Source organism: Muscardinus avellanarius (genome assembly GCF_963383645.1).
Source record: "Muscardinus avellanarius genome assembly, chromosome: 9".
Lineage (NCBI taxonomy): Eukaryota > Metazoa > Chordata > Mammalia > Rodentia > Gliridae > Muscardinus > Muscardinus avellanarius.
In genome coordinates, this window is record NC_137795.1 from 68,858,892 (window position 1) to 69,003,070 (window position 144,179).

Consider the following 144,179-nt stretch of genomic DNA (forward strand, 5'->3'; position numbering starts at 1 on the left):
GCTTTCTACCTCTGTGCTATACCCCAGCCCTATTTTATAATTTATTTGGAAATAGGACCTCACTAAGTTGCTGAGAGCCTCACTGAGTAGCTGAGGCTGGCTTTTGAACCTGTGGAATCCTCTTGTCTCATCCTCCCAAGTACTGGGATTGATGTAAGATAGAAGAAATAAGTAGGTAGAAAGGAGACAGACAGAAAGGAAAACTAAAATATAGCTTTAATATAAGAACCTGAAGCTGAAGTGCTTCAGCTTCTAGTCCACAAACCAGTTCTCTTTCCCAGGTCTGACTCTCCCAAAATTCCTGGGAAACCTGTAGATCCTAGAGTTAAAAAAATTTCTGAGAAAACCTATAATTTAGGATATTCCAGCTTATCTGTCAATCAGCTAATGAGGAACCCAATCGACCCAAGGTCATCCACCCTAAGGCTGACGAGATCACCAGACCATCAGGAAGCACCTTGGGACTACTGAACTGAGCTCATCTACCCTAAGGCTGACCAGACCACCTGCCCACCATAAACCAGCTTGGGACTACCAGACTGAGCTTATCCTCACATACCTTCTCTGGCCCACTCCTCATGAAAGTCCCCTATAAGAAGAGAACCCTGAATTTCCCAAAATGCCTTCCTCATCTTGAGGTAGCCCGCATTCTCTCTTGAATGTATATTTCCTTCCCTTTCCCAAATAAACCTCTGTCCATGTTTCTGACTGGCATGTGCTGAAATTCTTTTCTGTCACATGATCCAAGGATCCTGCAGATCCTGAGTTCTTAGCTGAGGACTCACCCCAACAGGATTCCAAGCATGCACCACCATGCCCAGCTTGTGAGCAGTTTTATAAAATGATTGACACTGCCTGCATTAGCCCAGAGATTGCAGCTTGGTGGTCCCCGTAAAAGCCAAGGAAAATCTACCAGTACCCAATCCCCAGTTGGACATGGAAGAAATCTAGCTCTATTTAAATAGACTTCAACAGCATGGTATTATCACATCATGCCAGTCCCATTGAAACATTTCTCTTTTGCCAGTCAAAGATGTAAAGCCAAGGCTACCCATCAGGCCAAAGTCACCCTACACCCCACAATGCCTAACCTGTCAGTCTTCTAAGTTTCTCCCAGCCACTGCAGCCTAATTCACATCTTCAACTTAAAGGATGCTTTCATCAGTACCCTTCTGACTCCTATGAGCCAAAAAATGAGAAGACCCAAAAGCTAAAACTGAAAATGGGTATATACTTGGACTCAATTGCCCCAAGGGTTTAAGAACTCACCCACTATTTTTGAGAGGTTTTAGCCTGAGATCTCATATTTTTTCCTTCCCACATCCTGAGCTACATCCTCCTTCAGTATGTTGATGACCTTCTCTTGGACACAAGACTCTTGAAGGCTGTCATGAAAGTAGGTTTAGTTACTAGGTTTAGTTATAGCAAGCTATAGTTAATAGGTCTCTAAAAAGAAACCAAAGTTCCAGATCTACTAACAAAAAGTAGAATGTCTGAGATTCACCATCCAAAAAGAGAATAGACTCTTCGGGTAGAAAAAACAGGAGACAATCCAAGGTATTTCAGCCAACCGGAAAGCCTTCCAAAAAATTTCTGAGAGTAGTAGGGTCTGTCACATTTGGATTTGAAACTTTGCTGTCATTGTAAAATCCCTTTGTGTGGGAAAAAGGAACAACAACAATATTTTCAACAACTAAAAAGACAACTTGTTTGTCTCAAAAAGAAGGTTCTGGTCCAGCAACCAATGCCAGGCTTACCTTATGAAAACTCTCATAGGCAGATAAGGTGGTATATTCCTTGAATCCAGTTATACTGCTGCCAAACAGCGATGAGCCACTGATCCAGGACTGTAGGAAAGTGCTGATGTAAATCTGTTCAGGAAGGCCAGACTCAAAAGCAAGCCATGGACCAAGCTTTGTCATAAAAGTCACCTAGGACATGACTGTTGCCGTAGGTATCACCTGAGGGCTGCACTCTGCATACAGGCCACATATTTCAGCCAAAATAATAGGGCTAACAAAAAAAGGGGCAGGCAGACCTAAATTAATACATTCCAGTTACCAAGTTGGCCTTCTCTTTTTCCCTTCTCCTTTTGTTTACTAAGATAACTTTGGTGTTCAAAATTGCCTAAAATATAAACATCTACTAAAGAAACTGTAACTCTTTAAAGTCCAGGCTACTGTAAAACTTGAATAGATAATTTAAATTTGTTTCTTATTTTGTTAAGAAATGTACAAAATTATTTCAAAATGTAAAGTTAAGAAGGGAATTATTGCAAAAAGAAACCAGTATTTAGGAATGAGAGAGAGAGAGAGAGAGAGAGAGAGAGAGAGAGAGAGAGAAAGAGAGAGAAAGAGAGAGAGAGAGATGTAAAAAAGGTACATAAGTATGAGAAATTTTAATTAAAACATTTTTTTTAAAAGGAGAATTTTTTTTTTTTTTTTGGTGGTACTGGGGATGGAACCCAGGGGCCTTCTACCTCCAGGCTATACTCCCAGGCCTATTTTATATTTTATTTGGAAACAGGGTCTCTTAAGCCAGCAGAGGCTGGCTTCGAAACTGTGCGATCCTCCTGTCTCAGCCTCACAAGCACGGGGATTAAAAGGGTGTGCCACCATGCCCGGCTAAAAAAGGAGAATATTTTAAAAATAAGAAAGTATCTTGTGTTGGGCATGGTGGCACAGGCTTGTAATCTCAGTACTTGGGAAGCTAAGACAAGAGAATTGTGCAAGTTCGAAGCCAGCCTCAGCTACTTAGTGAGGCTCTCAGCAACTTAGTGAGGCCCTGTTGCCAAATAAAATATAAAATAGGTCTGGAAATGTATCCCAGAGATAGAAAGCCCTTGGGTTCCAGCCCCATATCACAAAAAAAGAAAAAAGAAAAAAATAAGTATATTGTGTTACGGATTTGGGGAGAGTATGGTGTGGGGAAACTGTTCCCCGGGAACCTCTGCGAGGGTCCTGGACACACTTTCCCCCAACCCATAACAAAACCCAAAACAACCAAAACCAGAAATAAACCGCGGGTTCTTGTCCTAAGCTAAGAATAAATAAGCATAGCTTGGCCAGTTGCTGAAGATTTAAAGAAGTTTATTAGAAAGATAGAAATACAGTTCCATACCAGACTGGCATTGAGGGGTAACTCAAAATGAATACACCAAAGGGATTGCACGTGGACTGGACTTTTATACCCATGACCTCCATCTTGTTTACATAATTCTGACGTAGTGAACATCCGTGTAAGGTACCTCCCCTAGCAAGGTGTGGCAAGGTGTCTCCTTTCATGAAAGTGGACCCCTCCTACCATCTTAGCTAGCTTATCTAATCATGTAGACCTGTCTTTAGATAGAGAAAGGCCTAGTTCTCCTCTCCTATTGACTTGCTAATTACATGTAGCTAAGTCAATCTAAGTTTCAATAGCTGTTTGCTTCCTGACCAAAGCCAAGCCTTTCTCTGTCCAGGTCTGCCGCCATTTTGACACAATTATTTTTGAAATATATTAATAATCATAGCTTTCTCAAATCTTCCTAGGCCATTCCCAGTACTGGTACATCTTGTATGCTGAAGCTGAATACATAAAGAATGTACATGTAGGAAGACCCAGGAATGGTGGCACATGCTTGTAATCCTAGCATTTGGGAGGATGAAACTGTACCAGTATTGGGAACGGCCTAGGAAGATTTGGGAAAACTCTGATTATTAATATATTTCAAAAGAAAATAATTGATATATTTCAAAAATAGTTGTGTCAAAATGGCGGCAGACATGGGTAAAGAAAGGACTTGATTTCTGCCTAAAACAGGCAGCTATTCCAATGTAAATTAACCTAGCTCAAAATAATTAACAAGTCAATAGAGGAGAGCTAGGGCTTCCTCTTTCTAAAGACAGATCTACTTGATGATCTAGGGAGGATAGGACAGGGTTTGACCTTGCCCTTCAGGAAAGGAGCCGCCTTGCCACACCTGGTTAGGGGAGGAAGTACCTTACGGGGTTAAGGGGAGGTACCTTACAGGGACGGTTACTACGTCAGGATTACGTGAACAAGATGGAGGTCATGGGTATAAAAAAGGCTGAGTCCACATGTAATTCCTTTTGGTGTACTCATTCGAGTCACCCCTCTGTGCCAGTGTGGGATGGAGCTGTTTCTATTCTCTGTATTTCTCTCTTTTAATAAACTTCTTTAAATCTTCAGCAACTGTCCAAGCTATGCATATTTATTCTTAGCTTAGGACAAGAACCCGTGGTTTTTTCTATGTTTCTGTTTGTGTGGTTGTGGTGGGGGAATTACTTCTCCCCACACATACCGAACACATTTCACTACAACAGAGACAAGAGGATCATGGTTCGCAGATAGCCTCAGCTAGTTAGTAAGGCCCTCTGCAACTCAGTGAGACCGTTTCAAAATAAAGAATAAAAAATAGGGCTGGGAGTGTAGCTCAGAGGTAGAATGGTCCTGGGTTCCATCCCCAGTACTGCCAAAAAACAAAAAAAAAAGGTTTTGTAGGATAAAGTTTATGAAAGAAATACTGCATGTATGATAAAGATGATAATATATAAAAATTATTCAAAAGGTGAGCCAGGTTTGGTGGCACATGCTTGTAATTCCAGCTCTTGGGAGGCTGAGACAGGAGGATAGCACAGGTTCAAAGCCAGCCTCAGCTACTTAGTGAGGCTCTCAGCAGCTTAATGAGATTCTGTTTCTAAATAAAGTATAAAATAGGTCTGGGAGTATATAGCCCAGAGGTAGAAAAGCCCCTGATGTACCAGTATTAGGAATGACTGAAAAAGATTTGTAAAAGAAGTTTTGGTTATTAAAATATATCAGTTTGTAGAAAATGAAGTGCAGACCTATAAAAGGGAAGGGCTGGTAGGGCTTGGGTACTGCCAGGAGTTATAATGTTTGTTATAATGCAAAAGTACCCTGGCTAAAAGTAATTAACAAGTGAATAGGAGAGTGGGACTTTGGACTTTCACATTTAAAGACAGGTTTGCATAATAAATGATATCTAGCTAAGGATTCCCCAAGAGGGTGGGCCATGAAAGGAGAGCAGATACCACATGGCCCTAGACCTCATGAATCATTCTGGTTTAAACAAAGAAGCCTGGGCGCAGACCAACAGTTAAGTGGGAAATTAAGGGGTGGACTTAGACTTATGTCATAGGATTACATACTAGAGCAATATAGAAGACTTGGTTTCTATAAAAGCTGTTTTATATTTTGTATTTACGTGACTTCGTTTCGGGTCATCCCCCTATGTTATTCTGTAATCGCATAGGGCTGTGACCAAATAGGACCAATAACCAGGGACTCTGACTGATAAGCAAAGATCCTGACAGTTTCCTTGCTTACCTTTTCCTTCCAGACTCCTCTGTGACTACCTTGGTGTTATTCCCTGACTCACCCCATGACAGCTTTGCTATTTTCTATGATAAATAACTTCCTATAATGTTTTGGTATAATGCTCAATAAAAGCAAGATGCTGGTGGAAGGATGGCAGGTGTAGAGATATTTCTCTCCTCCCTGGCCTCCCCATCTGCCATGTTGTAATTCATTTGAGAGACTACTTCTCATCAGTCAACATCCACACCATCTGAGACACCCCTAGCCCCCTTTTATTTTTTTAAATTTTGAAATAGGATCTTGCTAAGTTGCTGAGGGTGTTTTGCTAAATTGCTGAGAATGACCTTGAATCTGTGATCCTTCTGTCTCAGCCTCCCAAGTGCTGGAATTCCAGGCATTCACCACCACACCCAGCTTGTTTAGATGATTTTTGAAGTGAATCATTTTGACTCCCTTCTCATTTCCTTTTGTATATGTTTTTCAGACATTGTGGTTACCATGGTGATTACATTTAATACCCTAAATTCATAGCAATCTATTTTGAATAGATATCAATTTAATTTTCAAAACATATAAAAACTATGCTCCCTTTTTATGTTGCTATTGTCTTTAGTATGTCTTTACACATCATATGCCCAATAATAGATTTAAATTTTAAACACCTATATGTTAAATCCTATCAGAAAAAAAGGCAGAGTTAGAAGCAAAAATAAAAAAATTGTTTTTATATTTTCCTATGTATTTAGGGTTGTGTGTGTGTGTGTGTGTGTGTATGTGTGTGTGTGTGGTACTGAGGATGGAACCTAGGGGCTTTCTACGTCCAGGCTATACTCCCTGTCCTATTTTATATTTTATTTGGAAACAGGGTCTCACTAAGTTGCTGAGAGTCTCACTAAGTAGATGAGGCTGGCTTCAAGCCTGCACAATCTTCCTGTCGCATCCTCCCAAGTACTGGGATTACAAGTGTGCACCCACATGCAAGCAATCCTCAATGATATTAAAGGCCTATTTATCATCAGGAGCCAGAGAGGCTATAAAATAGATAGTGGAGGTGAGATATTTAAAGTGATGAGAGAAAAAATACTAGGGAGAATTCTAAACTAACACTACCATTCTTCAAAATTAGAAATTAAAAATTAAAATATACTCAGATGAGCAAAAGCTAAGGAATTTAATTACCACGAGACCCACCATGTAAGAAATGCTAAAGGGAGTCTTTCAGATTGGAGTGAAAAATGCTAAACACAAACCCATATGAAAAAATAAACATTTCCATAAAACTAAATACATAGAAAGCCGGGTGTGGTGGTTGCTTCTAATTTCCTCTTTACCTTTGGCATTTAACACTTTCGTTAGAATGTCTCAGTGTGAGTATCTTTGAGTTTATCCAACTTGGAGTTTACTGAATTTCTTGGATTTGTAGGTACATATCTTTAATCAAATTTGGGAAGATTTTTACCATAATTTCTTTATTCTTTCTGTCCCATTCTTCCTGTCTTTCTAAAATTCTCAAAATGTATATTTGGTTCATTTGATGGCATCCCATAGGTCCCTGAGACTCTGCTCACTTAAAAAAATAAACTTTATTTAAAAATAATTTAGATTCACAGTAAAATTAAGTAGAAGGTACAGAAATTTCTCCTATGTTCCTTACCTCCATATTTGCACAGCATCCTCCACTTCTCAATATCCCACACAAACACTGACACATCATTATTAATCACAATCTACAGAACTACATTCAATGAGTTATGGATATAGTTCTATAGTCTGTGGGTCTGGACAGATATAGAGCAACATGTATTGACCATTGTAGTATCATAAAGAATAGTTTCCCCACCCTAAAAATCCCTTTGTTCTACTCTTCTCCCTCTTTCCCTTTAAGCCCTTAGCAACACCTGAAATTTTTTCGTAATCCTGCCTTTTCCAGAATGTGATCTGGTTGGAATCATGCACTCTGTAGCCTTTTCAGATTATTTCCTTCAATTAGTAATAATAACTTAAGGTCTACCATAGTTTTTTCTTAGTGCTAAATAGTATTCCTTTGTCTAAATGTATTACACAGTTTACTTATCTAGTTACCTTGTATTATTTTTCTCAGGCTACTATAATAAAATAACACTCACAGGAAGTTTAAATAAAAAATTAATTTTCTCACAGACTAGAAGCCCATGATCTTGGTGATGACAAATATGATTTCTGGTGAGTGCTTCCTTCTGGGGAAGAGATGGTTGCCTCGTGTTATGTCTTCATACAGTCTTTCCTACATGTGTGTGGGGAGAAAGAGGGAAAGCATTCTGTCATTTCTTTTTATAATCACCCCAATTTCAGATAAAGAACCTACTCTATGACCTCATAAAACCTTCATTATTTCCATAAAACCTCATCTCAAGATATAGCCACACGAGGGATAATCACTTCAGTATTTCAATTTTGGACACTACATAAATATTCAGTCCACAGCACACCTATTAAAGGACATCCTGGGTTCTGGCAATTATTGCCAGAACTTCTGAGTTCTGGCAATTATTAATAAAGCTACTCTAAACATTCACACTCAGGTGGTTGTGTGGACATAGGTTTCAATTCATTTGGGTAAATAACAAGGAGCACAATTGCTGGATTGTATGTTAAGAGTGTTTACTTCCATAAGAAAGCTGTTAAATTGTCTTACAATGTAGTGTAACATTTGCTTCTGCTATGAATGAGGTTCATTCTGTTTCCTTTCTGCTTTTTAAATTCAATAATTTCAGTTGTCCTATCTTCAAGTTCCTGGGCTCTTTCTTGTTTGCTCAGTTCCCCTAGATATTTCATTGTAATTACTGTACTTTTCAGGTCCAGCATTTCTTTTTGTTCTTTTAAAATAATTTTTCTTTATTAATAGTTTTATTTTGTTGAGACATCTTTTTTTCTGGTTTCTTTAGTTCATGTTTCCTTACAGCTCTTTGAAAAATATTTAAGATAGTCATTTTAAAGTTTTTATCAAAGCCAAGTGTGGTTGCACATGTTTGTAATCCCAGCACTTGAAAGGCTGAGATAGGAGGATCATAGGTTTGTGGTCAACCTCAGCAACTTAGCGAGATTCTGTTTCAAAATAAAATAAATTAAATAAAGTAGGGCTGGGAAGTATAGCTCAGAGGTAGAATGTCCCTGGGCCTAATGCCCAGTGCCATAAAAAAAAAGTTTTTATCTAGTAATTACAATGTTTGGAGTCATTCAGTGATAGTATCAGTTAATTTGTTGTATTTAAATGAGCCATACCTTTTTGCTTTTTATAATCATACTTTTGGGGCGGGGGAGGTGGGGTACTGGGGATTGACTTTTTTTTATTTGAAACTAGGTTTTTCTAGGTTGCTGAGAGTCTCACTACATTACTTGAGGCTGGTCTCGAATCTGTGACCCTCCAGTCTCAGCCTCCCAAGTACTGGGATTATTATAGGCATCATTTGTCTATTAAGATGTGTTAACTGGAAATTAGTTCTTCTGCTTCCCAGGGATTTTCAGTTTTCTGGTTGTTGAAGGCTGTGATAGTTTATTTTTAATGCCTTTGCCAAACTACTATTGCAAAGACTGTATTCCTTGTCAACGGGGTCACCAAAGTCTTTTCTTGGCTTGTGCTTAGTGTTTTTACAGATTTTCTTGAATGCCATGAACTCCCGCGGTCCTTGCAAATTGGCTGTAAGTCAGGGTCCTCCTATAGTCAGGTTTACAGTTGCCAAGGCATCAGCCCAGGGTGAGAGGATAGGGCTTCCTCAGGTGTACTCCGAGTCTGTGTCTTGCCTTGGATATGTGCATGGCATTTTAAATCCCCATGTAGATATGATAGCTTTTGAATGTCCAAATTTTCCAAAGTAACTCCAGTTTTTTCCTAAATATTTCATGTTTCAACCATAATCCCATCCTGCCCCCCGGGGTTGTAAATTCTGGTAAGATGGAGTGAGGACATTGGCTGCCTCCCACCCCGAAAGTTCCAGTTGACTGATGCATGTAACTGTGGTTAAACAATGGCCTAACTGCTCTTGTGATGTGTACAACCACAAACACATGTGTCACCTGGGTCCCCATCCAGGTGTCACCCAGTTCCAAGAACTTCGATAAGGACCGCTACTTAAGAAACAACAACCTACCTGCCCAGAAAGCCCTTAAGTCCCTGCTCTCCCTTGAAGTTAAAAATAATAGCCTCATAAACCGGCCATGGTGGGGCATGCTTATAATTCCGGCACTTGGGAGGCGGAGACAGGAGAATCGCGTGGGTTCGAAGCCAGTCGCGCTGGTTTAAGAGACCCTGTTTCCAAATAAAAATATAAATAAAAAATAGGTCTGGGAGTGTATCCCGAAGGTAGAAGGGCTTCCAGGAACCCCAGTACCACCAAAAATAAATAAATAAATAGCCCCATAAAAAGTTTCAACACAGTCAGGTGTGGTGGCACATGCTTGTAATCCCAGTCCTTGGGAGGCTGAGACAGGAGGATCATACAGGTTAAAAGGCAGCCTAAGCAACTTAGTGGGGTTCTCACTCAGCAACTTAATGAGACCTTGTTTCCAAATAAAATATAAAAAAAACACACACACAAAAAAAGTTTAAACCTGCTGACCCTAGGTGTGAGCTTCACTGGCCCCACCTTTGAACCAGTGAACTTCACCCAGGCATACGTAGAATAAAGCCCCTCCCCCCCCCTTTTTTTTACTTGGCATGCTTGCCTCATTTCCTGCTTTGTAACCTTAAAAATTCGACTTGCAGTGTTTTCAAGCTTTTCTGGCCCAAGTTCTGTCTTAGGTGAACCAGAGGACAGAACCTCGAGTCAGACTGTTTGGGTTGCTATCACAAAATACCACATCCTGAATGGCTTTTAGAGAACAGAAATTGTTTTTCATTTCTAAAGGCTAGAAAGTCCAAAATCAATGTTGTAGGTGGCTGGTTTCATCCTGTTTTGCAGGATAATCTCTCTGTGTCCTCACGTGACTGGGAGAGAGGGAGGGAAAGAGGGAGAGAGAGAGAATAAGAATGAATATATTCTGGTATTTCATTTACTTCTTATAAAAGCACCAGGTCTATCAGTTTGAGGTCTACCATTATAACTTCATTTAACTGTGATTACTTCCTCACAGACACTGTCTCTAAATACAATTATATTGGAAGTTAAGGCTACAAAATATAAATGGGGGAGGTACACAATTTAGATCCTAGCACCCCCAGTCAGATTAGAATCAATGTAACTATGATTTGCAAACAATATGAACTTGGTGAATGATTCCACACTGGGGTCAGAGGATGTTAGTACTTTTAGACTGCTACTATTTTAAGACTACAGCATCTTCATGATTATAGCAGCTTTGTACCACTGCTTTTTACCAAGCTGTTGCCACTTTATTACTAGTGCTACTGTAAGTATTCCTGAGAAGAAAAGGGGCTAGGTGAAGGGCAAGCAAAATTACCAAAAATATTCCTACTGCTTTTAAGTGTCTTGTCTTTTTTTTTTTTTTTTTTTAATTTGGTGCTTAGTTGGTTGCTGTAAACTTCTGTTTTCTAGAGTGCTCACAAAATTGTTTCTAACAGTTTTTTTTTTTTTAATGTTTCTATGGGAGAAAAAGAGCTTAGAGCTTTGACTGCCATTTTTTTCTCTTTGTTGTTTGAACAATTTTTTTGCAGGCTTTTTGTAGCCTTCTTTAGACTAAAGCTTTCAAAACATTGTTTACTTCTTGTAGATGAAAAGATTTAGGTTTCCCTTAAATGAAATACAAAATATATTTTAAGGAATGCAAAATTATCCTTTCAAACTGATTTACAAAAAAATAAAGTACAATTCAGTAAAGAATACAAGGTAAGAATTTGTGGAACTCTAGGAATAAAGCCATTTGTGGACCTTGGCCATAGGAACTCTGTGCAGAATAGAAAGCTACTCTCTTCTCTTTCTTTTTCTTTCTCAGGAAGTCCCATAGGGCAGGGTCAGCTACTTTTCTCAGACCGTCTGCTCTATTCCTCTGTCTCTCTGTCTCCTTGTTTTGGGTAGGCTGAGTAAAACCCCATGTTTGGTTACAATTTCAGCATCCAACAGAGAATAGCTAAAGTCTCTCTGTCCCAATTCCAAATTCCAAGAAGAAGAAAACCAATTGATTCCGATTCCTTATAGAACCAAACACTTTGCAATTTCCTATGGCCAGGTAGGGAGGAAGGTCCTCTCATACACACAAACCTAAGGGTCTGGACCTGCAAATGCAAGTTGCAGAAAAGGGCTGAGGAAGAGAGTGCTTCTTAGTGTTGTGGACAGAAACTCCAAACGGTATCCATATTTAGATTCATAAATACAATGTAAAAAAAAGAAAGAAATTATGTCTTGTTATGTAGCTAAAATGTGTATGGACAGTTCTTTACAGTAACAGGCAGCATCCACTTTTATAAATAATTTACTCCTTTGGGATTCCAAACTAAAGCAAGCTTTACCTATTCCATTTACAACAAGTTTTCCGCTTTTGGTGAGATACCAAGGAAAACAAGTAAGGAGTATTATGATTCTTATTCCAGGGAGCTCAAGGAAGAAAAACACTAGGGAGTCAAGCCTCCTAAGTTGAGAATATTTCTCAAGATAACACAAGTTTCTCAGCACACACGTGGCAGCCTTTGCTTCCAAACTCACAAGATGTGAGTCATGCTGAGTTCTCTTCCCTCGAGGCAATTAAAGGATTGCCTAGACTTTCTTTTTTCCTTATCACCTTCTTGCCTCTGTTTTCCATCTTTACTCCATTCCTGTGTCAGGCAATTCAGAAAAGAACACCAGCCTTCTCAATAGTCTCAAAATCTTGGTAGAATTTATGAAGATGTAGCCATAAGAAAAAAAAAAAAAAAACCTACTTAGAAAATGTTCTTTTAGGTGCCACAGGGAGGACCTGGCAGGTATTTTCAATAGATGAGAAGCTCTACTAGAAATAATCCAGTCACCAGATGGACTTGTCTCATCTCAGTTTCCTGATGTCAATTTTTCATTATTTTCTAATTTAATATAGGAAATGGTGTCCATGAAGCTCTGCCTCTTTTTTTTCTAGAGTTTTTCTTTATCCCTACTCAGAGATCATCTACAACTACAAATAATCTCATCTGTGATTTCAAATTATTTTGGGGTCATAGCTAATTAGCAGAAAATAATAAAGAATAATATTCCTTTGTACAGTTCACTTTTTGAGGTTTCATTTGTCCATGGTCGACTAAAATCCAAAAGTAGTGGAAATTTCCAGAAATAAGCAATTCACAAGTTTAAAGTTGTCTGCGGTTCTGAGTGTTGATGATTTGTGATTCTTTGTGCAGCACAGCAACACTGTATACACTACCTGCTCATCTGTCACATAGTAGCTATCTCAGCTGAAGTAACCTTTGTTTTACTTGACTGTGGCCCCAGTGAAGAGCAGTGGTGCTAATAACTTGGTTATCAAAAAGGGAAATCATAAAATGCTTCCTTTAAGTGAAAGATAAAAATTCTTAGCAAAGAAAAATAAGTATATGCTGAACTTGCCCAAACCTACAGGATAATAAAATATTTTGGTAGAGAAAAAGATCACATCTACATTCATATAACTTTTATTACTACATGTGGTTATAATTGTTCTATTGCTATTATGCTATTGTTAATCTCTTATTGTGACTAATCTATAATTAAACTTTATCATACGTATGTATGTATATAAAAACATACAATGGATTTGATACTATGTGCAGTTTCAGGTTAACCACAGGGGTCTTGAAACTGATATCCTGTGGATAGGAGGAACTACTGTTCAACAAAACCAGAGAGCTCAGCTAATTCATCCACTACATAATCAGGACTCGAATCTTACAGTAAGCGGTGTCTTACTCATCCTTATACTCTTAGGTTACTTAAGCCACCAAATTATGCAGCGGCAATAATTGTATAATCTCTACTTCTGATACTCCATTGTACAAAGCCTTCCCTTTTTATTTTCTTGCTGTTGGGTATAATTTTGCTCTAGGATGAACATTTAAGACTCAATTACTGGTTACATGTATGTTTATTAATAAGAATGTTTAAGTACCATAAAGAGCGGCAGATACCCAGCCACAGTTATAAAATTAATTGGTGAAAAGAAAAAGAAGCCTGTCACAATTATGTATTCCTTTTAAAAACATAGTTTTTTTTCAACAGGATAATAAAATGAGATTGGACATATAATAAGCTACCATCCTACCATATGCTTAAATTCAAATTGCTTGCTTACAAATGATGCTAATATTTTACAAAATGTACATGGTCAGTTTGAATCCCACATATGGAGTATGTTATTCAAAGTAACCACAAATTTCTTTTTTCTAATTGATAACATGGATGAATTGGCTGACATGAATGCCATTTCTAACAACGTTTCCAAGGAGATAATTGCACAGTTGTACAAACGTATATATAAGGAAGTTTATCAAAGAATTATTTATAATAGTGAAAACTTGGGGAAAAAACCCATATGTTCAAAAGAATTCTGGTAACATATGGGATGATACATCCATTTTACAGACACTATACAACTATTAAAAGGATGTAATGTTCAGTGATAAAATAACTGTGCATGTAACATGTAACTTATAAAATATTGTGCCTGTATGTCCTTATTTGTTTTTTAGTGTTAGAGAGATGTCTGGAAGAATGTAGCACAGAATTTAAGAATGAATATACCTAGATTATGAGATTTGGACAAATTCATAAAACTATCATTGCATTTTTGTTTGAATTTTTAAATTTGTTTGAATAAGCATGTATAGTTTTTATAAAACAATAGCTATTTTTAAAAAATGCCAAAAAATGGATAATATGGTCCAGTATTGTTCCTATTAACATTACTTCTTGTCTGTAATATACCTATGGCTGAACTTATCCTTAGAAGGGTTTTTTTGTTGTTGTTCACTTCAAGAGGTTATTCCTTATTCGTTATAACTTTCAATAAAATCAAAATGACAAAGAATTCTAAGTTTCATTTATTTTCTACTTGAAATGCTGTGATCTCTAGAGGGGTCTACTTTCCTTGCTGTCCAATGGGTGGAAGGATATGTAGGAAAACTGTGCAGTGGAAGAAGCTGGGCCACAAATGTAGACGATTTGAAGAGGAAAGGCAGGTAAGGATGTATGAGCAAGACTCTAGGGGGCATGGGCAGGAAAAGCACTAACCTGGATGTCAGCATATCTGCACTTCTAGCATGGGTCTATCAGTTAGTCTTTCTGGCCTCAGTTTCTTCAACTGAAGGAGACTTTTGGATTAGATCACTGGATATACTTCCAGTTTTTAAATTTTTTTTAAGACTCTTGACTCTATGGATGATATGTTCTGGTCAACTACACTAAAGCTAAACCTAAGCACTTGCAGGGAAGGTTAACAATAACATACATTGTTTCTCAGACACAGTTAAGTAATTTGCTAACATTACATAGCTAATAGGTGGAGCAAACTAAGGTTCTAGCCTATTATGGTTTGAATGGCTTGGTTTTTCCAAAACTCATGCTGAAATTTAATTCCTACTCTGAGATAATAAGAGGTGGAACCAGAGAGAATCTTTGTTGATTAAGGCTTTACCCTCATGAATGGCTTATGCCACTTCTATGTTTAATGGATTGATGGGCTGTCTTTGAGAACAGGTCTGCTTTAAAAGCCAGCTGGGCTAGGTCTCTTGCAATCTCCGTGTCTCGCCATGTGATATCCTGCTTCACTTCAGGAAGAAGGTCATCATCAGTGTAGCCCCTTGATCTTTATCCAGAACCACAGCCAAAATAAACTTTATAACTTACCCAGGCTTTGGTACTGTGCTATTAGCAACCAAATAGACTGACACAACCCAAGCAGTCGGATTTCAGTTACAGGGTACTAAAGAATTTTCAGAGTAGGGCCTTTAAACGTGCAGGTAGGCCGGGTGTGGTGGCGCACGCTTGTAATCTCCGGGCTTGCAGGCTGAGACAGGAGGATCACACAGGTTCGAAGTCAGCCTCAGCTACTATACCCTGTTTCCAAATAAAATATTTAAAAAATAAGTCTGGGAGTATAGCCCGGAGTAGAAAGCCTCTGGGTTTCACCCCCAATACCACCAAAAAATTAAAAAAATAAAATAAAATAGATAAAGGTGCAGGTAGCAGCTTTGCCAAACTGAAACTTGGCCTGGTAGAGTGTTAGTGGCTATAAGGACTAGACCTTCAGCATACCTCCTGGCTATGGTGGGGTTGCCTCAACAGGTGGTAGCCCACTTTGTTCCAAAGACAGCTTCCTAGTTCGCTGCTTTTTTTTTTTTTTTTTTTTTTTTTCTTTTGCAAAGAAAGAGATGAGTTTTGCAAAGCCCGGAGGAACCCAAGTACAGAACCAAAGACGTGGCGTGTGTTCTCACAGGAGTCGGTCTAGTATCACTATCTGGGGTTTCAGCTCTTCCTGGTTCACAGAATCTGGTCACGCAGCACCCTTTTTCATAACCTTATCTTGCCAAATTATTTCAATTAAGGCCAGAGAGAAACTGAGGAAAGATAGCTTGCTTTCTTCAGGAACGTGTTACTAGCAGGTTAGAGACCAAGGGATTCCTGCAGGGTTAGAGTCTGCCTCTCCAGCAGTGGTCCTTAAAGAATCCCCAGCCTCAGTCTTTGCTGTTTCCTTTCGTTAGCTCCCATTCCCAGTCCCCCAAATCCGAAAGCTAGTCAGAACCTAACAACCGGACCAGAGTGGGGGGCAGCAGAGGCGATGCGTAAACCGACTGCAACTAAACCCACAGCTCCTGGAAGCCCCGACTTCCCAGACCCCTTCGCAGAGGGGGCGGGGCGTCCGCCCGGCGGCCAATCCCCGCGCCCGCACGTCGCCGTGGCCCCGCCTCCGGCCCCGCCCTCCCCCGGGGCTGGTGCGGCGGCGGCGACGTCAGCGCTAGGAGACCCCTGGATGGCGGCTGCGCCGAGGGCGGGCCGCGGCCTGGACGCGCTGCGGGGAGGGCGGAGCGAGCGGGCGGGAGCGCGCTCCGGGCCCGCCTCGGCCGCCGCCGGGGAAGGATCTGGGCGGCAGCGGCGGCCCGGGCTAGCGGCCCCGAGCCACTTCTGCGGCTGCCCGGGAGCGCGCGGGCCGGGGTCTCGAGTCGTCCCCTCCTCCGCCCCCCGGGAGGGGCGAGAGGGCGCCGCGGCTGATGTCAGGTACGGCGGGCGGGGGCGCCCTCCGGCCGCGGGTCCCGGGTCTGCGGGGCGCGCCCTCCCCCTCCGGGCGGGCGGCGAGGGTGGGACAGGGCGCGGGGCGCGGCCAAACAGGTGTCTCGGGGTGGGGGCGCGCGGGCCCCCAGGCGGCGCGGGGCATTTCCCGCTCCCGTGCCCGGCGGGCTGCCGCGGGCCGGCTGCGCCCCGACCGCTATTTGCTGGACTTGCAGGCTGCTCTCGGTCGTCGGTCCTGCCTGTCGCCCCCGCGGCCCGCTCCCGCCCCCCGAGCGGCCCGGACCCGGACCCGGCGGCGGCCCCGTGGGGCCCGGCCCTCCCCGCCCGGCCCGCGCCCCGCGCTCAGGTGCCCACACCTTCCTGGGAGCCGCCGTCCAGAAGTGCCTGCAGCGCGCTCGGGGCTGGCTCGGATCATCAGGTTTGTCTGTAGCCGATTTAAGTTTCCCTGCCGCTGACTGAGTGAACGAACCAGGTGTGTGTTGGGGACACTTGCTGCCTGGAAAGGGGATTTTATTTATTTACTTTTTTTTTTTTACTTACTTTTGTCCTTTCTCTTTCCCCTCTCCCTTCAGAAAGGGTGATGGGAATACTCGGTGCTGGCGAGTTGTCTGTGCATACTGATTTGAAAATAGATTGTGTACTCGTAAATGAGATGACAGAATAAAAAAAAAATCTAAAAACACAGTTCTGAACAAGCTGATCAAATTTCGGATCCAGTTCTCTTAGGTTCATTGTACGTATCTCGTCATCTCCTTTTAATTCTTTAAAGATTGAAAGCTGTCATGCTAAGTAGGAGTTGATTTCGTTGGGGATGAAAAAAAGTTATAAAGTTTGAACTTTTAATCACAGTAAATAGGCAGTGTGTAAGGGCCAGAAGTCTGTTAATTTGCTAAAAGTTGTGCGTAGGACATAGATATCTTCTAATAGATGTCAAGAAAAAAGTGCTGTGCATAATTTCGAGTTAATTCTGGTGCGAGTTAGGGAGCAGGGAATTTGAGTTTTTAGACGGGTATTCAGAATACAGCTTTCCACTTCCTTATCAGAAAAATGTCAGAAGAGCCTCATGCACATGATATGGTATTCTAAGTATTGCTTATAATAATCTGTACTTGTTTTTAGTATATATTGATGTACAGTTTAAATGAATATAAAACTTAAAGTTACCAAACAGTTAACTCTTTTCACCATATGTTAAGTAAAACAGTGATTTAGTAAGGAAAGAATGACTCATTTAAAATTCTTCATAGAAAAAGGGAATGATTTGTCAGTACTAGTGGAGAACTATTAAATGTCTTTCTCAATTTTGCCTGGAATTTGTTTTTCGGTATCTTTTTACTTAGGATTTATCATTTAAAAATATGGTGTGGTTACTGCATATACTTTTTAAAAATTGTGCTTTCCTTAGATTATTCTAGTCTGTGTTTCTGAATCCAGTACCCAGAGATTTTAGAATTTTATCACAAATTTATTAATACATATAATGACTAATATTTACCTAATCATAGGAATACAGAAGTGAGTCACTATGGATATACAATCCACTATTTACAAATTGACTTCTTGTGCTGGAGTAAAAATTGTTATAGAGCTTAACTTTATAAGCCGTGGTAATTAAAAAAAAATTTTTTTCCAGTACTAAGGATTGAACCCAGAGGAACATTCTACCTCCAAGATATACCCCTAGCTTTTTTTTTTTTTTTTTTTTTTTTTTTAATTTTGAAACAAGATCTCTTGCTAGGTTGCAGAGTCTCAATATGTTACTGAGGCTGGTCTTGAACCTGTGCTCCTTCTGTCTCAGTCTCCCAAGTTAGTACTGGGAGCACAGGCATGCGGCACCATGCCCAGCTAATTAAAGAGTTTTGTTTGGCAAAATCAGTGATTGGAATCTTCGCTACAGTATAACTGTGGCCCATCTTAATGGCAAATGCTTGTAATCCCAAACCTTAAGCAATTTAGAGACATTGTTTCAAAATAAAATAAGGGTGGAGGTGTGTAGCTCAGATGTGGCATCCTGGGTTCAATCCCCAGTACCTACCCCCAAAAAATCATCAGCTTTAGTTTAAGCCACCTAAGAGAAGTCTTTTATAATTTGTTGCAGTATTTGAATACTTGAATATAGTTTATGAACTATATAGCAAAGTTGAAAGAAAGGTAAGTGGTATGTGTATATATGTGAAATATAAAATTTTAACCTAAAATTCAGTGGGATTAAGACCATACTTTTAAATGAAGAAAGAAAAGACTTGTTCTAGTCAGTGTGAAGTTAGCATTTTATCTTAAAAATCTGGTAGAAAGGAATTGCAGTGTGAACTTAAATTTTTATTTTTCACATAATTCAAGTGTTTTATGGGAAAATACATGCCAAAATTTGTAATGTGTGAAGATAAGAATTTATCTTACTTAGAGAAGAAAAATAAAGAAGCTTGTCTTTGTGAGTTAGGAAAATTCATAAGAAGGTAGGGGGAAATAAAAATAAAATTTAAATTATCTAGCACCTATAATATGAATTGCCATACACATTGAAGGGACACATTGAGTGTAGTGGGACACACTGAAGCAGTATTGGGGAGATTCTGAAACAGGAAACCTGATTACACTGAAAACAGTGTATTAAAGTTTATTCAAGCCAGGCTTGATGGTGCACGCTTGTAATCACGGCGCTTGGGAGGCTGAGACAAGAGGATCACACAGGTTTGAAGCCAGCCTCAGCTACTTAGGCTCTCAGCAATTTAGTGAGACCTTGTTTCCAAATAAAGTATACAAAAAGGTCTGGGATTATAGCCTGAAGGTAGAAAAGCCCTATACCCCAGTAGCACACACAAAAAAGAATATTCAAACTAATAGAAAAGTTGTACATTAAGAATTTGAAGTTATATACACCTCTGTGTTATCATTTGCATTCTTAGTCTTATTTTATTACTTTCCTAGGCCTACCATAATAAAGTACCATAAGCTGGGCCATTTGAAACAACATCAACTTATTGTTAGTTCTGGAGGCTAGACATCTGAAATCAAGATATTGTAAGGGCTGTGTTCTAGGTTGTAGGGAAGAATACCTCTTAGGTTTTTGGGTCACTGCAGGCCTTGGCTTTCCTTGGCTTGTAGCTTTATCACCACTGTACATTAGTTATCTATCACATGGGATTCTCCTGAAATCGCTCTAGAAAATTGGTCCTGAAACTGTGGTCCCTAGATCTATAGCATCACCTGGGAACTCACTAGAAATTCAGATTTTCAGACTTTGCTCCAGGTCACTCCATTTGAAAAATGTTGTAACTAGCCTTAAGAGGATTCTGACGTAGATTCAGGTTTGATAACCACAGTTTAAAAGAGACAACAGCAGCAAGATGAATAAGCAAAAGAACAAAATATTAATAGGCTCTGTGAGAAGGAGTAGGATGGTCAGACATCTGAGAAGTGAAGACTTGAAGTGTAGGGGAATGAGAGTGTCCAGGGGAGGTTTATTTCCACCAAAGAAGAGCAAGTGCAAGGAGCCTGGCACGTTTGAGGAATGGCAAGGAGTCCAGCGTTAAAACACTGAGGACAGCGTTAGGTTCAACCCTTGGGGATTCAGTCAAAGGGGACTGTGCTGTGCCGACTTCAGTAGCTTATCTTTAAAAATAAATCTTCTGCTTTACACAGTTGTTAAAATAAATGAGGTTGTATGGGAAAGGGGGCCAGCAATGGGGAGGGGGCAGCAAGTGGTGTGTGCATGTATGTCATTGTAAATATGATTTATGTTATGATGTGAGACTATAATGTAACAATAAAAGCACATAAAAAACAAGGTTGTGCTATGAAAAAAAGTGAAAAGGATAAAGTGGGAACTAATGGAAATAGCATGATTTCTTTATTGTAGATTGAAAGACAATATAGGTATTGCTTTTTGCGGGGAGGCAAAGTTTCAAATAATGAATAGTTATTTTTGGACTGAGCTAGTGGTAGAAATGGGAAAGAAAACATTTTTTTATATTCCTCCTTGTGTAAGTTCTTTTTATTCTGATTTTATTTTTTTGTATACATAAGATAAATTTCTTTTTCTTTTTTTTTTTTTTTTTTTGCACTGGGGATGGAACCCAGGGGCATTCTACCTCCAAGATACACCCCCAGCCCTATTTTTTATTCTTTATTTTGAAACAGGGTCTCAACAAGTTGTGAAGGCCTTCACCAAGTAGAAGCTAAGGCTGTCCTTGAACCGCGATCCTCCTGTCTCAGCCTCCCAAATGCTGGGATTACAAGGGTGTACCACCACGCTCGGCTTCATTTGTTCATAATGTGTATTCTATAGCCATATTCTTTTTTTATCCTGGGGATCACACTTAATATACTTAAAATTGCTGATTCCTAATTCATATCAGTTCAACTTCAGAAGCACACAAGAGTTCTGTTTTTTAACCCATTTCCGCTATTGTTACAGAATTACATTTTTACATGTTGTGTGTCAAAACATTTGTAGAAAACAAAATGTAGGGTCAAAAAAGTTAAATAATAGTTAAATAATGCTAGCTTTTATAATTGCTCTTATGTTTGCCTTTACTATGATTTTATTTCTTTATCCTTGTTGTTTAGTGCCTTTTATTTCAACCTGCTGATTACATTTGCAGAGCAGGTCTAGTGGTAATGAACATTGAACTCCCTCAGCTTTTGTTTATCTAAGAATGTCTTAATTTTATCTTTGCTTTCTTTCTTTCTTGCTTTCGTGGTGGTGCTGCTGGGGATTTAACCCAGGGACACTCCACCACTGAATTACATCACCAGTCCTCTCCTTCACTTTTAAAGGAAGTCTTACCAAATACATTCTTATTGGTCGAATATATATATATTCGAATATATATATATTCGACCAATATATACATATTAGCACTTTATATTGGCCTGCTTACCTCTTTCCTCTAGTTTCCTGTCCTCCAGAGTTTCTCAGGAGAAATCTGGTAATCTTACTAACAGTCACTTTGTATGTGACAAGTCACTTCTTTATTGCTGCTTACAAATTTCTTTGACTTTCAATAGTCTGATTATAATGTGTTTTGGTGTGAATCTCTTTTAGTTCATCTTACTTAGAATTTACTCAACATCATGGGTTAATACTGATACCTTTCATTGGATTTGGGGATTTTCGGCCATTATTTCTTAAGACCTCTCCTCTTTTCCCTCTCTGCTACCACAGTGTGTATGTTGGTCAGCCTGATGATGTCCCAGAGGTTATTTAAGCTCTCTTTACTTTTTGTTATTTTTTATTCCTTGGACTCAATTTCAGTTGTTCTCTATTCAAGTTTTCTAATTTTTTTTCTGTCTACTGAAATTTGCCTTCGATTGACAATAGTGATTATTTTTCAGCTTCAGAGTTTCTAATTTATATTTTAAGTTTTTTTTAATCTTCTCAAAGACTTTTTTCTAATAGATCTTGCCATCAGGTCTGTCCAAAGGACAGTTTGTCTTTTTCCTTTGAATGAACCATGCTTATTTATTGGAGCCTTGTCGTATTTGTTGAAAATTGGTTATTTGAATTTACTGATGTAATCATCCTGAAAATCTGATTTTCTCCTTCTTGAGTGTTTGTTTTATTTTGTTTTGGTTTTGCTCTCTTTCCAACAATAAGTCTGAGAAATAAAATTAAGGTATTTTCAGATATTTCCTGAGTTTATACCTTTACCTGGTCATGCAAGGTAACTTTCTAATTCCCCTTCTTTATGCAGTTGCTTTAGGTATTGTAGGAAATAATGAGGATGCAGAAAATATCTGTGACTGTACAAAGCAGGAATGAAAAGTGCTCTTATTTGATCTTTTGAACTTGAAATTGTGCTACTGAGTGAAGCTCTCAGCAACTTAGACCCTGTTCCCAAATAAAGTATAAAAAATAGGTCTGGGACTGTAGCCCGGAGGTAAAAAAGCCTCTGGGTTCCACCCCCAGTACCACCAAAAAAAACCCCAAAAAGCCATAGTTTGTATTATGAGTCTAGACTTGGCTTTGTTTTTACAGAAGCATACTTAAAAGCCTCAAATGATGGGGCATATATGATTTCATGATGGGTAGATTCTTAAGTATTATGTGAGCATATGGTTTATAGAGTGATAAGGACCTTTGGTTTAATGAGGTAGAGACTTGTTAAAGCTTTGACACACCAGGCATGGTAGCACAACCTTGTAATTCCAGCATTTGGGAGGCTAAGACAGGAGGATCACGGTTTTCAGCCAGCCTCAGCTACTTAGTGAGACCCTTTACAACTCAGTGAGACCCTGTTTCCAAATAAAGAATAAAAAATAGGGGTGGGAGTATAGCTCAGAGGTAGAATGTCCCTGGGTTCCATCCCCGGTACTGCAAGAAAAAAATCTTTGACACAGTTGTTGATGTAGAGGTTAAGGCATGATTTGAAAGACAATACAAGCAGTTTTATTTAGTAAATCAGCACAGATATCTACAAAAGTCCTTTCAATTGTATTCCTCTCACCCATCCCCCAAATTTGGATACTTTTTACAAGCTAGGCACTGGGTTAGGTGCTGAAGATATTATAAATGAATATACTATCATTTATTATTGTTACTATCACTTTGCCTAATTTGTAAATTTTATGTATCTTATAGGAAAAACAATATATATGTATGTGTGTACATGTTCATATACATACATGCATACATATTTGGTTCACAACTACCGATGGTTTCAGTATCCAATGGGGGTCTTGCACTGTATCTCCAGCAGATAAGGTGGGACTGCTGTAAGTTTTAAGATGGCCCTGGAAGTTGTTGGCTCAGAGAAGAATGCTCAAGGAATAGAGGGAGAGAAGTATCATATAGAGTGTCTAAAGTCGAGGTGTGGAAATGGGGTCACCTTTGGTGGTGAGGAATAAGTAAGGTGAGTTGCTTTGCCTTCTCATTTCAAACCAGCTAGTGTTTATTACCTTACTATCTTGTGAAAAGCATAGTCAGCAACTTTGAGAGGTAAGCTATTATATTTTGCCTTCTGGTAGTTCATACACTCAACAGAGGAAAAGTTTATATAATATGGATTATAACCATAGGTTCTAGTTCAGTACAGATGGTCTTCAGCTTTGGATTCTATAATTGGCTTACCTCATTGAAAATTAAGGAGATCTGGATTTAAAATATTTTGCTTCATGAATTTTCACCTTTAAGTTGGATTTGTCAGGATTTTGTTTGTTTGTTTGTTTTTGGTGTATTTTAGTTATATATCATGATGAAAAAGACTAGAAAAAATATGCCAAAAGGTTAACATTTCTAGTTTCATTGGTAAGATTAGGGGCAATTAAGGTACTTCTCTTTCCATATTTTTTGAAGTTGTATTTAATAAATAGTCATAATTTGGACAGTTCTGTAATCACAGAATACCTTTAAGCTCTCAATTAGGACCCCCGTAGCTTTTGTTTATGTGAGTTTTCTTTGTTTCCTACTGACAAAATTTTACTAGAAATTGAACTGAAAAAAATTTAAGCCTCCATTTTTTGAGGTTTATATTTACATCAAAGTTGAGAGGAAAGTACTGAGATTTTTCACATACCCTATCCCTACAAATAAATAACTTCCTTTATTATCAACATTTCTCCTTAGAGGATACATTTGTTGTGTCTAGTGAAGCTGCATTATTACCTCAAGTCCATAGTTTACATTAGGGTTCACTATTGATGTATATTCTATGGATTCAGACAAGTGTATGACATCTGTCATTAGAATATCATAAAGAGTATTCTCACTCTTCAAAAAAAAAAACCACTCTCTGTGCTTAAACTGCAGATGGTCCTCAATTTATGGAGCGGTTAAATCCAGATAAGCCCAATCAAAGTTGAAAATACGGAACCTCAAATATGCATTTAATATACTTAAACTACTGAATATCAACACACTAGAGTGTTCATTGTTCACCTATGGTGATCATATCCTGACTGAAAGTTGTTGAAGTCTACCCTGGAAGTATTCTACCCACATATCATAGCTTGGAAAAAGGCCAAAATTCAGAGAGAGGTTTGTACTAAATGCATACTTCTATCATACAATGGTAAAATTTGTTGGTGCTTTTTTATTGATTTTCTGCTGGGCATGCTGGCTCACCAGTATTTCTAGTACTTCGGAGGCTTAATCAGGATTATCTTTGGTTTGAGGCCAGCTTCAGCAACTGAGCAAAGACTCTTGTTTCAAAATAAAAATGTTCCAGGGGTATGTAGCTTGAACAAAGAACTGGGTTTAATCCCAAATAGTTTAAGAGGCAAAGAAGGAAATATGCTAAAAAAAAGAGTCTTGTTTGTTGAGTTTTGTTTTTCTTTAATAGTGCCAGGCGTTGTAGGAAATTATCAAAATTATTAGAAATTTACATACCTGTTTTAAGTTGTATAGAGTAGTGAAAAACTGATGTATACGTATTTAAAACACTTAGGAAAATATTCTTTTTAATAAATACTCGGTGTTATATATTTTTATTTGGTAGATTAGTTATACTTTAGGTTTCACTATTTTTAATTTTTTTTTTTTTTGTGGAACTAGCAATGGAACCCAGGGGCATTCTACCTCTGAGCCATACTGCCAGCCCTATTTTTATTATTATTATTATTATTTTTTTTTTTTGAAACAGGATCTCACTATGAAGCTAAAAGCCTCATTAAGTAGCTGAGGTTGGCCATGAACTTGTAATTTTCCTGTCTCAGCCTCCCAAGTACTGGGATTACAAGCCTGCATCACCAGGCCTGGCTACTATTTTTAATTTTGTAAAGTATAAATGGCCAATGCTGAACATTTTCTCAGTCTCCAGGTCTGCATCTCCAATGAATTGGTCAACATCTCTTCATCGGTTTTACTTGTGCTTTAAAATAAATATAGCACAGTACACTGAGTATTGATCTAACAAAATCTGTCATGTCTTTAAGATGTCTTTACTCTTCACATTTGTTTAATAGTTTGGTTGGGTATAAAAATTAAGGCTGGGAATCATTTTCCTTTGAGTTTTGTTTTCTTGCTTTCAGTGAAGAGTAATAGTCCCAAACTATTTATTTTTAATTAATTAATTAATTTACTTATTTTGGGTGGTACTGAGGGTAGAACCCAGGGGCTTTCTACCTATGGGTTATGCTCCCAGACTAGTTTTATATTTTATTTGGAAACAGGGTCTCACTAAGTTGCCATGAGCCTCACTAAGTAGCTGAGGCTGGCTTTGAACCTGTGTGATCCTCCTGTCTCAGCCTCCCAAGCGCGGGGATTGCAAGCGTGCGCCACCACACTCAGCAGTCCCAAAGTATTTAATTCTTACCTTTTGTTATCATTTGTTCCTTTCTCTGAAATCTTGAAGATGATTTCTTTGATTCATGTGTTCTGAAATTTCATGATAATCTATCTTTATGGATCTGCTCTACTGTGCTGCATGTCATTGAATCCTTTCTATGCAGAAACATCTTTGAAGATTTGGTTATTTCCTCTCTTTCAGTTGGACCTATAAATTGATCTTTGGTTATCATAAATATATATATATATATATATATATATATATATATATATATATATATATTTTGTGGTACTAGGGATGGAACCCAGAGGCTTTCTACCTCCAGGCTATACTCCCAGCCCTATTTTATATTTTACTTTGAAACAGGGTCTCACTAAGTTGCTGAAAGCCTCACTAAATAGCTTAAGCTGGCTTCAAACCTGTGCGATCCTCCTGTCTCAGCCTCCCAAGCGCGGGGATTACAAGCGTGCGCCACCACACCCGGCTCCATAAATATTGTTTTGTTTTTCATCATGTCCTTTTGCTTTGCTTGGTTTCAGCAAGATTTTCTTAATTCTATCCAACCCATAACTGTTCTGTTGAGGTTTTTTTTCTTACTAGAAGCCTTCCTTAAAATGTTTGGTAATTCTTAACTGGCTTTTAATAATTTCAAGTAGACAGTAAAAAATTAATTGAAATCTCAGTATATGTCATTGGGGCTAATCGTCAATGATCTTCAACTGTGATTTGATCTAACTGAAGTCATTTATTGCCCAACATTTTGGGAGTTCCATAAATCCAAACCAAGTGGTTTTAAACCTTTTCTATTCTAAAATCACTGTAGCACATTATGCCAGTCTGTAGACCTGTTACTTCCTTCCTGCTCCTAGCTGTTAGGTACTTGGTGTCTTGCAACACAATTCCAGAACCTGCTTTGCCAATATATATCCTGTTGTGAAGTGTCTGGGAAATCTATTTTCTAAGGACAGATATTAACCAGCAAATAAAATGAGTAAACCCTGAGATGTGGTCTACACTGTTTCCATAGCCACCCTGCAAGATTGAGCTAAAATTGCCCTCCATGGGAACTTGTTGGTATCTTCCAAAAGCTCCTTTTCCTGTCTTATTTCTCCGCTAGTCTTTCCAAAGAATCCTTTTATTGACCCTTAAGAGAAACTGAGGCACAATTTGAGAAAAAAAGAGAGCTTATTTGGGTCGTTCTGAGTTGCAACTTAGGAGACACAAATTTCAAGCAGACTAAAATGCGCTCTGAGGTTTTAAAAGATTTCAAACAAATTTTAAAAGCAAAAACTCCAAGTCTAAAGAGAGAATTTATCAGCTGCCAAGAACTTAGATTAGTGCAGGCAGGCAGAGTAGCAAACTGTAATAAAGAGATTGGGAAATTTAAATAACACATGAAGCAGTTCTTAGAGGGCAAGAACACAGATGAAAATGTTTTGTCCCAATGGAAGTTATGTATGGCTCTCAACAGGTAAGCTGCAGTTAATGTGATGTAAGTTGCATGCGTCAGAAGGTTATTTGGAGGGAACCCTGACTGATGCCCAGTCACTCATGTCTTCTTGGCCTAGTATTTTTGGGATTCCTGCCTTTATGTGATCTTAATTTTTTCATACTTTCTAATAGAACACTTTTATACAAGTTTCTCATCTTAAAGAGTTTGCTTCTGGGGACTTAGCTTAAGATAACTATTAGTATCTGTGCTGTGTCGTCTTTGATACTGTAATATTTTGGAGTGAGATCAGACTGGTTTCTTATGCTGTATATTTGTGAAGTTCTTTTTTTTTTTTTTTTACAAATATTGGTATCAAATTCTACATAAAAAAGAATTGGACCCAAGCTTAGTGGCGCACACTTGTAATCCCAGCACTTGGGAGGCTGAGACTGGAGGATAACAAATTTGTAGCCAGCCTCGGCTACTTAGTGACAACCTCCGCAACTTAGTGAGACCCTGTTTCAAAAATAAAGAAAAAATAGGGCAAAGGATGTAGCTTTGAAATAGAATGCCCCTGGGTTCCACCCCTCAAACCACCAAAAAAAAAAAAATTTTTTTTTTTTGGTTAAGTTCTAGTATGTAAATTTCTAGAATATATATATATATATATATATATATATATATATATATATATATATATATATTGTATGAAAGTTGCTTTTCAGAAGATTGGAATATTTTGGGGTTTTTTTGTTTGTTTGTTTGTTTTGGTGGTACTGGGGGTGGAACCCAGAGGCTTTCTACCTCCGGGCTATACTCCCAGACCTTTTTCATATTTTATTTGGAAACAGGGTCTCACTAAGTTGCTGAAAGCCTCACTAAGTAGCTGAGGCTGGCTTCGAACCCGTGTGATCCTCCTGTCTCAGCCTCCCAAGCGCGAGGATTACAAGCTTGCGCCACCACGCCTGGCACACCTGGGCCTTTCTAAGTCCAGCTCCTTGACAGTCTTTTATTTCTTCAATGGTTATTTAGGTTTCGTACCATGAGTCAGCTTTGATAATTAGCTTTTCCTGTATAATAGTTGTTATATAAAGTGTTATCTTGCTTTTCTGTCTTTTAATATAAACAGTTTGAATTCTGATTTAAACAAACCAATAAGTTAGTGAGCTAATTTAAGCAATTTGATTATAGAAGATAGTTGGGGATATTTGGTTAGTCTGTGGGTTAGATGGAGCTAAAGAACTTTTATTAGTGCTTTTTTTCTTTTTCTTTTTCTTTTTTTTTTTTTTAGCTATTTGATGTCATTGTGGCTTAAAAAGAAAAAAACCAAAAGTCCATACTTTCAGAGACTACTGTAGAAGTATGTAGATATAAGATGATTTTATGCCTGAGATTTGCATGAAAGTACTAAAATCAATTAAAGAAAAATGAAGTAGATAATGTCATTTTAAAATTATTCTGTGTAATGGGTATATGAACCTGTTTGGGGTTTCTGTTTTATTTTTATGTGTATTTGAAGATTCTGATAATTAAGCTTTAAGTCTCAGCTATTACTATGATGAAATTAGAACACATACTTCCGAGAAGCATTATCTTCCCCCCACTTTACCTACCCCAGAATCCATTTTAGTTAAGATATGCTATTATGCCATTTTGTCAAGAGTTTAGTTACTATTATTTTATTCTATGCAGACTTTCCAGGATAATGACATTTTTGCTTTGTTTCATAATTACTATACATAGTTTTTTCACAGTTTTATGTTGAGAAGAATTACCTGTCCCTTGCCAACTGTTTCATCTTCTGATTTCTCCCATTTGTGAATATTGTGTTTTTTAAATTTAGATTCCTATCCAAGCTGAATTATATCTCTAGGTAGTACATGAGCACTGAGTTTTTGCATATTTGAAAATATATTCTTTTTTTGATTCTTAAATGATAATTTGCTGAATATTTAAATCTATGAGCAAATATGTTTTTCTCCTCTAAAATTTCATTTTTTGCAGCATTTTTTTCTTTAATAATACTGAGGAGAAAGCCACATGATATGTTTTTCCTTTGTTGTCCTGCCTAATATTTTGCCTTTACATTCTTGTTTGTCCCTGAATACTTAAGAGTTTTAAGAAAAAAATCCATCACATCTTTAAATACTGATCCATATGTTTTCTGGTTCACATTTGAGACCTTTAAGTCAGATTTACGGCCTTTGTTTCAGTACATTTTCATATATGTATATATGTATATGTACTTTTTTACTTTTTGGTACTGGGAATTGAACTTGAGGGTATTCTACCTTAAAGCTACAATCCCAGCCCTTTTTATTTGTGTATTTTCTTATTTTGAAACAGTGTCTTGCTAAGTTGCTAAGGCTGGTCTTGAACCTTTAATCCTACTGTAACAACCTCCCAAGTACTGGGGTTAGAGGTGTGCAACATCATGCCTGACTTTCAAAACTCATTTTAATGTAGCTTGGAGATAAATGTATTTTGATTATGTAAATGCAGCAAATAATATAGAAAAATGTAAACACTAGGTTGTAACCTTGAAAAAATATAGTATAAAATATCAAATAAAAAGGAAAACAAATGACAAGTAAGGATTTTAGGCACTTTACTGTGAACTCCAATGACTGAGAATTGGTCTCATGGTGAAGGACATTGAAGTCTTGATGTGAGACCACTAGTAATCTGGTAGAGTGACAGGAAACCAAGTATAAGAGAAGCATCAATAGGCATATCTCATGTGGTCAGTTTCAGACCAACACAGTAAAGTGAATATTGCAATGAAGCAAGTCACAGAATTGTTTTGGTTCCCAAGCATAAATTATGTTCATAATGTACTGTAAATGTATATTGTCTAAAAACAATGTTCATGACTTAATTTAAAAAGACTATTGCTAAACAAAATGTCAACAGTTATCTCAGCCCTCAGTGAGTCATAATCTCTTTGCTGGTGGTCTTGCCTCCTTGTTCATGGCTGCTTACTTATGAGGGCGGTGGTTGCTGAAGATTGGGGTGGTGGTGACAGATTCTAAAAATAAAGCAGTGAAGATTGCTGCATCAGTTGACTTTTCATGAAAGAGTTCTCTGTAGCATGCAAGCTGCTGGTTAACAACTTACCCTACCCACTGTAGAACTCCCTTCACAACTGGAACCTTGTCAAACCTTGCCAGTGCTTTATCAAGTAAGTTTATGTAATATTGCAAATCACAAATTGTCATTTTAGCAGTGTTTGAAGCCTCTTCAGCAGGATGGGATTCCATCTCAAGAGAGTACTCTTTCTCATCCACAAAAACAGCCTCTTATTCATTTAAGTTTTTTATGAGATTATAACAATTCTGTCACCTCTTTAGCTTCATTTCTAGTTCCTTTACTATTTCCATCACATTTACTGTTACTTCCTCCACTGAAGTCCTGAGCCCCTCACAGTCTTCTGTGAGGATTCAAATATACTTTTTCCAAACTCCTATTAATATTGACAATTTGAGTTCTTTCTTTTTTTAATTTTTTTATTGGTGCATTGTAGTCATACATCTTAATGGGGTACAAGATGGTAGAGTTGAGCTCTTTCTATAAATCACAAATAATATTGATGTCTAGAGTGGTGAATCTTTCTAGAAGAGCTTCAGTTTCCTTTAGCTACATTTGTCAGAGAGACCACTGTCTGTGGCAGCTATAGCCTTATGAAATGTATTTCTTAAAATAGTGGGACTTAAAAGTTGAAATTACCTAATCCATGGGCTGCAGAATGGCTTTTGTATTAGCAGGGATGAAAACAACATTAATGTACATCAGACCTCTCAGATGACTGGGTGCATTGTCAGAAAGCAGTAATAGCTTGAAAAGAATCTTTTCATTCTACGCAGTTGGTGCCAATTGTACACTCAAGAAATTCAGTAAACCATGTTGTAAATAGATGAGTTGTTGTCCAGGCTTTGTTGTTTCCTCTATAGAACACAGGCAGAGTAAATTTAATGTAATTCCTGAGGGCTTTAGGAGTTTGGGAATGATAAATGAGCATTGACTTCCGCTTAAGAATACCAGCGGCATTAGCCACTATCAAGAGTCACCTGTCCTTTGAAGCCAGGCATGGACTTCTCTCTGACTGCCTAAGTCCTAGGTAGCATCTTTTCTCAATATACAGCTATTTTGTTGAGTTGAAAATCTATTTAGAGCCAGGCATGGTGGTGCATGCTTGTTAATCTCAGTACTTCAGCCTCAGCTACTTAATGAGGCTCTCAGCAACTTAGACCTTGTTTCCAAATAAAATACAAAATAGGTCTGGGAGTGTAGCCCGGAGGTAGAAAGCCCTGTAGAATGGGAACAATAGTCCCTAGTTTACCAATCACAACTCTTAGTACAGGACTCAAATGTTAAATATAGTTCTCTCTCCTATTTTTGCTATCCACAAAGGTAGACCTATAATGATACGCGCCAGATGTTATTGATGGTTGTTTCTGGATGATGAGATTGGGGGTGATTTCTTTCTTCATGCATTTATCTATTCATTGATTTTTTTCTTTATAATAAATAACACAAAGCTTTCTCTTTAAAAATAAAAAATAGAAGTTTTAGTGTTTCCGTTTTTTTTTTATCTGAAATATCAGTTGTCAAGTCTAGAAATCTTCATTTTTAAAATGCTAAGTGATTCTGATGATATGTAAGTTTTGGAAAGCACTTTGCATAAATAACTTTACTCAAGCCGGGTGTGGTGTTGCATGCTTGTAATTCCCGCGCTTGGGAGGCTGAGACAGGAGGATTGCACAGGTTCAAAGCCAGCCTCAGCTACTTAGTGAGGCTCTCAGCAACTTAGTGAGACCCTGTTTCCAAATAAAATATAAAATGAGTCTGGGAGTATAGCCCAGAAATAGAAAGCCTCTGGGTTCCATCCCCAGTACCACCAAAAAAAAAAAAAAAAAAAGAAAAGAAAATCATTCAATTCAAATAAATGTAGAATCCCATAAAATGCAGCATGGTTAAACAATGTCTTCTTCCAGTCTAGGGTCTGCTGCAGTACTGTTGTTAACAATCTGAAGAAGTAGATATAATTTTTTACCAGAAATATGAGTGGGCTTTGGAGTGCATTCCACCTACATGAGATAACAGTGTTATCTCAGGAGCAGGAAAGTAACAAAGTTTACAGATACCTAATCCTAAAGCAAGAGTTCTTGAAATTGGAAGTGAATGGGCTAAAAGGAAAAAGAAGCCAGCATATGCTGACTGATAATGGTCTGCGTGGGGAAGAGTAAGAGCACACAGGCATCCAACAGCTTCACAAAATACTTTAAAACAAATTATGTAACACTAAGAAATTTTAGAAAGATGAACTTTTGATTTATGCTTAGCTTCCTTGCTTTGACTGTTTTTATCTTTTAGAATCAATACAGTTGGCCTTGCATAGGTTCCCTTTCTATGGATTCAATGAACTGTGAGTTATAGTACAAGTCATCTTAGAGATAATGTAAAGTATATGAGAGATACCAAGAGACAACTATGAAGGTCTAGAGGAGTAGAGCTGTGCCAGAAGTCTAGTCTTCTTCTTTTAGATCTTGGCCCCACGAATTCTCATTCCCTTGATATATTACCAGTGTCTTCAAACTTTTTTTTAATATTTATTTTTTTTAAATTGGTGCACTGTAGTCATATATCAATCACATTGGAGTACAAGACTTGAGAGGATATACAAGCACACATCATCCAATTAGCTCTCAACCAGCCCCCACCCCATTCCCTCCCCCTCCCTCGATCCCATGCTTGTTTGGTGATTAACTTTGATACATTTGTTTATGTACCTCCTACATTTTAAAGAGGCTCCATCCTCCCCTATTCCATACTCTCTGATTGGTCACCTTAGTTGCTTCACTATAGGACCCTTTTTATAGCTCGACCTCTTCCTGTTGCCCCTTTCCTCCCGGTCTTTGCTGATTAGGGGAAGCATCTGATTTTTATTTTTTGCAATATTTCTCTGTGCATGCTGCGTTGCAAGTACCGATCCCACTCTTGACGGCCCCAGTAGTGGCCTGGCTACCCGGTGGACTGATCCAGACCTCGCAGGCTCAAGCAGTGGCCTTGCCTCATGGGAGGCCCCAATTCTGGTCTCGCTGGCCCCGACACCAGCCTAACCCCTCAGCTGGCTCCGATCCCGGCCTCGGAGGGCCTCACGGCAGGCTCTGATTAATTATACTTTTTGATAGTTGGTTTAAAAGATCTTATAAGCCATTCTGGAAAGACAACCATATGAATTTTGTTTTTTTTGTTTTTGCTGTTTTACTGGTGACATTGGTTTACATTTTGTTTTTATAAAATATTTTAGAGCGATTTTTATTTGGGGGCTCATCTCTTAGACTTTTACCTTTTATTACATATGTTTATTGCCTTTTGCTGTTAGTTGTGATTAGGTGAAGAGTTTGAGAAATGTAATGGAAAGAGCCCTGGCTTTCCTTAAGGCAGCAAATCTGGGTTTGAGTTGTGACTTTTTTTGATTGTACCAACATATGAGAGTTGCATTCTAACTTTTTATGATTTTTGTTCCTCATATGCAACATGGACCTAGTGAGAATTAAAATGAAATTGTGTGTGAACAATAACAGCAACATGATAGAAGCTAAGCAACCTTATCTTTAAAACTGTCTTGGAGAATTGGGAACTGTGGCTGTTACCATTCTCATAAGTTTTTAATGGGAATTTCTAACTTTACCACATAGTAATTATTACTACCTCTTAATATTCCTGTAAGCTGGGCATGGTGGCCTTGGGAGGTTAAAACAGGAGAATTGCAGGTTTGAGGACAGCTTCAGCAAGTGGACTCTGATCAACCTAGCAAGACCCTGTTTCAAAGGAGAAAATAAAGTGGAGCTGGGGGTGTAGCTGAGACGTAGAATGCCCCAGGTTCAATCCCCAGTACCCCCCCCCCGAAATAAGGGCCCAGTATGTTATGTTGTGTGGTAATTCAATAGGGTGTGTGTGTGTGTGTGTGTGTGTGTGTGTGTGTTATTCTGGGAATTGAACCCAGGGGCATTCTACCTCTGAGCTATAGCCCCAGCCTGATTTATTATTATTATTATTTGAAACAGGGTCTCACTAATTTGCTGAGGCTGGCCTCAGATTTGCTATCCTTCTGTCTCAGTACTGGGATCACAAGCATGTGCCATAGTGCTGGTTCTTTTTGTTGAACAGCCTGTGTTTGAGGTGCCCTGCTTACCTACTTAGTCTTGGTAATAGGACTTAGTCTTGCCATGTAGGATCTTGCAATCTAGCAAGATTACAATGAAAGATGGTGAGCAAGGGAGGCCACATCCATTATTGTAATGAAGCCAGGGTATTAGAGGAGGGACCAGGAAACTTCTTTTTGTGAAGAGCCAAGTAAGGTTTTGTAGGACATGTTATCTAGTTTGAACTACTCAACCCTAATTTGGAGTTCAAGATAAATGGACATAAATGAATGGGCATGGGTGTATTCAAGTAAAAATTTATTTACAAAGGCAAGTGATAGGCCAGGCCCTCCACAAACTAAATGACTCATATTTTAAAAAGAATTGTTTAGAAAGAACAAGAGTCAAAGGATAGTATATAGCCCATAAAGCCTGAAGTGTGTTATATTTCTACAGAAAAAAGTTTGCTAACTCCTGAGTTGGAGGATAGAGTAGGTGAAAGGTAGCTTACCTACTCAGAGTAGACAACCAAGAAAGAAAAAGATCACTGGCAAGCATGCATGGGTTCATGAAGGATCTTTGTGAGAATAGGAAATTCTGTGTGCAAATACCTCTACCCTTTGACAACAATAATTATTCCACTCATACTTATCTATTTTATTGTCGATAGCAGCAAAAGTCATAAATGTGTAGGAGTTCAATACTATTAGTTATCTTCTATATAGAAAGAATAAACTCTCCAATGGTAGCTAAGCATTGTGTTTGTATATTGTTTTATAATTATAACTTTTCTTTTTTTACAGAAATACACTTTCGGGAAATGGCCTCTAAATCTTGGCTGAATTTTTTAACTTTTCTCTGTGGATCAGCAATAGGATTTTTTTTATGTTCTCAGCTATTTAATATTTTGTTGAGAGAACAGGGTGACACTCAGCCTCGTATTCTTCATAATGATCCTCATGCTAGGCATTCAGATGATAATGGACATAATAATCTAGAAGGACAAATGAACTTCAATGCCGATTCTAGCCAACATAAAGGTATGGTTTGTGTTATTAAGAAGTATTTCAGTCTAATTATCAGAGTGTTGGAAAAGTTGTGCATGTGAATTTTGTTATATCTGTTGATTAAAATGAGCTCTATATTCCAGATATTAAAACATAATTTTATTTGTTTTAGAAGGAACTTTCTAGTATCCATTTTTATTTAGGAAATAGGTTATTAATTTTATTTTTAGGTAGAAATGATTAAACCATGATTTGGAGAAAGGCGTAAGTTTTAGAAACTTTCGCTATTATATTGTTTGGTTACAGTTTATTCTTAAGTCTTGTTTGCCTAGGAAAAGCTCAAAGTATATATATTTCAATTTGTGATGTTTATCAGTTATTAATATAACTAATCTTTTTTAGAATCATACAAAACTAAGGAAGTAAAAATATTAAGGGTTTGCTACAGGAACCTCATTTTCCCACATTTTTGTGTCTCTGTGTGATGTCATCAGCTCTCATAAATTTAATTTCCATCTATTCCTTATATGTGTTTATATTCATACCACTTACACACACTTGGAGAATACATAACGTGTTACATGTTTACTTAAATTAGCTATATTTAATATTCTACTTAGTGGCCCACCAAGTATGGGTTATGCTGAAAGTTTGTCTACTCTCCTTAGATTCAACATTTGTAAGTTGAACTGTTTTTTTTTTCTTCCCACTCTTTTTTTTTTTTTTTTTTTTTTTGGTGGTACTGGGGTTCCTGGAAGCCCTTCTACCTCTGGGCTACACTCCCAGACCTATTTTCTGTATTTTTGAAACAGGGTCTCTTAAACCAGCGCGGCTGGCCTCAATCCTCCTGCCTCTGCCTCCCAAGCGCAGGAATTACAAGCGTGTGCCACCACGCCCGGCTTCCCACTCTGTTTTAGTTAGCATTCTCACTGCTGTAATCCAAATACCTGGCACACAAAACTCAGGGGAAGAACTTATTTGCTCACAGTTCTGGAGATTTCAGTCCATATTTGATCGGCTTCTAAGCTGGGGCTATAGGTCCTCAGGTCATTATGGCAGAGGGCAGAGAGAGAAGGTGAGAGCTAATGTCAGATCATGGCAGTAGGGTTGAGAGGAGAAGGAATCTGCAGCAGCAGCCTGAGAAAACACTGTCCTTGGCCAAGAACCTTCCTCAGCTACCAAGTCCTGCCTTTGAAGATGGCTGCCTTGTCTACCACATGAGGTCTACTATAGGGGACATTTTAAATCCAAACCATAATACACTCCTAAAACTTGACCCTTCTATATTTGTTGTTTGAAGTAGCTCAGTTTCATCTGCCTAAGCCCAAAACTATGAACTTGTGATACATACTTCCCTTCACACACTAGTCAGTTTTTTTTGTCACTGAATTTTAATATTTTTATAAGGTCTGTTTCTCTTAATTCACAGGGCATTTCCCTAATTCAGGCCTTCACATATATCCATGTTAACCTTCTACACATTTAAAGACCATTTTCTGCATCATCATCTCTCTTTTTCTAGTGTTACTTTCTCTCTCCCTTCTCTGTTGTACCTAGTCTCTTATGTCACTGCACTGTGGGATTTGTCAGCCACTACTTGATTTCCCTTGAGCGCACATTGAACCCTTTATGTACATTTCCTTTATCGTATCTCTTAGTGTATATGTGTGTGTGTGTGTGTGTGTGTGTGTGTGTGTGTGTGTGTGTGTGTAGCAGTTATTGGTGTGCATGTCAGTGCTCCCTACTAAACTGTGAATTCCTCTATGACAGGAAATCTGTCTTAGTCATCATTTTATCTCCTGTGCTAGCACCTGCCTTGTACAAAGTAATTAATAAATTAATAATTGAGAGAATGAGAGTATCTATTAGGTTCTAACTGTGGAGAGAATACACTCTTGTACTAAGTGAGACAGATGAGGGACTGTTACATTTTCTTTCGGCATCTAAGTTTGGACTCTCTCTATAGCCTGAAAGATTGGACTTTTGGGTGTACGAACAGTGAATACTTCTGACTACAACTAGGAGGATTTTGTATGCTTTTGTCTTTTGGGATTGTGAATTTTTTATATTTAGAGGGGCATTACAATATGCCCTACCCATCCTTTTCTTCTCTTCACTCTCAGTTAGCAAGCTATGTTGTTAGTTTTTTATAAGGACTGAGGTTTTGTAACCAACTGTAACTTTAAGAGTATGCTTTCATAGCATACTACCAAGAGCACTGCTACTCAAAGTGTGGTTTCCAAGTTCATGCTGGTTATATTGAAATTGGGAATAAACAGAAACATAATAGTAATTTGACAGCATTTTGTCTGATTTTTTTTTTTTTTTTTTTTTTGTGGTACTGGGTGTGGAACCCAGGGGCTTTTCTACCTCCGGGCTATGCTCCCAGACCTATTCTATGTTTTATTTGGAAACAGGGTCCCACTAAGTTGCTGAGAGCTTCACTAAGTAGCTGAGGCTGGCTTTGAACCTGTGCAGTCCTCCTGTCCCAGCCTCCCAAGCGCTAGGATTACAAGTGTGCATACAAGTGTGTGCCACCACACCCGGCTTGTCTGAATTTTAAAGTAAATATTTAGGGCTTGCCGGGCATGGTGGCGCACGTTTGTAATACCCACGCTTGGGAGGCAGAGACAGGAGGGTCACTTTGGTTTGAAGCCAGCCTCGCTGGCTTAAGAGACCTGGTTTCCAAAAGTAAAAAAGTATAAAATAGGTCTGGGAGTGTAGCCAAGAGGTAGAAGGGCTTCCAGGAACCCCAGGACCACCAAAAAAAAAAAAAAAAAAAAAAAGATTTAGGGCTTGTGTTTTCTATTTCTGTTTTAGCTTATGTTTTATAGTATTTTATAGACCTCTAATGATTGCAAGTAAAAAATAGTCCTTTTACCACAGATAATTTGAGAAGTACTAGCACATAATCTGCTGAAAATTGAGTTCTTCCTCTACACTAGATAATGTGGTCCTGGGCTGACAAGCTATGAATTGTTTGCATCCAGATTAGAAGCTAGCACCACCATGTAAATCAGATTAAGTCTCTAAACTCATTGCTTAATAAGTGAACTGCTCCCCCCCCCCTTTGGGTAACAAGTCTTCCTTGAGGAAGGAAGTAATATGTTGCTTTATATTCTGATGTTACTTCTTTGCAGACTGATAGTTTAAAATACAATGTTCTATAAAGTCTTGGAAACCCCATAGGTATCATTCTTTTTCGTTTCTGATTAGTGGATTTGCATTTTGAAGTGAAGTATGTAGAACTATCAGAAGCCATCTCAACCCTTCATTGACTTCTCTACTTTGAACTGGTGCTTTTGGGGCAGCGTCCGGTTATTTGTAGACAGTTCATAACCATAGACTCTAGTGACCTTCAGCATGCACTGCTACCTCGGCAGGATGTTTTCTTCCTGCCCTTCAGAAGCTCATTGAGAGCAGTGAGATGTTATTGTGAGTGTTCTGCTGTAAAATAGCTGAAGCTCTCTTTGTAGTTTAAAGTGCTAAGCAGAGACTATTTAAGATAATATTTAATGTGTATGTCAGTCACCAGGAGAGCTTGTTAAAATTTGATTCTGGAGTGTAGTAGACTAAGATTCTGCTTTTTTTTTTTTTTTTTTTTTTTTTTTGCAGTACTAGTGATTGAACCCAGGAGCATTCTACCTCTGAGCTACACCCCCAGCTCTGTTTTTTTATTCTTTTATTTTTGAAACAGGGTCTTACTAAGTTGCAGAAGGCTTAAGTAGCTGAGGCTGTCTGTGAACCGTGATCCTCCTGTCTCAGCCTCCCACATACTGGGATTACAAGTGTGAGCCTGGCTCTAAGATTGCATTTCTAACAAACTCATGTGAGTCTGGTGCTTTTGGTGAGTCAACCACAGTTTGACTAGTAAAAACTTAGATCCTAGTGACAGCTTCAGCGGTCAGGAAAAAACACATTAGGCTTAGTTTTGCTTTCTTTCTCTAAGTCAGTAATAATAAGTAGATAGAGTCGTTGAAATTAAGAATGATTTTCAGTATAATTTATTTGGATTTTACATTTGTGTAAATATAACTTCAAAAATGTTTATTTAACAGATGAGAACACAGACATCACTGAATACCTCTATCAGAAAATTAAAGTTCTTTGTTGGGTTATGACCAGCCCTCAAAATCTAGAGAAAAAGGCTAAACATGTCAAAGCTACTTGGGCTCAGCGTTGTAATAAAGTATTATTTATGAGTTCAGAAGAAAATAAAGACTTTCCTACTGTGGGATTAAAAACCAAAGAAGGCAGAGATCATCTATACTGGAAAACAATTAAAGCATTCCAGTATGTTCATGACCATCATTTAGAAGATGCCGATTGGTTTATGAAAGCAGATGACGATACATATGTCATACTAGACAATGTGAGATGGCTTCTTTCAAAATACAATCCTGAAGAACCCATTTACTTTGGGAGGAGATTTAAGCCCTACGTTAAGCAGGGTTATATGAGTGGAGGAGCAGGATATGTACTAAGCAAAGAAGCTTTGAGGAGATTTGTTCATGCATTTAAAACAGACAAATGTACACACAGTTCCTCCATTGAAGACTTAGCACTGGGAAAATGCATGGAAATTATGAATGTAGAAGCTGGAGATTCCAGAGATACCACTGGAAAAGAAACTTTTCATCCCTTTGTGCCAGAACATCACTTAATCAAAGGATATCTTCCCAGAACATTTTGGTACTGGAATTATAACTATTATCCTCCTGTAGAGGTAAGTTTAAAAATGTTATTGCTATATAAATACTTGGGACTGAATGACTTTTGTTAACTGAAGAGGTGGGAAGGACTAGCTAGTTTGTGTGTATTTCTTTAGTTCCAATAACTAGAATTCTCAGTATTTAAAACAAAGCAGAAAAGAACAGGGACATTAGCAGTAGTTATTCAGTACATCACTATATGCTAGGCACCCAGAGCATAGAAGTAAATAGAGTCAAGTTCCAGTTCTCAAGACTCTTGTAGCCAGACATGATAACACACTCCTATAATCCCAGTACTTGAGAGGCTGAGACAGGAGGATCACAAGTTTCGAGGTAGAATGTCCCTGGGTTCAATCCCTATTACTGAGAAAAAAAAAAAAAAAAAATATATATATATATATATATATATACATTTAGAATATGTATGTATGTATGTATGTATGTATGTATAAAAGAACCTATATTCTAAATGATGAACTACACATTAACAGGGAAGCTGGTATAGTATAGATTTTAAGTAGTGGTAAATGCCCTGAAGAAAAAGAAAGGCAAGTAAGAGGATAAGGAGTGAGCCACAGTGGGTTGGGTACTTTGGCTTGGATAATTAAGGAAAGCCTCTATAAGGTACTACCTTTTTTACATTACCTTTTTTACATTACTGGAGATTGAACTTGGGGCTCTACAACTGATCTGTATCATCTACCCTGTGTGTGTGTGTGTGTGTGTGTGTGTGTGTGTGTGTGTGTGTGTGTGTGTTACTGGGGATTGAGCTATATCCCCAGTAACACACACTGGGGTCTGAGCTATATACCCAGACCTATTTTATTTTTTTATTTTGAAACAGGCTCACTAAGTTGCAGAGGGCCTCACTAAGTTGCTGAGGCTAGCCGTGAACCTTTGATCCTTCTGTCTCAGCCTCCTTGGTATTGGGATTATAAATTTGTGCCATCATGCCTAGTTCCCCCCCCCCAAATTTTTTTGTTGGGGGTGGGGAGACTTTAGCAAGACAAGGTCTTACTAAGTTGCCTAGGTTGGTCTAGAACTTGTGCGCCTCCTGCTTCAGCTTCCTGAGTCACTGTGATTACAGGTGTATGCCACAGCACCACTTTTCTTTTTAGTTGTACTGGAGATGGAACTCAGGGGCATTCTACCTCCAAGCTACACTCCAAGCCCTATTTTTTAGTCTTTTATTTTTGAAACAGGGTCTCAATAAGTTCTGAAGGGCCTCACAAGTTATTGAGGCTGACCACAAACCTGCAGTCCTACTGTCTCAGCCTCCCAAGTACTGGGATTACAAGCGTGTGCCACCACGCTTGGTTGCTTTTCACAATCTTTGGTAGAGTTTTATAGTCTTTCTCAAATGTTTATGTCTTGAGTAACTCATAGGTATTTAATATTTTTGTATTAACCTACTTGGGCTTTTTAACTGCTATACATTAAAATCTTTTTAAACATCTTTCAAATCTGCTACAGAATTCTTTATTTTTGATGATCTTCTACTTGTGATTTTTGGGTAAATCTAATTACCAGCAAGTAACTATTTTGGTTTTTTTCTAATGACTATAGCTACTTTGTTTCATTGTTTTTTTTTTTTCCCCATTCTGGGGATTGAACTCAGGCATTCGCCCTTCAAACTACACCCCAACTCTATTTTTATTCTTTATTTTGAAAGAGTCTCACTAAGTTGTGAAGGGCCTCACTAAATAGCTAAGGCTGGCAATGAATTTGCAATCCTCCTATCTCAGCCTCCCATGTAATGGAATTACAAGTATGTGCCACCATGCCTGGCTTTTTATTTTCTTTTTTTGCTTATAATGCTTAAGAGGAACAGTATTCTGGCTGTTCAATAAAAATAAAATAAAATAGCCTAAGATAATGTAGTAAATATTGGCAGAAATAGTAGTACATTATTTTATTCATATAAAAATTGCTTTCATAGAGTATCAACAATTTAAAATAAACTAAAAAGAACTATACCAATAGCAGTTAAATATGCACTGGCCAGTTCATGATCCCCTCGCCACATGTGGCTATGGAGTGCTTGAAATGTCAGTAGTTCAAAGATGTCCTGAAGTATAAATATATACTTGATTTCAACAACTTTTAACAAATAAGGAATAACTTCATTAAGCATAATAAAAATACTTATTACATGTTGAAACAGCATGATGAAATTTTTTCAATTAAACAACGCATTCAAATTTCACCTATTATATCATACTGTAGCTACTAGAAAAAATTTAACTGTTTTATATGGCTCATGTATCTATAAGATACATGGTTATAGGTTGACTTATCTAATTTTCATATTTGTTTCTGGAGTGATATTCCTTAAAGGTAGATAGAGTAGGCACCAGATGATTTTTAGAAATTTATATGGTGGTCCAAGAATTGTATGTATCCAATGTTGATTCAAAGAAAAGAGAAAATTTAATGGACCTTTGGCCATTTTTATTATACTGTAAATTACATATTTCCAAACAAAGATTATTAAATGTTCTGTTGAATAGGTCAGTATAAATCTTCTCTAGGAACTTGCCTTCTACCCTTAGAAATGCATCAGATGATATCTAAGGTAATTTTGGAGTCACCTGTATGAAACAGTCTTCAGATAACAATTCTAACCCAAGATTGACTTTGTAACTCTTAATTCCAAAACCAGTCGCTTTTTTTTTTTTTTTTTTTGGTGGTACTGGGGTTCCTGGAAGCCCTTCTATCTCTGGGCTACACTCCCAGACCTATTTTTACATTTTTTTATTTGGAAACAGGGTCTCCTAAACCAGCGCGCGCGGCTGGCTTTGAACCTGCGCGATCCTCCTGTCTCCGCCTCCCAAGCGCGGGGATTACAAGCGTGCGCCACCACGCCCGGCACCAGTCTCTTTTTCTGTTTTCTTGCTTTCTCATTCGTTTTTGTTTCATTATTGTCATTAAGTTTTTGCTTTGTTTTAACCTTTTCATATACCAATTCTATTAGGAATCTATGAGAACTATATAACTGGACAAAGTTTAAATATGATCTATTTACCTGAGAGCCACCTAAATATGATTAATCTGTCAATAGTAGCTAATATTTATGACTATGATCAGCATAGTCCAAAGCATTTTATACACAGTCTTCTTTAAATAGTATTTTTTGTTTGTTTGTTTTTGCTGCACTAGGGATGGAACTCGGGCATTCTACCTCCAAGCTTACACCTCCAACCCTATATTTTATTCTTTATTTTGAAACAGGGTCTCACTGAGTTGCAAAGGACCTCACTAAGTAGCTGAGGCTGTCCATGAACCACGATCCTCCTGTCTCAGCCTCCCAACTATTGGGATTGTAAGCGTGTGTGTCACAGTGCCTGACTGCTTTTTTTTTAATATATATATTGGTACATTGTAGTCACACATCTTAATGGGATACAGATGGTAGAGGCATACATGCACACATCACTCATTAGCCCTTTCCATTTCCCACCCCATTCCCTCCCCCTTCCCTTCTCTTATTTGGCTTAGTGATTTGCAGTGGGGAAATTGGAACTTTTAGAGATTTAGTAGGTTGCCTAATATCAAATACTAGTAGTCTGGGGCCAGGATGTAGCTCAGTGGCAAAGTGCCTGCTTTGTAGGAGTGGCGCACTGGGTTTGATCCCTGGTTCCAAAAAGACCCCCCTTTTAAAAAATAAGCTAAGAACAAATACTGGTAGTCAAAATTTGGATTCAAACCCAGGCCTAGCTTAAGAGCTGCTTCTCTGAAACACTGTACTATTTGACTGATAAAGGTATTAGGTTGTAGGCATATATAGGGCAGTAAGGTGTCTGAGGCTAAGCCAAGCAAAAAATTACAGTAAAGAAATTGTGAAAAGAAAGCAGAAGTTAAAAAAATAAAAAATTCATTCCTCTTCTTTTATACCTGTCCCTTTCATTTGAAGACGTATCAATACACTGAAGGTGTGAGCGAATATTGTTTCAGTTAAAAATGCTTCTTGAAATTTTATGTTTGTTTTTAAATCATTAGAAACTAAAAGTTATTGGTATTTTCCGCAGAGCTAATAAATTAAGTACCTCTGCTTTATCTTGCCGGCTCTTAACACTTGAATGTTTTAAAAATTAGTGTGTCCTTGCCGGGCGTGGTGGCGCACACTTGTAATCCCCGCGCTTGGGAGGTGGAGACAGGAGGATTGCGCAGGTTCCAAGTCAGCTGCACTAGCTTAAGAGACCCTGTTTCCAAATTTAAAAAAGTATAAAAATAGGCTGCTAGTGTAGCCCGGAGTTAGAAGGGTTTCCAGGAACCCCAGTACCACACACACACACACAAAATTAGTGTGTCCTTTATAAATATTGGAGTGTTGTATGTTAATGTACTATTTATTAACCATGCCTATTTCTGCTACTTTTTTAGGGTCCTGGTTGCTGTTCTGATCTGGCAGTTTCTTTTCACTATGTTGATTCTACAACTATGTATGAATTAGAATACCTCGTTTATCATCTTCGTCCTTATGGTTATTTATATAGGTATCAACCTGCCTTACCTGAGAATATACAAAAGGAAATAAGTCAAGCAAACAAAAAGGAAGATACAAAAGTAAAATTAGGAAACCTTGAAAGAAAAGTATGAATGAACCCAGGTAAAACATTTAGCGTTGCAGTGAAGAAGTTCTGCATTTTTAACACAGAACCTTGAAATTCCAGTAGGAATTTATTCTAAGTGAACATTCCATATAGAGATCTTTCAAATGAATGACTGTAAACTGAAGCTTTAAATGAGCTGTGAAGTCTGTTAAAATGTGTTTTGATACAGTAATATATAAATTTATATATATATATACATATATATATATATATACACACACATACATATATATATATATACACACAGGAAGAACTTGTGTTTTTAAATGGTGGCAGGGAGAAGAACTAGAAGAGATTTTGTTGCCTGTCCTTGACCTTATGTATTACTGTTACTGAGAAACAAAACAGTTAAATTTGCTAAAACTGCACTGCACCATATTAATAACATAGACAATGCTAAACAGATCTGCCTTAAGGAAGATGTTAGAAGGAAATATTGTTGGTCAGTATTGTTTATAAAATCATTTTCAGTGTGATACAAATGAACCTCCACACCCCACACACAGTTGTCTAATGAAAGTCTGATGTGATTGTTTATAATTGGCAGTATTTCTTTAAGAAGAAAGTAGAATAAAATGGCACTCATCCTAAAGTGCATTAATAAAACCACATTTTAAAAATAATCACGGGCCTTGACTATATTATATACTTGGTTCTAATTAGTTAATCTTTTACTGAGTCCTTGTTTTTTTTCAAAAGACAGTTAACCACTCTCAAGTACCATTCTCCACTATTAATATTTACCCAAAGCATTAATAGCATTCCATAAACATGCATTTTGAAATATTTTGTTTCTAGGTTTATCTATTGTTAATGTAACTAATTAATAGTAAATTTGATGCTATTTGGGTATGTTTTTCTTGTATGGATGCCACTCTCAGGAATTACTAAGTGACATTTTAAATTGATTTTTTAAAACTCTTTCCAGCTGTGTAATTATTGTTCTTTTCATTCTCATCCAGTTGAGAGATGAGAACTTGTGCTTTTCATAACTTGTTTAAGTCTATTTTAAAATTTATTTTTAGGTCTGAGGTGGTTGTTGCACTAGCAAATATTCTGAATGCAAGTTTTGACCAGAGTTAATTAAAAAACATTAGAAAATGCAAAGTAAAACATTAGAAAACCAAATGCCATACATTAAAAGACCAGATACTTAATTTATGAATAAAAACCTGAAGTTTGATGCTGACATATTACTTTGGCACTGGACAATTCTAACAAAGAAGAACACTCAAAACAATCATCAAAAACTCATTACAAATCTTTCATTCTAATTTTAGTGACTTTCTAATGTTTAAAGAGGTTTTTTGAAGGGAGGAAAATGTTTAATTTTGTTGGCAGTAGCAATAGTGTATGACAGTATTTTACAGACATTTTATTAGATGTTTAATGTTGTATATGAGTCACATTTCTTTTGTTATGCTAATTTCCCACAGTTGCCATGCCATTAACTCTGTTGCTTGGTTAAATAATTTGTATTTATTGTGCCAAAACATGTCAAAGCAGTGACCTCTGGATGGTCTAATTTGAGAGGATATTCATTTCAGTGGCTAATTATGTAGTACTTTGTCCACACAGAGAAAACACACACCAACTTTTAGCTACTAAGTAAGTTTTCTTTGGCTTCCATGTTGATAACATTTGCCAAAATTTCAAGATATTCATTCTGTTCTTTGACCTCTTTACCATGATGTGGACATAGATTTATCTGTGGTCCATGTATTGCTATTCTTCACTAGGAGTAAAAATGGCTTGTCATTAATATCCAGAAACCTTTAAAATTGACTCCTGTGGAATGAATGCTGCAGTGAGTCCTGGGCTCTGGGGTCAGACTGCCTGGGTTATAAATTCTTGCTCCATGGCTTACTATTTTATAACCTTGAGCAATTTACTTCTCTGTGTCTCAATTTCCTCACCTGTAAATTATGGATAACAGTACTACCTCCCTCACAGGACTTTGTTGAGGATTAAATGACTGAATATATGCAATGTTTTTAGAGCATTGTCTAGTCCAGATTAGGGAGCAATAAGTACAAGGTTTTATTATTCTGTTACCTTAGAGTATAAATATTTGACTTAAATTAGTGAAATGATCAAATACTGAAAGAAATATTTTGTATATTTCTGATAATAAATAATAACTAGTATTTATCTAGTGCCTATTGTATGCCAGGTTCTCTGTGCATTCGTGGTAATCCTCACAAATTGGGCGTTATTCCCATATTATAGGGGAGGAAACTGAGGTTCAGAGACTTCAAAGTAACTTTTCCTCTGTCACAAAGCCAGTAAGTAATAGAGTTAGGATTTAAACTCAAAGCCTGCATATTCATTTGTATTTTATCAGCCTCAAGGTTAGTCATTTAGCATTATTCCCATATGTTATACAGGACATTGAATACATTGGTCAGTAATAGTTCAAACCACTAAATTCTCATGGTGAGTCTTAAATTGTACTTCTCACACTCTTGCCTGGGAGCTTGTGTACAAGGAAGATCTCAAGATCCCAAGCTCAGAGACTTTGATTTTAGCTTGGGACCCAGAAGTATGCATTCTTACGAGATACGCTTAGAGCAGTGATGGTCAATATGGTCCCAACAAGCAACATTAGCACTACCTGGGAACCTGTTGGAAATGCTGCCCCCTCACCCCCCACCCCCCCCCCACACCTTGATCTACTGAATTAGGACACCTAGATGATTCTAGTGCAGATGGTCTTTGGAACATACTCAGGACTACTGCCCATGAGTAAGGTATTTTTCGGACTTAGACCCAGCATGTTTTAAATGTGTGTAGTCTAGGATCACACTGTATTAAAGGTTAAATACTTTAAAGACAGATTTAAGGGTCAGAGGAACATTAATTTTGGCCAAATACTTAAGCTTCTTCACAGTAACTAGTGTCAGGGTCCACAGTAAAACCTACAATTCTTTAAGTTTAATCATTTCAGATCAGGCAGGGAGAACTCATTAAGTATTAATAAGTCCATTTTAACTCATTAAAAACATAAATTAGCATAAAAATGTTGACAATTGTTACTAAAATTTAAAAATTGAGAAGAGCAAAATGGTGTTTTAAAATATGCAGAATGCTTTTCTGCTGATTCATAACACCAATTTAAATGCCATCACTTTCAAGGATCATTTGACTGTCCTATATGATCTACTGAAGCAAAAAAAAATTCTCAAAAGTATTTGATAGAGCACATAAAACTAGTTTTCATGATAGTGATTTTGTTCACTATTTTTAGATTAAGATCTTTGTCATTTGGATAATATTTTAGTATGGTCTCAGAGCATAAGTCTTATGTACTCTAATAAAAATATTCTTTTATTTTCTGATGGGAAGTTAATAGATACAAAGTAGGTTTTTGTTCCAGTTTGATCATATGTTTTCCAATAACCTAAATTTCAGAGGAATTTTTGTCACTATAATAAGATAGAAAATAAACCACCAACCAGTTTTTAATATTTTTGAATGTAGTAATTAGACTTGGGCATTAAATTTGCTAACTGGATATTTTACTAATTGTTTCTTGAGTATTAGTTTTTTTTTACTTTCTCAAGCCTATCAAACTATTAATAGATTGAGGCACTTGAACCCTCAATTTTTTAGAGCATATCTAGCCTTTTATTCATTTAAGTTTTCAGTTCATTAGATCATTATTCTGCTTTGACAGTTTCTGTTCCTTTATATTTATTGCCCTTCTTTATTTCTTTTATAACTAGCTTCCATTCTCTATTACTCTTAATGATGCCTCCATAAGGTTAATTTGGCTGTTACTAGTGATTAGGGTTTGTATGACTTGCTGATAATTTTATACTTACTAACTTTAGATTTCCCTCTGAGATTAAAAGTCTAAAATAATGCCTGCTGGCTCTCAGGATACTTGTCCTACTTAAAAAGGCACAAATTTCAATTCTACAACTTTATTAAAGGAGGTAAAGTTACTTGAATCCAATCCACTCAGCCTCTTCTTAACTACAAAAAAAAAACCCATTTGCCTCATTTCTCTACTTTGTGGTAAGCTTGACAGAAATATTTAAGAAATCTGGGAGACAACCTGTGGTATAGTTCATGCTAAATGTAACTTCTATTCATTAAAAATGACTCACAAATATTAGAGTTGGAATAAAAATTTTAACCAGACTAAAATAACTTTTATAAATTCTTCGTAGAGATCAACTCTAAAAGTAGTTTTACATTGAATTCTGCTCCATTTCGATTCCCTTTCCTCTCTAGTTTTCAGTTTATATTATTTCAGTTTTAAATAACTTTGTAGGACCTACCCTACAAATTAATAATCTACATAAAGTATATTATTAGAGGGAAACTAATCTTACTGCTAAGCAGTGTGTTGTATATAGTGAATGTTTGTGTTTTGGAATTTAAGAATTATTTAAATTAATAGTGTCATGAATGGTTTTAAAATGTTTGGTGACTTGCTTATTTTAAGTGATCACCATTAAACCAGAAAAAAAATGTATTTTTAAATGTTTTTTAAAGTGCCTTTTGAATATTTTTTAAACAATGGATTTAAACAATTGCATAAAATAAATTACCATGTTCAAAATTGTTTCAGCTGATTATTTTTATCTCATAGAAAAGTTGTGGAATAAATACTGTCTTTCATGGGTACTTTTCAGGTTTTTTTTTTCCATCTAAGATGTTTTCATTTTGTATGAGTTTGCATAATTTTATGCAGTATATATTCACCTTAAGGCTACAAAATGTTCCATCCATGATTCAGAATAATATACTTTAAGAAAAATTATAACACCTACTCTGTAGTCCATGAGAGAATGAGAATATGGTGTGTGCGCAAGTACATGTGTGTGCGTGTGTGTAGGTAGAGGGGAGATGGCTTTTTTCTTTCTTGGCACATCTTGATATATCATGTACACCATGAAGTCTATTTATTCAACAAATAATTTTACTTATCTGTTAGAAATACATAGTGAACAAGACATACAAGATCATGTTTCTCATAGAGCCTGAATTCTAGAAAACCCATTCTAGAGTTAGTAAATAGGTCATTTTTGACGTCTGAACAAGATATTTCATAGGGTGGTGTTAGGAAAAGAAAGTAATATAATCAGTTTTCTGAATGGAAACTTGAGGAAAACCTCTGAGAAAGTATATTTGAGCTGAGAACTGAATGATGGACTTAAGAAATTATTTATACCTATCAATTATTTTCTTCTGGTATTTAAAAAAGGTTTCCACCCTTTTTCATGCCTTGTTGATCTGTGATGGCTCATGAAATGTGATCTGAAAGCCAAAAACTTTTTTTAGACATTTCCATCCAGAACTCAAAAATATTGATATTCTGGGACTCGATGTGAATAGATATTTACCTAGTATTTTTCCTAGCAAACAATTAAAAATGTTCATAAGGCCCGTGAGTCTAGCCCGTCTGCCTCAATTTCCAATAGCCTGCTACCCAGAAAATGTATATATGTATTATTAGCACCTATGCACAAATGTGTATAGGTATACAATGTCATTTGAGTTAGGCATCTTTAGGAAAGCTAAGGAGATAAATATCATTTCATGGTTCTTTACTACAGAGTCGTGATTTAATATATATTCAGATAGGAAATCTTTTCTAACAAGACTTAGTTGTATTTCTAATTGATGTCATTGAAAGTAGTTTTATTTACCCAAACACCTCCAGATTTACTTCCTACTCTTTTTTTCTAAAAGTATGACCCTATACTGGAAAGGATATAACAATATTGTTGCCTAATTTATCTCCTTGTTAAAGGAAAGGATCTTACCTCAAACATTTTGTCAGATCTAATAATGTTGACAATGTAGATTGTCCAAGAGAAATTCCCTGAATAGTTAATTAAGACTATATGAACATTTAACAACTAAAGTTAAGTTTAGTAACATTGACACCCTCCAGATCTGTATGTGTTATTAGTAAAACCTGAAAGGGAACTTTGTTTTGCCACAAGTTGGATTTTTTACTGATTAAGGCATTTAGGATTGCTGCCTGGAACTTCATCATTATTCCCAAAACTATATCTATAGTGCTTTGTTTTGTAACAATAGACTGCCAGTTGCATGTTTCCTATATTCTGTTACTGATGTTTTTTTGTTTCTTTCACAGGACTAGAAATTTGTTTAGGGTATTTATACAATTTTTATAACATTATCTCTATAGTATAGCTGAATGCAGCAGCTTACTTTGCAGTTACAAAAGACTCATTGTCTTTGTAACTTGGAGATTCAGTCCCAAAATTTTAGCTGTTTGATTTCTCTAATCAGTGTCTAGTGAAAGATTAACAACATTTCCTCCTTTGTAGTACTGGTAAATGGTGTGCTTACTAATTTGCATACAATTTTTTAATCTCTCTCTTTTTTTTTTTTTTTGGTACTGGGTTTTGAACCCAGAGACATTCTACCTCTGAGCTACATTCCCAGCCCAATTTTTAATTCTTTATTTTGAAACAGGGTCTCACTAAGCTGCAGAGGGTCTAAGTAACTGAGGCTGTCCTTGAACCCAGATCCTCCTGTCTCAGCCTCCTAAGTACTGGGATTAAAAGCATGCACCACCATGCTCTGCTCAATATTTTAATCTTAACAATTAATTAGGTCTTGCCTTTTGTAAGCTTCAAATTTATTTTCATAGACCTCACTCTAAACTGCATTTTTCCCCTCCTCTTCCTACAATAGAATCATACTTGGTAGCATTTAGATTGACTATCACTTTATTTTCATTGGTTAGATTGTGGAGAAGTGATAGTCAAATCCAGGAAGTAGTTTGGAAGAGAATGATTCAACTTTTTCCTTAGTTCTGTGCAAGGCTGGCTTCTTCATTTTTGTACTCTTTTAGTAGGAGGAGTGCCTCTTAGGGAGAGAAAAGTATGATAATTGTATTTTAATATACCTGCTTTTCTTTAAAATAGTAAAACTTGCTTTCTCATCATGATTAGGCTTATATAATCAGTGTATTCAGTGAAGTGAAGGTAACTATGTGCTTAGAATAATTGGCCACAAATATAATTTCTGGCTTATAATTTTTACCAGCATACTTATCCCACTGCATTTTCTCTCCCTTTGCCTTTCAATCTCTGGCTCTAAGGACCTTTCCCTTACTCTTATATTCTGATGCCATTTCTTTGCCCTTTTTAAATTTTTGGCTTTTTTCTCCCTATTTTTAGACATTATTTAACAATTTTGTTGCTCCCATTTTCTGTCAGTAGATGCATTTTGAAAGATTTTTAAGAAAGTTATGTGTATTTTGTCAATTTCTATTTCCTTTTACTAATTTAAGCAGCTTTCCTTGAAGTTACTGGAGGCAGAGATGGGACTCAGAATACATGCTAGCATAATTCTAGAGTTTTTTCATCCCTAAGGAAATACTTCTGTCTAGAATCTACCCAGTGAAAATATGGGTGCTAAAACAGTTGGAAGCCAGTGAGAATTAGCCCCATTTGTTTTTAAACCCAAATTGATGCAATCTTCAGAAAAAAGTGATACCTGAGGCTTTGAATGGTACTTGTGGCAGGGTGTCATCTTAGGAACAGAATTTCAAGTCTTTTCCCACCTATTTGAAACAGTGTGGGATGGCATTCTCTAGTTTGCTTGAAGTGAGGTTCAAACCATACTGTGACATTAGAGTGATATGACACAGGAATCGTTGTCATAGAACAGCGACTGCTTTTGTGCAGTCTTTGACATCCAGACATTAAGTTTTGCTAGTGTAGGAAACAACTGTTTCTTAGTTGAAAGAAGGCACAGCCTCTTCAGATTGACATGGGAGGAAGTCAGAGAGGCACTAAACTTTCCTCTCCCAGGTGTACAATATGCAGTGTGAGTTAACCTGATTCCTGATGGCCTAAAATATACAGAAATTATTTCATGAGGTGATGCCTTCAAACATTTTAAAGAATGGACCCAAACCATCCTAACTTTAACATACAGATCAGTGACCTCAAAGAGATGAGCACTGTTTTACTGTTTTGAATTCAGTATTTTAATTAGATAGTAAATTCTTAAGGATTCTTAAAACTGACAAATCGTTTACTAGGAAAAGAATGGAAAACATATTTCATAGAATGAAACATCTCTTAGGACAAAAGACAAAAATAATTCATACATTCTATTCGACCTTAGTTTAAAGAGAGACATTTATCTTTTGTAGATCAAAGATTTGTTTCAGTATTAAAATGGTCCTCTTTCACTTGAAAATGTTCATTACTGAGGAAACCTCTACCAGTGCCTAAGAGTTGGTCCTGTGCTTGCTTCTAATAATTGCAACATTCCTTATCTAATTTCTAGGTCTTTGATCCGTCTTGAGGTGACTATTTTGCAAGTGAGAAAGAGGTCTAGTTTTATTCTTGTACACATAGATATCATATTTCCAACACCATTTATTGAAAATACTGACTTTTCTCCAGTATATGTTTTTGGCATCTTTGTCAAAAGTCAGTTGGCTTAAGTGTATTTGTCTCTGTCTCTTAGACTAGGAATGGAATCACCATATCAACCAGCTCCTCAGTATCTTCCCAAAAGAATTAGAGTAACTGTAGTGATGTTTGCATACCCATGTGTAAAGCAGCACAAGTTACATTATTCAAATTATGGAACCAGCCTATGTGTCTATCAACAGATGAATGGGTAAAAAAAGATACAGTAAATACACACAATGGAGTTTTATTCAGCCATAAAGAACAAAAATCTGTCACTTCTAAGAAAGTGGAACTGGAGGACATTATGCTGCAATCAGCTAGAGAGAAAGTAGGGAAAAAAGGGATTTGGGATAAAAGAGGAGAGAGACCAGTAGAATAGTGGAAAGGGAAGGAAAAAAAGAGGCATGAGGAAGGAAACATCTAATAATGTTAAATTCATATATGAAGGTATGATTAAATCTCACATATACAGAGAGGGAGAAGGGGGAGCCGTGGGGTGGGATCCAGAGGGAAGGACACCAAGTGATGTGTTTATATATAAATGTATCCTTTGAATCTTACTCTGTTGTATAATTACAAGGCACCAAAAAATTATTTTTAAAAATCTCCATTTCTATTGAATAGAGTGCATGTTCTTCATATTGTGTGACCTTCTACAGCCTTGTTATTACCATATTACCCAAATATTTAACTGCAGGAAAATTTAGCTTCTCATGAAACATTTAACCAATATTTGAGTGTCTACTACATGGATATTATTAAGCTAGATAATAGGGATAAAGTGGCAAATTATTTATATTGCTCTCAAGGAATTCACCTTCTATGACACGAAAAGTAGACCGATAGTTATGTGCAGTGGAGTTGTACTCTTAGCATGCTAATTGGCTTACATTGCATTATCCCATCTTCAGCCACAATCCTGTTGTATGGACATAACTATCCCAGACTGTAGATGAAGAAATTAATTTACCCAAGGCTATATAAATGATAAATAGCAGCATTAGTACTTTAATGTGCCAGTGAATTAGGTCTGTAAGACCCCTAGACTGTACTTAATAACTACTATGCACCATAAAGTTTAAAAAGCAATAGAAAAGAAAGAACTGAACTTTGACTAAGCACATCTTTTCTTAGCCATTGTTTTTCCCCAGTCAATCTTGAACACAATGTATAATATTGGTATATTAGTGCTTACAATATTGAAGGTATACAATGTGCAGTCAAAAACTTTTTCAAACTCAGATCTCTGAAGTTTTCATTGCATCAAAGTATCACTCATCGCAGATTGTCATTGAGTATAATTTGTGTAATGCATATTATAGCCTCCCCTGGAGTGGTTTCTGTTACCCACACTTGCAAATCCTGAAGTACCTATTAATAGCTAGTTCCAGTATCCCAGAACACAAAAGAAAAATCCTTCTGCAGAAAAAGAGCTACAAATCACAGAACAGAAATAATTGACAAGTTTAATGAAATTATAAGAATGAGATATAAAGTGTTAGTTGCTACATTAGATATTGAACTTTCTGGATTACGAGTTTGATAATAGTTGAACATCTTGAAAACATGGCAAGACAGATTTCTTTTAAATGATAGTAGCTCTCTTTATTGAAGGCCTAAATTGGAGAAAACTTAATGAAAAATCTCAAATGTTTCTAGAGAGAGACCAGAACTGAATATTTTGATATTCTGAAGCACCTCATCCCTATATGCAGCTATGACTATATCTCATCTGCATCATTCAGTACCTTTTATACTATAATTTCATATTGCCAAAATACCTTTTGGTTAATTATTAAGTTTATGAATTATCTTGAGTCCAGATATGGGGGAAGGGGAATGCCACTTCCACTCTGACATAAACTCATTAATCTATCCAAGTTGTCAGAATTGAGAGATGATGGTTAAGTTATTGCCTCTTCTTACACATTTAAAGTGTTTACCCCTCTTTTGCTTTAGTTTTCCTGTTTACCCCTTTTGTGTTAGTTTTTCTTCAAAACATATTGAAAAGTACAAATCAGAACATTCACCACCATCCAGAATTGTGTTTTGCCTCACATATTTACCACCAGTTTTTCTTTGATGGACCAATAACTCATTTAGTATGTGATGAATTACATTTATAAAAAAATGTAAGCATTCATTAAACTCTAAAAAGCACCCAGCCTAGTCTCAAAATATAATCCCAAGCCCCTACTATACAGAAATACAACCAGAATAATAAACTAATTGTGTGGTAAAGACTAGTTTTAATATTTAATACCTTTTAAATAAAATTCTCAACCCTGGCCAGAATCTGCAGATTGCCGACACAGAAGTAGAGAAGATGACAACAGTAACAATGAAGTCACCAGTTTTTTGGAAGGGGAAGAGAGAGGGCAGACAGTTTGGTCTTAGGCTTCTCCATAGCAGCATTCAATGCCTAAAGTGCAGTCGTCTACCAAATGCTCAGAGGACTGGGGGAGGGGGTGTAGTTAAACTGAATTTCAAATATTAAAGAGTCAGAAAATGTGATATTGGTGGATACTTCTTGGAAAATCTAGATGATGAAGCCCATCTAAAATGAGATGAATGGACAAACATTGGAAGAGGACTGGTGATGATTTTCTGATCACTTAAATATGTAATTAAGGGTAAGCAATATAGTACAACTACAAAGGGAATTTACATAAACCAAGTTTAAAAGTAGAAGACTGAAAGGAAGTTAGAAGATGAAATGCATCATGCCCTAATTGATTTTACTTTTTAGAAGTTAAAGGAATTTTGTGGTTTGCCCATCAAAAGAGACATAATATTCCAAATACAGTTATAAAGGTAATCATCAAAATAAAAACAAGCCTGCTATTATTAAAATGGAAATAAAAATTAAAGGCCATATAGCAAAAGATAAAGGGAGAAATTTAAGTAGAAAGTATTAAGATGAGGTTACAGAATTAAAACTATATATTATCCAGAATGCAGCAAACTAGAATTGGAAGAAAATTCATTGACCATTGCATTCTATCTTAAACTTCTTAAAAATCATGAATCCAATGACTGATGTCTTTATAATGATACAGAGAAGATTGTGTGAAGACAGAACTGGAGACTGGAGTTACGCCACCACAACCCAAGGAATGCCAGTTACCACCAAATACTGAAGAGGCAAGGAAGCATTCTCCCCTGGAGACTTCCAACAGAATGTGGCCCTGGCAACACCTAGATATCACATTTTTTAAAATTCCAGAACTATGAGGAAAGTTTCTGTTGTTACCAGTCACCAAGTTTGTGGTAATTTTTTACAGCAGTCCAAAGAAATGTTTATTGTGACCCAATTAGAAAGTGGCCATGAGGAAATTAATCTTGGATGCACATTGGACACCAAAGTTGTTGGGAACTGTAAAGAAATACAGTGGGTGATGATCCTGTTTAGAGTAGAAATCCCATTTTGCTATGTTAACAAGTCATTTTAATTTTTATTTAAAAATACTTTTATTGATGCATTATAGTCTCCACCATAATGTAGTTCCTAGTGATAATATGGCATATGTGTACACAACACTTGATGGGCATTCCCCCGGCTCCCTCCCAATCCCACCCTCCTGCATACTGGACATTGAGATTGGCACTGGTATTCTCACATGTGTACATAAAGACAGTGGAAGTGTTTCCTTCATTAATTTTCCTCTCCCCCATCCTCTAGACCACCTCCTCCCTTGCTCCACTGGAGTTTCTTCTTCATTATCCAAAGTCCCTGTTGTATCCCAATTACTCCCTAGCTTCTGTATATGAATGCAATGGTGACCCTTTACTTTTTGTGGCCAGCTAATTTCTTTTTCTTTCTGTTTTTTTTTTTTTTTTTTTTTTTTTTTTTTGGTGGTGGTACTGGGGATGGAACCCAGAGGTCGTCTACCTCCAGGCTACACTCCCAGACTTATTTTACATTTTTATTTGGAAACAGGGTCTTGCTAAGTTGCTGAGAACCTCAGTAAGTAGCTGAGGCTGGCTTTGAACCTGCGCACTCCTGTCTCAGCCTCCCAAGCGCAGGGATTATAAACGTGCACTACCACGCCTGGCAATGGCTGGCTAATTTCATTTAAAACAAATGTCATTTTTCTGCAATGACATCATTTTGCTATTCTTTATTGCTGAGTATTTAGGGGATATATATTTATATATCCTTTTCAGAAGCATTCTCTGAGTAGGATTCTCTTCTGGACTTTTTTTTTTTTTTAGCACTTAGCACATCTTTTGAAAAATATAATTGATTTTTAAATTATCCTGGGTGGTTATTACACTTTAGGAGAACAGAGATAATGTATGTCTTATGTCCTATTTTGCCTGGGGATTAATAGTTTTAAATTTTTTAAATGATGAAATATATGATGCACACCTTGTAACTGCTAAAAAAAAAAGTTTTCAGGGAAAAGTTCTTCATGTTTATGATGATCTTTAAATAACATACTTCTTAATGGATACAGAGTGACCCCTCAGCAAGTTTCCTCCTCAAGAAAATGTTGATTTGAACTTCTACCTGCAATACCACCAAGAAAAACACCTTGCATTTGTCTTAGCAGACTATAGAACAAAAAAGACTGAAACCTTGTTTGTTTACCCCTCTTTTGCTTTACTTTTCCTGTTTACCCCTCTTTTGTGTTAGTTTTTCTTCAAAACATATTGAAAAGTACAAATCAGAACATTCAGCTCAGATCCTTTTCTCTAACAGCCATTAGACATTCCAAAGCACTATTGTGTTCTGCATCTCAGTGTTCTGGTTACAAAGCAACAAACAGGCCATGCAGGCAAAATACAAGGCTGAGTGGTTTGTAAGGAAAAAAAAACAGCATGGAGAGGTAATCTTTATATTTCAAGTCATAATTTTATATCCTATTAAAGATTAAAGCCAGGTGTGGTGGCACACGCTTGTAATCCCCGCGCTTGGGAGGCAGAGACAGGAGGATTGCCCTGGTTTGGAGTCAGCCTTGCTGGCTTAAGAGACTCTGTTTACAAATTAAAAAATATATAAAATAGGTCTGGGAGTGTAGCCCGGAGATAGAAGGGCTTCCAGGAATTTTATCTTGCTCACAAGTTTATTAATAAATATTCTTGTATTTCCCCCCACTGCTCTTAGAGTTTCATTTTTTTTAGGTTTATAGTTTTGACTCCTCCCAGAACTTATTTTCTTATAGAAAATAACACAGGAAAATAATTCTGAAGTGGCTACCTCGTCCCAAAAGACTTCATATAATAATTCATTTATCAACACATTCTAAGTCATCTTTATTATATATTAAATTTTAGTATCAGTTTATGTCAGCTCTATTCTAGACTGCTCATCTATTCTATCTTATGATACTTAATAATTGGCAGAATTACCTACGAAAACACTTTGTATAGACTATATAGTTAGCTGCACTGTATATCATGGCATCGTTCGTTGAACTCTTTCCAGCATTATTTCCGTAAATAACCACCCTTAAAACAGTGTCTAGTTGTTCCTGAGAGGTCCCTTAGGTAGAGTGTCATGTGCTTCCAGACGGGGGTTGCCCTCTCACCCAAATCCCAGGCTATCCCTCCTGGGCCATTGAATTCTGTGACATGGCTGCTCCAGTGGGCACTGCCGTCTTATACTGGGGTTTCCCCACCTACCATATTGCCCTTGGGGCAGAGACTTGTCTTCTTCCCTTATTATCCTACAGCACATCAGAGATCAGTCTTTCCTGATGGCTCCAGAATAGTGAAAGAGTACAGAGAATCATTTATGAGAGCCACCGAGCGCCAGCATGATCCTCACCTCAACCAGGCTGGTCTCTGCCTTCTTTGCCCTGGGTTCCCAAGGCACCAGACCTAGTTTAGCCACCCCCACTAGAACATGAGGATGCCAACATATCTGTAGAATGTGAGTCCAATCACAGGGAAAAATTTCCCTATGCCCCAGTCTGAAGCTTTCAGCACCACCCCCATTTCTCCTGGACAGCTGGCCTCTCTGGGAGACGGACAGTGAAAAACATATGTTCTCTTCAGAAAAATGCAGTCTGGAATTTGGATTTATGACCCCTGTAAGAAAACTCTCCCAATGATCTGATATCCTTGAGAATATTTCACAAAGCCTGTGTTGTTCACAAATGTGCTGACGGCAACAGCCAGACCCAGGTGCGTCTGTGCCAGGCTTTGTCCTGTTCCTGCTTTGCCTCACACAGCGAGGGTTTCAAATGCATTCTAGGATCCAGCCTCTGCCATGGTCTCTTGTTATACTAATCAGCCTTGAAACATAGCCGTATGTTACTTCATAATTCCACTCATATTACCCTCCTTTTTAAAGTTAGCTGTTCCCAAGTTAGTCTTCATCCCCTTTATAATATTTTAGAAGTGGGAAGGGAAAAAGTTGGGTAGATAGTAAATGAAATTGCCTGTATTTTCTTAGGAAACATAAGTTGGGCACATGACCACCAGCTATTTCTAAAGTAAACAGTGTTTTATGTGAAAGTCAGTCTTTACTGAGTTGCCCTTAGAGTTAGTCCTAAACATATTTAGACCTACTCAGGCTACTTGGACAAATCCTTAACAAACTTGCCAAATGGAAAACTGGCTTCCAAATGTCGAGTGACTCAAGAGTGAGAACCAGTGACGCAGAACAGAGCAGGGAATTCAACCTGAGTGTGAAGTTTCAAAATGCATTAAGATCCAGCCTTCTTTGTATTTGAATAATACAAAGAATTAGAGCATGGAAAAAGATAGAAAAGTGCTGTGTACTCATAAATCGTAGCTTAGGATCACACATGTCCTCATTATAGGGCTAATAACCCATAATAATGTAAATTAGGGCTTTAATATATAACATTTGCTATATGGTAAGCAAGTAGAAATTCACTTATTTGGACTCTCACTAGCTTCATTGATATTACAAATTCTAAACTTCTAGCATATTTTCTAAATTTTCTCTTTCATAACAGCAGATTATTATGTAGAATTGCTTGAAATTCACTCATCAATTTACCTTTCTAAAGGTTTTTTTCTTTTTTCTTCTTTGCAACTAAAATTTTGTTTGGGTACTAGGGATGGAAGCCCAGGGCATCTATCTTCATGTTACATTCTGCTCCCAGCCCCCCTCTTTTTTATTTTAATTGGAAACAGAATCTCACTAAGTTTCTAAGGCTGGCCTCGAACCTACGGTCCTCCTTTCTCAGCTTCCCAGTACTGGTTTTACATGTGTGAGCCACCACATCCAGACAACTAAGAATTACCTAAACTCCCTATTTCAAGTCAAACTGAAATAAGTGAAGCAAGGGAGATTGAACCTGTGGAAATGCGAGACAGTGACTTTACCCAGTAACATAGTTGTTAGCATAAGTGAAGTTATTTTTTTTAAATGGAGTTAGATTAAGTAGAGGTTTTCTTTGAACTAGCACAGATTTTCTCCAAACTCCATATGATGAAACGAGGAAGTAGTTGTCTTCTCTCTAAAGAGTTAAAAGTCAGCCTCACCCCATGGCATGGTATTTTAAGATCAGGAACTGTCACGATTACTTCTCTTCTTTCAGCTCTCTAACAAGCAATTCTACCCAAGATTCAACCCAGCCCATTCTATACATGCAAGGTTAGCAAAGAGTTGATTTATTTTGCAAGGTTCAAGTCACAATCACACACAAGAGGCCAGGGTGTGGTAATACAGACAGCAAATCCCCTAAAACCCTTAACAACCAGTCGGTCAACACCCACTTTTGTTTGAAAAAAAAAACAAAAAAAAAACTATTTGACAGATAATAACCAGGTTTCTAGAGCTCAGAACAATTGCTGCTGACTCTTGACTGACCCTGACAACATTTCAGTTACTAGCCTCCCCAGTAACAAAACGAGACAAAACCACTTCCTTCAGGACCTCACATATTTCATTTAAATCAATAGCTTGGATAGAGAAGAGAGATGTACCTTGAGGGAAGATCATACAGTGACCCCATTTTCTTTTTTTTTTTTTTTTTTTTTGTGGTACTGGGGTTTCTGGAAGCCCTTCTACCTCCGAGCTACACTCCCAGACCTATTTTTTATATTTTTATTTGGAAACAGGGTCTCTTAAGCTAGCGTGGCTGGCTTCGAACCTGCGTGATCCTCCTGTCTCAGCCTCCCAAGCGCAGGGATTACAAGTGTGTGCCACCACGCCCGGCCAGTGACCCCATTTTTTATTCTCGGCATTGCACGTAGTATATTTTCTGCTTTACTATTTTAGCTTGAGTCAGGGTAACCAAGGAGTAACTTACTTCAACTGTGTGTTGTGATCCCCACATTTCTTTCTCACTGTATAAAATTTAGCTCTGTGTACCCTTGAGATTGCTGTAGACATGAGTGAGATGGGAGAAAATGTTATGATTAGAGAAGTAGAGAAAGACTGGCTCCTGCTCTGGCACCAGCAATCAGGTCTGTGGTGAAGTTTCCCATCCACTAGTTCTCATTATTATTCTCACAGAGAATAAACACAATGAGAGGATGATTATGAAGGGAGGACAGGCCATTTGTGTTGGAGGAGAAGACCTAGGGGAAGGACAAGCAGAAGAAATTGCCTGGAGACCAAAAGCAACTTCTAAGTGTTGCTTAGTTTGGGCCTCTGCCTAAGGTTTGTTTATTTAAAGTCTTTTTCTTTATTCCTTTGCTCAGTTTCCCTCTATTATTTAAATATAAATCTTGTGTTCATATGAACCACTATTTTTGCTTTTAGATACTTTGTTGGTCCTGGGATTCTAAAGAGAAAAAGATATAGTCACCACCTCCAGGAGCTCATTGTCTAGAGAGGGCTCCTCCAACTTAACTGTCACTGGGCCAGTGACACATTTTAAAAACATCAAACCAAAATGAACATTGAAGGCCAAGGGCTTAGAAGTAAAGAATCGACTCAAAGATGACAAATGCCGATTGCCTTGCATAAAGCTCTGTTAGATGAACTGTCCAGAGCATGAGGCTGCCTTTTAGAAACCAAGATTTTGGTAAGATTAGAGTTGAGAGCAGTCACCCAGCAATTTTTGTAATGAACAGCTCTATTAGTAGCTTTTTTTCTACTATTAAGCCCATCTATTGAGTTCTTACTTTCATTGGTCAAATTTTCAATTCTAGAATTCCTACTTGGTTATTTTTATAATTTTCAGGTTTCTGTCAATATTCTCAATATTAATATTTATTTCCTTAAACATATTAGGTATAATTATTATAGAATACATGTTGATAACTCCACTATATGGATCCCCTGTGGCTCAAGGTCTACTGTCTGTGTTGTTGTTGTTGTCAGTGGTGGTGGTGGTAGTGGGGTGTGTGTGTGTGTGTGTGTGTGTGTGTATGTGTGTTAGCTAGTTACATTTTTTTTCTTATTATTTTGGATTGAATGACATCTTTAGCAGGAACGTCACATTTCTCACTAGTCTTTTGAATAGAAAGAATGAATGCATCTCACTTTATGAAGCTATAAAATTTATGCTACCTAAAGTCCTCCAGTAGCAATGTTGTGCAGGTAATTGATAATCCAAAAATCCCACTGACCAGCCAGCTGGCTTCCTAGTGAAGTGAAGTTACTGATTTCTGTAACCTGTAGATTACCCACATTGTACTGATTGGTATTCTGATGAGTAGACCTATGTGATCTTAGGAGGGGGAATGAAGTTTATACTTTCTCTCTTAGCAGTCACATTTCAATTGGGCTCTAAACTTAAATTTAGAGACTAAGTCCTACGAAAGAATCTTGCATTCTCTCAGCACTGCTGTGTCTCTAAAGCCATCCATGCAATGCATGCCACATTAGGAAGAAATTCCCAAGTCTTCATCTAAATAGTAAATCCTAAGTGTTGGATCCATGCACTTCTAGACAGGTACCATTTCAATCTCTTAACGTCTTAAAATGTAGACTAGCTATCTATAGAGAGGAACAGCAGGTCTACCTTTTTCTTTCATGAAGCTTGAAACATCCAAGGACATCTAAGAACTCCCTGAACAATTAATATACTGAGACATCTTTTATAAATAAATCAGTAGCAGTGTGGCATACAGCATGCAAAGCATGAGTATATTATGAATGTAGTCATTCTGATTTTGTCTATTAAAGTCACATACCTGATGTGACTTCAGGTTTGACAGTGGAGTAGACTGTAATATTCTTATTCACCACCAACTCATTTATCTAACACCTTTGTATTGATCTTAGATTGGGAAACGAATTTAGAACAAAAAGTAAAATTGCTAGTTGGAATTTTATAAGCACTACTAAATTTCTTCCAGGAGATAATCTTTATGAAGAATAAAACCACAGAGAATTGGGAAAAAGTTAAATTACATATTTGAAAATTGGGTAACATTTTAGATTCATAGAGGACAAGAATTATATCTTATTCAACTTTATATATTCCTCAGAGGTCTGCAGAGAATAGGTCATCCGCAAATATTTTTTCAGCTAATGGGGTTTAAGACTATTATTTAAACCTTTTATTGTAATATACTGTGTGTTTGAGACACAAACAGAGGGGTTTAGACTAGATTTTATCTGTATGTGTGTGTGTATGTGGTACAGGGGATGGAACCCAGGGGCATTCTACCTTCGATTCCCAGCCCTCTTTTAATTCTTTATTTTGAAACAGGGTCTCACTAAGTTGCAGAGGGACTAAGTAGGTGAGGCTGGCCACGAACCAATATCCTCCTGTCCCAGCCTCCCAAGTACTGGGATTACAAGCCGGTGCCACCACACCCAGCCTAGATTTATCTTTGAAAACTTCTTTAGGTTTGCAGCTAATGCCCATTTTTCTTACATTTTAATGTTCCCAAGGATCACTGATGTTCTAGTTATAGGATAGAATCCTGAGTTAAAGAGCTGTGGAGTGGAGCCCAGGAATCGAATTTAAAAAAGTAATTCCATGAAATCAGAAGAACTAGGAAATGTCTGTAGAATTACAGGGTATGAAATAGATATGTACATAATGTGAATCTCACATTTATCTTAACATCCAGACTGTATCTACCTTGTCCTGTTCTTGTACACTATTAGAAAGTTTTCAGATACTAGCTTAGCATCTGCAAGTCAGTTTGAGCCAAATTAACACTTTAAACAATTCTGACAGGAGGTCAGGTAGTGAACACACCTCCATGTCTGAAGGAGCAGCGCTTCATCAACATCAAGGCCTCTTCACGCTACTGGTTTTCCTGTTCCTACCACTACTCTGCAGGAGAACTAAGGCAGATTTTTGAGAAATAATTTCCTCAAGTTATTTGTCAAAAGGTGATGCAGCATTCTTAAGTATTATCCATTTAAACTTTGAAATGGTGCCATATGTTTGTAAAGGCGACATCTCAGATAGCGATGTACAACTCACCATCTACCCCATGCTTCAACTGTGCACCAAATCATCATACAACAAGGGCATCATTGAAGAGAAGTTTGACACATTCATAGCCTCTTTAAAATTTTCACCTCTCCATTGTTTGCTCATAAAACTCTCTTAGGGGCTGAATTTGAGATTTAAAAAAAAATTAAAGTTCATGTCATGATTTTAAAATTCAAACAAAAATTGTACTTTCCAATTATATTTAAACTGCTAGGTCATTTTCCCCTCCTTGAATTCAACTAAAAACACATGTATGCATTTGGAAACAGATAGACATACATTTATGGTGAAAGCCTCTGACAAATAAGCTATCTGTCCCAAGGTTGATGGGACTTTTAGAATCTGCTGCCAGCCAGCAACCAGGGTGTGGTAAGGTTGTAGTTAGTACCCTTGGGATTAACACCCATGAGGAGGTGCCAGCAGCAGGGCTGGGCCAAGCATGGTGTCACATTGTGAAGCAGTTCTAACAAAGGCTTGAGCCAATGGCTCCAGGAAAGGCTTGAGCTTAGGTGATCTTAATCTTTGAAGTAAGCTTGTCTGCCATTTATACTCCCAACATTTGCCAGTCATTGGATGAGGCCTGCCAGGGGGTTGGGGGGAGCACACATGACCTTGGATAGAAGGACCCTCTGCAGCTCAGTTTATTCCCTAAAAAGCTCTCAGTTGAGAACTATCAGTTGCCAACACTCCTGGCCACTAAAGACCAGATGGCTCAAACTTGAAAGGGGATAGGGCCATATATCAGTGTCCATGAGAAAATCAAAGTATAACAAAAAGTCACCATGAAAACTCATCTATAGCTTCTGTATTTAGACTTGTAATTTTTGTTTTTCTTCCGGTTTTTCGGCTTTTCAAAATTATTCAAAGCTGGGCATGGTAGCACATGCCTGTAATCCCAATACGTGGGAGGCCAACATAGGATCACAGGCTTGAGATCAGCCTCAGCAACTTAGACCCTGTTTCAAAACAAAAAATAAAATATGGCTGGGGGTGTAGTTTAGAGGTAGAATGCTCCTGGGTTCCATCCCTAGTACTAACCAACCAACAAACAAAAAAATAACAATAACAAAAGATTATCCCAAACCTTTGTTTTTTTTTTTTTGTGTGTGGGGGGGTCTGAGGATGGAACCCAGGGGCACTCTACCTCCTAGCTATACCCCCTGCCCTATTTTTTATTCTTTACTTTGAAACAGGGTCTCACTAAGTTGCGAAAGGCCTCACTAACTAGCTGAGGCTGTCCACAAACTGTGATCCTTTGGTCTCAGCCTCCCGAATGCTGGGATTTCAAGCATGCACCACCACGCCTGGCTTGCTTCGATTTTTAATATATAAAATTTCCCCAGTCTAAAGATTGAATGTCAGACTAAACCAACAATAATTTGAGAATTCTTGAAAAATACTCTGAACAACTGTAAAGTATGGCTTATTCCAAAAGATTAAATTCAGATCTGCCTAAATGAAGTTGGGCTTCTGGGGAATGTATAATTGAGTTTAGGAGAGAGGGAAGTTAACATCTCCTTCCTAATATGATTGGACAGTCATAGAAAGATCCCCCAAAAGCCGGGCCTGGAGGTATACACTTGTAATCCCAGCACTCTGGAAGCTGAGACCGGAGGATCACAGTTCGTGGACAGCCTCAGCTACTTAGTGTGGCCCTCCACAACTTAGTGAGACCCTGTTTCAAAAATAAAGAATAAAAAATAGGGCAGAGGGTATAGCTCAGAGAAAAAAATAAAAAGGAAAGATTTCCCAAGACCATCTCCTCTGAAATCTTTTTCATTCATAACCTCTGAACCCTGGTGGTGCCTACCAGTATCAATCACTTGGCCCTTGAATTAAACTGTCTCCTCTTACTCTTCATCACTTTGTGTCTGACCTTGTATCTAATTCCTAGTTTTGAATAGCCCATCCCAGGTCAGATCAGCCTGTGGCCCCTCCATCCCCAATGGCCAGAGCATACAGCAGTAGCTGTCATCATCCCTGCTTTGGCTTGTGCCTAATGCAGTACATAAATTATACCTACATGGAGCTGCAAATAATAAACATGAAAGGTGTTATAGTTCACAGGAGAACTGCTAAATACCAGGCTTTAGTCAGATTGTGGGAGAGATGAGAACAAACCTCTGGGGAAAAGGAATGCTCAACAAGGAATTGGATGGGCAGCCATTATAGGCAGAATTTCTAAAACACTCCAATACTCTAATCCCCAGAGCCTGTTACTATGACAACATATTCCTTTCATGATTATGCTATGTTATAAAGTTCAGTTAACCTTAAAATAAAGAGATTGTCGTGGATTATCCACACAAGCCCAGAGTAAACAGAGCTTTAGAAATAGAGACCTTTTCCAATGGAGCCAGAAAAGAAAGAAGGAGTTAAAGCTTTAGATGGACTTGAAGTGTGGGTGCTACTTTGAAGATGGAAGGGACCATGTGAGAAGGAATCTAAGTGGTCTTGAAGAGCAGAGAGTGGGTCTTGGCTGGCATCAAGAAAACAAGATGTAAGTCCCACAACTACACGGGACTAAAGTTGGGTAACCTGACTCAGCTCCCAAAATGGATTATTTACTCAAGCCCCCAGAAGAGAGCCCAGCCAGCCAATGAAGCCCTAACCTTGGGAACTGTGAGATAAAAAATTGGTGGTAATTAAAAAGCATGCTATTAAACTGAACAGGCACTAATCAAAAGAAATACAAATAGCCAACAAATATATGAGAAAATGTACAACCTCATCAGCAATTAGGAAAAATCAAATCAAAACTACACTGAGATTCTACCTAACTCCAGTTAGAATGGCAATCATCAAGAATACAAATAATAAGGGCCGGGTGTGGTGGCACATGCTTGTAATCCCTGCTCTTGGGAGGCTGAGACAGCAGGATCACGCAGGTTCGAAGCCAGCCTCAGCTACTTACTGAGGCTCTCAGCAACTTAGTGAGACCCTGTTTTCAAATAAAATATAAAATAGGTCTATGAGTATAGCCTGGAGGTAGAAAGCCTCTGGGTTCTACCCCCAGTACCACACACACAAAAAAAGAATACAAATAATAAAAAGTACTGGCAAGGATGGGGGGAAATAGGAACCCTTATATACTGTTAGGGTTGCAGATTAGAAGAACCACTAAGGAGGTCATTATGGAGCGTCCTAAAAAGACTAGGAATGGAACATCACCATACCACTTCTTGTTGTCTTTCCAAAAGAACTAAAGTTAGAATACTATAGTCCTACATGCATGCCCATGTTTATAGTAGCACAATTTACAATAGCCAAATTATGGAACTGTCCTAGGTGTCCATCTAAATGAGTGGATAATAAAAACGTGGTCCTCACTGGGCGTGGTGGCGCACGCTTATAATCCCCATGCTTGGGAGGTGGAGACAGGAGGATTGCACAGGTTTGAAGCCAGCCGCATTGGCTTAAGAGACCCTGTTTCAAAATAAAAAAGTATAAAATAGGTCTGGGAGTGTAGCCCGGAGGTAGAAGGGTTTCCAGGAACCCCAGTACTACAAAAAACAAATGAACAAACAAAAAAAGTGGTACATACATACAATGTAGTTTTACTCAGCCAGAAAGAAAAATTATGTCATCTGCAGGAACATGGATGGAACTAGAGAATACTATGCTAAGTGAGATCAGCCCATTTTAGAAAGTCAAGGGCCTTATGTTTTCTTTCATACGTGGAAGCTAAAATGAAAATAGGAAGCAAAAGGGACTTTGATCACATGAGGAGAGAAACCAGTAGAACAGCGGAAGGGTTTGGGGGAGGGAGTTGGTGAGGGGAAAAATGAGAATTGAGGAAGTGGACAGTTCAAATAAGATCACATCCTTACAAGAAGGTTTCATTATCGATCTCACTACGGTGTGGGGAGGGAGGAAGGGAAAGTGGAGGTGAGGGTTTGGGGAGGGAAACATACCAAATTATGTATGCATGTGTTTGTATCACTTTGACTCTTACTATGATGTATAATTACATTGCACCAATAAAAGCATAAAAGAATTGGTAGTGTTTTAAGATGCTAAATTTGTGGCAATTTGCTACAGCAATAAAAAATTAGTACAGTAGCCAAGACAAACAAGTGTGCCCCTCACTGTTTTGAAAGCCATATTTCTTCAGAAAGAAGTAAAATTTACTCCTAAAACCATAAGAGGAGGATAGATTGAGATCCAAAACTTATTGTACATCTGGTATATTCCCTCTGGAACTTTGACTGTATGCATACCAACTTGTTTATCTCTACCACTAATCCTAGATTACAAACACTGTTATTCTTCTAATAACATCTCCTACCATGGGCTTCTAACTGGCATTCACAGAAATTAAGTAACTGGTTCATTGAGTTCCCAATCCTAGCTACACAACAGAATCACCTACTGAGTGTTAAGAAAAAAAAACTCTGATGCTTGAGCCTCATATAAGACCCTCTAAATCCAAAAAACGTCCAAGTATCTGGTACTTTTTAAAGCTCTTTACATGATTCTGATATTACCAAGATGTTTCATGATCATTGGCTTCAAGTGTAGCCCATGGACACATGCATCAGAGTCCCTTGAGGCTGGGAAAATGCCAATAACTATCTTCCTAACCTCTGTCCTCTGAGGCTTTACTGACAGCAGAACCCCAGGCTATTCAAGTAGTGATGTGCCTGGCCCTAAGGGATAAACCAAAATCTCTCAATTTTAGACGATAGCTTTGTTATCATCCCATTTCTCTTTGCCAAATATCTGCCTGTAACATTTTACTCAACTGGCCAGGAGGACTCCAGATTAAGCAGTATCTCTGGGTATGTCTGAATGAGATTAGCATTTGAATAAGCAGATTTAGTAGACTGTTCACTCATTCCCATCAAGAAATAAAAAATAAAAAAAGAGTAGGCATTATCCAATGCACCCAGGCCTAACGAGAACAAGTGATAGAGGAAGGAAATAGAGGAAATCTACCCCCTTTTCTGCTTCACCTCTTGAGCTGGGTCATCTCATCTTATCTTTTTTGATCCCTGAACTGAGATTTACACATTGGTTCCCTTGGTTCTTAGGACTTTTCACTATTAACGAATTACAACTTTAGCTTTCCTGGGCCTCTAATTTACAGACAATAGATTGTGGGACTTTTCAGCATCCACAACTGTGTGACTGATTCTTTACAATAAATCTCCTTTTATATATATGTTCAGATGCTCCTTTATTTACAATGGACTTATGTCCTGATAAACTCATCGCAAGCTGAAAATATAAGTCAAAAATACATTTAATACACCCAAACACCATGGCTTTGTCGAGCCTAATTTAACCTGCTCAGAAAACTTACATTACTACATTTGGGCAAAACAAAGACTATTTTATAATGAGGTATAATTTTATAATGAAGTGTAATTTTTAAAATATTATACAGACATGAAAATCAGAATGATCACATGGGTATTTACCACTAACATACATAGCCAAAAGCACACTGGATCTGAAGAATGTTTGAAGCACTGAAGTAAAATTAATGGCTGGATGATGGGGATACTAGAGTAGAGTACCAGAGGTCTAGCCTCATGATCATGGTTGACTGGGTCTTGCTGCTGCCCTGCATCGTAAGAGAGTATCACAGGGCATATCACTTACCCAGGAAAACAGCAAAATGCAAAACTTGTCCCAGTACTCAGCAGGCTCATAGGTTAAAGGTCAACCTCAGCAATTTAGCGAGGCCCTCAGCAACTTAAAGAGACTCTGTTTCAAAGTAAAAAATAAAGCCGGGCGTGGTGGCGCACGCTTGTAATCCCAGCACTTGGGAGGCTGAGACAGGAGGATCGCACAGGTTCGAAGCCAGCCTCAGCTACTTAGTGAGGCGCTCAGCAACTTAGTGAGACCCTGTTTCCAAATTAAAAAAAAAAAAAAATATATATATATATATATATATATATATATATATGTCTGGGAGTATAGCTCAGAGGTAGAAAGCCTCTGGGTTCTACCCCCAGTACCACCAAAAAAAAAGTAAAAAATAAAATGACTGGGGGGTACAGGTATAGCTCAGAGGTAGAATGCATCTGTTTCAATTCTCAGTTCCCACCCCCTAAAAAATTCAAAATTTGAAGAATGTTTTCTACTGAATGCTTATCACTCTTATGCCATCATAAAGTAAAAAAAAAAAATACATTGAAACATTATAGGTTAAACTGTGTATATGATTTTGTTTCTCTGGAGAATTCCAACTCTAGAAAATACTCCTCATCTCCTCATAGCTAGAGGCAACCAATGACACAGTTATATGGAAACTCTCCCAGAGTAGGAAGATCCTAGGAAAGATTTTGTTTATAAAATCAGGAGGAAAAAAGAGAAGAGCTGTGTACTCTGAGACACCAATGAAGTGGTGGTGGAACTCACTCTGGAGAGCAGCAGCCAGGAAGTGAGCTGTCTCTGGATGAACTCGCTGATAAAAGAGAACAGAAGGACTTAAAGAACTAGACTCTTGGCACATTTTCAAGCTAATTTACTAGAATTATTGCGTGAGATAACCAAGTTATCGCTGGCTATTTTGATACGACTGAGAGAGTTTTCAGCTGTACACAGGACTAAGAATGCAAATAAGAATTTCTGTCAGTGGAACCTGGGTTGTCTGCCATTTTAAAAAGCACCCCACCCAGTTCTTCAGGCACAGTCGTCTAGGTACTGCTAAGGTCACCTGTCCAGAAAACAAAGTTGCTTTACCTGCTCCATGTTATTTTAGCCTTAAGGTGCTATAAACAAATGGAAAGACATCCACCCAGCTCTGTTGTTACCATGTTCCCCGTGGGAATGTTGGTATTAGACATTCCAGAAGACAATAAGGAAATAATCTGGAGGAAAGATGCCTGTATGCTTTTTATTGGGGAAAATACCTCAGTCTGTAAAACCCATATATGCAAATAAATCAGGAAATAATGTGTAGGTGAAGAAGAGGAGTAATCAAAATTGTGTTCACCTATCACAGTAACTGCAAAAGACAGGAGCTCCTCCGGTCTCTGAAAATGCTCCCCTGTCTCCATTTATGCAATTTTTCATAGATATGTTAATTTTGCATATCAGAACCCACCTTAGAGATGCAATTTCTTTGTCCCAAAACTTCCAGATGATACATAAACACATACATATGTGTATACATATATATGTATTTATGAAGAGGGAAGGGAGGGAGAGAGAGAGAAAAAGAGAAAATCTCTTTGTTTAAAAACTTTCAAGCTGGGCATGGTGGCGTATGCTTGTAATCCCCGCGCTTGGGAGGCTGAGACAGAAGGATCACACAGGCTCAAAGCCAGCCTCAGCTACTTAGTGAGGCTCTCAGCAACTTAATGAGATCCTGTTTCCAAATAAAATAGAAAATAGGTCTGGGAGTATAGCCCTGAGGTAGAAAGCCTCTGGGTACCACCCTCAGTACCCCCCCACACACACATACACAAAAAAAACCTTTCAGACTTCCCATGTACTGTATCTTTTATCTCCATCCTAATCGTAGCACCAATTCTAGTATTTCTCATTTTGGAAGTGATCCATGCATAGAAAACTATGTCAAGCTCCCTGAGGAGAATGGCCAAGTCCCTTTCATTAATGTTCTGTGCTCACATGACAGTACTCTGCTGCGAACATAGTAGGGGATATTTCACCAATGCCAACCACAAGATCCCACAGGATCCAGGTTGCCCCTTATGCTTTGGGAACTTGTGTTGTGTGAGGCACCTGAAATATATCTCTCATCCCATCGGACAGAACACCCAAAACACTGAAAAGTGAAGATATTTCTAAAGGTCTCAGGGTGAAGCACAGCTCAAGTTTACTCCTGTGTATTTTCTCCAATTTCATTCCACATCCTGGATACACTGGTATTTAAAACCCACTTCATATACCTCCACTCTATGAAAATTAAATAGAATGAAGAACTATTTGCCCTTTGATGAATAACATTTTGCCATTTAAAAGGAGAAAGTAGACAATGGGCTTCTCATAAAATTAGAATCTAATGTCTTTATGAAGACAAGTGCAGAGCATGACCAGTAGATAAAGATTTAATCTGCACTCACCATAAATGCACACAGCACATGTTCTCTGGCCCTTTCACCACCCCTTTCCAACATTTTCAGTGAGAATCAGCAACTGATTAAACATATAAAAAATAAAAGTCTGTCTGCCCCAGATTTAATAAACATATGCTTCTTACCTTAGGGCAAACGTTTTATACATGGAAAAACAAATTTAAAAAACCTCTGAATTCAGTGTTCTACAACTCTTCTAACATCAAAAGTGCTAATTGTTCACCTGGGAGGAAAAGAAATCTCTTGTAATGAATAAAAAGATTTATTTTCTTGAATCTTGGTTGTCCCCTGACCAACACTAAAATCCATATTTTGTTATAAAATTGTGATGGACAAGTCAATTTTGGAAGAATTTTTGGAAATATAACAACTTGCCACTCTACTTCCCCAACTGGTGTTTTTCATTTTTTCATTCTTTACACTGTACAGGGAACTCAGGGTCTTAGGGAACTGGAGATTCTTTTGTTTCTTGATGGGGAAGAGGTGAGGTGCTTCAAACCAACCTAGCTGAAAGCCCTGCATTTCCTATAGACTCCTGCAGTGCTTCCAGTCACCCCTGCTTTGGCGTCATTTTCACTTTCTGCACACCCTCCACATTTCCCACCTCCACCGACAGGTCCTCCTGCCTCTCTCCAGGCCCAATGGGAACACCCCCAGGGAAATCCTGCCAATCTTCTCAGCACCTCTCTTACTTGTGTTACAATCATTTAATACGAACCTCTCTTGTAACACAGATTGGATTTCTTAAAAGGCAGACTACATGTGATTTAATTTTATATGCCCTATGACATCCAGGGCAATGGATAGAACCTAAGATAGGGTCAACAACTGCTGGTTATCTGACCTGAAGTGGTCAAACAGCTCTCTCACTAAAGGAAAGGGGCTCCTTCCCACACAGTCCAAGAGGGAAGAAATGAACTAGAAATGTGATGAGGTAGGTGAAGCTGTTTGGGGGCATCTACTATGTCTAGTCTTGAGCAAACTACTGATACCCTGACATCCCCAAACTTCCCAGGACTTATTACTTACTAGAAAGATTGAAGTTGGGTTTCCCACTTTTTGACCTCCAAACTTCACTTACAATGAGTGAGGTACTAGCTACCTGAAAGTATAAGATTAATGTATTTGTTGAATGAATGAATTTAGTGATCATGGGTCAGCACACATGGAGAATAAGCCATCAGGAAGTCTTCATGGAAGAGCAATATCTGAGCTGAGGCTTAGTGTGAATAATTATTATGCTTTAAGTTTTTCACCTATAAAATAGAAGTGTTAACATAAAGTCCTTGGGTTGTGCTGGTGGCAGAGTGAGTAAGATGCATGTCTAGCAGGTGGCAAGCTTGACAGGGAGCTATTTGGAGAAAACTCTTGGAAATAAAGAGCATATAACAGAAGGATAATAAGAAACCCGATTCCTTATAAAATTAAAATTATCCCTCTTTTTACTGCATGTTTTTAAATCCCAACTCTCAGCAGTCCTGAGTCAACATTGTTGGCCAGCCAGGAGGAAGGGCTCGAGGCGCACACAGATCAGGCTGACAGCAGTGACAAGAGGCCTCAACAGCCAGGGGCAGGAAACACCATGAATCTGAAACATGTTCTGGGCGTTTTCCAAATAGGAGTTTCTGAACTGATGGTATTAGTTTTTGATGGATATCTTTGTTTAAATATTAAATCAACTGTGTCTTGCCGGGCGTGGTGGCGCACGCTTGTAATCCCCGCGCATGGGAGGCGGAGACAGGAGGATCGCGCTGGTTCAAAGCCAGCCTCGCTGGCTTAAGAGACTCTGTTTCCACATAAAAATGTTAAAAAATAGGTGTGGGAGTATAGCCCGTGGGAGTGTATCCCGGAGGTAGAAGGGCTTCCAGGAACCCCAGTACCACCAAAAAAAAAAAAAAAAAAAAAATCAACTGTGTCTTAACGGAAGAAGTCTTCCAGTATAACAAATAGAAAGTCTTCTTCTCAGGTATGTTGTGTCAGCTATTTGGAATTTTTCAGATGGCTGTTGATGTTGGTATGTTGGCAATATTTTAATATACAAATACTTTCTGGATGAAAATATTTCTTATTAAGTAATAGATATGTTTGAAAAACATAAGATTAAGTACCAAGAAACTTACCAACACTACAATTCCTATACAGGTATACCTCACTTTACTGTGCTTTCCTTTGGAGTTTTGCAGATATTACAAGTTGAAAGTTTGTGACGATCCTGCATGCAGCATGTCTGTTGGCATCATTTTTCGAAATCAGATCAATATGCGATTTATAATATTGCATAAGCTCACTTGATAAAGAAGTAGCAATGTTTGACAAGATTCCAATTCTGAAGAGAGTTTTACTGTGGACAAAATGCTCCCAGCAGTATGCCTATGACAAAGAACTTTTTCACAAAAGCAAGAGACTAGCCGGGTGTGGTGGCGCACGCTTGTAATCCCAACATCCGGGAGGCTGAGACCCTAGGATCGCGGTTCATGGACAGCCTCAGCTACTTAGTGAGGCCCTCTGCAAGTCAGTGAAACCCGGTTTCAAAATAAAGAATAAAAAATAGGTCCGGGGGTATAGCTTAGAGGTAGAATGCCCCTGAGTTCCATCCCCAGATCCGAAAAAAAAAAAAAAAAAAAAAAGAGACTATTGATGTAGCAACCTTCATTGTCTAGTCTTCAGAAATCATTCCCACCACCTCAGTCTTCAGCAGCTACTACCCTTGTCAGTGGTCAGCCATCAACATGCAGGCCAGACCACTTGAAAAATAGTTATGACTCAAGCTGGGTGTGGTGGCACACACTTATATCCCCAGCACTTGGGAGGGTGAGAGAGGAGGATCACAGATCAAAGACAGTGTCAGCTACTTAGTGAAGCCTGTTTGCAACTCAGTGAGACCTGTTCCAAAATAAAGAATAAAAAATAGGGCTTGGGGTGTAGCTCAGAGGTAGAATGTCCTTGGATTCCATCCCCAGTACTTCAAATAAAAAAGATTATGATTCATTGAGGCCTCAGGTGATCATTAGTATTTTTAAAATTATAATATGTTTGAATTAAGAAAAGTATATTACCTCTTTATTAGACAATGCATATTGTGCATACCACAAACTTAAAACTATAGTGTAGTATAAACATAAATTTTATATGCACTGGGAAAACAAAAAATGCATGGATGTTTACTTCATTGCAGTGTTCTGGACTTGAACGCCAATATCTCTAAGCTTTGCTTGTATTTCAATTCAAAGATGGCATTTTTTGGCAGTAAATGTGACAAAAACATTATTTACTAGGTACAATAGGCATGCATGCTCCAACATGCTTTTCTTTAATAGGTTTAATAAATGTCCACTTTTGAAGAGTTAATACATATGCATTGTGCAATATTTGAAAGAAAGAATAAGAGATACACATCTTTCGCTACTTGCTTTGATTTTATAACATGGTACAATAGGAAGAGGTACAGTGCAGTGGATATTACACACTATGGTAACAACAGGAGAATAAAACAAAATAGTGAGACTATTAAATGAGTTTTAATTCATAATTCAGAAAATAAATGTAGTGGACAGAAGCCATAATTCAGTCTGTTGAGAAGACATTTAGGGGAAGCAAAGTTTAATAATGGATTATCTGTCCTATATTTTTAATGAATCCTTATAATAAGTGAAGGTGTCTTTATTATTCCAATTTACTAATGAAACTAAGTCTTTTTTTTTTTTTTTTGCATTTGAATCCCAGCGCTGCCTCATGCCAGCAGGGAAATCTTAAAGACATTTGTTAAAAGATTTGAGCCTCATATTCTACAACTATAAAGTAGACATAAGCAATATTGTGAACATGTAGGTCACATAGCATAATGTCTGGAACATGGAAGAACATAATGATATTTCACTATTATTAAGTTGTATACTTGAACCAATCAAACCCATGCTGATAACAGTAAAGTGGAAGGATCCTTATTCTAGTTTTAGTATCATCCTCAAGGTCTAATTCTAGGGCTCAAGAATCTAATTTGCAAATATGACTGATTATGTCATTAACATTCTGTTCAGTCTGTATGCATTGTGATCCAATTATAAAGATATATACTTTTATTGCCAAAACAGAAACATAATAAGAAAGAGGCCTTCTATTTTCATTTCCCATCTGTGATTCTGATTGCATTGGCCTCTCGTATCCTTCCTTTCTCTTTACAGTCCCATGAAACATTAGAGTTTGTGGCCTCCTATAGTGTGGCTCATCACATTTTCCCCTTAAAGAAATACCAATAACTTATATTTCAATAAATATCATTAACATATGATCACCTAAAGGAAAAAAATAATAAAATCTCTTTCTAGAGTTTAGATGTTTTCAAAACCAGACTAAAGAGAATACCAATGGGGTAACTGGAAAAAGCACCAACCCATCATGGGGTACCAAAACATTTCTGAAACCCTAAAATTAAGAAATGTTCACCAGAATTCTCTCAGAGATAATACTATGTGTAGGGAATACTTTGAGGGACAAAGGAGAATGAGAGCAAGGTCTCCAGGAACATTTGGAGTAATATCAATGTTAACTGAACTACCAAATACTCATGCTAGTTAGTTCTAGGGGCATAAAAGTTTGGATACCTTTCCTTCTACCAGCCTTAGCTATAAATAAGTGACAAAGAAATGTTTGGAAATATCATGTTAAGGTTTAGATTTATAAAACATTTCCAGATATCACCTGAGATGATGCACATAGAATTTACACTGCATCTTGAGGTTGGGTGTAATTACCCTTTACTCTTTTCCATTAAAAGTTATCACCTGGAGTTCTTCCTTTTCTGGAAAAGGAAGACATGCCTGGTTTCACTATTGAGAATGCAAATTTAATTCTCCTTGTATACTTTATAGGCCTCACATCTTGCAGTGCCCAATTCACTCATGTATACAACCCAATCAAGCACAAATCTCTATTAATTAAAAGTTTCTTTAAAAAAAACAAATATTATAGCACGCTTGTAATCCCAGCACTTGGGAGGCTGAGACAGGAGGATCGCACAGGTTCAAAGCCAGCCTCAGCTACTTAGTGAGGCTCTCAGCAACTCAGTGAGACCCTGTTTTCAAATAAAATATAAAATAGGTCTGGGAATATAGCCCAGAGGTAGAAAGCCCCTGGGTTCCATGTTCCATTCTGGTACCACAATATATATATATATATATACACTCAGTCATAATCTGTGTGGTGGTAAGCTGACCTCTGTAGTGGTTTCGCCAATTTTGCCATCTGGTGGGGTATTTCTTGATTCATCTGCAAATAATGACCTGTTAGGCAGCCTAGATAGGTTTGCTTAAGTAGTTAGCCATTAACTGTTAATATGTTGATTAGCTTACTCTAATCAACATATAATGAATATAGCTTACTCTATAGCAAAATCCCATAACTTTGTCAATTTTTTTGTTCCATGTCATAAAGACATGAAACCAGAACTTTCAATCAACTTCACTTGTGCATGAGGTATAGAACTCAAACTACAATATGAACTGTGCACCTTGTTATTTTGTTTTTTTTTCAAATATTGAAACTCTTTTATTTTACTTTTGTGGTATTAGGGATGGAACCCAGGGTCCTTCTACTTCTGGCCTCTGCTCCCAGTCCCAATTTATTTATTTTTATTTGGAAACAGGGTCTTGTTAAGTTGCTGAGAGCCTCACTTAGTTGCTGAGGCTGGTTTTGAATCTGTGATCCTCCCATCTGGGATTACAAGCATGTGCCACCATACCTGGCTCAAACACTGAAACTCTAATGCTATTTGTGTGTGTGTGTGTGTGTGTGTGTGTGTGTGTGTGTGTGTGTGTGTGTGTGTTACCAGGGATGGAACCCAAGGGCATTCTACCTCCAAGCTAAACCCCAGCCCTATTTTTTCATTCTTTATTTTGAAGCAGGGTCTCACTGAGTTGCAAAGGTCCTCACTAAACTTAGCTGAGGCTGTCTTTGAACTGTAATCCTCCTGTCTCAGGCTCCCGAATGCTGGGATTACAAGCATGGGCCACCATACCAGCTGATGCTAATTTTTTTTTAATTTGAGAAGATAACAGTTGTTATCATGCATATACCAGGAAGCAAAAACTCAAATACTTGTGAGTTTGTGTGCCTGGAGAAGCCCTGGATACAAACATTGTATCATGTGGCAAATTCCTATGCCAAGGAAAAGAAGACCCATTTAATAAGTAGATTTTGAGCATTGGAAATGTGTTTTTAAAATTATTTTAAAAGAAGATGTAACAAAGAAGGTCCAGCATGTTTATCTAATCGTGAGATTGTTTTAAAATTTATGTGATAAGAATGGGAACAAATCTACCATTTGATCCAGCAATACCACTTCTGGGTATCTACCCAAAAGAAAGGAAACCAAACTACCAAACTAATGCATGTGTATCTATGTTCATAGCTGCACAATTCACCATAGCCAAACTATGGAACCAGTCAAGATGTCCGTCAACAGATGAATGGATTACAAAAGTGTGGGATATGTACACAACATAATTTTACTCAGCCATTAAAAAAAAACTCAGTTAAATCATTTTCAGGGAAATGGATGGAACTGGAGGACATTATGCTAAGTGAGATTAGTCAGTAACAAAAAATAAAAAATCAGATGCTTTCCCTAATATGTGAAAGCTAAGGAGAAGTGGGTCATAGGAGGAACTCTAGATGAAAAAGGAAATCTTATAGAGGAGCAAACAAGACAACCTAAAGGAGGAGAAAGGAGGGGGGAAGAAGGAAAATCTCTAAAACACACAATGTACTTAAACATATCGAAGTCAACCATTAAGCCAAGCAAGGGAGGGAGGGATTGGGAGGGAATGGGGTGGGAATTGGGTAGGGGTTAAATCAGTGATGTGTACATGTATGTACACACAAGTTCTTTACCCCAATATGATGTATGAATATAATGCACCAATAAAAATTTTTTAAAAAGTATGTGAAAAATCAAATGTCTAGAAATAAGTTAAAGAGAATGAAAAACCTATCCCTCTTAAAGTAGGTATTCAGCTTGATGGGCCATGTGTAATAATGGCTGTATTCAGCTGTTGTTATTTTTACAGTATCTAAGAGAGTACAGGTAAATGTTTCTTTTGTGAACTGCTTCAGTTAACTATGAAAGGTATGGATGTGCTCAATCTTATCCTGTCTCTTTTTGAAACATAAGCTAACACGTGGTATATAAAGAGCAATCTGTACTAATGGTCCCCCCACCATACTTTGTAAAATGTCAAGCTTTACTGCTTTTTTTTTTTTTAAAGAAAGGCGTAGCTATTTGTGTAACACAGTATAATACACTTGCTGCATGAAGGTTGTCTATAAAAATGAAGAATATTCTGTCTTTACATAGTAACACACACTTCACCAGGAGAAAAAAGTCTGCCTCTTTCAATTTTTATACGAAATTGCAGCTAGGTTATCATTCATTTCCTCATAGAAATGAAATAACTTCCCACAGCAACATATTTTGTGAAGCACTCTTCTCTTCTGCCTATCCAAGAGGGTGGCCTTTTCCCAGTCGGCCTGGGTGCCTAAGCGGAGAGAAGCAGTGTTGTAGACTGGAATTTATAATAAGAAAGAATGCAAAACAGTTTTCTATTATTCAGGTTCTAACAAAAAAATATAAGATTATGTAGAAAATAAAAAAACTCTTCCAAGTCAGGGCACTGCCTTGAGAGAATTTCCCAAATATTCTTATTTCTTCTCTTCAATACATCATTACCACCCCAGCCTGGAAGATTCAGTGTATGGGTTCTCCTGTGGTCCAGAGAAGAAATCTTTGCTACCTATAACAGCTAATCTCCAAGACCTGCTGCCACCTCCTAGAGGATCCAAAATCTCAAAACACAACACACCCATTTTTCATTCTAGAGAATGATAGGGAGAAGAAAGCAAGATGAGGAAGGGGGACTAGAAAAGCCCAATACAGAGCTAGTGCATGTTCCAAGCACCATCTACCCCATCCTCCTTACTCCAGCTTAAAAGTAGAGGGGCACAGGGACTTGTCACAACTCTCCTCTCGGGCTCTGGGAGGGATCCCACACAGGCTGTTCTACACCAACCTGGAGAGAAGCCACATCACCCAGCAGTGCCAAACCTCAAGAGGAGGTTGTGGTTTCCCCAAGTGGCCTCAGTTCCCATGACGTATATACATAGAATCCTGCAGCTGCTGAGTCTGTGGGGAGAACACCTTAGAGGGGTTCTCTGTCATGGTGGTGGGCTGTCTGGTAGAAAGGGTTAAGGAACAGGTCACTAGGCCTGTGCATAATGTGTCTAGAGCCCTTGAAGAACCAGATCAGGGCTGAATCTTTCAGCTGGAGACCAGAGAATTGAGAGGCCACAAAGTCCCTCAGGAGTCCACACTCTAACTACTGAAGACCTAAGAACAGAGTTCATGGAGCGCTTCAATGATTCCTAACCATAAAAAGTAGAAAAGGCCCAGAAGAATATAAGTTAAAAGCTACATGGTGAATGGAGGAGACTATGCCACTAACACATAACCTGCACACACAGGGACTCCACATTCTACAGCAGCAGTCACAAGTATCAGCAGGCGGGTACCGGCCAGGTGGACTAGCTTCACCATGTCAGACCACCGTACCCAAGACTCTTCCCCAACCCCAGGAGTCGTAGAAACCATACCTGTCCCCATATCCCCAGCAGCCATCTTAGAGAGGAATTAGGGGACACCCAAGATAAGAAATATAGAAGACTGTCTTTCTCAAAGCTGAACATTCTGGGTGGTGGTGGTGGTGGTGGGGTATTCTATCTTCTGTATTTCTATCTTTTTAATAAACTTCTTTAAATCTTTAGCAAGAGTCCGGGCTAATGTGTATTTATCCTTAGCTCAGGACAAGAACCCACGCTTTTTCTGTTTTTCTGTTTTTCTGGTTTGGGGTTTTTTGTGTTTTGAGAGAAATTGTGTCCGGAACCCTAACAGGGGTCCTCAGACACAGTTTTCCCCCAAACCGTAACATCTTCACAAAACCGTAACATTTTTGGCACCCAACGTTTTAGGGCAACATGGGGCATGTGGCTCAATAATATTCACAGGACTTTTTGGCTAGTGGGTCAGTGGGCAGCAGCAGCTTTAGCTCCAGCTGTAGAGCTGTTGAGCTTTCAAACAACTATAGAGCAGCCTTTGCATCACTGCATCTCTGAAAGTGAATTCCAGGGCATCTCGCCGGTGGTCCTGGTACCACTGCACCCCAAAAGGTATGTACCTTCCTGGAGCGATAAGGAGTTCCCCCAGAATGACCATTGATTTTCTGGCATCTGGGAGGCAATTCTGGTTCATGGGGACCCCCGACCAAGGAACTAGCCTGTGGTCGAATCCCCTCCAGGAAGTAAACCCTTTAAATAGCGTAGGCTTGATAGGCCCAATGAGTACCCGTCCATTCTGCCCACATTAAAGATGGGACACTCTTTTAAAAGCCCTATACAAAGTTAAATCTAAAAAGAGAAAGGTCCATGGCCCACCTTCAGAAAGCTCCCCAAATAGGAGATGCCAGCCAGCACTCATTTCTAAATAGCAGTGAGATTTTTTTTTCTGTAATTGGAAACAGGTTCTAGTGAGATAAACTAGCTTGCTTTTAGTGGCAGCACCTAGGAAGTGTGGCCATTATCAACCACAGCCATGTGCGCCCTGTTGGTCTGTAAACTCTGGCAGTTTGAGCACCCCAGCGGCCTTGAACTTCCAGAGGCCAGAGGGGATTAGCCAAGCATGTTTGAGAACTCTAGGCAGCTAAGAAAGCCAGACCCTCATGAGTCCCACACACACAGGGTGCAGGGACAGAAGGGTAACCTTCAGAGCACAAAATATCTCTCTCTGTCTTAGATGGGACTCCAGCAATATTCTAAATGCTAAGGTAATTGGTTTTATTTTTATTTTTATTTTTTCTGGGTCTGGAGATGAAACCCATGGGCATTCGACCTCTGAGCTACACCCCCTGCCCTATTTTTTATTCTTTATTTTGAAACCGGGTCTCACTGAGTTGCAAAGGGCCTCATTAAGTAGCTGAGGCTGTCTGCGAACCGTGATCCTTTGGTCTCAGCCTCCCAAATGCTGGGATTACAAGCATGTGCCACCACGCCCAGCTTCGAGGAACCCCAGTACCACCACCAAAAATTAATAAATAAATAAATGGTTGTATTTATTATTTTTTGGTGGTGGTACTGGGGTTCCTGGCAGCCCTTCTAACTCTGGGCTACACTTCCAGACCTATTTTTATACTTTTTAAAATTTGGAAACAGGGTCTTTTAAACCAGTGCGGCTGCCTTCATGTCTCCGCCTCCCAAGCGTGGGGATTACAAGCGTGCGCCACCATGCCCTGCAGGTAATTGGTTTTAGATCGGGAAGCTCCGGGAAGGGGGGGTGGGGCACGCGCGCGCGCGCGCACACACACACACACACACACACACACACACACACACACACCTTGCCCAGACAGGTCACTAAAACCCCACCCTTTCTCTCCCAGATGGGATCCCATCAATCCAAAGTAGAAGCCGGATCTCCACTAGCGTGGGTTCTCCAAAATTGGAAAAAAGCAGGAAAGATGGATAGAAGTAGCTTATCTTCAGCTGTTCTTTAACCTTCGAGACCACCCATATTTCTTTAGTGATTGCAGGGTTCAGACAATTGTGGCAGCCTGGGCTACAGTAGTGTGGGGAGGGAGCATTTAGAGTTCGATCTGTTCATAGGTGGAGCTTAAAGCTATATCACCAACTCAAACATTAAGTGCTGGCATTCTTAGTTAATTCTGGTAGAAGGGGAGGCCATCCTCAGACAAAGACTACTACTGCAGGTGGCCAATTCAGTTTAACAGGGACTTGAAAAGGGAAAGACAGATGGTCAAAAGCCATGAAAGAAGTCTGGCTGAGCACAGAAGCCTAAACTCAAGTTTGTTTTAAGGGGTGGAGAGCAAGGACATCTCGGGTGTAAATGCCCTCAACCATGAAGCCAAAAAGGGCCTTCCAAGGCCCAGCTCACAGGACAAGGGGGACCATTAAGTGGCTGAGCGCCCAGACCTAGGTTCCCAGTGATTCCTCCCAACTCCCACCACCTGAGTTAAGACTAAAGAGCCTTAGGTGGTCACAGTGAGATCTCAGATGGACGCCTTGCCCTTCTTTCCCTGCCCAAGGCCCAAAACTTTAGTTAGGGTGGGGGACATATCAGGCTAGCCCTAAGCCATCTCTTTACTCAAGATTCAGCCTGCTGCGTCCAGGGTGACCTTCCATTCTCCCAGTCTTAACCCTACCAGAGATTTCAGCTCCTCTGCTAACAAGGAGATATAATGTCAGGAAACCAAAAGTTTTTTTTTCCTTTTGCTGGCTGCACTAAAGTTTTGGCTCAAAGTTTGTTTGTTTTTTTTTAATTTCAACCCATCTTAGTTAAAATGGTAACTTCAGAAAAGCTGTCCAATTAGACCTCTGTGAGAGGTGATTAAATAAGAGTCATTTTCTCCATGACAAAATTAATGTTTTAAGACACTAGTGAAGTTTATTTAATGTCGTGGATTTCTGTGGTAATCTAGCAAAATTAGGGTTTAAGGTGCTAGTGATATTCAATTATTAAATTAGGAAAATGCAATGCTTTAAAATGCTTCTAACTTCATAAAGTTTAGAATTACACTTAAGTCTTTTAAATGGGTTTTTAAATTGCTGGTGTATGAACAACATTATGAAATGGTATTAGTTTTTTGGTTTAGCTTGTATGTAACAACAATAGACAGATATAAAGAGAGTGCTGGTGTAAAGTTTCTTGTAATGAAAGGAAAGTTTGTGAGACTAAGAAAGCATGTTGTAGGGTTTATCCTAAGATTGTCCCAAATGGGAACCAACGGACCAGGATAGGAAAATCAGAGGGTTAAAGCAAATTGTAAAGTGTTTGTGGTACGTTTGTTTGCATATGTGAAAATGGTTTTAATTGTTAAGAGGAATAGGTTTCTAGTAAGCCTACCTCTCTTCAGCCCTCTGGAGGCCATTTTATTTAAGCTTATGTTTGGCGCATAGTTTCTAAATTATGTGGTTAAGTTTGTCTTCAACAGAGTTAAAACCATTAAGTTCCAGGATCATCCAGGCACTCAAATTTGTGTCTTTTCACTTTTCCTAATTTTACTCATCTTTCTGGATCAATTAAATAATGAGGCAGTCCATTTTGGGTCTTTTTCCAATTGTTAGGTGTTCAGTTGCTAAAGGATGCTATCGTACAGCTTCTAGCTACATCAGTGACACAGTGGCAATAGGAAGTTCCCTAATATTACAGGGCTGGGCAAATCATAGTTCTCCCATTGGACTGGTAATATAGGTAAAAGATACAAAAACAATATTTTCTCATATAGCCCAACAGTCAAAATTTTAAAATTTAATGAATAAGTCAAAGCCTTTTAATACCAATTTTTCTGTTATTCAGCCTCAGCCACTCTATTAGATACTGGAATTTATATTAAAATTCAAAAACAGTACCCTAATGATATAACATATAAGAAATCATCTAAAATCTTTATTCAAATTACCTCAAAGCCTATTGCAGGTCTTCACATTACTAATTTCTGGATTCATGTGGCGTAAAATAAATTAAATACATCCCACTTTTGTGTGTTTCAGCCTAAGTCAGCAAAACAGGTTTTAATTTCTCATTTACGTGCTATATTTAGGTTTTCATGGTTAACCTGTATTGTGAGTGTCCTCTCATAGGGTTGAAGCTTTCAGACGTCAGATGGTGGTATGAGCACACAAGAGGAACAGCTATTAAAGCCCTTTGGAGGGTCATAGACACACACGACATGGACCCATCTGAATCCCCCATGCCAACTACATGCATGAATGTTACCCTAAAGCTGGGGCCCCCAAACTTCATCTCTGTTCAGCTAGAAGCAGTTTATGACCGACTCAACGTCCTTATTCCTTTGCTAAGGGGTACATTCGTGTGATAGAAATGAGGGGAAAAATTGATGGAAATTGAGCTCATGTTAAATGTTTGTAAAAGTCAAAATGTATTTTCTATATCTACCTTTGGCCTGACAGGTGTCAGGAAACTAGACAAAGGGGGGAATGTACCAGTATTGGATATGACCTAGAAAGATTTGAGAAAGCTCTGATTATTAATAGATATATTTAAAAAAAGCTGAACATTCTCTAAAAGGATTGATTTCTGTATTTGTTTCAATTAAAGATTTTTATCCAGATGATTTTACCCAGGACTAAAAGTTAGTGACTTTTTTCCCCTCCCATAGTAGATGTCAGAAAAAAAACCCTAATATTTTTAGACTTAAAAAATTAAGAAGCATATCTACAATATAGTATAAGTTAAATCTGCAACTCTGTTACATTTGTTTTTGGAAGTCATGAGAAATATAGCTCTGCTTATTAACAACCAAATTAATACTGTGATTGACAAGTTAAAAATTGAGATTTTTCTTCACCTAGCATGTACAACAACTATATTCAAACATGAAAGTGACCACAGTTTATGGAAGTATTATTGTAATAAGAACATGGTATGAAAAAAAATAATTTGCTTTTATAAGAAAATTTTAGTTAGGGTAAAGCTCACTGAAATAACTTTCCTTTTCTTGGATACATGGTTTTAGGAAATGAAGAAATGACCATTATAGCCAATGTGACATATTTGCAATAATTGAAGGATATTCATCATGGATACTTTTCCACTAGAAATTTCATGTAGAAAAACAAAATAAAAAAAGCCAAGGATAGTGGATCCATTGAATAAAACAAACAACAACAAAATAAAACACAAAGCTATACGTGGTGGTACATGCCTCTAATTCCAGTATTTGGGAGGCAAAGACAGGAGGATCCCAGGTTTGAGACCAGCCTCAGCAACTTAGTGAGATACTTAGCTACTTAGCAAGACCATGTTTCAATATAAAAATAAAATAAAATAGATCTGGGAGTGTAGTTTAGAGGAATAATCTCTTTGGGTTCAATCCCCAGTACCACAAAACAACAATAACAAAATACCAAAACCAATTTCATCAGTAATAGCCTTTAAAAAAAAAAATCATTCAATTACAACTCAATAAGTAATTTTTTTTTTTTTTTTTTGGTGCTACTGGGGTTCCTGGAAGCCCTTTTACCTCCGGGCTACACTCCCAGACCTATTTTTTATACTTTTTTATTTGGAAACAGGGTCTCTTAAGCGAGCACGGCTGGCTTCAAACCTGTGCAATCCTGTTTCCGCCTTCCAAGCATGGGGATTACAAGCATGCGCCACCATGCCCGGCTCAATAAGTAAATTTAAGCAAAAAAAAAAAGAATACTGGTAATTTCTACTGAACTCAACTAGCATAACCTGCAAATGACAAAGACAGCAGTGGAGGTAGAGCAGTAGAGATTATATGACTATTATTATTATTATTATTATTATTATTATTATTATTATTTTGGCTGTGTATGTATGTGTGTTATTAGGAATTAAACCTAGGGGCATTCTACCTCTGACTATAGCCCTGTTTTATTTTTCATTTTGAAACAGGGTCTAATTAAATTTCTTTCTTTCTTTTTTTTTTTTTTTTTTTTTTGCGGGTCTGGAGATAGAACCCAGGGCATTCGATCTCCGAGCTACACCCCCTGTCCTATTTTTTTATTCTTTATTTTGAAACCAGGTCTCACTGAGTTGCAGAGGGCCTCACTAAGTAGCTGAGGCAGTCCGTGAACCGCAATCCTCCAGTCTCAGCCTCCCAAATGCTGGAATTACAAGCGGGCACCCCCCCTCCCCCGGCGGTCTAACTAAATTTTTGAAGCTGGTCTGGAACCTGCAATCCTTCTGACTCAGTTTTCCAAGTATTGGGATTAAAGATGTGCACCACCATATCTGACCTCTCACCCATATGTGTGTGTGTGTGTGTGTGTGTATACATATATATAATATATATATACATATATATATATATATATATGGCCTAGAAACTGATGGGACCATGAATATAATTAAATCCAGGTAAAACTTCCTCAATTTCTTGACTGCCTAAACAAAAACTATAGAAGAATATATTGCTTTTATATGACTACATTTTAATGTGTTCTTATTAAGGATTGTAATAAACTATGTTTTCATTCTCCAATTATCTATAAAGTATGATCTTTTCTCAGAGGTTTGTAATGCATGTTGTATGAACATAATTTGAGAACAAAAGGATGCAATTTGCCACAAAGTTAAGGACCAAGGTTCAAAATCCAAACTAAGTATAGCTTTCCAGCAATCTGGTACTTCAGTTCCACCAGCAACAATCAACACAAAGCCCCCTGCCCTGCCTGCATGTAATCACAACGTGATAAAAGCCTTCGTTTGCCTTGTGTTTTAAGCCAGGTCTTCTAAGTTTTGATAGAATGTGTGTGAGGGAGCAACTTGCAAAGCTAGAGCATAACATGATCTCTTAATGATGTGAAACAAATATAGTAACCTGGTGTACATTCTAAGAGTACATGTGGCACATAAAATCATTTAAAATAGCTGTCACAAGCCTTTGGGTCTTGAAGGCTCAGCGTGTCTGTGTGCAACGCTTCAGCTTTTGTCATCTATTTCCTCTAGTGTTCATCCAGTGGGCACCCCTGCACATCCATTTGCCAATGACAGCGTCTTTCCTTTCATCAGTGGCCACCAGTCCCTTTGAAAATGTTGGAGCCCACAGCCAATATTCCAGACTCTCACTTCTTTATTATCTCTCTTTCTCCGTTACTGTATATTTTCAGATACAATTTCAAGGTCTTAGCCATGAGATGTTGCAGGTAATATGGACGTCCTTTACACATTTTTGGGTGAGGAAAACATTGAGAATGAAACCAAGGGCATTCAACCTCCAAGCTGCAACCCCAGAACTTTTCATTTCTTATTTTGAAACAGGGTCTAGCTAAGTAGCTGAAGCTATCCTCAAAACTGCCGATTCTCCTGTCTCAGCCTCCTAAGTACTGAGATCACAGATGTGTGCCACCACATCCACTTACATGTATAGCATTTTATTAAAGGGCACATTGGTTAAAGTTGGGCAATTAGATCATCCAGATTCAAAGTAAGTTTTACAGCCAAGTCAGTCCGATTTTTCCAAAAAGTAAGTCTGTCTCACAGAGTCACATCTCTAGGTCCCAAGGACCCACTGAGATGTGTGAACTTGCTTCTGGAAAGTGGAAGAGTTGGAGCTCTCCGAGACTGCTCCAGCTGCTGAAGGTGGCTGTGAGGCTCTTGTCTGCTGACTTGATGCAACCATTTCTGTTTGGGTGAGTCTAACTGCACATTTCAGCACGGCAGCCACTGCCCTCTCCAGCTCCCAGCAAGTGCTCAGGGTAGATCCAGCTTTAGACGCATATACTCTGCTTCCACAATTCAAAACCAAACCCACAAAATACTGCAGCATGTTTCCTAATGCTGCACAAATCCCTTATGCAAACTTTTCGAATCTCTACACTGTTTTGCTCCTGCTGGAATCTCAGAGACTTGCTTACATCCTGTTTTTGGCTATGACTCTGCCTCCTTGGTCCATGTTCCTCACTCCAAGACCTGCCTGAGGGCCATCCTCTTGGGAGAAAGTCCCGGAAAGCTCACACCAGCTTTATGGAAATCAATCTTTACAGACATAAAAATATTTGGCTAATGCTTGATATTTAATGAGACTCAAGAGATGATATACATGAGATCTTTTCTGTGTATGTTTTTGGCTAATAAGCATGTTGGATCAGGAGCAGCTTCTGTCAGAGAAAAGTTGATAGGAAAAGAATAGAGATTTGTTCGAGAAAATACAGTTCTCCCCTTATATCTGCAAGAGACAAATTCCAAGCCACCTGCTCTCACCTGAGGATACCAAAATCTGCAGATGCCCAAATGGCATAGTATTTGCCCATAAACTTTGCACATTCTCCATATACTTTAAACCACATTTATTTATGTTACCAAATTCAATGCAAATACTATATAATGCTATATTATTAGTAGCATATACTACTATATAATAATATTATATTTTTTACAAAAATTATATTATATTATTATATAATAGTAATATAGCATATATATGATGAATCATTTAGGAAATGAAAACTGTGCATGTTCAGTACAGATTCAATTTTTTTTCTTGAATATTTCCAAACTGTAGTTGGTTGAATCAATGGAAGCAGAAGCCACAGATAAGAGGGTGACTGCACTAGAAAAAAAAGAAAGCCACTGGTAGCCAAACTAGTACCTAAGGCCAAACTAGGACTAACAAAAGCCTGCAGGAGTATTGGAGGGGAGAGAGGTCCTGGAGATCTGAGACACTGGGAGGTGGAGACCAAAGTCTATCACAGCAGTCATAACCTCAGAAAAGTATTTGCAGTGAACACAACTAGTGATATGTTGAATTATCTTCTCTCCTTGTTTGGGACAAACAAAATTCTAATATTTCAAAGTAGAAATATCATTTTAAAGCATAGATTCCTGAATTCCTTTTCAGCTAAGGATGATGTGGCAGCAATGAATGTATGTGTAAGTCCCCAGAGGTTATTCGTTTTTCTCCACTAAGTCACAGAAAAGACATTGCTCTTCTGCTTCCTGCCGTATGAGTGGTCCTGATGCTTGAGGATGCCGCTGCTACCTTGCAACCATGAGTAAGAATACTTGTCCAAGAGCCAAAGGAGGTGAAAGATGGAAGGAACACGATTCCTGATGAAAGCCTTGAGCCCTGACATTTTTTTGTCCTTTAAAACAGAGCAAGCACATTTCTAACAGAATTCAGTGTATTTGGGGAAAGACCCATCCAGATGAAAAAGGATACTCCTGAGAATACATCTGTAATAAAATAAAATGATTACACACCTCTTGCTGCAATGGTAAGAGAGGGACTGCCAGTTAAATTTCTGGTGGATGAGGGATATAAATGAAATTAACTATAAGTTACTCATTATTATTCATGTAAAATTAGTTAAGTAATATACCATTTCTGTTTGAGGTTCTGTCTTTATGTTTTAGAAAACCTAGTAACAGAAGAGATTTCCTTGGTTTGAATACAACCTCAGTCTGCCAAGTGTTTCTGGTTTTTATCTGTACAAGGTTTTATGTTCTTTAGTCTCATATAGTACTTCCTTTGATGTGTTCAGGAACCTGAATCTGGCTGGGGAAGAAATACTGTGCTACAGTCCTGAAGGATTTGAGGCAAGGGATACACCCGTCACAGCAATCACAGTCTTACAGGCACTAGTTCTACTCTTCTTACAGCTTCTAGGGTTTGAGTGTCACCCTTTAGAAACCAAGTTAGTAACTGAATAAGGAACTAATATCAATGATGCTTATTCACTCTGCAAGTTTCTTAATAAACCAAGGCAAATCCCGATGATATACACCCAAGGTGAGTTATGAAGAATTAATTACAGTCTCTTGAGAATCTAAGAATGGGATCACACCCGAGCTGTTCTGATTCCTAAATGATGCTGTTTGATCAATTCAACCTACCTTAGGTATACTTGGCATTTATTGTAATATAACAAGTATGGACACATGATCTATTTCCAAGTGAGTCCCTTTAGGAAATTTCAGTGTATATTTGTTAACATTAATATGTAGGAAAATAATATGCTTTCTAAAATTTGGACAACAAAAAGAAGGATTTTTTTTTTTCTTTAAAAGAAAATATATGCAATCGGTGTGGTTGCACATGCTTGTAATCCCCACGCTTGGGAGGTGGAGACAGAAGGATCACACGGATTCAAAGCCAGCTGTGCCAGCTTAAGAGACCCTGTTTAAAAATAAAAATATAAAATAAGTCTGGGAGTGCAGCCCAGAGGTAGAAGGGTTTCCAGGAACCCCAGTACCACCAAAGGAAGGAAGGAAGGAAGGAAGATTGGTTGGTTTAGGATTGAGGGGAGAAAGAGGGGGAGGTATAGGGAAGGAAGCAGATCAAATAATATTGTTTGTATATATGAATGTGTTACTATGAATCTCACAATCATGAAAGGGGAGGGAGGGAAAAGGTGGGGGAGGGGGAGGTGTGGGAAGGAAGTAGACCAAAAAATACTGTGACATGTATGAATATATTACCATGAATTTCATTATGACATAAAATTACTGCATAACAATAAAAGTTAAAAATCAAATACATTTAATGTATATGCATAATACATGAGTACATAAAAGAAATTAGAAGGAAAATTATTATCAATTCAATTTAGACTACCTGTTTCTGAGCTACATTCATTTATTAGTCAGAAATGTCCTAGATCAACTTAAGTTCTATTTATCACACCAGAACTACCAAAACCTGTGGTATTGAGTTTGGGCAATAACAACATAGATGTCAGTTCCACCTTAAAGAGAGTAAATCATTTCCTTCTATTTTAATAGTTGAAATTTAAGGAAGAAAATAGGCCCAATGGGGCTGTGTCCATCAGCAGAGGTGAAGGTATTTTAAATGGCAATGTAGCCCCAAGGAGACTTACAGGGTTTTATTCCAAGGGTTGGCTCAATACTTCATTACTGAGAGTGTGTTTGCTCAGGCAAGACCTTCAAATCTGAGCTCCTCTGTGGTCTGGGGAATGCTAATGACTGTCTGACAGCTTGTCACAGACATTGGATTTTTACCATGTCCCTGGCTGGTTTCCTTCCCCTCTGGCAGCAGTGGTGGTGCAGGCTGCCAGAGGCACCAAGCTCACGATCTTGAGAGGACGCTTCCAGCAAGGCTTCTACCGTCATCTTTATATTACAGCTCCATTCTAGGTCATGCTTGAATTTATACTCACATAGCACCATTTTAATTTTAATTTGTCACTTGACATGACTCCTTTCTTACTTTAGGAATAGATATCTGATCTCCCCAGTAGATCAAAGCGCCTGGATGGTCTGATTCTCTTTGACATAGAGAAGTTCCCCAAAGACCATGCCTTTGATTTAGTTTATAGCTCTCAAGGACAATGTTTCTACCCCAAATATTCTTGCAAAATGGTAAATGCTCTAAATTGTTAACTAGGAAAGAGAAGCCAGGTAATGGGAAGAAATGGAACCCAAGACAAGTCACAGTACCTGTTCTTGAAGAACAAAAGGGTGTTGCGTGGGGAATCTTCTCCTCTCTGGTCTTAACTCCTAGTGAATATCTCACAAAGAAGCTCACCAGCCAACACCAACCACTCTGACTGGGGTAAGATATCTCACACAAAAATTGTAACGACTCTCATAATGATATATGATTCCTAAAAATTATCTTCTGATGGTGGTAAGAAATTAGAGGTATTGGGAAAGGGCTGTATGAATGTACCAGCTCCAGGTATGATTTCAAGCTTGTTCTGGTCAGTCCATGCTGGGGAGTGGGGCTTTGGCTTTCATTTCTCCTCCCTACCCGGGTGTTTAAGCCTAAGCTTCAGAGACTATGCCTTTTCTGGTTTTTGAAGAGGACAACTGTTGACATGAGGATAATTCTAGTGAGCTGAGTGATATTTTGGGACAAGATGGATAGAGTTTACAAGAAAAGGATAGTGTGTTTGTATAGGAAGGAAAATGGGTCCTCCCATTTCTCAGCACAGGTACGCATGGTGGGCTGAATGTTGAGTGTACAGGGAGTCATCTCTTGATTGGTTATGATGACAGATGCAGAAAGCAATGTACACTGAAGTCAACACTGGGAGGGGTGCATACTGAAACTGAGAGCTTGGGCAAAACAGTATGGTTGATTGGGAGAGTATGAAAATGGAAAGTAGGGGGCGTGGGGTGGATACTTAGGCCTTTGTCAAATTTTAAAAACTGCTCACTGTTGTGTTTTTATTACAGGCAATGCGCAGGAGTGCATGAAGCATAAAGGGAGACCATGAAGATAAGAAAAGTGAGGACAGCGTGGCCAAAACAGTGTCTGGGGAGCTGAGAATGAGTGCCTTTTGCCACGTCCATGAGGCAGAGGGCATGGATGGGAGGCCGAGGACACACAACCAAGTAGAACACTGCCTGCGTGGGTCAGGGACCCTGGGATGGTCAGGATGCTGCTACTGGAAGTCCAGACCCCTACCTGCCCCAGGACAGAATATGAGTTGCTTATCTTATTCAACTTCTGTCTTTCAGGTCCTGGAGAGCTTGGCACACGGCAGGTGCACAGCAAATGTTTGTCGGAATGATTAATTAAACTGGCTCGTATTCCATCTCATTTTCATTATTGGACTATTGAAGAGGCAGCCAGCCAGCCTGTAAAAATCCATTCTGGATTTAGAAGCAATCAGAAGCCACCCATTTTGGAAAAAGCAGAGAATTCCTCTTGTACACATTCTTTCCTCTTTTTTTTCTTCTTCCACATACCCAACACCATTTATTTCTTTTCCTTGATCTTCAACAGATCTATTTTGCCCATATAAATTCTCAGTATGGGTCTCCAAAGTGATTCCTCTCCACCCCATCCTACTTCTCTTGAACTTCCCAGTAGGGCATGGCCCTGCTCTTCCATGCAAGGAGCTTTTCTCAGAACCACTATCATAACTGGGAGGTCACCAGGCAATCCTACTACTTGGGAAGCTGAGACAAGAAGAATGCAGGTTTGAGGCCAGCCTCGGTAATTCAGTGAGAACCTGTTTTAAAATTTAAAAAATAAAATGGCTGAGGGTGTAACTCAGAGGTAGAACTTCTTTGAGTTCAATGCCAATACAGAAAGAGAAAGGAAGGAAGAAATGAAAAAGGAAGGAAGGGAGGGAGGGAAGAGAAAAAAGAAGGCAGGCAGGTAGGCCGGTGGACCATGATACATACATGATATGTATGCTTTTGGTTTTCTGAGGTCCGCTAGGTGATATAAAATTCTTTAAAAATATAGATTTTGACGACAAAACAATTGAGATATTAAATCACCAGCATCCATCAGATTATAAATTATTTGAGCAAATTTTCTATCCCCAAGCTCCAGGCCTCATCCTGAGCCCAACATAGTGAGTAGCTCACAGACCTCACTGTTTTTACTCATCTAATGAGAATACAATCATTAATCACTGTGACACCAAGGATTTTAATAAATGATTTCTATTTTCTCCAGTTTAATCAGAAAGAAACAAGCTAATAAACACATGTATATTTTTGATAGACTATGTAACTTCTCTTGAATATTTGGAAATCTGTTATTTCTCAGATATACTATATTTTGATTTAGCATAGACTTTTATGCAGTTAGGTTTTTATGGGCTTTTTTTTTTTTTTTTTTTTTTTTGCAGTACTGGGGACAAACCCAGGAGCATTCTACCTATGAGCTACATGTCCAGCCCAATTTTTTATTCTTTATTTTGAAAGAGTCTCGTTGAGTTACAAAAGACCTCACTGAGTAGCTGAGGCTGGCCGTGAACTGCGAACTGCAATTGTCCTGTCTCAGCCCTTCAAATGCAGAGATTACAAGGATTACAAGCATGCATCACCATGCCTGGCTGGGCATCTTATGTTCAACCAGTTTGGTTTTTCTCTGGTGCTTTTCACTCTAGTGTCCCTTGGTCCTATTCATATAAAGAGATGTGAAGAAAGTGGAAGAAGTAGATTACCAAATTGACGGTGAGGCTGGGAATTGTGGTGAGAGAAAGGACGGGAGGGGAGATTCCTCCTGCATGAGTAAATGCATTCTGATGTGCAAGAGGGCTCTCTCCTGTGTGACTCCTCCACTCCATCAGTGCTGTGTTGGCAAAAAGTATTCAGGCCAGAATGGAATTCATGTTTATATTCCCATTCAGAATATGAATGGAGAATTCAGAAATAAATGTACCCATGCAAAAAAGGTACATGCAGATGCTGCTTTTTCACTGATAACCTGTTTCTTTGGGGCTTTTGCTTGGTCCCATCCCACTTTTTTTTGGCAATTTGTGGCTGAGGATTTGTCCCTGATTATAAGATTTGGGCTGTTAAAGCTGTTGCTTATGCCGAACCACTACTCAGAATATCACTGTAATTACACATCTGCCACTCTGAGTTCTGCAAAATTAGGAATGTGACATAATTGGAAAAGGTTTAAAAAGTGTTTGGTATTAAAGGAAAATGGGCTAAGACTTTGCTTGTATTTCATTTATATTCTTTGTTTTAAGATGATCTCTATTGTCATAGCAATACCTTGAGTTTGTAAAATTCTTTAGTTTTAACCCTGTCCTGTATACCTTCTTGCCCTGAGAATATAAGTCTGGTGGTCACCATTACATTCAATTAGATGATCTTAGAAAATATAAGTGATTTGTCATGATCAGTGTTTTCTTCTCTATGTCACAATCTCTGCAGGGACTCCCTTATCAACACGTTAGGCCATGACCTCTTGCATGTGGGCAGAAGACTGGCAAAGCATTATTTTTAACCTATACCTCTCTTTTAAGCTCTAGCCCCAGCTACCCTCCTGTACATTGTCCACTGATGCCCCACAGGCATTTTGAAATTAGCATTAGAAATCTGAACTCACCCTCTTAACTTTGATCTTGTCCATCATTTGTCTGGTAAATGTCTTTCTCCCCAAACAGCCACCTAGGCCAGAGTCCCTGGCTACAGCCTTGCACTCTATGCCTGGTCTTTAATGTGTTCCCTATGTGGTTCTTTTGCTGCCACTGTGTAGCTCAGCCCTTTATAATCTCTTCCACAGACTACTGGGATTATGTACTGATGGTCTGCCTCACTTCTAGCCTAGATCAACACAATACATGGCTGCCAGAGTGAACTCTTTAAATCACACACCTGAAACGACTACTCCCCTAATTAAGACCTTTAAACAGATTTCCATGGCCTGTTGAACAATGCCCTAGCTATTTCAGATGGCATGTTCAATCTGACCCTTGCCACCTCTCCTGCTTCACAGCCTTCAGGTTTCCGCATATATAACCTACACTCATTTTTACAGTTCACCAAGATATGTTTTGATTCACATCTACTACTATCCGTAGCAATAAGAAAGCCATGTAATTACACTTATATAATATTGTTAACATGATATAATTAGAGAAATGATAACAGAGGAGTGGTTCCCAGGGCATAAGGAGGGATGAAGGCAGAATGCACATGGGTGTGGCTATGAAATGGTAATGAGAACTGTGTTGAATCTTGACTGCATCCACGTGAATGTCTTGATTTGTAATACTATCTTATTGTTTTGCAAGATGTTATAATTGTTAGAAATTGGTAAAGGGGACCCAGAATCCCCCTCTTGCTCTCTTGTACTATTTCTTACAACTGTGCATGAACTTATAACTACCTCAAAATAAAAGCTTAATAAAAATATAACTGATACAATATTAGACTTGGCACATCTTGGCTTGGCCAAATATTCCCAGAGTTATTACAGACTAAATTCTAGTATCATACTTTGTTACTGTACCAAAATACCTGAAACATGATGATTTATAAAAAATGGAAAATTAGCAAGGGTGGTGGCGCACACTTGTAATCCCCAGATAGAATGTCCCTGGGTTCTATCCTGAGTACCGAAAAAAAAAAAAAAAAATTAAGCCAAGTGCGGTGGCCCACACTCATAATCCCAGTACCTGGGAGGCTAAGACAGGAAGATCACAGCTTTGCAGCCAGCCTCAGCTATTTAGTGAGGCCCTCTGCAACTTAATGAGACCCTGTTTCAAAATAAAGAAAAAATAGGGCAGGGGGTTAGCTCAGAGTTAGACTGCCCCTGGGTTCAATCCACTGTACCAATAAATAAATAAATTAATTAATTAAATAAATAATTTTTCCCACAGTTCTGGAGACTGGAAATCCAAGATCAAGGCACCATGGTTATTGGTGTCTGGATGGCCCCACCTCAACCTCCAAGGTGAGTGCCTTGTTGCTCTCTCCTTCAGAGGGATAAACACTGTGTACCCAACCTGGAAGAAGGGCAAAAGAACCTAGCCAGTTCCCACCAGCTCTTTTATAAGGTTGCTAATCCCATCCAAAAGGTTCCACTTTTTACTACTATCACACTAACAAGTTTCAACATATGAATTTTGGGAGGGTATGTTCTGTACCATTATTTGTTAGCTATTTGTGAGTTACAGTTTTAACCATTCTAAGCCTCAATTTCCCTCCTGTATATAATGGGAGACAGTGATATTTTCTAGCAAAGCTTTGAAATGATTTGCTAAGGCATCTTGATATCCCAAATATGCTAGAGAATAGTAACCCCTGGGCTGCTCACCTCTGCTTTTGAGCAGCCTTACCTGTATACCTCACTGTACCAAGCAACTATTCCTAGGTGGGTAGTGATCTGAATAAGATTCTACTTTACTGTGCTGTTGTGAGGATTAACTGAGATGATATATGTAAAAAGCCCAACATAGGGTTAGGCCTATGAAAGGCATTAAAAAAGCATGTAACTTACTGTGTTGGAAATGGATAATTTTTCTCAAAAAGAGAAATCTGTATTTATGGCCATTTTCCTCTGTCAGGCACTTTATATACCATAACTTATGTAAACCACACAATAAGTTTATTCATAGCATAAAATACCTTTATGATTCAAAGAAGTAAAGCTCAGAAAAGTTTTTGTAACTTGTTCACTATCTTATAGTCACTGAATGTAGTTAATATAGTATCTTTGGCGGGGAGGGAGTGCTCAGTATTGAACTCAGGGGCATTCTACTTCTGATAGAGACTCTACCAACCCTTTTAAATTTTTATTTTGAAACAGGGTTTCACTCTGTTTCTGGGAGTCTTGCTAAACTGCTGAGGCTGGCCTTGAACCTGCAATCTTCCTGTCTCAGTCTCTCAAGTACTGAGATTACAGGCAAGTGCCACTGGTCCTGGCTTAATGTAGTATTTTTGTTTTCTTTTCTATTGTTTTGTGATACCAGGGGTGGAATCCAGGTGCATTTTACCTCTGAGTTATACCCTCAGCCCTGTTTTATTTTTATTTTTAAAACAGGGTCTTGCAAAGTTGCTGAGACTAGTCTCAAACCTTCAATCCTCTTGTCTCAGGCTCCCAAATACTGGGATTACAAGTATGTATTCCCACAACCAGCTTAACACAGTATTTTAACTAAGAGGTTTTCATGCCAGAGCCCAGCATATTCTGCAACATCTAGTACTATTATGTCTTGAATACAAAATGTCCCCCAAAAGCTCACATGTCTAGCTCATTGCCCAGTATAGCTGGGGTGAGTCCTGTGGGATGTGATTAGGTCACAAGGGCTCTGGCCTCATTGATGGGCTAATCTGTTGATAACTTCATAGCTTCATGTACTACGGGGAGGTGGTAGAAACTAGAATTTGGGGCCTCAGGGGAGCCGGTAGGCCACCCTTGAAGGGCAAATCTTGTCTCTAGCCCCTTCCTTTCTGTGTGTTGCCTGGCCACCAGGAGGCGAGCAACTGGGTCTATCACACCTCACCTGTCATGGCGCTCTCCTCTACAGGCCCAGAAACATCAGATCCAAGTGGCCAGACTGAAACCTCTGAAACCATGAACCAAGGTAAACCTGTCCCTGCCTCACTGAGTTCTCTCAGATATTTTATGATGGTCACAGAACTTTTAAAAATGAATACAAGCATTATTAGTGAGTGAAAAACTTATCTTTATATTGTAGGGCATTAGAATGTCACCAAAATATGCTACTGTTGCACAAAGATTGTCTTGCGTTGAAAACTGAAAAATAGCTCTTCCCTCACCACCATTTGCGTAAAGGTAGGACATAAAGTTCCATTTGTAAAGGTGTTCCCTTCTCTTATAGCAGGAAGAGGAGGACAACATAGACTTTTCAACACTGTAGACAACTCTGGACTCTTATTACCCCAGGGAAGGCACCAAAGACCCTAAGAATCTACAAAAAGCTTACTAACTGACCTTCTCTCTCCAGTCTCTCACATGCTTGCCTCTTCAGTGCCCCACTCCTAAAAGCTTAAACACCTTTTCTTTTGTCTTATCATTCTCTACAAACTTGTTTCTACATTGTTATATAAACCCAAGTTCTAGCCACGCTTTAGAATGACATGGTTTCTCAGACATGTGTGCGCATCATGTCTTAATACTTTTCTTTCCCTTGTTCATATGTCTTTTGATGATTTAATTTTCTGGGTCCCATCTCAGAATCTAGGAGGATAAAGGAAAAGGTCTCCTCCCTACAATATAATTGGAGAGTTTAAAGTGTGTGACTCAGGGTAGGTCTGAGGCTCACAGGGACTTCATTTCTATGGTCAAAATCCAATTCAAATAGTAGAAGTACTAGTTCAGATAATATCAGTAAAAGTTCTGTGGCATAAGTTAACTTATCACATCTTTTGATTGGGGAAGAAACTCGATATGGTTCCAATGTGGTCTGCTCCTCAGAGTCTCGGTGTTGAAGTGCTGGGGCCCTGAAGCCTATGACACCAGGGGCGCTGTCCTCCGAAGGGATTATGGTAGCTCCCCTAGGGTCCCTGAGCCCTCACGCTAGTGAGTTATGAGAAGGGTGAGCCAACCCCTGAACTGCTCTCTGGCTTCCTATCTGATCTCTTCCTCCCACGTGCACTGCTGCCATCTGCCGCGAGGTGACACATTTTAAGTGGGGCTTGAAAGAGTCTGAATCATACTTTGGGGGTCTCCAGGCTTCCAAACTGTGAGTCACAACAAACCTCTTTTTATCAACCCTCTTCAGTATTGTGAGAGCAACTAACCTAAAGTAATCCTCAGCTCCCGGACCCCCAGCAGGCAGGCAAGCAGGCTGGTGCCATTTTCAGCCTGGCAGCAGACAGAAACAAGCAGAGGGGGAAGGCAGAGCTCAGCAGGCGGAAGCCTCGTGCTGTGTCTCTATCTAGGACCACTAGAGTTCTCTTTTTTTTAAGGTACAGGAAGACCTGACCACTTTATGAATATTTATTTGAAGCAGGTACCATTTCTTTCCATTGCTTTCGACAATCCTTAGTGCTTGTGCAGACTAAGTGGCAGTTTTCTCAGAAGTGACACATTATTTTAGCTAATAGACACTATATCAAAAGGAGAGAGGAAATCTGGATAGTCCTGAAGGGATAATGGCCAAATAAAATACAATCATCAACTTAACGGCGAGGGATTTCTTGAATGACTATACAATGTGGGCAATCTCCACAGAGATAATTGTTGCTTTGTCTATCGAGTGACGGAGACAGCAGCCCTCTGTTTTCTTGGGCAATAGAAGGCATACTGTTTTGGCAGATGTTTCATTCACTATCAGTCCTGTGATTTTCTATTTCCCATACATTATTTTTATACTTTTATTGGCACATAGTAATTATACATCATCATGAGGCATAGAGTAATAGGAGCATACCTGCACACAGCACTTGGTGTATTTCCCTCTGGATCCAACTCTACTCCCTCCCCTTCCCCGTATGTGTCATCGAGATCGGTATTTTTAATAGACAATGTGCTTTCCTTTGCAGTGAATTCAACACAATCTACTTTAAAACAAATGCCTGTTGAGTGCCTACGACGTGCTAGTCAATCTTTTAGGTCTGAGAAGAAAAACAAAAATAAGTCTCAATACTTTCTAAGAAAAAGAAAATGAAAAGAAAGGATGCATGTGCATAAACTATTATCTTTGTAGACTATTATCTTTATAGGATGAGTAAGCACATCTCACCTGAGTGAAAATGTTTTATCTCGCATTTAGGATAACACTGGAAGATAAGCAAAATTTATAAGACTGAAATAAAGAAAGGAATTTTCAAGAATAGGGAAATGTGTTTTTCAAAATAGGAGGCAAATTAACTTGGCACTTGTCTTAGTCATTTCAGGCTGCTATGAGAAAACATCATAAAGTGGGTGGCTTATAAATAACAGAAACTCATTACTATTTTACTTACTGGTGAGTCCAAGATCAAGGCACTGATGAGGGCCACTTCCTGGTGTATAAATGATACCTTCTTGCTGCATCCTCACTTGGTGGAAGGGGCTACTAGCCAGCCCTCTACAGCCTCTTGCATAAGAGCACTAACCCCAACCTTGAGAGTTGAGACTTCATGATCTAATCATCCCTGAAGAAACATCTCCTAATACTACAGAGTTGGGAATTAGGATTTTTTTTTTTTAAAACTGGGAATGAAACCTAGGGGCATTCTACCTCTGAGCTATACCTCTAGCCCTATTTTTTATTCTTTATTTTTAAATGGGTCTCAATGAGTTGCAAAGGGGCTAAGTAGTAGCCGAGGCAGCTGAGGCCGTCTGCAAATTGTGTTCCTCCTGTCTCCACCACACACACACACACACACACACACACACACACACACACACACACACACACACACTGTCCTTCCTCTAACAGGAAGGAAATCTTGCCATTTGCAATAATAAGGATACACCCAGGAGACATTATGCACAGTGAAACCAGAGAAATGTAAACCAATAGTGCATGATCTCAAGTAAATCAAAAGCTAAAATGTGTTATCTAAGAAAATTGAACTCAGAGAAGCAGATAGAATAGCAGCTGTGGGATGCAAGAGAATGGAGGGTGTTGATCAAAAGGAATAAGCTTTCAGTTAGGATTTGACTAAGTTCTGGAGATTTAATGTACATGTCATATGCCATGATCAAATGAGATTTATCCACTTGGATATGATTCTATGTCAGATCTAAAAATGTGATATATCATGGCAACAGAATAATTATATACCTGAAATTTGCTAAGCAATATCTATAGTGTTCTTACAAAAAAAAAGAAACTCTAAATAATTTGGAGGAAATCATTCCATAACATGTGTATCAAAACATATACATCTTAAATATATACATTTGAATCAATCATTAACTCAATAGAGATGAGGAAAAATGATTATGTATTAAGAAAATTTTCTTACAGAAATTTATTCAAGAAAAATATCTGTTATTACTAACCTGAATCTCTCTAGCCTCTAACTTTCATCTTCCCTTTTGAAATGATTGCTCTTTATAACAGAATTGTTAAAAACTGAGGTTGCTTAGAAACCTAGTTATTGAGTTTTTTTTGGTACTGTCTAAAACTATGTACTTCAGCATTGATAGTGTAATATGTAGGTGTGTGTTTAAATTATCTTTAGTCTATACTCAAAGAGATAGTGCTCTTAGCATACATTCACCCTTGAAAGATGGGTTGGATGTGAAAGTGCTATGCGCTGTGTGGCATTTCTGCAAATACTTCAAAATTGCTATCTGATTTTGACTTTTGGAGTCCTAGAGTAATATAAGACATTTTCAATGGTGGAATGACTGCTAAGCCTCTGCCCTTGGATGAAGAGAAATATGAGAAGCTGAAGAGTGTAACAGCCTAACACCTTGGGAAAGACTCCTAAAATTTAGAGCCCGGACCTGCATTCCTCCCCTTAATGGAATGTTTTTAAATTTGAACCAGTCACCAAGTTAGCTGATCTTTCAATAAGAAAGGCATTTTCATTTTGCCTCAAAATTAGCCTGCTTATAATATTGTCTACAGAAGGGTTTGTGAAAGACATCTACCACAGTGACTGTGTATGTGGTTTGCCCTAAGGATCCCAGTTTATATTTATTATCCTGTATTGACTGCTAATAAATTACTGCCATTCACTTCTACAATTGCCCAAGATTCAATGATAAATGATAATGATCACTCTCTTGTGTTTTCTTGTTTATCTGATTTAGTTTTTTGTTTGGGTGCTGGGGATCAAACCCAGGGCCTCACCCCTGTCACAGGAGTACTCTAGCACTGAGCTATACCTCCAGCCCTCTTCTGTGGTGTTTTAAAAATATGCCCACCATTCTTTGCTCTTCCTGCAAGAGGTGAATTCCCCACATGTTGAGTATGGACTGTATTTAGTGACTGGCATCTAAGAAATAGAATAATGTGGGAGTGATTCTATATTGACTTGATCTAGGTTTTAATGTCACCCATAGCAGGGCATGGTGGTGAATGGCTATAATCCGAGTTCTTGGGAGGTGGAGACAGGAGGATCAGGGATTTGAGTCTGGCCTCAGTAACTTAGCAAGACCCTGTTTCAAAATGAAACAGGGTGTAGCTCTGAGGTAGAATGTCCCTGGGTTCAATCCCTAGTACCAAAAATTAAAGACACAATGAACAGGGCTGGGAGAGTATCTCAGTGGTAGAATGCCCTGAATTCAATCCTTATTACCACAATAAATAAAGTAAAATAAAAAAGAAAAGTCACCCTTGCTCTCTGGTGGATCACTTACCCTAGAGGAAGCCAGCTTCCCTGAGGTGAGGACAGCCGGGAGCCAGAGGAGAAGCCCACATGGCAAGTACCCGGGACTCCTGCCACCAGCCCAGGGGGCAAGTCCTTTTGCAAGCAGGTCCTCCAGCCCACTGCCAGCCTGGCAGCAACTTCAGGAGAGGCCTGAGCTAAAACCAACTATCTAGGCCACTTCCAGTTTCCTGATTCTCAGATACCAGGCAGGGATGTAAATGTCTGCTTTGTGTTACTAAGCTGTGGAGTCATTCACTATGCACAACAAGTAATTAATACAGCCACCTGTAGCTTTCACTTCTGATTGATATTTACCAGAGAAACCTAACAAAATGAAAATGATCAAATTCCCCTGGGTCTGGCTGAGGCCCAAGCCCTCATAGCGTGTTCACATTCGACACGGCACAGCAGACATTCACCACCAAATTACATTTGGTAGCAGTAATAACCATGACTTATAGGCATTTATACTCTACGGTCAGCTTGCTGAGGATTTCATATAGGTTTACTGATATATCTCTCACAAAAAGTCCTATGAATCGTGCTCTTGTCCCATTTTATGAAGGTGAAGTAGCCGGCTTTTCCCCATCAACCCAACTCTCAGTGTAGGCTTATCTGACCCCAAAGCCACACTCTTCACAACACTTACAAGTATGCTCCATTGCCTTGCAAAATAACAGGAAAATGATATAACAGAAATTCTGACAAAATGCATGAGCAAATGAAGAAAGGCTTTTTTTTTTTTTTTTTTTTTTTTAGCGGTACTGGGGCTGAAACCCAGGGGCATTCTACCTCTGAGCTACATCCCTCCCCCAGCCCTACTTTTTATTCTTTATTTTTGAAGCAGGGCCCCACTACTTAGTTTCAAAAATAAAGGGCCCTGCTAAATAGCTGAGGCTGTCCGCAAACCGTGATCCTCCAGTCTCAGTATTTCCATTAACGAACCTTAGTCTTCTTCCTCCCCTACCCTTAGACGTTCTCCCTGGCTCCACTGAGCTTTCTCCTCCATTATCTGGAGTCCCTCTGGTATTCCAATTATTCACTATTCTATACATATTAGAAAAAACATGTGACCCTTCACCCTCTGTGATTGGCTAATCTTTATTGCCTTTTACTTATTTTATTTTTTATAGGAATATAGTGTAAATTATGAACTTTTTGGTACCTTACTTTTTTACATAAGAATGAGTTTGGGACATCAGTAAATATCAATACTATAAATACTATAAGTAATAAACTGGCCATGGTGGCACACGTCTATAGTCCCAGTACTTGGAAAGCTGAAACAGGAAGATTGCAGATTCAAGGACAGCCTCAGCAAGTAGTGAGACTCTCATCAAGTTAGCAAGACCCTGTTTCTAAATAAAAATAAAATTGGCTGGGGTGTAGCTTGGAGGTAGACTGCCCCTGGGTTCAATCCCCAGTACCGGGGTGGGGGGGGATGGGGGCAAAGAAAAAAAGAACCTTCATATTTTTTAAATAGCTACATTATATTCTAGTGAATTGTATAACAATTTTTGTAATAAGTACCTTATTGATAACTATTTTGCTTACTTTTTATCCTCCTGTTATTCCAAGTCAAAATGCTAGGATGAGTAATTTCACCTACACATCATCTCCAGATTCAAGTTCCTAGCACCTCTGCTCCCCCCACTGCACTGAAGATTCAATCCTATGGTGTCATAATTTAGTGAACCAAAGTTAAAACTATGAGTACTGTATTGTAATTTTCATTTTATTTCTAACCTGGTCAGGAGGTACCTGTTGAGAACAGACATAATCCAAGATAGCTGCTGTCTAGAATAGTCCTGACGAGGGAAACATTAGCTTTGGGTGTGTCCGTCATGGGAGACACAATGAGAAGGTAAAACAAAAATCCATGAAAAAGGAAAAATGTTTAACTTACATAGCCCAGAGAGGTCAGGAGTGCTGCAGGAGGCTGGAGGCGGCAAGGAGCTCAACAGAGAGCGGACAAACGAGCTTCCGGAGGAGAAGCCATGGGGCTGGGCCTTTATTGAGGTCCTTGGGCTTCATTCCCTCGGCTTTCCCGTGGGGCTAGAGGACTGGCAGATTTAAAGAAAGCACGTGCTGAGGGGAAGGATTTCAAAGGCTCCTGCATTGGCCACTGGCTGATCATGGTCAGCAGCTGTGGGAAGCACTGAGCTGTGGATGAGTGGCAGGTGTGTTGTATTGGAGGGGAAGGTGGATATAACTGGGTTTCTACTCTATTAAACAGAGGACACTACTGGAACTATTGGTTTCCTTTTTTTTATTATTCTGAGAGTAGGATGAGAACAAAAGAGTGCAATTATTTTTTTGTCTTCTCTTAAATAAATTAGTAGGTATTCTTACTCGTAACCTGCTTTATCAGAAAGTGGCTGATGAGGTGATCTGAACCTGGCTTGGTAGTCTGGGTGCTCAGGACCTTCTCATTTGTGTAATCAAGGAGATAGTGGCTGCTTTTTTTTTTTTTCTTTTGATATTGGAGACTGAACCCTGAGGCATTCTACCTCTAAGCTACTCCCCGAGGCCATTTTATTTTATATTTTGAAACAGGGTCTTGCTGAGCTGCTGAGGCTGGCCTTGAATCTACAATCCTATAGTCTCAGCCTCCAAAGTGCTGGGATCCCGGATTTGCACCATCATACTGGATATGGCTACTATATTTTGTATGAAAAAAAAAATCTTCAAGTTTTACCCATCCTCCATGTTCTTTCTGCCTTCTTCTTCCTCTTTCCATTTTAGATTATTAATTGTTCAGAACTAAAAGCTGGAATTGACTTTCTTCCTATTTCTTTCTTTCCCATGCATTGTGGTAAAATGGTCAGAAGACTCAGAAGTGACCTCAATGCTAGTTCTTGGTTGCCAGGACAATGGCAGCTGAGGCAGAGGACGACTGGCACCAGATGCTCAAGGGCCTGGTCCACCCCTCCTCCTCATCCTCCTCCCTCCCTCCCCATGCAGCTTCCTTTGGCACAGAGTTCCCAGTGCTAGGCAGCTGGCATTCAGTCATAATAGCACTTCCCACAGCGTTCCTCCTTCTGCAGCAGGCCACTTCCTCACATCTGCTGTATAGAAAAGGAAGGGCATCAGGGGTGCGACCCCTCCAGTGGAACATAGACCTACTGCACACTCAGCAGGGTCCCCTGCCCGGCACACCTCTCTGTGGTTTGATGGAGGATGGAGACCTCCTGCTATTTCTTCTTTGATCACCCAGCCCAGTAATTCTTCCTTCTCCCCAATGTGGTCTCTTCCGAAAGCCTTGCCATAAAATGTTGGGGAATTTGACCCAAACTAAGTGGTGGCCATGAAGAGACCCATCTCAGAAGACATATTCTTCCAATCCTGCAGCAGCTGGTTTACTGAGGGAGGGACTTGGTAAGTAAAGCAGAGGGCAACATTTTTCTTTTTCACCTTTCCCCTCAAACCTGCACTGAACTGGCGCTGGAATAAATCTCCGGAAAGTTCTCTGGTCTTTCTGGTCACTGTCACATAATGAAAATCTCAGTTTATCTGGTGAAGCTGCAGAACTGAAGAAACCCAAATGTCATGGCCACTGCCTACCCTCTGCTTTAAGCAAAAAGTAGATGAACAATTTATCCTGGAACAGCATCCTAGCAATATTCTGTGGATAACAGCTATAAGGGAGAGAAGCACTGCTCTTACTGGGTAAAGCCAGGCTCCTCATGCCAGAGATGTCAACATGAATCACTAATTAGAGTAACTAGATGGTGCTTACAACCAAGTGCTCATCAAGCCTTCTCCCTGTTGATGAGCAGACACAATACAGCAAGGGCTTCTACACAGATTTCTGAGGGGGTTAATAATGAGAGGGTATAGATAGATTCCTGCATATGGTTCATGATTCTTCAGAAAGAAATTGCCAGTGTAAGATTAACAAGATGTAACTATCTTAGACTTTTCAAAACTCTGACCAAGAAGAAAAGAAATATTACCAACAAATTGATCAGTTTGCCCAATTATGTTTCATCCCCTTTACGAGTTTGAAGAAGTTGTTTCTCTATTTTAAGCAGAAAAACAAGTGCCAAATGAGCCCATTCAGATTTCTAAAACTGTATTATTTAACTTTTAGAAATTTGGAAATAAAATGTTTTGCATTTAAAGTTGCCAGCAAAACTTTCCCCCAATAGGAATTTGCAATTCAAACAATAACTCTATGTCATTCTGAGAGACATAGAGTCTTTTCTTCAGGTTCACAGAGCCTGTCAGCTTTTTATAGAAGGGTTTCTACTCATCTAGAGAAAATTCCATTAATGGCTCTTTAAGCATCAGTTGTCAAGCATAACTCCCCTAAACTCATTTGCCATACTAGCTGATACACAGCACCTTATGTGGGGGTGTTCAAGGTTTCTGACTCCTATAATAAAAATCAATCCCAGCACTTGGGAGGCTGAGACAGGAGGATCACAGGTTCCAGGCCTGCCCCAACAACTTAGTGAGACCCTGTTTTGATGTAAAATAATAATAATAAAAAAAAGGTCTAGGGGTATAGCTCGAAGGTAGAATGCCTCTGGGTTTAATTGCTAGCACCAAAACAAAAACAAAGAAAACATCAATTATTTTGCACTCTTAACAAAATCTAATTTGCTTTGTTCCTGGAGAGTTATACATAAGGAAAGAAAATGTTTAATAGGAACCTTGAGTAATTTATAATTTTGATCTTGTGGTTGTGGTTATAGCTCAGAGGTGGAATGCCCCATGTTTCAATCCATAATCTTCCCCTCCCCCCACAAAAAATGTAAAACTTTTCTCCCCTGAGAAGTCCAGGTGAGAAATGTGCAGCTTTGGGATCCTTTAGTTTTATGATTCTCTGGTATTGCTCTATCCCCTCCTCTCTATTTGGATACTGTTTTGGGCCCTTCTGGGGATAGATTACCTGAAGACTTGTGATTAGAAAAAATAGGCATAAAATAAATAATTTTCTTGAAGGGTGCAGCATGATCTTGAAGAATAATGAATGCCAGCTTGGTACTCTTGTGGGTTCTTTGAATGTCCTATCAGGATGGATACAAATAATACTTTCTTCAGGTATGCTTGTGAGTTCCTACTCAGTGCTAGGTTCAGAGAGAGAGGGTGGGGGAGAGGCTCATTCCATTATTGGAATTAATATCAATCTCCATCTCCCTCCCAGGCAGTCTATTTGGATGGAGACCTCCTCAAAATAACCCATCCAACTGCCTCCCTATGGTCCATAGATCCCACCATATACACACAACCATTTTAGGCTATTTCTAGACAGCCAACTCTCCTCCTAATGGGGCCAAACAGGGCCAGTGCCTGCCACAGCCTCTTGGCTTCTTCAGACATTCCCAGGCAGAAGATGCTGGAATTGGCATCTCCCCACACTCTGCACTGGTGACTCACCACCGACACGCCAGCCAGGTGTTGGGTTGACAATGAGAGGTTTCTCATTTCAGACTCTCAAAGTCTAAGGGGGAAGATTCTGCCCTTAAAAGGAAACGCACTGCCCAACTCTCCTTGCCCCTCTCCTGTCTCACAGCCCCTACTGTGCATTAGACCTCAGTCTCTTACCCATGTGGAAATACCTTCCTAGTTAGCAAACTTAGTGGTAATTTACCTTCTTCTGCTTTCACTGAATAAATCATTGTGTGAGTTTCCTAGGGCTTTTGGAACAAATTACCATAGCCCTGGGGGCTTAAAACAACAAAACTTTATTTCCATGATGCTGGAGAAGTCCTAAATCAAGGTGTTGGTTCCCTGAGCAGGCCCTGAGGGAGGGTCAGCCGCCTCTCCCCATCTCCTGCTGGTGCATTCCACACATTCCTTGGCAGGTGGATCCATCACTTCAATGAACACTTCCCTCTTCACATCTTTACTTCTTTGTGTGTCTCTTTGTGTCTAAATCTCCTTCTCCTTGATCTTACAAGGACACCAATCATCAGATTTGGACCTACCCCCAATTCAAAAAGATCTCATCTTGAGATCCTCAACTTAATTATAGCTGCAAAGACCCAATTTTCAAGTAAGATCACATCCATAGGTACTGGGGATTAGAGCTTGGACATTTCTTTGTGGGGTGGGGACCATTCAGTTACTACCAACACAAAGGGCTCTCCAGGGCAGCCGCCTCTTTTGCCCTCAGAACAAAAGGCTGAGAATGTTTCTAGAAGATCCAGATACACACTGTTAGGCTGAGTGTTCTTTCTTGCAGAGTTTATTAAGTGGGAATAGGGACTGGAGGGCACTGGGCCTTGGAGGAGGGTATAAGGGAACCCGGCAGAGGTCAACTTGGGGAGAGCTACACCTCTAGAAGGCAGCTCTCCACTAAGTAAACAGCCTACCTGGGGTGACAACATCTTTGCCCTGAAAACTGCCTAGTACATGCACACACTCACATGCACACACACTCACATGCGCGCGCGCACACACACACACACACACACTCACACACACACTGCTCAAAGTCCTGTGCAGTGGCATGGACTGGGGGTAGTGTTCTGTAAGGACTGTAGGATTGTGGCAGGAGGCAGGAGAAGAAAGCTTGACCTCCTCCTCTTAAGGTGAGACCCACAGCCCATGAACCATAACTTGCCACAAGGACAAAGTCTTATTTCATTCTTTATCTCCTGGCCTCCAATTCATTCTGCACTTTGTCCCACATGGTTTTCCCCCAAAATGCCACTCCCCTTTCAATCTTTCTTGAGCCTTCAGGAAAAAAAAAAATCTCAAATTCAAACCACAGAGAATATTTACAATTTCTCTTAAGTGTCCAGGACATCATTTTTGAAGCCTCGACTCTGGGGTAATTGTTTCTCTTAAAATAATTTTAATATGCCAGGCATGGTGGCACATGCTTGAAATCCCATCATATAGGAGGCTGAGACAGGAGGATCTGGGTTTCAGACAGCCTTAACTACTTAGTGAGGCCCTTTGCAATTCAGTGAGACTCTGTTTTAAAATAAAGAATAAAAAATAGGGCTGGGAATGTAGCTTGGAGGTAGAATGCCCTTGGGTTCCATCCCCTGCACTACACACACACACACACACACACACACACACACACACTATATATATATATATATATATATTTTTTCATTATTGAGATGCTGTTTGTTTTAGAAAATTAGAAAAATATAGAAAGAAAAAGGAAGGACTACTCACATCTCTGTGTGACTTAATACTTTGGTGTATATATTCCCAGATTTGGAAACTCATTTTCCATTTTTGTTTGTTTGAGTTTGTTTCTTTAGGGAGGACTGTGAAATGAAAGTGATAATATGCTTGCAATTTTGCCTCTGACTTTTTGAATGTAATGCTGTAACGCAAACATTTTCCTACATTAAAATAAAGCATTTAGTGGTTGACATTTAATATTTTTTTCTTTTGAGACTGTACTGTCTTTTCTTTTTTTTTTTTAACTTCCTGGTCCCTTCTGAAGGAACCAGGCTAATACAAATAAAAGATGCAGAGTGATACTGATCTCCCAGTATTTCCTGCTCAACCAGAACCAGAAATTCAAGTCCCAAAAGTCTTAACTTCTCTGGCCTTCCAGCTCCTTCCTCATTTATTAAATCTAAAATTTTCCTCATATTCTATTAATCCTACCTGTATTTTTTTAATTTTTTTTTATTTTTATGTGGGACATATTGAAAATGGCATACATTCAGACTGTGCTTTTTTTTTTTTTAATAACTTTCCAAAATAAAGTTTTTCACCCAAAAAGAAACCAATTCTTAATGTCATGCTAAGAATGAAATAAAATACTCCACAGCAAATTTCTCCATATTCTTGCAGATGGTCAGGACTTCAATAGTCAAAGTGAATTCCTTCACTCTAACTTCTGCATATAAGAGCGATGGCCAGGCCAGTCCCAGGGCCCTCAGAGATCAGTGAATGAGCCGAGGACCTTTAAGATCTCCTGCCTCCACATTCTCACTGCAGATCAAAAACTTGCCCTTGCCAGGCTCCTTAGCTTAGCAAAGCAACAGAACCAGACCAGAGGTCATTGCTCTGACTTCCAAATTGCATTTCTCCTCTTACTTGGTATTTAATTCTTTAGTCGTTCAAAATCTTTCTCAGTTCAGAGCTTTATAAGGAAGTTCTTAATAAATACTTATTGTATTATTCCTGAAATGACAAAACATTTTATGCTTGCACAAAACTTTCCTTTGAAGGCAGAAAGTAGGGAACTCGTTGCCTGAGGTATACTGTTATTGTAGTCTCTCTGTGTCTCTTTCTCTCTCTTTCCCTCCCTCTTTCAGGGGATATATAGTTGTATTTCCACTAGTGGTAGTGTTGAGGATGACAGGTCCATTCATCAACTCAGGAACTCAGAATCAGCAGGGGTCCACGGCTAATGTGACAGAAAAGAATTTCAGCACATGCCAGCCAGAAACATAGAGGTTTATTTTGGGAAAGTAGAAAATACACATTCTAGGGAGAATGCAGGCCATCTCAAGAGGGATAGAGACATTTTGGGGAGTGCAGGGCTCTTTTCTTCTTTTGTTCAGGGTGGGCTAGAGGAGCTATAAGAGGATGATCTCAGTTCGGTAGTCCCCAGGCGGTTTCTGGTGGCCTGATCAACCTTAGGGTCCTCAGGCTAAGTGAAATCTTCATTATCTGATTGACAGATAAGCTGGAGAGAATCCTAAACTCTGTTTCTCAGGGTATCATATCTGTCTTATTAACAATGTACAGGACAATTATGGTTTATTTCAGTTAACTCTAAGATCTACAGATTTCCCAGAAATTTAGGAGACACAGGTCTGGGAAGAGAACTGGTTTGGGGAGTAAAGACTGAAGCACCTTAGCACCAGGTTCTTATATTAAAGTTCTATTTTGCTTTCCCTTTTTGTTCCTGTCTGTCTCCTTTTTACCTATTTATTTCTTGTGTTCTACATCAGTAGGAAATTATGGACTAGTCTATTCTATGTCAGCGAGGGAGAGATGGAATTAGGGAACTCCTAGGTTGAAAAGGGAAACATCAGTCCTTGACTAAGTCATTCTGGCCTGTTTCTGACCCAGGGCCAGCTTCCTTTGCATAAAGACGTGAGATTGGAATAAACAAAACAAGCATACCCACATTAGGGGTCTGCCCAGGATTTGGCTGGAACCCAGGAACTGGTTAGAAAGATAGCTGACGTGGCCCTCCCGTGCTTCCTGGGCAGGCCTGGGCATGCTCCTGGTGGCCTGTGGGCAATTATTATTTTTTAGAGAGGTGCTGAGCAAAACTGTTCCTTGCTGCCTGGGGCCCCAACTTTCTTCCAGAATTTTGGGGTGAAGAGGAAGGGACATGGAAAGGTGGCCACACTAGAGTCTGGGGACAGAGTCACTGTCTCTGTCAGGGCTTGTGCTGCCTCAGCAACATGGGCTTTTTATCTGAGCTCATATACTTGCAAGAAACAAACTGTTACAGCAGTCATCTTAAGAAGAGGTTATGGAGGAAAGAAGAAATAAATAAGTAGAAAGGAGATATAAGGGAGAACAAGAAAAATGTAACTTTAATATGGAAGGAAGCCTGTGGCAGAGACCCTTTCACCCAAAAGTTTCTGAGGAATTTACCGGAGAACCTGAGCCCCACTGACCATCCTTAAGGATGTATCTGTTTATTAAGAAAACAAAGATGACATAAAAGGAGGAATCTCTACGGACTCTGCCTGAGAGAGTGAGTTCTTCAATGTTGCTGCTTGTTTTTGAGTAGTTTAAGAGGACAGCTGCTGATGAGACAGTGCAGGTCAGGACCAGGAACACCCTCAATCGCATTATGACTCTGGGACTGAGGTCATCCTCATGTGCCTCCTGCCCACCCCTCATGACGGTCCCCTGTAAAAGAAGAGTCCTGAACTCCCAGAGGGCTTCTCTCACTTTTGCAGTGGTCCACATTTTCTCTTAAAGGTGTATTTGCTACTCTTATAAATAAATTTCCATCTATGTCTCAGATTGATGCCTGCTGACATTGTTTTCAATCATGTAAGCCAAGGATCCTGATTTGAGAGATCAACCCCTCTCCTGGACAGAGTCGAATGTACAGATGGGCGAGGTGGAGGGGGGTGAGAGTGCACCTCTGGAACCATCTTTACCTCCTGGGATTCTGCTTCCCTCTCTCTGGCTGCTCCAGGCTCCTCTCTCTCCCTCCAGCTTCCTCAGTTTCCACCCTGCATCTTTCTTGCACTCAAATAACCCCTGGGTGCATGTGACTTTCAGTTGCCTTTGGCCTGATTTGAGCCCATGACATCATTTCACTTTGAATCCAACTAGAGAATGTGCTTCCTTGTGTGTTTCTTAGCTCACATTCCCAAGAGAAAGACTTTGATTGACCCAGCATTGGGTGTTGAGCCACGTCCCTCAAAAAGATATGCTCAAGCCCTAACCTCTGGTACTGGTGAATGGAACTTACTTGGAAATGGGATCTTTGCAGATGTAATCAAATTATGATGAGGTCATTACTAGATTAGCGTGGGCCCTTAATCCAATTTGACTGATGTGCTTATAAAAAGAGGTCAAATTTGGACATGGAAAAGGAAAACACACACACACACACACACACACACACACATACAGAATGTCTTGTGAGAACAAAGGCAGAGATTGGAATGAGGTGTCTGCATGCCAAAGAACAAGAAAGACTGAAGCCTTTAGTTCCTGAAACCATCAGAAACTGAAAGAAGCAAGGAAGGACTCTCTCTTAGAGCCCTGATGGGGCTCTGACTTCAGACTTCCGGCCTCCAAAATTGTGTGTGAGAGAATACATTGCTCTTGTTTTCAGCCACTCAGCTTACCGTGCTTTGTTACAATGGCCCTAGAAACTCAATCCAGGCCATTTATCTTTTGGAGCCAGGTCAGCCTGAGAATTTGGTCACCTCAGGTTGAATATTCAAGTCACATAGTCAGACATGACCAGGAGAGTCAGGGCAGTGTGGCCCGGTCTTGGTCACTTCAGCGGCAAGGCCAGAGGCACAGAAACTACCTTCAGAGGAGCCATGAGTGTCGGTAGGTGTTTGCAGGTCTAGTCTCCCTGTTATCGGCGAAGTGGCTTTTAAATTGGCTTTCCTTCCTAAGGACACACATGGCCTTAGGATTGCATGCCATCTGTGGTTGTATTCCATCCCAAGGGACATTTTTATTACTGCTTTGTTTGCCAAAGCACTAATTTTTAATATAAAATATTTTCCCACCTGCAATTCCCCAGAAACAGTTTCTTCAAATGAAAGGTGTGTTGGCAACTGTCCAGCCCTGCCCTTGCTTGCAGGGGAACCAGTGGCAGTGCCAGCCATGCTGCGCAGTCCCAAGGGGCAGAATGCATCGGGGCTAGCCCCAAAGTCATGTTTATCTGGCACAGCCAGAGGCAACAGCACTTTTGGGAGAACTAATGATCTGACACAGAAAACTGAATGATGCCAATGCTCATATTAAATGAGATAAAGAAAAAAGGAAGACTCATGGCCCAAGGCTTTGAAAGCTGAAAGGCCCCAGATGTCAAAATGAGGACAAAAGTAGTAGAAAACCAAGACCACACCTTGTGAGAATGTGCATGACTCTTTCCTACCTCAATGGTGCATGATTTCAGGTTCCTATGGCACAGAGCAGATCAACTATGGCAATTCCTATAGATGCTTGGTTGCCTCTGAAATTATCTTTTACTTCATAAATAAACCATTTTTATATATTGTAGCTCCATAGTTATGATAATAGAAACGAATATTTGTTCCAAAAACTAATTTCTAATTTAAGATCCGAAGAGACTATGAGGTGTGTGTGTGTGTGTGTGTGTGTGTGTGTGTGTGTTACTGGGGGTAGAACCCAGGGGCTTTTTCTACTCCTAGAACTATTTCATACTTTTGGAAACAGGATCTCACTAAGTTGCTGAGAACCTTCCTAAGTAGTCAAGGCTGGCTTCAAACCTGTGCAATCCTCCTGTCAGCCTCCCAGAGACTGAGTTATTGACAAGGTTAGCTAGGGTTTTGCTTTGCTATTTATCTAGACATAATCTGATTTCTTATGATTTTTTTTTTTTTTTTTGCGGGTCTGGGGAGGGAACCCAGAGGCATTTGACCTCCGAGCTACACCCCCTGCCCAATTTTTTATTCTTTATTTTTTGAAACAGGGTCTCACTGATTGCAAAGGGCCTCACTAAGTAGCTGAGGCTGTCCACAAATTGCAATCCTCTGGTCTCAGCTTCCCAAATGCTGGGATTACAAGTGTGTGCCACTATGCTTGGCTCTTATGCATTTTTTTTATGGTACTGGGGTTCCTGGAAACCCTTCTGAGGAGATAGAAAGGAAATAGGCAGATAGGGAAAAGGCCTTGGTAGAAAAAAGTTAATTTCCTGAATTTCCTGAGTTTCCTGAGGGGCGACAAATGCCTGAAACTTCAAAGGCTCAGAGATAAGAAGGCCAGAGCTTCACAAAGCCATCCTGAGTTTCCTAATCAACAAACCCACCGAGCAAGTCTGGCATTCCTGAAAGGAGACCCTTCAAAGGACTTGCAAATACCCTATGCAAATTCTCCTTGGAATCCCAAAAGTCACCCTAACCAAAAACAGACTTGCAAGTGGTCAGGCTCTGGCCAGTCAGATGGCAAAGGGGGACTTTCCTGCTCGGGGGACTTTCCCGCTCGGGGCCCCCTCCCCTTGCAAGAGAGAGAGCTGTTCTCTCTCTCTCGCAGGTCATGTTGGCCCTGAGAGAAGGCAGAGTGCATCTGAGGGCATGTGGCTCGGGCGACTCTCAAGTAGTGACCTGAAGGCCTCTGCTGGACATCATGGCTGACCAGGCCCCTAGGGGTGACCTGTACCTCTTTTCTGGCAGATCACATGGACTCTGGGAGAAAGTAGTTTGCAACTGATGGGCACTTGGCTCGGGCGACACTCGGGTAGTGACCCTGAAGGCAGCTACTGGACCCCGGAGTTCCGACCGCCCCTATGGGGTGTTCGGCCACTTTTCTCTATTCCTTCTGGCAGATCACGTGGACTCCGGAAGAAAGCAGCCTGCACCTGAAGGCAATTCGGCTTGGGCTACTCTCAAGTATTGTCCTGAAGGCAGCTGCTGGACCCAGAGTTCCAGCCCCTTTGGGGGTGTTCAGCCACCCTTGCCCCATTCCCTGCTACTTCCAATAAACCTTTTACTTCCCTTTCTGAGGTCTGCGGGTGTCATTCTTCACTCACCGTAGACAAGAACTCGCCGGGTTTTCTCTCAAGAAACCCCCGCTTCACTTCTACCTCCAGGCTACACTGCCAGACCTATTTTATACTTTTTATTTGGAAACAGGTCTCTTAACCCAGGGAGGCTGGCTTCGAACCTGTGTGATCCTCCTGTTTCCACCTCCCAAGTGCGGGGATTACAAGCGTGCGCCACCACGCCCAACTCTTATGCATTTTAAATAACTTATTTTGGTGAATATAAAAACAATAGCTATTTATCATAGAGAATTAGAAAGAAATCTTGTTTTCAACAGCTTTTAGGGTCTGTACCGATAGTCGCTTAGGATTGGTTCCTTAGTCAGATCTCTGCTTCTGATCTGTCATGGTTAATATTTTTCTTTCTTCTTTCACTCCCAGCAACTCCAGCTTAGAACTGTCTCCCCTTCAGGGAAGCTCTGTTTCCCTCCACCTTGGTTCCTTTATTTAAATTACTCTTTGCCAAATCTGTCAAATTATAGGAATATCTTACATTGTCTATGCACACACTCTTGAAAAGCTTTGAGAAAGATCCCTATCTGAAGCCAGAGACTTCTTGGCACCCTCTGTCAGTGATGAGTTCCTTCTCTGGGAAGCAGGCAGCATTAATAGACTCTATTGTCTGTGGTTATTAAGCAAGGTACAACAAGGTCTGTGTATTACTTCTGAGAGATTGCATATCTACAGAACACGGGACTGCAAATTTCCTGTTAAAAGTCCCCTCTTTATTTAGACTCAGTCCTTGTTTCCTTTTAATGTTTCTGTTTTAAAAAATAGAGGGAAATTGGCGAGATAGTGCCTTATAGAAGACAAGAGATGGAGATTTGCATCATCCTGGCCTTGGAGAAAATAATAAAAAGGGTTGCAGCATTTTATGTTTAAAATTTCTGGTACTGGGGAATTAAACCTCTGTACTACACCCCCAAGTTCTTTCTGAGCTACACCCCTGGTTCTTCCTATTTTTTATTTTGAAACAGTGTGAAGCTAAATTGCCACATGCTGGCCTCAACCCTGAAATTCTCCTGTCTCGTCCTCCCAAGCACTGAGGTTACAGGTGTGCACAGCATTTTAACATTTCCCAGGTGAACAGTCACCTGGATCCTCCCACAGAGTTTTGACTGTGGTTGGAGGACAACTGTGGTGCTTAAAATTATGACAATACGTTGCTGACCTTGGGCTTGAGCCACATGTGTGAGCCCCTGTCTAGGTTCTTGCTCCCCAGTGCTCTGCCTGGGGTTCTGCCTGTCTACAGCTCCTGAGGGTGGGAAATGGTGGCAGGTGCCTTCTCCTGTGTGCCTTCCACCGCTGTCATCGGTAGATACTACACACCCTCCGCAGGCTCGGTACCCATGTCAGTCGATTCCCTAAGGAGAGCTGCATTTCTTTCCTGTGAGGGCTTCTGAGACCATCATCTAGCAACGACCTACTGACCAAGCTCTTCTCTTGCTTTCAACTGATGCATTAACACTGAGCTCTCCTGGATCCTGGGTTGATCACATGCACAAAGGATATTTTTGTTTTGGGTTTTTTTTTGTGTGTGTGTGTGTGTGGTACTGGGGTTCCTGGAAGCCCTTCTACCTCCGGGCTACACTCCCAGTACCTATTTTTACATTTTTATTTGGAAACAGGGTCTCCTAAGCCAGAGCAGCTGGCTTTGAACCTTCACAATCCTCCTGTCTCTGCCTCCCAAGCGCAGGGATTACAAGCGTGCGCCACCACGGCTGGCTGTTTTTTTGGGGTTTTATGTTTGTTTGTTTTTTTGTTGCAGTACTGGGGACGGAACCCAGGGGCATTCTACCTCTGAGCTATACACCCTCAGCCCTATTTTTTTAATTCTTTATTTTGAAACAAGGTCTTACTGAGTTGCAAAGGGCCTCACTAAGTAGCTGAGGCTGTTCTCAAACCATTATCCTTCTGTCTCAGCCTCCCAAATGCTGGGATTACAAGCGTGCGCTATCACACCTGGCAACATTTTGTTTTTGCATGAATGGAAGCTCTAGCCTTGTCCACAGATCTCTCTCCCATGCTTCCTATTAGTGGTTAAAAAAAAAAAAGATGTAGTCAACATTGAAAGAGACAATATTCTAGAAACAATAATAAAAGCCTAAATAGTACCAGTCCTACATTTATGTTATAAAATTCCAAATGAAAAATTTAATATGACCAGAAGATAAACTTGACATTTCCCTGCATAATTCTGAGAAGACTTGTACTTGTGGTCCTCATCAACAAAGCATGGTCACAACTTCTGAGAGGCTCTTTGGAAGCAGATATGCATGGGCAGCTGATGGATGAAGCCATGTCATGAGTAATGACATAACCGACATTACTGCAATAATACAGGGAACTGCCACAGTAAGAATATCTATAAATCTCATATGTTTTGATGCCAATGGATTCCAAGAAACCATAAAATTATATAAAAAAAAAAGTCAGCCAGAAGTGATGCCTTTGACAGTAAAAAGTACAAAGAGATGGTTCTGGTACCTGAACATGGAAAAACATTACAGTCTTCAAGTATACTGACTGGACAGCAAACAACCATCATAATAATCATAATAGCTCTTCTCTACTCATCATTCTAAACCTTCATTGACAGATAAATAATGACACCTCACATAGGCCCATGAATTTTGTAATAAATTAATCAAATGATTCATGTAGACAGAACCTTGCCCCTCCCCGCAAAATGTTCCCACATCCTGTTTTCATCCATCCATCTTTTGTAAAATAGATACTTTCAAAGAACAATTCTAGAATCTGTGACCTTGATCTCATACCACCCTTTAATTATTTTTATCTTTTTAAAATTCTCTCTCTCTCTCTTTCTCTCTCTTCCCTCTGATATTTACACAACCTGGTTCTCCTCTTCCTGGGGCAATTCTCTCCTGTACCCTCATAGCCCAGTGAGCCACAAAGTCCATGCACTTTCTTTTCACCATCAAACTTACTGAAAGAATAATTAACAGCCTTTTCACTCATCCACATAATTTTTTTTGCAAGCATGTGTCTGCTATAGCTGCTATTGTCTTTTCCCTCATTTGACTCTGTCCATGTATGTTATTTTATCTATTTTTTTTTATTTTTGGTGCTACGGAATGAACCCCCCCACACACACATACACAGCCTTTTTATTATTATTTTTTAATTGAAACAGTGTTTTGCTAAGTTTCTGAGGATTTTGCTAAATTGCTGAGGCTGTCCTCAAACCTGTGATCCTCTTGTCTCAGCCTCCCAAGTACTGGGATTATAGTCGTGTACCACCACACCTGGCTTCTTTTTTTTTTTTTAATCACCGATGTCTCTTTTGAATGTATTCTAAAGATGAGCATTTGCACCTGCCCCGGGACAGTTCTTCCCTATGTTCTCATTGTTATTCAAGGTATACAAACTGAAAACCAAATCTCCCATTTACCTCTATACCTTACTACTCCCATCTTCCACCTTCATCCCAAATGCCACTGCCAACATTCTTATATTATCCCTGGTTATGTATATCTTGGGAACATTGTTTTCCTCCTCCCTCCTGCTGAGTCCAAGTCTTCCACCTCTGCAAGGCCCCTAATGTCTCTTCTCATACTATGTGCTCTGCCTTGGAAGATCACAAGTGTTTTTTAACCAGTATTTTCACCTCTAGTCTTTTCTTTGTTCTGTTCTCCACCCCGAGGGCTAATTAATGACACTTACCATATATTAATAATTATTTTTTCTTGATGAATTATGGATACAGAAAATTCTGGCTGGACTCAGTTATACAGAAAAAAGTTTGCACTGAATTCTGAGGTATGACAACCAACCAACAAACCTCTTAATATGTATCCTCTGTAGTTCAGAATTAACAAGGAGGGTTGGATTTTGAGGAAATTAAGGAAATCTCCAGAAAATAGAAGGAAAAGAAAGACAAAGAAATGAAAATAGGAAGAGTGGGGAAAGACAAAGATAAATCCAAGGATGCATGAGATAAGTCTAAGGGGAGACAGGGGCTGAGGAAGCAGAGAGGGTAAGACTACGACGAGGAGGTGCAGATGCCTCCCAGGCCGGGGAGTAACCAGGGTGTGGGGATGTTACTAATAGTATGCCCAGGGTTGCCATGGGCTTCACATGCTGCTGGGTAGAACACTTCAACACAGATTGGATCCCTTGGCAGATGGCAGGGTTTTTTAGACATTATCTGTAGAATCAGGTAGAGACCGTTCAGTGTCATTAAGTCAATCATTAAGCCCGAAACCTTTCTATCAGATAATAAGACATAATGAAGACAAATCTCAGACTAAAATCTGCAGACTTAAAGATATCTAATGGCAAAGCAAGCACAAACAGTTCTGCCAACATCTATTAGACTTTGGGCCTTGCTCCTGTGCCCATGCAGGGCATGGGCCAGCTCTGTTAGTGACAGGCATGACCTGAGCCAACATGACCTGGCAGGGTAAGACACCTGTGGGTGACTGCAATGCGGTAGTGCAGGGAGAGAGAGATGAATGCAGGAGGCAGCTGGTGGAATCTCCCATTCAAATTATGCCCTTGCAGTATATGTACAATAAAATTCATAGTAAATTTATACAGTTGTGCTACCACACAGTTGAGTTTTAGAATATTTCTCTCATCCCCAAAGGCCCTTCCTGCTCATTTGCAGCCAATCCACATTTCCATCTGCTTTCTGTCTCTGTCATTTTGCCTGTTCTAGAAATCTGAAGCAAATGGAGCCACTCACAATATGTGGCTATTTGAGTCTGGCTTTTTTATTTAGACTAATGATTTTTAGGTTTACCCTTATTACTGCCAATATTAGTAGTTTATTCATTTGTATAGTTGAGTAGTCCATGCATCAATATCCCATGGCTTACTTATTTTCCAAATCCTTGTCTCTAGTATCCTATCTAAGAAATCTTTATCCAAAAGATCATGATAATTTTTTCTATTATCTTCTAAAAGTGTCTATCTTAAGCTTCCCTAGTTAGATATTTAATGCATATATCTAATTACTCAAAACAAAGGTTAGGAATATCCATTCAACACTGAATTGCCTCAGCTCCTTTGTCAAGTATCAATTTGCCATAAATTTATGAAGTCTCTATTATTTTCTTCTTGATTAGTATGTCTATTTTTATGTTTTTCTATTTATCTGTCTATTCTTATACCAATATCATCGTGTCTCGATTACCATGGCTTTACATAAGTTTAAAATATATTTTTAAAAATTACTATTGCTACTCTAGGTCTTTTGCATTTCCATATACATTTTAGATTCAACTTTCTCAATTTGTATACAAAACAAAGAATAAAAGCCTGCTGAGATTTCTATTGGGATTGTGTTCAATCTACAGACCAATTTAAAGGGAATTGCAATCTTGATAATATAGAATCTATTCCGTAAGCATGATATAGCTTGTTATCATAAAAGTCTTTTAAATTTTTTCATCACTATTTTATTATTTTCATTCTATGTATCTTTTAGTTCTTTAGCTGAATTTATTCCTAAGTATTTTATTCTTTCAGATCTATTAAGAATTTTTTTTGTGTGTATGTGTGTGTGTGTGTGTGTGTGTGTGTGTGTTACTGAGGGTGGAACCCAGAGGCTTTCTACCTCCGAGCTATACTTCCAGACCTATTTTATATTTTATTTGGAAACAGGGTCTCACAAAGTTACTGAGAGCCTCACTAAGTAGCTGAGGCTGGCTTCGAACCTGCGCAATCCTCCTGTCTCAGCCTCCCAAGCGCAGGGATTACAAGCATGTGCCACTACGCCCGGCTTATCTATTAAGAATTTTCTTTCTTTCTTTCTTTCTTTCTTTCTTTCTTTCTTTCTTTCTTCCTTCCTTCCTTCCTTCCTTCCTTCCTTCCTTTCTTTCTTTCTTTCTTTCTTTCTTTCTTTCTTTCTTTCTTTTCTTATGGTATTGGGAATTGAAACCAGGAAAATTTTACCTTTGAGCTATAACCTTAACCCTGTTTTATTTTTTTATTTTGAAACAGGCTCACTAAGTTGCTGAGGTCAGCCTTGAACCTGTAATCCTCCTATTTGGGCCTTCTCCCAAGTACTGGGATACAGGCGTATCCATGCCCACCTTCTTACCTTCTTTTCTATTTATTTATTTATTTATTTATTTATTTATTTATTTATTTATTTCATGGTGCTGGGAATCAAACCTAGGACTTCATGCCTCTATCACTGAGCTATACCCTCAGTCCCTTTGTCTTCTTAATTTTCAGCTGATTGCTAGTATATAGAAATACAACTGATTTTTTACACTGATCTTGTATCCTATAACATTGCTAACCTGAACTCAGTAGTTGTAATAGATTTCATAGATTCCTTAGGGTTTTCTATGCTCAAGTTATACCATCCGTGAATACAACTTTTCCTCTTCATTGTAATTTATGTTCCATTCGATTCCAGTCCCAGTGCCATCACACCCCAATCGGTATGCATTCACATTATTCTGCACAGGTTGAAACTTCCAGTACAGTGTTGAACAGAAGTGGTTAGAGCTTCTATCTGTGTCTTACCCCTAACACTACAGAAAAGGATTCAGTCTTTAAAATGTACATGTGATGTGTATATGTACAGATGATGTTTTCTAGAGACTGTATTTGTCAGACTGAGTTAAATTTATATTTACTTCTAATATGTTCAAGTTTATTCATGAATGGGTATAGAATTTTGTTAGATGCTTTTCCTGCTTCTGTTATGATGATCATATATTTTTATTTTCCTTCTCCTATTAATATTGATTTTTAAATGTTAAGGCTACCTTGTGCTCTAACATACATCTCACTTGGTTTAGATGTGTAATTCTTATATTTTGCTGGGTTTGCTTTGCTAATATTTTATTAGAAATGTTTCTACCTATGTTCATGAGCCTGGTTTTATTTCCTTGTGATGCCTTTATCTGGCTTTGGGACCTGGCCAAATACAAACTTCACAAAGTGAATTGGGAAGTGTTCTCTATTTTCCAAGAGTTTATTCAGTATTAGTATTGTTTCTTCCTTAAGTATTTGGAATTTTTGTTTATTTTATTTTTTGTTTTTGTTTTTGCAGTACTGGGTATTGAACCTAGAGATATTCTACCTCTGAGCTAGATTCCCAGCCCTATTTTATTTTTTATTTTGAAACAGGGCCTCACTAAATTGTTGAGAACTTTGCTAAGTTGATGAGGCTCACTGTGAGTCCAGTACTAGGATTAAAGGCATGAGTCACTACACCCAGCTTTCTTAAATATTTGATAGAACTCATAAGTGTAGCCCTCCGAGTCTAGGCTTGTGGAAGTATTTTTAGTTGCTTATCAATTTTTTGCTTGTAATGGTACTATTTAGATTTTCTGCCTCTTTGTGAGTCAGATTGGGTACTTTTCAAATTTGTGTGAATTTGTCCATCTCATCTAGAAGATGAGTGAGCGGGTATTCATAATAATATGGTAGATTCTCTTGGAAATGGCAGAGTTGAACTGTCAGAGGTGATTTTGAGTGGATAGTGGGATTTGTCAGTATGTAGAATATGGTAAATGGCCCTTTTCTTAGAAGATAAAGCTGATACTTCAACTTAGAGGGAAACTAAGGAGAGATACAGTCATCAGGGGGAAAATCCTTGTTGAAGGGTGTACATCTCACAGTGTAGGAGCACAAGAGCCCAAGGGTAGCTTTAAGGTTTTTTTTTATTTTAAATATAATTCTTTAGTGTTGTCTTCAAGTCTGTAATAAAGGTTTTAAAACCCTCAGCCTGCATTTAGCTACATTTTGGAGAATTAGCAAAGGGGTTATATATGGAGGATAGTGGTAAAAAAAAAAAAAAAAAAAAAAACAAAGAAAAAAGAAGCCAAATAAAAGACATCAAGAGATGACTTCTGGGCCCTGGTGCAGCCGCGTAGAGGTAACAAACAGCCAGGAAGAATCTGTGGAATGGTGAACAGTTCTCAATTGTTTCCCAGATTCTTTTGGGGAGATAAGATGTGAGAAAAATGGGATTTTCATCTAAAACTGAAGATTTTGTGTTTCTGAATTATGAATACTTAAACATTAAAAATTGACCTTATTTGACAGCCACAGGCACATCATGGTTGGGGAGGTATTAGTTGCACACAATTTCCCAGGAGTCATTGTCCACACTCCTCAGAGCATCAATAGAGTCTGGGAATGAGTTGCTCCTTTCAAATAAAAAACAATCAGAAAAAAATCACATCACATAAAAGCATTCTCTTTACCAAGGACAATATTTGAATATATACTGTTCCTGAGATATTGCTTATTACAGAGAAATAAATGGTTAACGAGTAGAGTTTCTGGTAGCAATGACAGGTAGATTGAGAAGATCTGGGGGGTTCAGAGGACAAAACCTCGGAACCTCTTAGATCACATGAAGAGATAATGCTGTAACCTATTATAAACAAGTCCCGTCCTGAACCAAGAAGAGCAGCCAGTCTGGCAAGCCAAAAGAATGTAAAAAGAGCACTTAAACCTCATTAGCTGTGCACGTAGACAATCCACTCATGTCCAATTATTTTACTACTAAATGCTTGTGTATCCAACCAAAGAGAAAGCTCCAAAATAGACAGATTAGTAGTTTGATTTGCTGACCACAGAAGTGAACAAAGATTATTTGAAATGAGGTTTCCTTCCTTCTCACTGCCTTGTATGGAGCCCTCTTCATACTGAGACTGACATATATGGCAAATTGTATAAAACCGCACATCAGTGGACCACGCTTCCAAAGAGACTTGCACTGATACCACATTGTGAGGGAACCCTCCATGTCAGGGTGGTTTGAGCACTGAGGAAATGGTGTGCAAGAATACAATTTAGGCCAGGCGTGGTGGCGCACGCTTGTAATCCCAGCATTCGGGAGGCTGAGACCGGAGGATCATGGTTCACGGACAGCCTCAGCTACTTAGTGAGGCCCTCTGCAATTTAGTAAAACCCTGTTTCAAATTAAAGAATAAAAATTAGGGCAGGGGGTGTAGCCTGGAGGTCAAATGTCCCTGTGTTCAATCCCTAGACCCGCAAAAAAAAAAAAAAAGAATATAAGTTGGTTGAAATATTTTAGCGTATTAATTGTGCCCTTATTATTTTCTCTATGTTTTTATTTTTCTTATTTCTTCAATCCCCTTACCCACCACTATTCATAGCATGGTCTGGGCTTTATTGGTTCTGAGAAATTATGTGGAAGGCTGAGAACAGAGACGTGTAGAAGCTTAGAGATTTCATAAATTTGCTTTCCTACAGGCCAACTGGGAAGATTAGGACTCAGGAGAAAAAGGAAAGGTCATTGTGTTGGGGAGGGAGTCATTATCAGAAAGAAAGAGAGGGAGAGAGAAAAAAAAAACTGAGTTGAGAACAGATGCCCCTTGGCAAGAAGATCTTCGGTCTTGGAGGATCTGGGCCATGGTTAGCCTCAGGGTAGTACCCTGGGGAGGAGATGAGGCCTCAGGGATGTAAGACTCTGTGCCAAGTGTAGGTGGAAGAAACCATAGTCCCCAAGATTCTCAGCCACTGCACCAAAAACATTGTAGTGGCCTCAAAAGAGAAGAAATGAAGAGAAAGGCCAGGACTGAAGCCAGCATACCCCCAGGGACAATAGAAAGGCTCCTTTTGGACATCAAAGTGAGGAACCAAAGCTCACACAGCCCCATTTACACACAAGTCGGCACTGGAAACTTGTTATTATCTAGAAAAGAGAACTTGAGTTTCCATGAGAATAGCTGAGGCCAAATCTGCTGCAAGGTTAGCTTCATGGGAACTCAGAAGGCAAGACAAATTAACATATTTTTAAAACAGAGATAAGAATTCCCATATGCTTGGCTTTTCCTACTAAGGTTTATGTCAGAATTCTCTAAGCATAAACCTTGAGGCTCAGGCAGTACAGTAGGTTTCTCACTAAAAAAAAAAAAAAATGCTTTTGCTAGAAGCAAGGAAAGAAAACAGGTTAAATAGATTATAATCAGCTTATTCCATTAAGACTATTGGCCAGTCAGACATGGTGGCTCACACCTCCAATCCCCATACTTGGAAGTCTGACAAGAAGATCACAGGTTTGAGACCAGCCTCAGCAACTTAGTGAGACTACTAGCAACTTAGTGAGACCACTAGCAACTTAGTGATATTTTTTTTCTTAAAATAATAAAAGTAGGGCTAAAGCAGGGCTAGGGTGTAGCTGCTTGGAGGAAGAATGCCCCTGGGTTCAGCCTCCAGTGCCAAAAAACAAAAACAAAAACACAACACAACAAGACAAAAACTCAAAATGGGCTGGGCTACAGCTCAGTGGCACTTGCTTTGTTTGACTCCCCAGTTCCCCTCTGCCCCACTGGCCTTAAATACTACTGGCCAGTCAACTACAGGAGCACTTTCTGTTTAAGCTTTTCTACCTTTGGAGTAGGGAAAGGCCCAGCAGCTGTGACTAGAAGTAGCGTGGGGAGGTCTTCCCTCTTAAATGCTTGTACCACCTTCCATCCTCGCCCCTCAAAGCTCATAACAAAGAGTTAATACTTTTTTTTTTCTTGCATTTAAGCCAGACCTAAATTTCAAAATATAATTCATTAAAAAGAACTTCACCACAGCAGGTAGAGCTTTCTAATCGCTCATCTCACTGCAAGAAAGTTCTCTTGGGATGGGAAGAGGAGCGCACAGAGGCCGGTAGCCCATCAGGAAGGGAAAATGAGCCTGGCCTCAGGTATGAGGGAAGAGGCCAGGCTTCAGCCAGAGCTCCCAGAGTGGTGACTCAGAGGACAAAGCTCCTGGCAGAAGCCTCGTTGGAAAAAAAATAAGGCATCAGTGTCCTGGAGAGCTGGCATTCGCCATCAACCCTATCTAAGAAAAGCAAGGCAAATCCATATTAGAGAGAGAGAGAGACAGCAACAACCAAGAGAAAGACATCAGCTTGCCCACGCAGAGGCGTCACTCCCTGACTCTTGGTCAGTCACAAAGCAGGAGGGGTGTGGCAGAGGACGGGGACCCCTTTCTCCATCACCACTCAGCATTCTACCCTGTGCTGGGTGGGTACTTGTGGGCTAAGTCTGATGCTGAATTTTTATAAATTAAGGTTACTGTGGACATCAATTTTTTTTTTTTTTTGATGGTACTGGTGTTCCTGGAAACCCTTCTACCTCCAGGCTACACTCCCAAACCTATTTTATATTTTTATTTGGAAACAGGGTCTTTTAAGCCAGTGAGGCTGGCTTCGATCCTGCGCGATCCTCCTGTCCCAAACGCAGGGATTACAAGCGTGTGCCACCATGCCTGGCAACATCAAAATTTTATAAGCGAACACAACTGAAATATTGGGACTGGAATGAGATTGTTTTAATGACTGAAACTTGTGGAGACAGGTTGAGATGTTAAGTTACCTGACCATGGATAGAAAGGAGGCTGGTGGCTAAAGAGAATACAGTTAAAAAGAAATTAAAAAATGCATTTTGCTCTTGATCTGTTTTTTTTTTTTTTTTCCCCATCAGCTTATTATCTGTATCTGTTGATTAGTAAAGGGCTTTTTGTAATGCTAAGGAAACTAGCATTTGGCCATATTTTGGGCAAAATTTTTTTTCCAAGTCTGTCATTTGTATGCCATCCATTTGTCATTAGTGAATTTCCCCTGCAATATTGTTAATGTAATTAATCTGTTATTATTTTCCTCTGTGGAATCTGGTATTCATTATGTTTATATCATGTTAGAAAGAGCTTCCCTTATCCTAAAATAATAGTGAAAGCAATTGCTTCATGATTTCTTCTATACTTTCATCTCAAGTTTGTCAATGCTGTCTTTAAAATCTGAACTGACCTTTAAAACAAAGCATGCCCTATTGCTTTTCTCTTTTTTTCCTCTCATATTTGGGTACTCTAATCCCTTGTCAACTTGCTATGGATTTCTGGCCTTTCAAAGTTTTCTTGAACCACTGCCATATGGCTAATTGCTCTTATTTCTCACTTTGCTACATGAGTACACTAATTCCTATTCCACACATGAACCCTTCCCTGAATGTCTATTTCAGGGATGATTGGCAGAAAGCACATCATATCCTTTATGATGTGCTATGTGTTAGGTTGATTTCAGGAACCCAGTCAGTTCCTAAAACTTGAGATCAGCAGCAGCCTCAGTGGACCAGAACAGTCTTTTCTCATGTTTGTTAGGCTTAAACTTTTTACATTTTCAATTTCATTTTGAATATGAAGCAATGACTTTACATTCTACTTTATAGAATTTTTACCATCTGCTAGATAAGGATTATATTGTTAAAAGTCAGCAATGCTTATTATAGGGGAAAAGGAATTACCATTCATATAAATAGGGCACATTGTATCTTTCATCAGAGGATTCCTAGTAGGGTATTACCAGCTTGATCTGACTTTCTCTTGATATTTCTCTGTGGGCTAAAAATAATATTCTAAAGCCCAATATAAGTATCCTAAGAAAGACTTTTTAAAACATTATGATGAATATCTCCTATAGAGTTTTTTATCTATTATGAACTCACTTACTTGTCCAATAAATCTTCTTTGATCACCTACTATATTCCAGATATTGGGGATAAAATGTTGAACAAAACTAAAACCTTGCGTTTATGGAGTGCACATTCTCCATAAAACACTCCAGTGCTCATGAAGAAGACAGAACAAAAAAGGCTAATCATAATATGCCAGAGTGTCAGAGATAGGCATATGAAAAAAATAATACAGAGTAAAGGGATAATGAATAAAGGGATTGGATCAGATGAGAAGCACTTGGGAGGCTGAGGCAGGAGGATCACAAGTTCAAGGCCAGCCTTGGCCACATGATAAGGCCCTCAGCAACTTAGTAAGACACTGTTTCAAAATAAAAAAATTAAAAAGGCCGGGAGTATATCTCAGAGGTAGAATTCCCCTGGTTTCAATCTTCAGTACAAAAAAGGAAGCATTCTCAGATAACATTGAGATAGAGATGTAAATCAATGAAGGGAATGGAAATCTAAGGGCAAAGCACTCCAGAAACAGGGATAGCAAGGGAAGGCTTCTGCAGCAGGCCTATGCTTGGTATATTCAAGAAAGTGCCAGCAGGCTAATCTAGCTAGAAAAGTATGAACCAAAGAAAGAATGAGATACAGTTAAAGAGGATAATGAGGATCTTACGAGCCATTATCCAACTTTCAAGAGAACTGTTTCGTTTGGTTAAAATAGAGGATAGAAGTATGATTCATGAATCACACAGTTCTTTTCTTTACCATACAAAAGTTGGTTAAAAAAATACTTTTTTTCCAATGCTTAATGTGGGGAACAGTAATGAGAACAATCCTCACAGGAATTCCATGCAAGAGATGAGGTATATCAGCCACAGAGTGAGTTCCAGTTTCATTGAGACTCCAGTTGTGAAAATGTAGTTGCTCACGAGGGATGGAAGCAATGTCTGTGAAAGCAAGTCTGATGGAAGTTTTGGTGCATCCCTTTCCAGGAGAGGTGTATGGGTCAGGACAGACTGACCCACACAGGAAGACCCCTGACAACGTGCAAGGCTCCTCCCCCTGAGAGTGGTGCTGGGTGTGCAGGGGGGCTCTGGAGAATAGTGCAAAGGCTGCCAGAGAGCTGCCCTGCCACAGCCCAGGCTTTCAGTGTTGGCCAATCTTGGGTTTATGTCTATTTGGAATCCACTTGTCAGAAGCCAGAAGCTCACACAAGTGGTCTCTTAAGGAAGGTGTATCCTAACATTTTCACAGGGAGCTGCAGGGAGTAGGATGGGAGTAACTACTGATTGCTATCACAAAGCATATGTCACTCAAGTAGCAAATGGTGGGAGTGTCAGGAATCACTTCAAAGTCAGGAACCAGGAACCAGGGATATGTCAGATATACATTCTGAAAGGCTCACTCCGGCTACTGAGTGAACTGACTAGAAGAGGTGGAATGGAGGCAAGGAGACTAATGAAGAGGTGTAATTAGATGACACAGAGATGATATAATTAGATTACAGATGATGACCTGGTTCAGGAGTGCAGTGCTTGACTTGGTGAGAGGTGGTAAAATTCTGGATACACTTAGAGGGTCTCGCATTGGGTGGAAGGAAGCAAGAGTTTGAGAGTGACACCAAGTATTTTGTCATGAACATGTGAATGAGTATTATTGTGGAGGATAACAATAAGAAGAATTCATTTTGGGGGCTACTATGGTTTTAATGTGTCCCCAAAAGTTCATGTGTTGGACACTTAACCATCAGTGCAATACTGTTAGGAAATAGGCCTTTAAGAGGCGGTTAATCCATATAGAATGGATTAACATCTTACTTTTGGGAGTAGGTTCATTATTATGAGAGTAGGTTTATTTCATTATTATGAAAGTAGGTTTGGCTCATGAAAATTAGAAAAGAGATTAGTAAAGTTGTTGAAGGAGATAGGGAAAGGGAGGAAGGAAGGCAAAGGTTAGGTATGGGGAGGGAAGCAGATCAAATAAAGTTATGCACATATGTGGATGTATCATGGTGAATCTCACTGTCATGGACAATTAAAATACACCAGTAAGAATTATTAAAAATAAAAGTGGGCTTGGCTGCTTCTTACTCTGTCTCTGCCTCTCTCTCTTGCATGGCATGGCTCACATGCAAGCTTGTTACAGTGCATCAGGAGAGCCTCACTAGATGCTGGCACCTTGACATTGGACTTCTCAGCTCCAGAACAGTGAGAAATGGATGCTTTTCCTTAATAACTTACCAGGTCTGTGATATTATGTTACAGAAACACAAAAGGAATTCAAATTGCAGCTAAATAAAAAATTTGGCTTTGAACACATTACACATTATCATTGAAGGACCTATCAAATGTCTAAATGGAAATTTTAGGTAGTCAGATGTATGAGACTAGACAATAGAACAGAGATAAAGATAAACCTTGGAGAGTTTTTAGCACACGGGAGTAAAGTCATGGAGTTAGAATCTACCTCAAAGGAGAAAGACAAAATTGAGAAGCCATCTGAGGCCTGAGCCAGAGGCCCCTCTGGTGTTAGATGTCAGGAAGGGAAAGAAGATGCAGTCAGGAAGACAGAGGAGATATGGATAGTGTGAAAGGAGGGTCTCAAGACATGAGTTTCTGGAACCCAAGGAGAATACAAGTCCTTAAGAAGAAGGGAGTAGCCAGGCACAGTGGCACATTCCTACAATCCCAGTACTTGGAGATGGGCACATGAAGGTTGTAGGTTCAAGGACACCAATGCATGGTAACTGTAATGATTAGGATTTAGAATGTCGCCCTATCCCTCATGGAAACAGGGTAACAATGTTGGAAATTGAGCTTGGTTGCTAAGGAGGAGTCCCTGGGAGTGTGGCCCTGGGGATTATACATCCTATTCTTCCTCTGCTCTTTCTCCACTTCCCATAATATGAGAGCCAGGCCTTGTGCTCTCCCCCTCTCCACTTCCTTCCACCAAGCCCTGAGATATGCAGTCTTTGGCTGCACAAAAATCTCCACGAGCAACCAAATCTTCAACCATGAGCAAATAAATCTTTCTTCCTGTAAACAGTATGGTCAGTTCTTTTGGATTAATTCAGTGAGGATTCTGTGACTAACTTAATGAGACCTTGTTTAAAAATGAAAAATAAAATAAGCTGGGGGTGTATGAGAGTGATCTGTTGCTCAAAAACCTACCATGAGATCAAGTAAAAAAAGGCTGAGGGTTTCCAGTAGATTGGGCTCCTCCTCTTTCTGTCTTCCAATCTGATGTAAGGTTCATCTCTGGTAGCATCTAGAGCCCAACTTCCCCAGTGTAAGGTCATTGCTTGTTCCATATCCTGTATTTTTTCTTGTTCCTTACAGAATTTACGCTTTTTCCATCATGGTAATTTGACTACTGCATCTGGAGCTAGAAATACTCCTATGGCAGAGGTCTAGATGGTGAGATGTAAATAGAAGGCACAGAATGAGGAATTTTGGAAAGTTCTTTGAAGGAGACAGACTCAGCTGGCAGGAGTGCCCACTTCCCTTAGCTTACTCCTTTCTTCCCACCTGATATGTATATGTAATGGCTGGTAATCCATCCTGACTACTGTGGATGACCCCAAAAAGGGTGGACAGGAAAGGGAGAAAAAGCCTGGATTGCCCAATGACATTGTGGAACCTCCATGCCAGCCTTAGATGATTTATCTTTTTCCCCCATGGGAAAATATATAGAAATCTCCAATTTGTTTGAAAAACTGTGGTACATTTGTCTTCTGTCAGATGGCAACTGAATCCTTAATCCTAAGTGATTGATATACTAATTGTAAATTTGTCACCCTTGGCTGCCCTGGCCAGAAGAGTCCTTGTCATTCTACACTGTAGAAATAAGAAAAGGCTAGAGGCTGCAGACCATGGCTTCAGGAACACTCGCTAGTTCTACACATTTTGGTCTCGAGCCAAGTTGCTTGAGCAATCTTCAGACTTTGTTTTCTTTGTAAAATGAGTGGAAGGGCCAAACCCTGACCTTCCTTTATGACTGTACATTTTTTCTTCAAGATTAATTTTTCCTGCTCATTAGTGAACAGTTCTGGTTATATTGCTTGAAGGAAATGTGAATGCAGTATATCTCTGGGGCCTGAATAGACCAAGGCTATGGAAAAGAATTCCATGAACTACAATAAAAATAAACTCTTGCAAAACTTGAGATACTAAAATAGAAAGCTTTTGTGGCTACCTGGTAAAAAAAAGAAAACACAAGAGCAGAAATTTCAGTTGTGAATGAAAATTAGGCATGACACATTTAAAGGCTTAGATCTAAATTACATGGTGAAAAAAATAGGTCAAAGGTTCTGGGTGATTTCTACAAGAGTAAGTTTGCATAAAACTTTAACAATAAAGATGCTGGTGGATCCCACCAGATCCCCTGAACATGGGCAGAATCATGTAGGTCAACCTCAGTGGGAACTGGCTTTCCAACTCAAGACTGATATTTCAGATCAGAGGAGATGACTGTGAGAGAGAAGGGGAGAGAGAGAGAGAGAGAGAGAGAGAGAGAGAGAGAGAGAGAGAGAGAGAGAGAGAGAGAGAGAGAGAGAGAGAGAGAGAGAGAGAGAGAGAAAGAGACAGAGAGAGAGAGACAGAGAGAATGAAAAAATAAAAAAATAAAGGAGGATAAGGAAACATGTAACTTCTCAAAGAGAATGACTCTGATAGTTATACCTAAAATGCCAGCATAGACTTTGCTGTTTCCAAGGGTGGTTTCCATTCAGGATCAAGTGATTTTCTTGGTGGAAACCCTCCAAAAGTATTTGAGAGGCATTATTATTATTTGAGGAAGGATCCACCCCTGCCCAGGGTAGAGCTGCTTATGTCAGTGTCGATGCTAGTATTTGTATTAGGATAGAGCTCAGTCTTCATCACATTCCAGCTTCATAACTGCCCTGTGGAGCAGGTTGGACAGCTCAGGTCTATTGCCTGATCCAGCCCCGTCACTCTTACACTGAGGAAGAGCAGCCTCCAAGAGGAGTTAGATCGTACTACAGCTGGGTGGCAGCTCTGGCTGTCACTGAGCCGGGCTCAGGTTTTGTTAGAGCCTCATTTGGATTCTCTCCTTCACTTGGTTCTGTATGAATGAGAATTTCTCCCCCAAATATGAGGGTCTGTTGATCTGAAGTCAACCAAGAAGAAATGGATATAGGAGAGTTCTCTGTTCTTCCTTTCTTTGCTTAGAAGAAGGAAATAGATTTGCAAGGATAAATAATAACCTCACCCCCTCTCTAAAAGGGAGAACAAAGGTAACCACTGAAGACTGGTAATGATACCACAGGAATTTACTTCAAGGAGCTTTATGAACTAGCCTTTATCTGCCATGTATCTGATTGGCCTCAATTCATTACCCCAGACACACAAAGTCCTTTTCCCTTGTTTTGACACTTCTCTAAAAAACTGACTGTTCTTTGTTGAAGATTCTACAGAAGTTGAAATTTGAAGCCACCACTTTGAGGAAAACCCATGATCTATCTCCCATATACATAAGTAATATACGGGTAAATAAACTGTTGTTTTTCTCTCCAACAAAGAAGGTACTGGGCATTATTATTTTTCCCATGTACCTCAAATGTTTTGTTTTTTGTTAACAAAGGTCCAGGAGAAGGAGAAGGAAGCATATGAATTCTCAAAAAAGGAGAAGGAAACGTGTTTCTTCTTGACCTGTTACTTCTCATGTTATCAAGACCCTGATAGTTATATCTAAAATGTCAGCATAGACTGTGCTTTTCTACATTATCGGGCTTATTCTTATCATCAATATGAGAATAGTGGTCTCTTGGAATTTTCTATATCTGGGAAAGGAGAGCCACTTTGTTATGCATTAGTCCCAAACAGGATTATGGAATCCTTGAGACTAGGTTGCTCATGTATGCCATTGATGGCAGATCTGGTAACAACTTTGTGTAGTTCCTTGCGCAGTGCTATTTACATTAGACAAAAAGGGCCCCACACAAAAAAGTCTTAGCTCAAAGTCATGACTGTACAATGCTAATAGAAAGACTTCAAGTACTGTGGCAAATAAAATAAGTATTTTTAAATAATAGAACTTCCCAACCCTTTGATATTGTATAATTGATGGGGTTCAGGATACATTACCAAGAATATGGCACCTTGGTATTTAAGAAAACAGCAGAAGCAAGAAGGTAAGCTCTCACCTTCTCTTACCCTTCATAAAACACAGGAAGGATTTTCTGATCTGTTCTAGAAGCAATTGATAAGTTCTTCTTGTGAGAAATATTTCCCTATACCTAGAGAGAAAGAATTGATGATGCAGAGATGCCAAGAATTTTGCTCTTTCCCTCAGCTTATTACTATCAGACCATACTTCCATTGTCTTACCATATTTATCCACTGCTAGCCATTCTTCATCAAACCCACTACAGTTTGAGTCCAAAGATTTAAAATATAAAACCATCACTATGATACCACAAATGGAATATTCACACCATGGAACTTTGCTTCGTGTACTAAATTGTTTAAAACTATTGTGTAAAATTACCCCTATGCTATGTGTGTAATATATAAGAAACAAATGAATTTCATGTTTAGATTTGGGTCTCATCTCCAAGATATTTCATTATGCATATACAAATATTCCAAAAAAATCTAAAATTCAAAACACTTCTGATTCAAAGCATTTTGAGTAAGGAATATTTACCCTATATAAAATATTCTCAGGCTCAGCTGTTTCTTTTGGTCTTCATTTCCTGGTAAAGACTCTCATGTCAAGTAAAAGTTACAGTAAAAAAAAAATGGTGTGCTTTTCACTTGTTAATCTATCTTTTGCTACAGGGGCTTCAATCATGGTCATGATCCTAAGATGAATAGGGACAGATATTTCCCTCCCCTACAGAACCTTGGGACCATGAAATTTTCCCAGGCTTATGCTATTTCCCCAGTGCTTGGACACTAGGTAAAGGGTCCAGAGACTAGAGGAAAGAGGAGAGAGATGGCATCAAGGGGAGAAGGATGAGTCGGTAACATTTCAGAACTACTTCAGTAAAACACAGACCTGCTGGTCCTCCTTTTCCACCTATTGCCCACTCTTAAGTGAAAGCCTATTCATTCATGCATGCATGCATGCATACATTCATTCAACAAACAAGAATTCATTAGCGCACCTATTTACACAAAGCACCGTGCTGAATTCTGTAGATATAACGAGCAAGACATACAAAGACTTGCCCTCAGAAGAGACAATAAACAAAACACTGTCATAGTCACTGTGGAAATGGTGACTCTAGATAGGGAGATCAGGAAAGGTCACAGTGCTTGAGCTGAGATCTGAGAGATGAACACTGGGCAAGCCATGCAAAGAGCTGGGGGAAGAGCCTTCCAGGTAGAGGGAACAGCAAGAGTGAGCAATCTGAGGTGGGAAAGAGCCTTGTTTGTAGAGGGACAGAAAGGATGCTAATGTTGCTGGTTTGCATGGGAAGTGAGAAGGGAGGTGTGAAGGACTCAGACAGGCAGGAACCAGATCACACTGGGCCTTGTCTATGAGAAGCCACTGAGCGACCCATAGTTAATGGCTGTACATAATTTAGATGACCAAAGACCACAGAGGAAGCCTTGGGAGAACGCACTGTGTGTTGGGACTAGAGTCAGGAGAGTTGAGAATGTCATTTTCCCCTCACATTCCCACCCTGCTCTCTCGCTCTCTTTCTATTTAGTGTGATTCTGACTCTAGACTCTATGGACCCGACTTCTCTCCTTAAAATGACCATTTGTGGCTGGTGTTTTTAGTACTTGGCTATTACCTCTTCCTAGTGACCCCTGATTTGGTTTCTTCTTCCCCATTTCTCCCACTGTAGAACCTACAACTATATCTAGCTATTTAATAGAACCTTGATTCCCTGTGAGGAAAGTTTGGGGATTTCCTTGGATACATCTTCTGCCCAGTTAAATCACCCCACTCCTGGAATCTGACCATCACATTTAAAGTTGTGTTTGCTGAGCATGATGGCACACATTGATAATCCCAGGAGTTGAGAGAGAGAGAGAAAAAAAAAGGATCACAGGTTTAGAGGCCAGCCCCAGCAACTTAGCAAAGGCCCTCAGTAATGTAGTGAGACCCTGTTTCAAATTTAAAAAAATAAAATAGGGCTAGGGATGTAGTTCAGAGGTAGACACACCTGGGTTTAATCCCTTGTAGCACAATCAAGAAAAATAAAAACAAAGTTGATTTTGCCTTTTCTCTCAAGAATTTGATAATGTCCTGACACAAATTGGACCCACAGCTGGCCTAATATTTTAGAATTTCCAAGACAGACATGCACAGGAGTTCTAGCTGAGACCTTTATTTCACACATATAAAAGCAATGCATGAGGACCTATGCTTGCAAAAGCAGCCTAATTTCTTTGTAATTATTTTTCAAATACCACTAATTAATTTATGCTTTCAACTTGAACACAAAGCATTACTCAGTCAGCCACAGAAATGAATAAGCAGACTGTAGCACGTCTGGGTCACCAGCCCAACTTCTGCAACTTGAATGACAAGATTTCTGCTCTGCTTTTCCTGTTTCTTTCCTTCTGGCTTTCTGGATATTCTGGTCTTGAACATGCTGAGATTAGAGTAGACATTGAGCCAAGAGGTTGTCTCTTCACTATCTGAGCTTCCTGTGGATACTCTCATTTATATTACACCAGCAGTCTTCTTCCTTGCTATCCAAGAGTCTAGCTAATATTGTGATTTGAAAGAGTCAGATTCAGCAGAAGCAAACACAACTGCCATGCGCCTTACAAGGTCAAATACTTGATAAGACTTCCCTGTATATGGGAGAGAAGGGATATCACCCCCCTCTCCACCATGACCAAACTAAGTCTTTTCTGTAGAATGCAAGGGAAAGTAGGGCTCCCGGCCCTTGGTTTTCTATTTCTGTTTTTAGAAGAGTTGAAGAAGACTAAGTTTATGGCCTTATAATTGGAAGGAATATGAGGAAATTTGGTATAAAAAGACAAATGAGAAACATGAAATACATAAATTAAAGCAAATCTGAAAAACATTGAAGAAGGATGAAGGCCCTTTTGCCATGAGAAAGTAGGTGTAATAAGTGTTTCAGTGTGTTGTCTAAGTAAGATGCTGTTGTGCCAATATTTTTCTGTTTTTCTCTTTACTTCTGGGTCACTGAGAAGCCTGGTGTATAAAGACAGAGTGGAGAGGGCACTGGCCTCGAGCAAGAAGACCTGGATGGTGTATCATGCGAGGACCAAAGGCCACTGTGGGCCTCTAAGGAATCTTTCCCATGGGAGACAAAGACTGACGATCTGGGCAGTATTCTAAGTGTTAATTAAATAACACAATTATTACTGGGACTTATTTGAAGATGAGCATCCCCCCCAAAGTCAGAGATTAACGTTGATACATTGGTGATACACAGGGAACTAAGCTTGGGCAGGCTCTATGGAAACCTCTTGCTTCTTATAGCACATATCTTCTCAGGAAATATCCAATCACAAATAGGCTTTGGTGCCTCATATGAGCCAAGTAGAAAGAGGAAATGCCACTTTGCCCAGCCCACCAGTTATGTTAACCCTTATAAAGTGTGGGTTCCATTCTAAGATGTATCAGTTGCCTCCCTACATTTGGGTGTTGCTCCCTAACCTAGTTCTTAATGAGGAAGCAGAAAGACAATAGGCAGATAGGGTCAGGAGGCCACACTAAGAAGATCCAACTTCCTGAGAGTCAAGAAGATAAATTATCCTGAGTCTTAATAAGATCAAACATCCTGAAGGACAACACAATCAAACCTCCTAGGAGTCAACCAGATGTTTGCAAGACACCAGTTGTTCCTGGCAATAAGTGAACACTATCTAAGTCCCAAGAAACTGTCTCAGCCACAGAGGATGAATAATTTATTTGAACTGCGATGACCCTTCAAAAATGAGACACTGAATATTGGAGAATGCAAAAGAAAAATAACATGAATTGGATGTTGCTGGAATTCCAGACCAAAAGAGAGAAACTCAAAGAAGGATATAAACCCCTAGAAAAGCCAGCTCAAAATGGTTACTTGTCAGGACACAGGCTAATGAAAATGTTTTATGAAGAAATATATTGAGTTTTGTGAGAAAGCTCTGAAAAGAAAGACAAAGGTCTATCACTGAGTGTACTTTCAACTAAGATGTGACTTTGGCTATGTCCCTGCCAAATCTGTGTTTTAATCAAACAGCACTAGAAATATTCCTTGTAACCAGACAGACTTTTTTTTTTTTGGCGGGGGGTGGTACTAGGGGTGGAACCTAGGGGCTTTTCTACCTCTGGGCTATACTCCCAGACCTTTTTTATACTTTATTTGGAAACAGGGTCTCACTAAGTTGCTGAGAGCCTCACTAAGTAGCTGAGGCTAGCTTCAAGCCTGTGCGATCCTCCTGTCTCAGCCTCCCAAGCACTAGGATTACAAATGTGTGCCACCACGCCTGGCTTCAGACAGACCTTTTTGCAGAATACCTTTTCTTGGCTTTTTCTGAGAATGTAATCTATTATGCTATGTGTCAATTGCTGTCACATAGTCTGTAAACTCTAATAACTTGCTGGGTCCTGCTGGATTATAAAAACCTTGTAGGTCCCAGAATAAACACGCTAGAGTATCTGCCTTGTGTATGTATTAGGCTTCGAGGTTCCAGGTCCAGCACTAACCTAGAGAGCGGTGACAGTTATCTACTCGGGAACCCCTCCTTTGGGAGCTTCCGTCTCTTTCAAAGGTCACATAGACTTTGGGAGAGGTGGTACGCAGTTGACTGCACTTGGCCAGGTACCACCAGAAGGAAGCTGCTGACACCAAAGTCCTCCCTGACCGTAAGGATGATCTGCCTCTTTTACTCTCCAGCTGTCTTTAAAATAAACTCCTTGCTCACCTTTCTGGTGTCTGTGAGTGTCATTCCTCAAACTCCATCAGACAAAAACCCAGTAAGGAAAACATTGGTTTCATTAAGAGGAAATGGCTGCTTAATTAGAAAAAAATGGCATTGTGAAAATAACAGATGAGATTCATTATAAATGTAAAGGAGATTTTGTGTTTTACAAATAATAATCAAGGGCAATTGCAAAACACTACTTATAGCATCATGTGTGGAAGTTGTCTTAGTAAAACCTGCTCTGGGTTCCTCCTCAATCACAAGCTCCTTTCAGAGAACAAAGGACTGGAGAAATCCCATTTGTATCTTGATATTGTGAGAAAAGGAGTTAGGAGTTTTGTTAAGTGCAGATTTAAAATTCTAAGGTAACTGGCTCTAGGTCAGACTCAAAGTCTAGCCTATATACTCAAGATACAACCCTTCAATTCTAATTCAACTTCAAGAGACACTATTAATAATCCAAAAGTATTATTGTAAGCAGCTACTGCTATCTGACTCATATTTTTAATAGATTTCCCATATGAAAAGAAGTTGAGTTTCTGTGTTGGTAATTGGCCTGCCTACAGTCAACTGAGCTATAGGTCTGAATCATAACTAATTGACTCTTCTGGATACCTATAACCCAGGAATGACCCAGAGTTAGGAAGGCTAGAAGTTTACAGTTTCTTCACTATCAGACTCCAGGTCTCATCAAACCATGTAATGAATGATCCCCTGGGGCTGGACCAGAACTCAACCAGAACTGGACCAGCCTTTGAGAGTGGTGTGGAAAGCAGGGTGCATCTTGCTTTGAGTGACTACATGAAGAATGGCATTTTCAGGCTGGGCCTTACTCCAAGTTAATACATTTTATAAAGAAGTAGCTTGCTATGCCTTACCCCATTTTGAGTACAAGTGCCGAGATAGAATGAGTCTACACCTTAATTTTACACGTAAACAAGTACCGTTTGCCTGGCACAGCCATAAGACACAAACTAATAAATAAATAATTGTGCTAATAAAGAGTGACCATCTACAAAGTTATCAAATTAAATCAAAAGCATGTGGATGCATGGGCATATCAACTCCATATCAGAGAAACCAGGTTCATAAAACACACCAAACCACTAAATGAAGTAATGCCCTTACCTGAAAACCATAAAAGGAAGAACACCAAGAGACTGGCCAAGGTGCCACATACTGACCTATCATCTGGTGAACATATCACAAAGTGGACAGGCAGTGAACCTCTGACTGTCCTTTGGGCCTCAACTCAGCTAGACTTCTCTGCTCAACTGGCCCACCTCAAAACTGCCTGTCATCTGGACTCTGGCCTAGAGTAAGTTTTGATCTCTGACAGCTCTGAACACTGAATAAATTCCTAGGTTGGTTTGTGACCTTATCTGACCACCTGCAAGGACTTTTATATTTTATCATTTGTATCTGCCCTCTGCCTTTGCTCTCAGTTCAGCCTCCTGAAACCCTTTGTACACAATTTTGTAATGTATGATGTGTAACTTGAGTGTTACTGATATCAGAAATCAATTGGAATAGAATAAAAGAATTTGTGATTGTCTGGCTTATGACTACCAGGTAACCCATGAATCCTCAGTGAATTAAAACCGATGAAAGTGATGTAGTCATTAATTTACTGTTATTCAATACATTCTGACATTGTGGAAAAACACAAATGTGTTTAGTCTATGTTAGTGGCATAGCTCGCTCAGGACAGTACACTCTGTATAAAGGACAATCAGAACCGTTACCCTATTTCCAGACAGCCAGAGCAATGGTCTGGGCAGTGAAGGCAGTAGCAACATATTTCTAAGAGTTATAAATTTGAATCCAGGTGTGGTGGCACACACTTGTAATCCCAGCATTTGGGAGGCTGAGACTGGAGGACTGCAGGTTCACAGACAGCCTTAGCTACTTAGTGAGGCCCTCTGCAACTTAGTGAGACCCTTTGCAGAATGAAGAATAAAAAATAGGGCAGGGGATATAGCTCGAAGGTCGAATGCTCCTGGGTTCTATCCCCAGACCAACCAAAAATAAAAAAAAATTATAAATTTTAATAACTATTATCTAGCTAGCATGACTAGCTAGATTAAAGTATCTAGCTAAGTGATTGTGAGCAAATCATTCCACCCCCAGGAACTAACTTTTGGCATTTATAAAACAAAGCTCTTGGACTCAGTCATAACTAGTAAATTATAAACTTATAAGAAGGTTCATGATAAGAAAGATAAACTTTATATAATTTAGAAGAAAAATCTAGATCTGGTTCATCTAGAACTCCCTAAATTACTTTTCCAAATTATTCCATTAGGTCAATCTGGAGCTAAAAGATATGTAGCTGATATAACATCCAGATTTCCCTAATAATAGTATATTTTTCATCACAATACCCAATATTATTAAAGTTAAAACAAGATTTCAATATTTGGTGGAAATATTTAGACTGTAAGAACAACTTATTTGAGTAGCACCCAACATTCCCTAACAATGGTGATCTTATGAAATAGTCATCGATTTTCTGCTTACATGTGGGTTTAATCTTAAATTGACTCCTTTAGTGTATGGGCTGAATGGGGTATGATGTATTTTATATCATTTTAAGCAAACAATACCTAATTCAACACTCTAAATATAGTCAACATTCAATAATTTAATTATTGACTGATGTAGGCAGTCAGAAGTAAGGGAGAGGATGACATTGCTACCTGTTTGGTCATGCCCCTCAGATTAAATGCCACTTTTATCAGTCAGCAAGCTAGGCGTGGTCTTCCCCTTTAAAGTATACCAGTGGCCGGGCATGGTGGCACACATTTGTAATCCCAGCATTTGGGAGGCAGAGAAAGGATGATCAAAGTTCGCAGATAGCCCCAGCTACTACTTAGCGAGGCCCTTCACAACTCGGTGAAAACCTGTAGTTCAGAGGTAGAATGCCCCTGGGTTCCATCTTCAGTACTGCAATAAATAAATAAATAAATAAAAAATAAAGCATATCAGTGGCTGAAAATGAGATCCAGAGTGATCACATTAGAAGGTGATCCATCAGGGTGATAAAATACCCAACTGCCCCCCATATTTCCTCTGAAGATTATTTATTTATTTATTTATTTATTTATTTATTTATTTGTGGGTCTGGAGATGGAACCCAGGGGCATTCGACCTGCAAGCTACAGCCCCTGCCCTATTTTTATTCTTTATTTTTTTGAAACAAGTTCTCACTAAATTATGGAGGGCCTAAGTAGCTGAGGCTGCCCATGAACCGCGATCCTCCAGTCTCAGCCTCCCAAATGCTGGGATTACAAGCGTGCGCCACCACGCCCGGCTGAAGATTATATTTAAAGGCAACATTTTTTTTTTAGTAGTTCCAAACCCAACACACTCACTGCCAATTCCCAAGTATGTTATAGAAGGTAAATGTTATTTATACTAGGATACTTAAGAGACTGCAGAAAAGAGGGAGGGAGGAACAAGAAGGGGAAGGAAAGGGAGGAAGGGAAGAGTGAGAGACAGAGAAAGAGAGAGAAGGGATTTTAAGGAATTGGAGCTCACACAATAGCAGCTGCTGGTAAACCTCAAATCTGCCTGGCAAGCCAGCTGGCTAGAGACCCGATGTTATACCCTTGGCTTGAAGGCAGAATTCCTTCTTCCTCAAAAGAGTTCAGCTATATTTATTTATTTATTTATTTGTTTGTTTGTTTGTTTGTTTGTTTATTATTTTTAAGTACTAGGAGCATTGCACCTCTGAGCTACACCCCCAGTCCTACTTTTTAGTCTTTTTATTTTTTGAAACAGGGTCTCACAGAGTTGCAAAGGGTCTCACTAAGTAGCTGAGGCTGTCCACGAACTGCCAATCTCTGATCTTTGCCTCCCAAATGCTGGGATTACAAGCGTGCACCACCATGCTCGGCTGTTTTTTTTATTTTTTATTTTGAAACAGGGAGCTGGGTGTGGTGGTGCATGCTTGTAATTCCAGTACTTGGGAGACTGAGATAGGAGGATCCGGGTTTGCAGCCAGCCTCAGCTACTTAGTGAGGCCCTTTACAACTCAGTGAGACCCTGTTTCAAAATAAAATGAATAAAAAAATAGGCCTGGGGATGTAGTACAGAGGTAGAATGCCCCTGGGTTCAATCTCCAGTAGTGCCAAAAAAAAAAAAAAAAGAAAAAGAAAAAGAAAGAAAGAAAGAAAGAAAGAAAGAAAGAAAGAAAGAGAAAGAAGGGGAAAAAAAGAAAGAAACAAGGTCTCACTAAAATGCAGAGGGCCTCACTAAG

General features: G+C 39.1%; 1 protein-coding gene across 1 annotated transcript; it reads left to right on the plus strand.

Annotated features, from left to right (window-relative positions):
• Positions 1-35,114: 35,114 nt before the first annotated feature.
• C1GALT1 (core 1 synthase, glycoprotein-N-acetylgalactosamine 3-beta-galactosyltransferase 1) lies at positions 35,115-88,077 on the plus strand (the record flags this gene model as incomplete). The annotated part of the gene is given in 5 exon segments (XM_080701207.1): positions 35,115-35,346; positions 39,372-40,039; positions 44,409-44,600; positions 44,602-44,618; positions 87,996-88,077. Coding segments are annotated over 5 exon segments (1,179 nt in total). The 5' UTR covers positions 35,115-35,126.
• Positions 88,078-144,179: the final 56,102 nt, after the last annotated feature.